The 144179-nt window shown below is 38.5% G+C and overlaps 1 protein-coding gene across 3 annotated transcripts; it reads right to left on the reverse strand.

The window, feature by feature from the left end:
* Positions 1–26036: 26036 nt before the first annotated feature.
* GPCPD1 (glycerophosphocholine phosphodiesterase 1) lies at positions 26037–89041 on the reverse strand. 3 transcript variants are annotated; one of them, XM_004276447.3, is made up of 20 exons: positions 88900–89041; positions 83230–83306; positions 79925–80021; positions 75329–75413; positions 69516–69591; positions 67599–67640; positions 65480–65603; positions 61702–61933; positions 59404–59566; positions 58967–59099; positions 58146–58200; positions 53734–53826; positions 49814–49891; positions 49067–49106; positions 47350–47411; positions 44643–44708; positions 43125–43261; positions 42523–42658; positions 41938–42098; positions 26037–29429 (listed from the first exon to the last, which is right to left on the reverse strand). In XM_004276447.3, exons 2-20 carry the CDS (start codon positions 83276–83278, stop codon positions 29240–29242), a joined length of 2019 nt encoding a protein of 672 aa, XP_004276495.1. In that variant the 5' UTR covers positions 83279–83306; positions 88900–89041; the 3' UTR covers positions 26037–29239. The 3 variants fall into 3 exon arrangements, with proteins under 3 accessions (XP_004276495.1, XP_033296174.1, XP_049555439.1); XM_033440283.2 differs by lacking the exon at positions 53734–53826; XM_049699482.1 differs by lacking the exons at positions 69516–69591; positions 75329–75413; positions 88900–89041 and having other exon boundaries at positions 83230–83246.
* Between the last annotated feature and the right edge of the window lie 55138 nt (positions 89042–144179).

Here is a 144179-nt window from a genome sequence, read left to right on the forward strand (position 1 = left end):
ACAAATAACAAGTGTTGGTGATGATATGGAGGAAAGGTTACCTTCATGCACTGTTGGTGGGAATGTAAACTGGTGCAACTACTGTGGAAAACAGTATGGAACTTCTTAAAAAATTTAAAAATAGAACTATCATACAATCCAGGAATTCCACTCTGGGTATTTTTCTGAAGAAAATGAACACTAATTCAAAATAATATATGCACCCCTATTTTCATGGCAGTATTATTCACAATAGCCAAGATATAGAAACAACTTAAGTGTCCATCAATAAATGAATGAATAAATCAGAGAAGAAAAAGAAATAAAAGGAATACAAACTGGAAAAGAAAAAGTAAAGCTGTCACTGTTTGCAGATGACATGATACTATACATAGAAAATCCTAGAGATGTCACCAGGAATCTACTAGAGTTAATCAATGAATTTGGTAAAGTTGCAGGATACAAAATTAATGCACAGAAATCTCTTGCATCCCTATACACTAATGATAAAAAATATGAAAGAGAAATTATGGAAACACTCACATTTACCATTGCAATGAAAAGAATAAAATACCTAGGAACAAACCTACCTAGGGAGACAAAAGACCTGTATGCAGAAAACTATAAGACACCGATGAAAGAAATTAAAGATGATACCAACAGATGGAGAGATATACCATATTCTTGGATTGGAAGAATGAATATTGTGAAAATGACTATACTACCCAAAGCAATCTACAGATTCAATGCACCCCTATCAAATTACCAATGGCATTTTTTATGGAACTAGAACAAATCATCTTAAAATTTGTATGGAGACACAAAAGACCCCGAGTAGCCAAAGCAGTCTTGAGGGAAAAAAACGGAGCTGGAGGAATCAGACTCCCTGACTTCAGACTATACTACAAAGCTACAGTAATCAAGACAATATGGTACTGGCACAAAAACAGAAATATAGATCAATGGAACAAGATAGAAAACCCAGAGATAAACCCACGCACCTATGGTCAATTAATCTGACAAAGGAGGCAAAGATATATGATGGAGAAAAGATAGTCTTCTCAGTAAGTGGTGCTGGGAAAACTGGACAGCTACATGTAAAAGAATTAAATTAGAACACTCCCTAACACCAATACAAAAATAAACACAAAATGGATTCAAGGCCTAAATGTAAGACCGGACACTATAAAACTCTTAGAGGAAAACATAGGAAGAGCACTCTTCGACATAAATCACAGCAAGATCTTTTTTGATCCACCTCCTAGAGTAATGGGATTAAAAACAAAAATAAACAAATGGGATCTAATGAAACTTCAAAGCTTTTGCACAGCAAAGGAAACCATAAACAAGACGAAAAGACAACTCTCAGAATGGGAGAAAATATTTGCAAACGAATCAACAGACAAAGGATTAATCTCCAAAATATATAAACAGCTCATGCAGCTCAATATTAAAGAAACAAACAACCCAATTCAAAAATGGGCAGAAAACCTAAATAGACATTTCTCCAAAGAAGACATACAGATGGCCAAGAAGCACATGAAAAACTGCTCAACATCACTAATTATTAGAGAAATGCAAATCAAAACTACAATGAGGGGGCATCCCTGGTGGCGCAGTGGTTGAGTGTCTGCCTGCTGATGCAGGGGACGTGGGCTCATGCCCCGGTCCGGGAGGACCCCACATGCCACAGAGCGGCTGCTCCTGTGAGCCATGGCCGTTGAGCCTGCGTGACCGGAGCCTGTGCTCCACAACAGGAGAGGCCACAACAGTGAGAGGTCCGTGTACCACAAAAAAACAAAACAAACAAACAAAAAAACTACAATGAGGTATCACCTGACACTAGTTAGAATGGGCATCATCAGAAAATCCACAAACAAATGCTGGAGAGGGTGTGGGGAAAAGGGAACCCTCTTGCACTGTTGGTGGGAATGTAAATTGATACAGCCCCTATGGAGAACAGTATGGAGGTTCCTTAAAAAACTAAAAATAGAATTACCATATGATCCAGCAATCCCACTACTGAGCATATACTGAGAGAAAACCATAATTCAAAAAGACACATGCACCCCAATGTTAATTGCAGAACTATTTACAATAGCCAGGTCATGGAAGCAACCTAAATGCCCGACAGACAAATGGATAAAGAAAATGTGGTACATATATACAATGGTATATTACTCAACCATAAAACGGAACGAAATTGAGTCATTTGTTGAGATGTGGATGGATCTAGAGACTGTCATACAGAGTGAAGTAAGTCAGAAAGAGAAAAATAAATATCGTATATTAATGCATGTATTTGGAACCTAGAAAAATGGTACAGATTAACCGGTTTGCAGGGCAGAAGTTGAGATACAGATGTAGAGAACAAACGTATGGACACCAAGGGGGAAAACCGTGGTGGGGTGGGGATGGTGGTGTGCTGAATTGGGCGATTGGGATTGACATGTATACATTGATGTGTATAAAATTGATGACTAATAACCTGCAGTATAAAAACAAACAAACAAACAAACAAAATCAACTAATACTAAACTTTCTTTTTGTATTTGTATGGAAATATGTTAATATAAATGTTTCAGACATTACATGAAATTTCTAAAAATCTTATATGTTCTTGTATAATGTTATAAGTCATAATTCTAGTTATTATTTTAAAATGTATATCTCAGAAACAACTAAATTTCCTTGTCATTTGCATTATTATGAACTTTCATCAAATCTTTAACTGTGGTCATTTTTGTCTTTTGTCATTTTCAGACAGTTCTGGGTGTACTCTGATGCTTTTGCAAAAATGTTCCTATAAAAGGGTTTCATCTTCAAGGAATCCATGGAAAAGACTCTGACAAGTACAGGTTTCTGGTAACTGACTATACTGCTGAACTGAATGAATAAGCATTATCAGAACTCTAATGGAAAACTGATGAATTCATGAAAGTGCTAACAAAAGATCAAGATGAAAAAAAATTAATTACATGGGACTGAGTGAACTGATGAGGATGATTATAATTTTTGTGACTTTCTGTTTGAATAATAATAAAAAACGATGTCTCTCACACACAACACACACACATGCAATGGAATATCACTCAACCATAAAAAGAATGAAATCTTGCCATTGAGACATGGGTGTACCCAGAGGATATTATGCTAAGTGAAATAAGTCAGACAGAGAAAGACAGATATTGTATGATTTCACTTATATGTGGAATATAAAAAAACAAAACAAATGAACAAACATAACAAAACAGAAACAGAGTCATAGATACAGAGAAGAAACAGGTGGTTGCCAGACGGGTGGTGGATGAGAGGATGAGTGAAATGGGTGAGGGAGATTAAGAGGTACAAACTTCCAGTTACAACATAAATGAGCCATAAGGTTGAAATGTATGGAGAATACAGTGAATAATAATGTAATATCTTTTTATGGCAACAGATGGTAACTAAATTATCATGGTGATCATTTTGTAATGTATAGAAATATCAAAACATTGTGTTGTACACCTGAAACTTAACATAGTGTTGTAAGTCAATTATACTTCAAAAAACAAACAAGCAAACTCAAAGTAAAAGAGATCAGATTTGTCCTTACCAGAGGTGGAGGGTGACTGGGTGGGAATTGAATGAAGGCAATCAAAAGGTACAAACTTCCAGTTATAAGATAAGTACTAAGGGTATAATGTACAACATGATTAATATAATTAACATTGCTGTATGTTATATATAAAAGTTGTTAAGAAAGTAAATCCTAAGCGTTCTTGACACAAGGAGAAACGATTTTCTTTCTTTTTCTTTTACTTTGTATCTATATGAGATGATGGATATTCACCAAACTTATTGTGGTATTCATTTCATGGTGTATGTAAGTCAAGTCATTATGACGTACACCTTAAACTTATATAGTACTGTATGTGAATTATATCTCGATAAACCTGGAAGAAGGAAAAAAATATTTTGAAACTAATATGTTCAATCTAATACCAACTGAGTATAGCCTTTAGCTTGGGATAGTGAGAATAGTAACTAGCAACTTAATATCAAGAAAAAGATTCATAAGATTCTTTACATGGTTACTTGTTGGGCTTTTTTTTTCCACATCAATAATTGTAGGACTAAATTACATTGATACCTAAAATGCCATCAGCTGACCAATGACTCGCAGAAGTGACAGATTGCAGGCAAGCATATACAGCTGATTTTGCATGGCACACTTCCAGCCACATGGCTAGTTTGGTGTTGGGCAGGGGGCAGGTGAAATAGTTTGTCATGGATGGTTATATCTTTTTTTAACTTTTTGAAAGTTGGCTTTTCTCAATTCCTATTTATGACCATGGGTGGAGGCGATCAATATACTTGATGCTAAATAGAACTCAAGTAATATAATGGTGAATGGCTGAAAAGACAGGTGGGCAGGCAAGTAGGAGGGAGACAGGTAAAGTCTATTTGAGGCACGCATACCTCATCTACATGGAGAATACCCATGAGGAATCCTGCTTCCCACTGCCATGCCAGGCTTAGCAGTTCACACTCCCCCTCCTGACTCAGGCACCGACTTATTGGGGAAAGGGAAACAAGATTCAATTTGGGATAATGTAAATAGGAAATCAGAAGCCCCTATCATTTTTTTAAATTGAAAATGCTAAATCCATCTAATGCACAGCATTGTGATTAGAGTTAACAACACTGTATTGTACTTGAAAGTTGCTAGGAGACTTGATCTTAAATGTTCTCACTACAAACAAGAAATGATAGTTTTGTGCCATGATGGAGGTGTTAGATAACACTACAGTGGTCATCATATTGCAATCTATAAATGAATCAAATCAACACATTGGGAACCTTAAATATATACAATGTTATATGTCAATTATATCTCAGTTTTTTCCAGTTTTATTGACAAATAATTGACACACGTCACTGTGTAAGTTTAAGGTATACAGCATTTACATATTGATTTACATATATTGTGAAATGAAATGATTACCACACTGGGCTTAGTTAACATTTATCATCTCATATAGACACAATAAAAAGAAAAGAGCAATTTTTGAATGTATAATGTTGTAAGAGATGAAGATTTAATATATCCATCTCTCCTTCCTCATCCTCTCTCTAAAACTTTATTATCCTTTTACTTATATCAATAAGTCGTGTTTGGGTCACTTATATCTCAATTTAAAAAAGAAAGAAAGAAAACGCCAAATCCTATCAGAGCAATTTGGCATGCAGTTTTCCCCTAAAAATTATGTCTCTAATTTTTGACATGCACACTTTTGATATATGTGACATATAAGTTATGTAAAGTTATATAAAACCTTCAAATTAACCCTGTAGTTTGGGCATTATCTCTCTTTTATAAAATAGGAAAATGAGGTATCATGTAACTTTCCTAAGTGACATACCTAGGAAAAAATGCATTTAGTTAAGTGGAAGTCTTTTGTGCCTTTATAGGGGCAGTAAAATGTCATACAGGAGAATGGGAGGTTGACTGGACAGGGAACTGCAGACCAGCTGAGTTTTTAGTGGCCATGAATGCAGTGAGGCCAGTTAGAAGTGCTGCTTGCTCTTCTCCAGCCATATCCAGAGGTGTGGGTACAGACACAGACTTGGAGGCAAGGTGGACATAACCAGAGGGGTGTGATGAAGCAAGACAGTGTAGGGGCCTTGAGGGCACAAGAGATTCCAACAATTGACCATCTAATGAAAGCTTGACGAGGCAGGGAGTGAGAGCACGAGAGGAGGTGGGCTACAGTTAAAGAAGATGACTGAGGCATTAGTGGTTCTATTGCGAGGAGGGTACCAGAGGAAATGAGCAGTGATGAGGGAGTGGGATGCGTGAAATTTCTGAGAGGTGTTAATACTGGACAGGACATGTCTGGGGTGTGACCACGGGAACAAACAACTGAGGAGACAAGATCATTGGTGGAGAGCTGGGAGGCCAATGTACTGGAAATACTATCTACCAAGATATTGATCTTACCAAGGATAATGACTAGGGAGTGTTAGAGAAAGTGACAATGATCCAGGAAGTGAAACTTCAAGGAATAAACTCATCTACCCAGACTTTGGTAGATGATTGTGACCACAAGGCTTGTAGGAAAAACAATCTGTGGTGGGATGGAGGGAGCGTGTTCCAGGAAAGCAGCAAGCAGCTGTGGGACTGTGGCCCATGAGAGGCCAGCAGCCAGGACTGGGACATCCCAGTGGTGACTCATCTCAGGGCTGGGTCATTAGTGAGGCCTGAAGTAGGGACATGGGTGATGCCACCAGAACATTTAGGAAGTCACTGACCCAGACTAAGTTCATTCCTCTCTCCCTCCTACTGCTCACCCAACTTTGGAGGGAAGTCCAGAGCTTGTCGTGACACCATGGAAGAAGTTGCCTAGACTATGAGGTCAGAACAAAGCCAATGGGTGTTTACAACAAACACTCATTAAATTTCAATGTTGGCTTTGAAGGTCATCTCGTCTAAAAAGACAGTTGGTGAAGCATCCCACCTCATGAAAGGGAAAGGGCCCTTTCTACCCCTAAGGCACCTCAACTTTACACTGTTCCGAGGGTCAAGGACCCTCAAACTATAGATGAAATGTGTTTACTCTGTGGCACCTAGCACATATTAAGAACTCAGTAAAGGTTTGTGGAATAAATGGATGAATGGATAAACAATGTCTTCTCAGGGCTTCCCTGGTAGCGCAATTGTTAAGAATCCACCTGCTAATGCAGGCGACACGGGTTTGAGCCCTGGTCCGGGAAGAACCCACATGCCGCGGAGCAATTAAGCCCCTGCACCACAACTACTAAGCCTGCGCTCTAGAACCCATGAGCCACAACTACTGAGCCTGCGTGCTGCAACTACTGAAGCCTGCGTGCCTAGAGCCCATGCTCCGCAACAAGAGAAGCCACCATAATGACAAGCCCGCGCACCACAACGAAGAGTAGTCCCCGTTCGCCGCAACTAGAGAAAGCCCGCATGCAGCAATGAAGACCCAACGCAGCCAAAAATAAATAAATAAAATAAATAAATTTATTTTTTAAAATGTCTTCTTGGTAGAATCAGGAGCTGGAGACAGCCCTCCGGGTACAAGCAGCAGGAAAGTGTCCCTGGATCTTTAAGTTTATCCTAAGGATCTCACCTCCCCATCACCTCCTCCGTGTTTTAGGAGAATCCAAACAGAACTGCTTCCCCCACCCACGTGGCCTCTAACTGCCTGCAGCCTAGACATAGGCTCTCAGGGGTTTCAGACAAAGTAGATGAAGAGAAGCAGTCTGTCAGTCCTTCCCCCGAGGCTGCCTTCCCAGAGCTTGCTTGTTTCTCACAGAGCATCACATGCCCAGTGCTGGGAAGGGATGAAGAAAGAGCCGTGACCTTCATACACTGGGGCAACATCCCTGCTCTGAATGGAGATCTCTCACAGCTATAGAGCACCATCCTCCCTGCTCCCAAGAAGGGAGGTCCTTCATTCTGGGTTACAGAGTCATGGAGTGACTTAATGGGTCCCAGGCTGACTCTGCAGCTCTCTTGGAGCAGAAGGCAGCTGGGGCACATCACCAGGGTGAAGCACATCACCCCTTCCTGCTCGTCATATCTCCCAGTGTGGTCTCCCAGGGCCACGGCCACATGGTCAGCTCCCCAAAGGCAGTGAAGCCCTTGCCCCTGATTTTAGCCCAGGTCCTCAGCAGGCCCTCGTGAGAAGCAGCAAAAAGGACAAAGTGCCAAGTGACCTTTTTAAATGATGCTGAAAAGACTACTAAAGCAGTTCAGTTATTATTATTCCCAAGATGTACAATTCAGTGGAAATAGGCAAATTACAAGCAATAATATACTGTATAAGCATACACACTCTTCTGTTCAGAGAAAGGTCTGAAATAGCCTAACCAAATCAGTGCCATTTCTCAGGGATAATGTGAGAAATGGCCTTTACTTTTATTTTGTAGATTTTTGCTTATCTATATTCTAAATTTCCTTAAAGTTGCAAATCAAAAAGACATTTTTAAGAGGAAAAAGAAAATGAGATTGTATCTCACAGTGTACCTTTCATCCAAAGCTCGGAGGTGTTTTTCTGAGAAGCCTGGAAAAGAGCCAACCCCGCCACTCAGACTTGCCAGGTTCTCTGGGGCCCACTCCAGGCATTCAGGAACCTTAAGGCCCTGGCCTGAGCCCACATACAGGGGACAGACCTGATGTGTTATACTTTGGTCATTTTTATTTATTTGTCCATGTATCACCTGGGGCCTAGTGAGTGCCAGGCTCTGAACCAAGTGTTGGGGTTAAATTCTGTCCTGGTGAAGAGAAGGGTGCTAGGTATTGAATTGTGTCCCTCCAAATCACATTGAAGCCCTAGCTCTCAATGTGATGGTATTTGGAGATGGGACCTTTGGGAAGTACTTAAATTTAGATGAGGTCATGAGGGTGAGATGTCCGCTATGGGATCAGTGCCCTTATAAGAAGAGGAAGAGAAGCTCATTCTCTCTCCAAGAGCACACACCAAAGAAAGAAAGGCCATGTGAGGACTCAAAGAGAAGGTGGCCATCTGCAAGCCAGGAAGAGAGTCTTCACCAGGAACTGATCATGCTGGCACCCTGATCTTGGAATTCCAGCCTCCAGAACTGTGAGAAATAAATTTCTGTTATTTATGCCACCTCTGTCTGTGGTGTTTTGTCATGTCAGCCCAAGCAGACTAAGACAAAGGGCACATAAATCAGAAGTACAAAGCAATGTGCTAAGGTGCTGTAGGTGGGGTGATGACGCCAGAAAGTTCTAGATAAACCCCTGCTCTTTTGCAAGCTGCTCAGTGCCCTGGAGCAGGGACATAGCTGGCCATATGGTGAAGGCAAGGCTGCCCAGAAACTGGGTGCAGATGCAGATGGAAGGGAAGGGAGCTTTTTGTGCAGGGTCCCAGGCTAGCCCAGCACACGTGCATGCTGCTGAACTGCGGGACACATACTATTAGTCTGAGTTTCTTGTCAAGGGGATGAGAGAGTAGAGGAAGCCAAAAGACTTGTCCTTTCCTGGTACGGGGCCAAGCTAGGAAAAGTGCCGTTTATTAGTTTCTCTTCTCTTTGGCATCCTCTCAACCCTCCTCTAAATCCTGTAACTGTTTCCCTGCACTCTTGTCCCCCATACTGTCTTGCTGTATAGAGGGCAGGATAAGACCTACTTGTGCTCCAAAATTATCTGCCTGTCCTCCTAGCCAATCAGAACATCCACTCCCTCAGCACCTGCATCAGAAATTAATCCACACTGAGATGCAAATGACTGATTGGATCAAAATCTTACTAGAGAGTTTCCCAGAAAGAGTATGTAGACAAGTGATTTTTTGAAGTTGGACATTCTTCTTTATTACTAATTCCCCAGAGCTTCTGATATGCTGTCGGTCAGAATTTCCAAAGGTGTGGACTGGGACTGTCTCCCTAACCTTTTACCTAGAGAATGCTTTTTTTGTATAACACCTCTTACATCTTACCTTTGTCTCCAGAATTCCATAGTAGGCACTATAAAAACTTTGTCCCGAAGTTTTTGCATTTTAAAAATAGGTCTATGACTCTAATAAACTGCTGTTGGAATTTCTGACTGTGTAACGAAGAGTAAAGGAACTTTCCTGGCTTGTGTGTGTGTGTAGCAGTCAGATCTATGTGATGATGACTCTGAATTGTCTATCTGACATCCTGCTCAGTTCCAGACCAATATATCCAGCCGCTCTTAGGACTTTCTTCTTGGGTGTACCCAGACACTTCAGACCAGAGAGGCCCAAAGGGGAAATCACTATAGGCCCTCACGTCAGCACATGGCAGGATTATTCACCCAACTGCTCAAGACAGAAACCTAGGAGTCATGACCGACACTGCCCTTCCCCTCACACCATGCAGCCACACCAAGGTCTGCAGTTTCTGTTACTCAGTATCTTCCAGATCTGAACCTCCCCTCCTCCCCCATCACTCCTGCCAGCGCTCATGCTGAAGACCTCATTACTTCTCTCCTGATTGACCAGCAGTCTCTTCTCTGGACAATTGGCGTAATAATGGTATCTGCCTCACTGGGTGGCTGTAAAGAATAAAACACTTAATAAACATAGAGCAACAATCTTCTCACTCCTCGGCTAAATACCCACCCATTCAGTAAATATTACATGTGTGCATTACTTCTGGATCAGTGCTTGGTGCTAATGTTACAGAGTAGATATTTTCTGTTCGCTCAAAGGTCTAAGAGAAGAAACACACAAAAAGTAACTGAGGTAAAGTGTCCCAGGTGATGAAGACACAAAGGAGGAAGCAAGTGGCCAATTCAATCCCAGGGAATTGGGAAAGAGTCCACGGAGGACAGATGGGGACCTAATGGGTCAGAGCCGTTAAGCGATCAATGTCATGGTCTTGTCCATAAAATTCACTTGACGTGGCACACACCTCCTTCAACGAAGCAAGCAAGTCAGACACTGACCTGTCAGCCCCAAGTAGTTCCTGGCTTCTGCCATCTCTACCTCCTCATCTAGACCTTCTCCAGTTCCAACCAGGAGAGTCTGGGGTCCTTGGGGGTCCAAATATGCTATTTGACATTTCTGCTGACTCACTCATGATGGCTTGCTTGCATGTTTGGCAACTTTTTCGTGTACCAATATTTGGCTTGCCTTAATTTGAAGGATGAGAGTAACTTATTCCAAGTGAAATTTGGATTTACTTCTGCAAGGTATCCCAGGGTACGACCAACAAGGAAGTATTTGAAAATCATTTCTCGGTCTGGGTTTTCTTCTGATCATGTGGTAGTGTAAATTCAAACCTGGAAACAGTGTGAGGATAGACCTGTTCTAGGAAGGGGGACCCCTTCCAGGGCCTGAGAGTGGGCTCTTGTCTAACACTCTGAAATGAGTTGTCCGGGGATACACATATGCTGACAAAACAAGAGACTTTATTGGGAAGGGGCACCCGGGAGGAGAGCAGCAGGGGAAGGGAACCCAGGAGGACTGCTCTGCCATGTGGCTCGCAGTCTCAGGTTTTATGGTGGTGGGGTTAGTTTCTGGGTTGTCTCTGGCCAATCACTCTGACTCAGGGTCCTTCTGGTGTTGTGCACATTGCTCAGCCATGATGGATTACAACGAGGAGGATTCTGGGGAGTTGGTAGGACATATGGACTGATGTCCCCTCTCTCCTTTTGACCTTTCCCTAATTCTTCAGGTTGGTGGTAGCTTGTTAGTTCTGTCTTCCTTACCAGGACCTCCTGTTCTAAGATAACTCATGCAAGTGGCTACTATCTTGCCTGGCCAGGGCAGGCGGTTTCAGTCAGTGTTTCCCCTAACAGACCTATGATTTGAAATTTTAGGGAAGACTTTTCTCCCACTTAACCCTGAGCAGAGGCCTGAGAAACACTGACAGTGATTTTCTGGGAGTCATTAATTTTCTAGATCACCCTTTCACCCAAACTGTAGCCTTTTGGCATCCCTGGCATTTGGAGAGTCTCAGTTCCATCCTCCATCTTGCATGGGCCAAAAACATTATGACCTGTCCCTCCCCGGGGTCTTTGAAATCCACTCTCTAGCTTTCTGGAACAGCAGACTCTTCAGGGTAGCCATAATTTCAATTTTGGTTTTGTCTTTTGTGGGGTTTTCTTGCTTTCTAGAGCATTTATTATTTTAAATAAGTTTATGTTTTGTGGTGAGAAGCTGTTTCAGTGTATCTAATCTGCTATATTTCTGGACATGGAAGTTTCCCTCTGATATAGATAGATAGATATATAGATATATAGATAGATAGATAGATAAATGATAGATAGATAGATAGATGATTGATAGATAATAGATAGATAAACCAAACCACACCTTGATCTTGGACTTCTAGCTTCCAGAACTGTGAGAAAATAAATTTCCGTTGTTTAGACTACTGAGTCTATGGTATTTCATTACGGCACCCCTAGCAGATGAATATAGTAGCCATCAGTCAACTTCAACAATTATTAACATTCTACCATTCTTGTTTCATATCATATCACCACCTCCCCAGCTTTCACTTAATTTTTGGCCGGATTGTTACTTTAAAGCAAATCTATGCCATAGTATTATTTTACCTGTAATTGCATCAGTATTTCCAACAGGCAAGAACTTTTTAAACATAGCCACAGTATCCACATGGCTTTTGACTAAGAATTCTAGTTCCAGGAATTTATCCTAGGTACAGTTGCACGCGTGCTCCACTTGGCCTTTGGGAGGGAATAGCGTTCGTGTTGCGGCTTGTTCACAAGATCCCCTCTGTCACTGACCACCTTCTAACAGGCCAGGCTTCTGCTGCTCCCAGGAGCTCGCTATGCCCTCAGCAGCCAGCAGCATAGCTCAGGCTGTCTACTGAAGACCCTTCTTTCACCAAGTCTCCTGCACTGGAGCTGTGCAACCTGTCCCAATCCCATGTGTGTGCAGCGATGGAGCCACTAGTATTCCGCAAGCCTCCCTACTTGGCAGCCCTCCCTACTCTGCCTCAAGGGGAGGAAGTGAGATGCAAGGACCCTGGAATCTCACCTGCTCAATCTCCCTCTCTCTTTTTTCCCCACACATGGCTGGCTTGGAAGTGCTTTCTCTTACTTTCCTTTCTTGTTGGGAAGGGATGTCCCGTGCTTCTTCTTTCCCAGTGTCCTTGACTTACACCTTCTGTAAGGCCACATGGCAGAACAGTTGCCAGGGAAGATCATTTGAGGCAAAGAAAAATATCTGGAAGTATAATTCCAAACTGTTATCCTTGACAAACTTTCGTATGTTTGAATTTTCTGTTGCATGTGAATATTGTTTAAAAAAAGAAAAGACCTCAGAAGAAAAAAGAAAATTCAGGTAAAACTCAAGCTTCTGAATTCATTGTGATGTTGTAGTCTTCTATAGGAAAATTCTGTATCTTAAGCCTACTTATTTGATACTAGCAAATTAATGCATGCTTACTTCTTTTTGATCCAGTTATTTATTGTTTTTATTATTATTTTGTGTATGTGAACCCAGTTTGCCTTAAATCAGTCAAACAAACAAGAACAATTACTTTTCATGTCATCGGGCATCTCTGATATCTGACCAGACTGCTTCATTCCAAAGCAGTGCACTGGGCTAGTAGCAGTCCTTACCACAAGTGACCCGAAATGTGCTGAGCAGAGGCTGGCTCATGTCCACCATTAGTCCTCAGCATGACATGGGATCTGATGTGGCACAGAGCTGGGAAGATGTTTGTGGAATGCTGGTGAAATGCAGCCAGCTCTTTTCTGCTCTACAAAAGACAATGGTACCTGCTAAGCTGCACAGAATCCCCCTTTCCTGGAACTGGCTTCCAGGAAGAGAGACAGCGGCCTCCAGCTAGTTCACTTGGAGCCATTGGGGACAGAGACAGCCCTGATGGGCAGTGCTGAGTGGCCACTCTCTCTAGCAGCAAAGGCAGCAGAGACCACCTCGACTCAGAGATCTGGGTCCCTTTGAGAGAAGCAGGTTTGACTCAGTGACAGCTGGTCAGCTGCCATGATATCTGACATTAATTCGAAGAATAAGGAGGAGGTAAAGTACTAAGAGACAAGAGAGAGACAAAGACAGGACTTCCCTGGTGGTGCAGTGGTTAAGAATCCGCCTGCCAATGCAGGGGTCACGGGTTCAATTCCTGGTCCAGGAAGATCCCACATGCCGTGGAGCAACTAAGCCCATGTTCTAGAACCCGTGAGCCACAACTACTGAGCCCGCATGCTGCAACTACTGAAGCCTGTGTGCTTAGAGCCAGTGCTCCACAACAAGAGAAGCAACTGCAACGAGAAGCCTGTGCACTGCAACAAAGAGTAGCCCCCACTCACCACAACTAGGAAAGCCTGCACACAGCAAAGAAGACCCAAGACAGACCTAAATAAATAAACTTATTAAAGAGAAAGAGAGAGAGAGAGAGAGGGAGAGAGAGAGAGAAAGACACCTTTTCCTCCATACTTCTAGAAATACTGGTGTTTTGGTAACTGACATCAACAAAGACTGAAAAAGAATGCATTACCAGGTAGAAGCAGGCAGTCCCAAATTTCTGTCCTTTCCCACTCAATCAACATTTTTGGAAAAGGGATCCCATGACCAGTGTGGCAGGAATAAAGCCTGGCCTGAGCCATTCAGAGGCCCCAAGTGCTGTACTGAGGAGACGGGGAGCCCCTCTCCTAGCTCTCAGAATTTAGGACTTGGGGGATAGACTTCTCCTTAGAGGATCCCTCATAGCCCCCTTTCTCCAAGATGAATTGCTGGCTACTGCTACTGCCAATCCACACTTTGTACTTATGTGGATTCTCTGCTGTTTCATTGATGTGTATTTCTATCCTTTCACAGTACCACACAGTCTTGATTCCTGAAACTACATTAAGTTTTGAACTCAGGTAGAGTGATTCCTCCCACTTCATTATTTTTCAAAATTGTTTTTAACTACTCTAGGTCCTTTGCCTTTACATATAAATTTTAGAATAATCTTGTGTATATCTATAAAATGCTTTGCTGGGACTACCATAAGACTTGCATTAAAACTGTGTATCAGTGTGGGGAAAATCAACACGTTTACTAGAATGAGTCTCCCAATCCATAAACCTGGAATACCCCTCCATTTATTTAGATCTTTGTTTCTTGTGTCAGCGTTGAATAGCTTTCAGTATACATGCCCTACATTTTGTTATATTTGTACCTAAGTACTTTTCTTTTTTTAGCAATTGTAAATGGTACTACATTTTAAATTTTGGTGTCCACATGTACATTGCTAGTATACAGAAGTAGTGGTTTTTTTATGTCGATTTAAAATTTTTTTTTGATTTTTGTGTGTTAATCCTCTGACCTTGCTGAACTCATTTACTAGTTCTAGTAGTTTGTTTGTTTGTAGATTCCTTGGGATTTTTCTATGTAGACTATCATGTCATCTGCAAATAGGGACACTTTGATTTCTTCCTTTCCAATCTGTATGCCTTTTCTTTCTTTTTTCCTTTTTTAATCTGTTGCACTGGTTAGAACTTCCAGTACTATGTTGAATAGCACTGGATGGTGGGCATTGTTGTCCTGTTCCCAATCTTGGGGGAAAGCATTCAATCTTTCACCATTAGTATGATTTCAGTTGTACGTTTTTGTAGATATTCTTTATCAGTTTGAAGAAGTTCTCTATTCCTTTTCTTTTGAGAGATTTTATCAAATGGTGTTGAATTGTGTCAAATGCTTTTTTCTGCATCCATTAATATGCTCATGTCATTTTTCTTTCTTTTTTCTTTTTTTTGCTGTGTTGGGTCTTTTTTGCTGCATGTGGGCTTTCTCTAGTTGTGGTGAGCAGGCTACTCTTTGTTGACGTGCAGGGGCTCAGTAGTTGTGGCTCGCAGGCTCTAGAGCAAAGGTTCAGTAGTTGTGGCTCATGGGCTTAGTTGCTCTGTGGCATGTGCGATCTTCCTGGACCAGGAATCAAACCCATGTCCCCTGCATTGGCAGGAGGATTCTTAACCACTCTGCCACCAGGGAAGTCCCGCTCATGTCATTTTTCTAATTTAGCCTGTTAATATGGTGAATTACATTGTTTGATTTTCAAATATTATATCAGTTTTGAATCCTTAAAACAAATTCCACTTGTTTGTGGTATATAATTCTATTTATATATTGCTGAATTCTATTTGCTAACATTTCAAAAGGATTTTTGTGTCTACATTCATAAGGAATGTTGGTCTGTAGTTTTTTTTCTTTTCTTGCTTTCTGTTTTAACAAAGTACTGTCTTTTTGGTACTCTCTTCATTTGGTTTTGGTTTTGGTATCAGGGTAATAACTAATAACTAGCTTCCAAGAATGAGATGGAAAAACTTCTATTTTCTAGAAGAGATTTTGTAAAGTTTGTCCTAATTCTTATTTAAACATTTGGTAGAACTCTCTGTTTGAGCCTGGAGATTTCTTTTTCATGTTTTTAAAATTCAATTTCCTTAATAGTTATAGGGCTATTCAATATACATCTCATTTTGGGTGAGTTGTGGTAGTTTGTGTCTTTCAAGAAATTGGCCCTTTTCATCTAAGTTGTCAATTTTATGTGTAGAGTTTTTCGTAGTATTGCCTGATTATCCTTCTGATGTCTGTTAACAGGACCTGTTTTATTCCTGATATTAATAATTTGTCTTATCTCTTTTTTTTTTTTTGCCAGTCTTGCTAGAGGTCTGTCAGTGTTATTGATCTTTTAAAATAACTAGCATTCTATATCATTGATTTTTCTCTATTCTTTTTCTGTTTCCAAATTTACTCATTTATACTCATTATTTCCTTTTTTCTGCTTGCTTTGGGCTTATTTTGATCTTTTCTTTCTAGTTTCTTGAGATGCAAGCTTAGGTTATTGATTTGTTTCCTCTTTTCTAACATACACATTTAGGTGCTATAAATTTCCTTTCAGCCCTGCTTTTGTTGTATCCCACAAATTTTGGAACATCAGCTAGATCCTGTTGGTTGATGTTGTTGAGTTCTTCATATGCTTGCTGTTTTCTGTTTAGTTGTTCTATCAGTTTTTGAGAGGAGATTGCAGTCTCCAACTATGATTGTGTATGTTTCAGTTCTAGCAGTTTTTGCTTCACATATTTTGCAACCCTGTTGTTTTTTTGTTTTTTGTGGGTTTTTCTTTTTGCATATACACCATTAAGATTGCTGTTTTCTTGGTGTATTGACCCTTTTATCATTATGTGATGTCTCTCTTTTTTTTTTTTTTTTTTGCGGTACGTAGGTCTCTCACTGTTGTGGCCTCTCCCGTTGTGGAGCACAGGCTCCGGATGCACAGGCTCAGCGGCCATGGCTCACAGGCCCAGCCGCTCCGTGGCATGTGGGATCTTCCTGGACCAGGGCACGAACCCGTGTCCCCTGCATCGGCAGGCGGACTCTCAACCACTGCGCCACCAGGGAAGCCCGTGATGTCTCTTGTTGTCTATGGTAACTTTTGCTCTGATGCCTACCTTAGTTGATATTAATAGTTGTTGTACTTGTCTTTGGTTTTTTGCATGGCATATCTTTTTCCGTCCTTTTACTTTCAACCTGCCTTTATCATTACACTTGAGTTTCTTGTCAACAACATATTCACTCTACAAATCTGTCTTTTAACTGGTATGTTTAGTTACATTTAATGTAATTACTGATGTTAAGGCTTAAATGTGCTATTTTATTTTTTGTTTCTTACTTGTTCTGATATTTTTCTTTGCTTTCTTTTCCCCAACATCCTGTGGGTTACTTGATCATTTTTTACAATTGCATTTTTATTTGCTTATAGTATTTTGAGTGTATTTCCTTGTATAGCTTTTTTATTATTACCTTTTATATATACAACTTATCAAAGTGTACTGGTGCCATGATTTTACCAATTTGAGTGTAGAAACATCTCCTCTACATGCTTTTCCCTCTCCCAAATACTTCCCCTATATACACTGAGAACCACATTAGGCAGTGTTATAATTTTTGCCTCAAGCATCAAACATAACTTAGAAGACTCAATAGGATAAAGAAATTCTATTGCATTGGCCTGTGTTTTTGCATTTCATCTTACCATTTTCTCTTTAGAGATCTCCCCCTCAGCTCTTCTTTCAGGGTAGGTCTGATGGCAAGAAATTCTCTTAGTTCTCCTTTATCTGAAACCTTGATTTCCCCTTCATTTCTAGGGGATATTATTTCTGCTGGATATCGAATTCTGGTTTGGCAGTACTTTCAACACTTGAAAAATGTCATATCCTTCTAGTCTCCATAGTTTCTGAAGAGAAACATGTTGTTTGAATTGTTTTTCCCCTATAGGTAATGGGCCATTTCTCTCTAGCTGCTTTCAAGATTTTGTCTTTAATTTTCGGAAGCTGACCTACCATGTGTCTTGGTGTGGATTTCATTGGGTTTATTTTGTTCGTGGTTTGCTCAGCTTCTTAAATCTCTAGGTTTACAAGTTAGTTTTCCCCCCAAATTTGGGAAATTTACAGCCATTTTTTCTTCAATCTTTCAGCCCCACTCTATTTTTCCTCTTCTCTGGAACTCTGATGACATGTCAAGATTTTTGTTTTAGTCCCACATGTTCCTGAGGTCATGCTCATTTTTCCCCCCAGTCTACTTTCTCTCTGTTTAGATTAGGTAATTTTTTTTCTATCTACAAGTTCTCTTATTCTTTCCTCTGTCCTCTTCATTCTGCTGTTGAGCCCATTCACTGACTTTTAAAATTTGTTCATTTTCATTCTAAAATTTTTGTGTGGTTCTTCCTTGTATCTTCACTTGAGACCATTTTTCACTTGTTTCAAGTATGTTTCTAATTGCTTGTCAAAGCATTTTCTGACAGCTGCTTTAAAATCCTTGTCAGATAATTCTAACACCTATGTCATCTGTGTTGTCTTTTCTCACATGGTTTGAGATCTTCCTGGTTCTTGGTATGACAAGTGATTATTAATTGAAACCTGGACATTTTTGGTATTATAAGACTCTGAATCTTATTTAAGTCTTGTATTTTTAACAGGCTCCCTCTACCACAGTGCTGCCTCATTACTGCCAGGTAGGAGAATGTTCCTGTTGACACCTGGGGACAGGAAGGGCTGGGAGTTCCGGCTTCACCCTAGACCTCCTCTGACACCACCCAGTGGGCAGGGGGAGAGGCACCTTGTTACTGCAGGACGGGGATGAAGTCTAGCCTCCCTGTGCAGTCTCCACTGACACTACAGTGCAGGCAGCTTTGTTACCTCTGTGCAGTGGTGAAAACCCTGATTCTCCATGGGGTCTCCTCTGCTTCCATCCCAGAAAGCAAGGAGGATGGAGTCCAGGCTCCTCACTAGACCTCCTCTGATTATCATCCTCGTAGAGGGTTGAGGTGCTAAGTTTAAGCCTGCTTGAGTGGAATCTAGGCTCTCCCCTTAGCCTTAACTTGTGGGGGTGAGGATAGGGTTGCAGTCTTTCCTGAGGTATTTGATTGGAATAGAGCAGTTACTGTCTAATAGATTTCTGCCTTCTTAGGCTGCCTTTTTCCTGGTCCTTTACCTGGAGAAAGCAGGCTTTTGCTGTTTTTTTGTTTTGTTTTGTTTTGGTTTTTGCCTATATCTACTGGTGTTTCCTGGTTGCCAACTTCACCAGTATTGTCTGGGATAGATGAGGCAGATAAGAAAACCCAGGGAACTCACCACATGTTGTTCCTTGAGTCCTGAGGTTCCTAGTTAGTCTGTCTTCTCTTCATCTTTGAGTCTTTTTATGCTTGTTTTGCATATAATTGTTCATAAAATGTTCAGGGGTTTTAGCTGTACTGGCAGGAGGAATATGGGAAGTATGTATATTCCATCTTTCTGGAAGAAGTTCAATTTTTCATTATATACGTTTTAGTCAAAAAATGAAAATACAGTAAGATCCACAATTTTGTTAAAAATAGAACATACCTGCCTAGAAAAAATACCAAATTATAATAATGGTAATATGTGGGTAGTAGACTTCTGGATAATATTTATGTTACTTTTGCTTACCTCTATTTTCCATGTTTAAAATAATGAACATGTGTCACTTTGGAAATAATAAAGTCATGTTCCTACAAGTTGATTTCTACTACTGTCTTCCCTTCATATGATGCACCCCAGGTTATGTTCACTTTTGCAACGGGAGTATGGGTTCCATTCAACTAACACCGAATAGCATTTGAATCCTTATTTTAGTGTGCTTTTTAAAACTCCCGATAAGCTGATACTTAACAGATTTGTGTCCTGGCCCCTACTTTCCAGGTATGGATCCCCTGGGCTCTTTCTGCCCAAGGGAATCAATGGAACCATAGGGGAGAAAAGTTGGTATCTTGGACAAAGGTGTAGGCCCTCTGTGATTGCCACCACTGACAAATGACACTTGTAAGTGGGCTAGTCAGCCCGACAAACATGAGTAACCCCCATCTGCCTGTATGGATACGATGGATACTCTTGAGAGTCAGAGTATTGAGAGAGAGAGAGATATATATATCCATATACATATATTTCCCACCCTACAGCAACATGTTCCAGTCTGGGGATCAGTTCTAACAGCCTTTCTTTTGAGACCTGGCTTATCTTCCAAACACATCTGGTTTGTTTTATTCAGATGGAGCTGCAGTACAAACAAAAATTTTTTCAAATAAGCATTTTCAATCAAGATACTAAACATATCCATCACTCCCCCAAATTTCCTCATGCCTTTATAATTCATTCCTCTCTCCCCACTTCACCCCCATTCCTCGGCAAGCACTGATCTGCTATTACTCTAGATTAGTTTTCATTTTCTACAATTTTTTATAAATGAACTCATATGGCATTAAATCCTTTTTTGTCTTGCCTTTTATACTAAGTAAAATTATTGTTGAGATTCTTCTGCACTGTTGTATTGATAGTTTGTTCCTTTTTTTTGTAACCATTCAATTGTTAATGGACATATAGTTTGTTTCCAGTTTGGGACTCTTACAAATGTGCTGCTATGAACACTCACATGCAAGTCTTTATATAGACATTGGCTTTCATTTCTTGTGGGTAAACAATTAGGAGTGGAATGGCTGGTTGTATGGTAGGTGTGTATTTAACTTAAAAACTGAAAACGGCTTACACATAAGGTCAAAATAAAAATAAAGTCATTGTTCATTCTCTTACAGGTCATATGAGATTTTTTTCCATTTCAGCCCAGAGTAGCACACTAACTAAAAAAAAAAAAAAAAAGAAACAAACCACACAAAACTGCTACCTGTTCAGATCCAATAACTTACAACAGGAAACCTTCCTAACTGCCAATACAAACCCTACCTCCAAATCTTTACATCTTTTCTTCTCAGTCTTTAGTAGACTAAAGCAGCCATTTACCGTTGTCACCTTCAGATTAGTAACTCTTCCCAGAGACCTCATACATTCAGCTCATTTCCTATGGATATTAACTAGGTGAGATTATTATGAAGCTATTTCACCTGTTATAAAAAGTATTAAATATTTAAATATGGACATATTGGTAGGCCCCTGACCATTTGAGAAATCTATTTTCTATTTTCAGGAGACTATTACGGGGGAGGGGGGGAGGGATAAATGAAGAATTTTGGATTAAAATATAAACACTACTATATCTAAAATAGATAACCAACAAGTACCTACTGTATAGCACAGGGAACTATACTCAGTATCTTTTCATAACTTATAATGGAAGAGAATCTTAAAAAGTACCATATATATATATATATATATATATATATATATAAAACTGAATCACTTTGCTGTACACCTGAAACTAACACAACATTGTAAATCAACTATATTTCAATGCAAATTTAAAAAAATAATTTAGTTAATTTAAAAAAGAGAGACTGTTACCACCTCTAATTGATGTAGGCTGATTTTGGCTTTTATTAGTTCTCAGAAATTAAAGTATCTGAGTTTCCTCACTACCAAAGCAAGAAATTGGATTTAAAAAGTTCTCTATATACATGTAAACAGAGCATTTCTAGGAGCCACCCATAGGGTGTGGCTCTATGATCAGAGGTCCAGGTTCCAGGAGTTGAGGACATGCAGGACCTCAGTCTCTCCAATTGCAACTCTCAAGAAAGTTTCTGACAGCTCAAGAACTAGAGTCAGCCATAGAAAAAATCAGCCATTGGTTGTTACTCATTGGCTAACACAAGTTAGATGATGCTGTCCCCTCTCTAATCATCAGCTGCTAGAGGGGCAACAAAGATTCTCAGTACCAGGGAGAGGTGGGAAGACAGGAAAAGTTAGCATAGAAAGTGACGGGCCATAAGGGAGGAAGGGGTTAGAGATGCCGGGAAGGAAGTTACATACTATAAGTTTCAATAAGCAGGTTTCTGAGGTGAGAGTGGAGTCAAATCCTTTTGGGGGCAGCTGGTTTCTATCTTTGGCACCAGGTAATAAATTTCCTGTGTGCGTGTGGGATCTGCTACCTTAATGGATAGAGTAACACAGATATAATTCCCTGATGGGCACTCAAAAGACAGAAGGCAAGTATATGTGTATAAAGCACTGGGACAAGCTTCTCTGATAAGCCATCAAAGCAACGTCTTGTTGTTTATATCCTGGACTCACAGACACATAAGTATACAAGGCAAGCAACTAGAAAAGAGAAAAAAAAAAAATTCTTCTTGGACCAGAAATCAAAACGATGCTGCTGGGTGACTCTAGGGTGGGGTGCAATGTCCCTAGTGTCCTTCCAGGCATTAACTGTCAGGTGCCATGATATACCTGGATCTAGACTGAGGTCTTGGAGCCCCTAAGGGAGGCAGCCACAAGACCAGCAGAGAGACTGGAAGAAGGAAGGAAAGACACAGAAACATGATCTTGCATACCAAAACTCCAAAACGCATGAGGCACGAGGAAACTCAAAGCTAAGAAAAAGCCGATAAAATCAAAATGAGAGTTCATTCCAGAACAGCCGGAAAAGGATAATATAATCAAATAGATTGAAAATGTTCAAAGAGTTAAATGGAAGTTATACTTCCATTTAAAAAAGAACTCTAAATTATTTAATAAAAATGGAAGGGAATGAAATAACATCAGATGGACATAAAGAATCAATTAGAACTCTTGCAAATGAAAAATATGTTTTAATATTTAAAATACAATTAACTGAGTAAGCTGGATATAGTGAAAGGGTGAATGAGTGAATTGGAAGACAACACTGAGGAAATCACCCAAAATGCAACATACACAACTCTCAAATTACATGTATAATAGGCATCTTAAATATTTTTAGCCAAATCACATCTTCAAATCACATCTCTACTAGAAGAAATAAAAGTTGTCAAAGCAGAGCCATTCCAGTTAAAGTGGAGGTGGTAGGACTGATCTATGTCGCTAAATGAGCATTAGGATATAGCTTGGAGACTTTCCTTCTATTGTTCTCTTGGACAACTACTACAATTTTGCATTTTTTAAAATATATATTACCTCAACTAAATAATTAGCATACTGAAAACAGAAGCTAACTTTATTCTACTGCCCAAGCCCTCAACAAATATTTGATTTTGGTTATGAATATGAATATAAGGAAATTCAATGCAAGCAAACTAGTTAGAAACTAAAAAGATTTACACTTTATATAGTGTATACAATATACAGTGCATAGTTCCATTATTATAGAAACATCAGCTCTTAGGAGTACATACTTTTCTTTCCTTTTTTTTTAAATTAAAGTTCTTGGGACTTCCCTGGTGGCACAGCGGTTAAGAATCCACCTGCCAATGCAGGGGACACGAGTTCAAGCCCTGGTCTGGGAATATCCCACATGCCGTGGAGCAACTAAGCCCGTGCACCACAACTACTGAGCCTGCACTCTAGAGCCTGTGAGCCACAAATACTGAAGCCTGCATGCCTAGAGCCCATGCTCTGCAACAAGAGAAGCCACCGCAATGAGAAGCCCACACACAGCAACAAAGATGCAACGCAGCCATAAATAAATATAGATAAATAAAATTAAAAAATAAAGTTCTTGTTCCATTTCCATTAAAACAGTATTTGTCTAAGATCAGTTCTATTATTCCATTGTATTTAATATTGAGGTAGATTCAACTCAAGAAGGTATAAATAAATCAAAATTAGGTAGAATTTTTAAAACTAAATTTAAGAGCAGTAATGAACAGGCAATAACTAAAGTAGAAACTGTAACGGCAGTAAAAAACACTTGAAAATATGCACATAGGAGAGTTTATCTAAACTTTCAATGAATAGATGACTCTCACAACATATAAACTGTTTGACAAAATAGAAAACCTGAAGAGCTTACTCATTTTATAAGGCTATCCCAAAGGTCTCTTAAACTAGACATAATAGCATAAGAAAACTAAGTCAATCTCATTTATGAGTGTAGATAATAAATCCTAAACAAACTAGCAAATTAGAAGTTCATAAATACATTTATACCAGTTACTGAAAGGTAATCCAAATTCAGAAACTATATTAGCATCATTCACTACATTAAAATTCACAAATAACAACTAGAATTATATTCTAAATCTTCAAAAACTCACTGGATAAATTCAAAATGTATCCCTTGGGGGTCAAGGGTGGGGGGGGAAGAGATCCTTTAGCAAACTAAGAAGAAAAGGAACATTTCTTAACTTGATAAAGGTCACCTACTAGAAACTTCAGCAGCCATCATACTTACTTCCTATGATAGGCAGGAAAAAAAACAAGGAGGCCTCCAACTGTTATTAGCTAATGAAACAAGGCAAGATAAAGAGCTGTTACTTAAAATCAGAAAAACACATTTGCAGATCAAATTTATCTATTTAGAAAATCCCAGAGACTTAATACATAACTATTTTGACTAATTGAATTCAGCAAAGTAGCTAGATAAGATAAACAAAAATTAACTGCTAATTATTAGTGAAGAACGTATTTAAGGAAAGTAGTGTTTAAAATAAACTTTAAAAAAGTATACAACACCTAAACAGTATACAACACCTACAGGAGGACATAAAAATTCTGAATGGAAACACACCTGTGCTCTAAATATTTAGATGTCATATTTTTAAATACTAATCCTTCCCTCACATTAATCTAGAAAATCAATCCAACACTGATCAAGATCTCAAGGGGACTTTGTTGGCTTGAAAAGGTGATTCTTGTGTTATTAAACAAAATATGTGAAGTTTTTAAAAATTGAAAAAGGATAAATGGACCACCGACCTATTACATATCATAGTTAAAAGTTGTACTAATCACAAGGAAATAGGAAAATAATGCCACTTACTGAGATACAGAACACTAGAGGAGGTGGGATGGGAGCAGGTTTGGTGAAAGGAGGGAAAAAGAGCTTTGTTGAGGTACATTAAATGTGAGATGCCCATTAGAACTCCAAGTAGAGAAGTGGTGACAGCTGGATATATGAATCTGGAGCTTAGGAGAGGTCTGGGCTGCAGAGAGACACATTTGAAATCATGGGAAGCCATGGAACTTTTACTAGGTTTTAGTTTTCTTTCTGTGAAATTATATAATTTGGCTTTGCAAGTAAGTTTCAGAAGTTCACCCATCCCACCTGCGTTTCTGTTTTCTATCTGAGGAAACAGGTAGACGTACGTTTGGATCAATTTAGTAGAGGACTAGACAAATTAATCTCTGTACTTCTTTTATTATTATTCCTGTACTAATATTACTTTCTTCATTATTTGAAAACACATTTCATCTTAATGTCATTTTCCTTTAAAATCACCAATAAAATTTTATCTCCTGCAAGGATGCAAAGTCTCTGACATCCCAAAATCCTTTCCACTGTTGTGATGGCCCCTTGATCCTCTCTGAACACAATACTACTCTGGCCTCTGAATTTACAAAGGCTGTGCCCCAAACTGGCTTCACAACTTCTGACCTCCACCCCATTCTGCAAGGGCTTGAGAGCCTCATGAAGTCTTTGCTCCAATCCATGAGCTCTCCTTCTTACCTCCAACACATACTCCTGTGATGTTAATCATATGCTCTCTTACTTTTTTAAACATTTCACATCCATTTCTCAAACTATATAAACCCGCTGAGATTATATTTCAATAAATTTTCACTCATGAACACCAAATAATGCAGTATTTCTAATATGCATACTTTGCTTTCTACCCCAAAAGCACATGATCCAAACCTAAAACATAAAGGAGTAAATCACTTGTATCCAAATCTAAATTAACAGGACTCCACTGTCAACCTAGAGTACCAAACCAGGAATAATGTGAAAAAACAAAATGCAGTCAAGATGTGGTGAGTCAAGGCACAAAGGACAATGATGCTCCCTCAAGACTCATGAAACAGCGCCCCCCACAGGTCACGCAAGTTCTATCTGAGGCAGTACCTGCTTTACTTAAGGGGCACCGGCTGCAGGATTTAGGTGTACTGCCCTAGAAAGGGACAAGGCCTGGGGGAAAACTGTACCTTATCTGCCACTTATTCCCGTGACTGTCCCCATTCAGCATGGACTAGAAAATTGGTTGTGGTAACCCCTTAACTATGTGACCCCAAGAAACGGGTAGAGTGAGAACTCCATGTGTAAACATGCCAACGTACATGCACATGCAAGCACACACACTCCAGACAACACGGCCACGCACACCATATGAAAACATATGTATATTGTGAAACAATCTGAGTTAAGAAACTAGGATTGTATTCACCACCATTTATTTATCTAGTTCATAACTAAGTATAGAACACTATGGTAGTGCTAGAAATGCAATGAAGTCCTTGCCCTTAAGGGGCTTACAATCTTATTAGGGAAATATAACAGGCACATAAAAAGTGGGACTACAAGAAAGCATATGCTAAAGAATGCCACAAAAATTCAGAAGGCAGCATTGTATAAGAACACGGGTTTAGGAGTCACAAAGCCCAGTTCTAGTCCCAACCCGGTAAGTCAGTTAACTTGTCTGGGTTTAAAACCCAGGCTGAAAATAAAACTGGTAAGATTTAGAGGCTGTCTGTACTTGTTTGCATCATGAGCTGAGGAATGGTTTTTGGAAGAGGTGGCACCTGAGCTGAACGCAGAAGGAAGACAAGGAAAGCGGTGCTGAGGTAGGCCTAAGCATGGGCTTCAGAGGGGAGAAGAAAGACGAGTGTCACAAGGAGCAATGGGAGTGAGGTCACGGGTGGCTGTGGCTGCCCTCAGGCACCACTGACACAGCAATGAGCTGTAGTCCTCACATTTACATCCAGGCGGTTACAGTACGTAATTCCGGACAGTGGAATTATCAGAGAACAATGGCAGCATTTTATCAAACATTTCACTCAGTTTCCAGAAAATATAAAATAATTTAACATTATACCTCTACATTTAAAACTGACATCAATAAACTGTTCCAACTGCCAAATGTAAACCAATTCAAACTTTACATTCTTAGTAAACATAACTAAATCTCTTAATTCAAAAAGACATTTGATACAAATTATCCCCACAATTCCAAAGTTTAGTTTCTACTATGTTTCATGCACTGTGGAAATAAAAATTTGTAAGACAAGGTCCCTGCCCCTGAAGTGCCTGCAGCCTGGTGAGACAAACCTCAACTATGTCTACCTAAAGTGTGCTATGATACATGGCATGATCAAGGAATGAACATTGGGCCATGGAGTAGAAAAGGTGGATTCATCCCTTCTTAAGTTTTGGCAAGGGTGCAGCGGACAGAGGTCAATGAATGGCTTAAGGAGAAATGAGTTTGGCAGGGAGAAAGTATCAAGGAAAAAGAAGGCTTCCAGGCAGAGGTCACATGGCTACAGACAGGAAGTAGTGTAGGAATATGGCGTGGCTAAGGCCTAGCACAGGTACAGTGTAGCTGGAGCAGAGTATACAAGGCAATAGCTAGTGATATGGAAGCCAGGACCTAGTCCTATAAAAACGAGAGCCACTGCTTGCTATGAGTTAATCATCCACTAACCCTGGTGTTTATAAGGTCAGGAAGAGACAGGAAAGAAACTGAGCAGTGAGGTCCTGTCCTTGTCAGAAGCAATGGCTGTAAGCTCTTCTCAGCAAATTACACAGTTCAGGAAACTGACCCCCACATCACTTCCTTTCCTGTTTTTTCATGATCTGCAGGTCTTCAAAATGGAGCTGGAACTGGAAAGGCACAGGGGAGGAGCAAACAAACACGACTTGAAATACACATATGGCTAATCAAGTTACTGTAAGGTAATGGTAATTGTACTGTACCAGGTCTGCAGATCAAGAAAAGTAATTCTTTTTCAGGAGTTTTCTAAAAGTGCCTAATTCACATCAAGTGATGGAAAATCTCTTTCAACATGAGAAAAGTATATAAAACCCCTGCAGAAGACTCCATTTCCTAAACTATTTTCCATTAAATATCAGTGTTACAAACACAATACCATAGGCTTTTAAAGCCTATCTTCACACAATTTAGATCTGACCAAAGCTGCATTGCTTGGCTTAAAAAAATAAAAAGATACAAATATATAATCCAAGTTTCAGGTTCTCAGCTACTACCAAATCATGTCAATACATGAATAAACTGCCTAGTGAGGAACATGCAATAAAAGGTATATGCAAATAAGCCATCCTTGCAGAGTAGACACTAAATTCCAATTTCTCATAATAATAATATAGAACCAATGCTATAAAAGTAACACCTTCTTGAAATTTCATTTTATAATGAAGAAAATAAATCTGTGTATTTTATTCAACATTCATTCATAAGTTACAATTATGCCAAAACAATCTGCTTCTAATGAAAGAAACCTTGGTATAATCCTAACAACATGCATATACATTTAATAGAATCTTCTGCATTTCTAAATAAATTACATGCATGATATTCATTAACCAATAAAGAATACCGATATAAGAATTCAGGACATTTATTTTTCTGCACAGAGATTTAACTACCGTACAACACACACACAAAACAAACCCATAAAGCAACGGTGTGTAATAGGTAGTGAGAGACACTTAAGCATATTTAAAATGCCTACAAATAGGCTTTTTTTTTCCTTTTTTTTTTTTAGGCAACAAATTATTTTTCTGTCCTTGACACCTTCTCACACTCACCTAGCACCACAGATGCAAGGACTTACAGTAAACGTGTACCATCTCATGCTTAAAACAAAAAGCATGCATTCAACAGAATTTATACATTATCATCTACTGTACTAAGTCTTCAATCCATTCTTTTAATACTTTATACATTGTTACCCTGCAGCTTTTTGAAATTTTAGTATTTATGCAAAACAACTTTTGAAAGATTTATGAAACAAGTTTTCAAGGATCACCTCTAGGCTATTTACACAGGCATTGGTTTGGTTAAGTGGGGAAATGGCAGCAGCCTCAAGGTTCATACTGAATGAGAATGGTGTGAATGTCAATTCATGTCAAAAATACACAGATGGCACAAAGGTTTGTGCAGTTGGAATCACCAGTGCAAATGCATGCATTTGAGGTACTTATTTTTCCCATGGTCAGGTATAATTATGCATAGTCATGTTCCTTGAGTGCTAAATATTTCAGACCTGATCAAATGAAAAGCTGTAATAAGTGTAAATATGAGATATTTGTATAGTTAATTTCAAAGTGTTATGTTTTTAATGAATATTTGTTTAACATTATAACTTACATATTTAGTTTAAAATATTTACCAACCAATAAAGTTTTTCATTGTAAAGAGACTGACTGGTAATTATACCTGGCCAAGTGATTTAAATAGAATACTTGAAATTCTAGCAAGAACTGTAGTGAAATATTAAAATACTTCATTATTGCTTCACTGGACTGAAAACCTAAAAGGCATAGATAAACAATGCTCAGTGATGAAAAGTGAATACCCAGAACAGCGATGCATGCCCCGAATGGTCTCCGCCCAATAAACACTAAGCATTCTCCACATTATCTATGCCATTGGCATCCACATGGATGTCAGGCTCCCCACAAAAAGACGAGGGGACAAAGCGGCTAACAGTGGGACACAAACAGCTCTTAAGCTCTGGCAATTCTTGCTTCAGACGTTCCAACTGCTCCACTTGGAATATATTTGGCTGTTCAGGCATCCAATCATATATCCTGTGATGAAAAAAACACAAAACATAAAATATGGTAATTTTATGGTTTACTTAGGACCTGGCTTACCTTTTTCAGGAGAATTTGCTTACTGAATGCCTAAAACACCTATACTACAGAGTCCTCTTATTTTTTCTTTAAAAGATATAAGCATCAGTTCTATTCAAAAATATTTCTCTTCTCCCAGTCTTTCCAATAATCCAGAATAGCATCACTGCCTTTTGTACCCCTGAAGCAAAACAGCTGATTATAAATTGATAGAATGTGAAATCTGTAGCTTATTAGTGATTCTTCAAGTATCTTTTCTCCAAGTTAATCAATCAGCAATGCCTCATTTGACGGAAGGAAAGTTACTACACAGTAGAGCTGGAATTCATATCCAGTTCTGACTTCAAAGCACTTAAGATCAAGATGAAAAGGACTGCCCGGGACTTCCGTGGAAGTCCCAGTGGTTAACACTCCGAGCTTCCGGATTGGTTCAAGATGGTGGAGGAGAAGGACGTGCACTCACTCTCTCTTGCGACAGCACCAGAAGTACAACTAACTGCTGAACAATTCTCAACAGGAAGACACTGGAACTCACCAAAAAAGACACCCCAAAGACAAAGGAGAAGCTGCAATGAGATGGTAGGAGGGGCTCAATCACAATGAAATCAAATCCCATAATCGCTGGGTGGGCGACTCACAAACTGAACAATTACACCACAGAAGTCCACCCACTGGAGTGAAGGTTCTGAGCCCCATGTCAGGCTTCCCAACCTGGGGGTCTGGCAACGAGAGAAGGAATCCCCTGAGAATCAGACTTTGAAGCCCAGCGGGATTTGACTGCAGGACTTTGACAGGACTGGGGAAACAGAGACTCCACTCTTGGAGGGCACACACAAAGTAGTGTGCGCACAAGGACCCAGGGGAAACTAGCAGTGACCTCACAGGAGACTGAATCAGACCCACCTGCTAGAGTTGGGAGGGTGTCCTGCAGAGGCGGGGCGGGTGGCTGTGGCTCACCACGGGGACAAGATACTGGGAGCAGAAGTTCTGGGAAGTACTCATTGGTGTGAGCCCTCACAGAGCCCACAATTAGCCGCACCAAAGAGCCTGTAGGCTCCAGTGCTGGGCGGACTCAGGCCAAACAACCAACAGAGAGGGAACTCAGCACCACCCATCAGCAAACAAGTGGATTAAAGTTTTACTGAGCTCTGCCCACCAGAGCAAAACCCAGCTCACTAGTCCCTCCCATCAGGAAGCTTGCACAAGCCTCTTAGATAGCCTCACCCACAAGAGGCAGACAGCAGAAGCAAGAAGAACTACAATCCTGCAGCCTGTGGAAGAAAAACCAATATCAAAGAAAGACGGACAAAATGAAAAGGCAGAGGACTATGTCCCAGTTGAAGGAACAAGATAAAACCCCCGAAAAACAATTTAATGAAGTGGAGACAGGCAACTGTCCAGAAAAAGAATTCAGAATAATGATAGTGAAGATGATCCAGGACCTTGGAAAAAGAATGCAGGCAAAGATTGAGAAGATGCAAGAAATGTTTAACAAAGACCTAGAAGAATTAAAGAACAAACAAACAGAGATGAATACAGTAACTGAAATGAAAAATACACTAGAAGGAATCAATACCAGAATAACTAAGGCAGAAGAACAGATACGTGACCTAGAAGACAGAAGGGTGAAACTCACTGCCGCGGAACAGAATAAAGAATGAGAAGAAATGAAGACAGCCTAAGAAACCTCTGGTACAACATTAAACGCAACAACATTCTTATTATAGGGGTCCCAAAAGGAGAAGAGAGAGAGAAAGGACCCGAGAAAATATCTGAAGAGATTATAGTCGAAAACTTCCCTAACATGGGAAAGGAAACAGCCTCCCAAGTCCAGGAAGCACAGAGAGTCCCAGGCAGGATAAACCCAAGGAGAAACACGCCAAGACACATAGTAATCAAATTGACAAAAATTGACAAAATTTAAAAATTTAAAAATTGACAAAAATTAAAGACAAAGAAAAATTATTAAAAGCAACAAGGGAAAACTGACAAATAACATACAAGGGAACTCCCATAAGGTTAACAGCTGATTTCTCAGCAGAAACTCTGGAAGCCAGACGGGAGTGCCACGATATGTTTAAAGTGATAAAAGGGAAGAACCTACAAGCAAGATTACCCAGCAAGGATCTAATTCAGATTTGACAGAGAAATCAAAAGCTTTACAGACAAGCAAAAGCTAAGAGAATTCAGCACCACCAAACCAGCTCTACACAAAGGGTAAAGGAACTTCTCTAAGTGGGAAACATAAGAGAACAAAAGGACCAACAAAAACAAACCCATAACAATTAAGAAAATGGTAATAGGAACATACATATCGATAATTACCTTAAATGTAAATGGATTAAATGCTGCAAGCAAAAGACACAGGCTTGCTGAATAGATAAAAAATACAAGACTATATATATGCTGCCTACAGGAGACCCACTTCAGACCTAGGGACACATACAGACTGAAAGTGAGGGGATGGAAAAAGATATTCCATGCAAATGGAAATCAAAAGAAAGCTGGAGGAGCAATACTCATATCAGATAAAATAGACTTTAAAATAAAGAATGTTACAAGAGACAAGGAAGGACACTACATAATGATCAAGGGATCAATCCAAGATCAATTACAAATATATACGCACCCAACATAGGAGCACCTCAATACATAAGGCAACTGCTAACAGCTATAAAAGAGGAAATCAACAGTAACACAGTAATAGTGGGGGACTTTAACACCTCACTTACACCAATGGATAGATCATCCATTCAGAAAATTAATAAAGAAACACAATAGGCCAGATAGATTTAATTGATATTTATAGGACATTCCATCTGAAAACAGCAGATTACACTTTCATTTCAAGTGCACATGGAACATTCTGAAGGATAGATCACATCTTCGGTCATAAATCACACCTTGGTAAATTTAAGAAAACTGTAATCATATCAAGCATCTTTTCCGACCATAACACTATGAGATTAGAAATTAGAGGGAAAATATGTAAAAGCCATAAACACACAGAGGCTAAATACTAGTAAATAAACAAGAGATCACTGAAGAAATCAAAGAGGAAATCAAAAAATACATACAGACAAATGAAAACAAAAACATGACGATCCAAAACCTATGGGATGCAGCAAAAACAGTTCTAAGAGGGAAGTTTATAGCAATATATCCCACCTCAAGAAACAAGAAAAATCTCAAATAAACATCTAACTTTTTACCTAGAGGAACTAGAGAAAGAAGAACAAACAAAACCCAGTTAGTAGAAGGAAAGAAATCATTAAGATCAGAGCAGAAATAAATGAAATAGAAACAAAACAATAGCAAAGGGCTTCCCTGGTGGTGCAGTGGTTGAGAGTCCACCTGCTGATGCAGGGGACATGGGTTCGTGCTCCGGTCTGGGACGATCCCACATGCCATGGAGCGGCTGGGCCTGTGAGCCATGGCTGCTGAACCTGTGCATCCAGAGCCTGTGCTCAACAGGAGAGGTCACAACAGTGAGAGGCCCGCATACCACAAAAAAAAAAAAAAAAAGCAAAGATTAATAAAACTAAAATCTGGTTCTTTGAGAAGATAAAACAACCCTGATAAACCTTTAGCCAGACTCATCAAGAGGGAGAGGATTCAAATCAATAAAATTAGAAATGAAAAAGGAGAAGTTACAACGGACACCACAGAAATAAAAAGCATCATGAGACTACTACAAACAACTATATGCCAATAAAACTGACAACCTGGAGGAAATGGACAAATTCTTAGAAAGGTATAACCTTCCAAGACTAAACCAGGAAGAAACAGAAAATATGAACAGACCAATCACAAGTAATGAAATTGAAAGTGTGATTAAAAATCTTCCAAGAAACACAAGTCCAGGACCAGATGGCTTCTATCAAACATTCAGAGAAGAGCTAACACACATCCTTCTCAAACTCTTCCAAAAACCTGCAGAGGAAGGAACACTCCCAAACTCATTCTATGAGGCCACCATCACCCTGATACCAAAACCAGACAAGGGTATTACAAAAACAGAAAATTACAGACCAATATCACTGATATAGATGCAAAAATCCTCAACAAAATACTAGCAAACAGAATCCAACAAAACATTAAAAGGATCATACACCATGATCAAGTGGGATTTATCCCAGGGATGCAAGGATTCTTCAATATATGCAAATCAATCAATGTGACACACCATATTAACTAACTGAAGGAGAAAAGCCATATGATCATCTCAATAGATGCAGGAAAAGCTTTTGCAAAATTCAACACCCATTTATAATAAAAACTCCAGAAAGTGAGCATAGAGGGAACCTACCTCAACATAATAAAGACCATATATGACAAACCCATAGCAAACATCATTCTCAATGGTGAAAAACTGAAAGCATCTCCTCTAAGATCAGGAACAAGACAAGGATGTCCACTCTTGCTACTTTTATTCAACATAGTTTTGGAATTCCTAGCCATGGCAATCAGAGAAGAAAACGAAATAAAAGGAATCCAAATCGGAAAAGAGAAGTAAAACTGTCACTGTTTGCAGATGACATGATACTACACACAGAAAATCCTAAAGATGTCACCAGAAAACTATCAGGGCTAATCAATGAGTTTGTTAAAGTAGCAGGATACAAAATTAATGTACAGAAATCTCTTGTACTCCTATACACTAATGATGAAAAAATCAGAAAGAAATTAAGGGAACAATCCCATTCACCACTGCAACAAAAAGAATAAAATACCTAGGAATAAATCTACCTAAGGAGGCAAAAGACTTATACTCACAGAACTATATGACAGTGATGAAAGAAATCAAAGACAACACAAACAGATGGTAAGATATACCATGTTCTTGGATTGGAAGAATCAATATTGTCAAAATGACTATAGTACCCAAAGAAATCCACGGATTCAGTACAATCCCTATCAAATTACCAGTGACATTTTCTACAGAACTAGAACAAAAAAATCTTAAAATCTGTATGGAGACACAAAAGACCCCGAATAGCCAAAGCAATCTTGAGGGGAAAAAATGGAGCTGGAGGAATCAGACTCCCTGACTTCAGACTATACTACAAAGCTACAGTAATCAAGACAATATGGTACTGGCACAAAAACAGAAATACAGATAAATGGAACAGGACAGAAAGCCCAGAGATAAACCCACACACCTATGGTCAACTAATCTATGACAAAGGAGGCAAGGATATACAATGGAGAAAAGACACAGTGTCTTCAATAAGTGGTGCTGGGAAAACTGGACAGCTGAATGTAAAAGAATGAAATTAGAACACTCCCTAACACCCTACACAAAAATAAACTCAAAAAGGAATAAAGACGTAAATGTAAGGCCAGACACTATCAAACTCTTAAAGGAAAACATAGGCAGAACACTCTATGACATAAATCACAGCAAGACCCTTTTTGACCCACCTCCTAGAGAAATGGAAATAAAAACAAAATAAATAAATGGGACTTAATGAAACTTCAAAGCTTTTGCACAGCAAAGGAAACAAGAAACAAAACAAAGAAACAACCCTCAGAATGGGAGAAAATATTTGCAAATGAAGCAACTGATAAAGGATTAATCTCCAAGATTTACAAGCAGCTCATGCAGCTCAATATCAAAAAAACAAACAACCCAATCCAAAAATGGGCAGAAGACCTAAATAGACATTTCTCCAAAGAAGACATACAGATTGCCAACAAACACATGAAAGGATGTGCAACGTGACTAATAATTAGAGAAATGCAAATCAAAACTACAATGCTGTATCACCTCACACCAGTCAGAATGGTCATCAAAAAATCTACGAACAATAAATGCTGGAGAGGGTGTGGAAGAAAGGGAACCCTCTTGCACTGTTGGTGGGAATGTAAATTGATACAGCCACTATGGAGAACAGTATGGTGGTTCCTTAAAAAAACTAAAAATAGAACTATCATATGACCCAGCAATCCCACTACTGGGCATATACCCAGAGAAAACCATAATTAAAAAAAACATGCACCCCAATGTTCACTGCAGCTCTATTTACAATAGCCAGGACATAGAAACAACCTAAGTGTCCATCGACAGATGAATGGGTAAAGAAAATGTGGCACATATATACAATGGAATATTACTCAGAGATAAAAAGGAACGAAATTGGGTCATTTGTAGAGACGTGGATGGACCTTGAGACTGTCATACAGTGTGAAGTTAAGTCAGAAAGAGAAAAACAAATATCATATATTAATGCATATATGTGAAATCTAGAAAAATGGTACAGATGAACCTGTTTTCAGGGCAGAAATAGAGACACAGATGTAGAGAACAAACGTATGGACACCAAGGGGTAAAGCAGGGTGGAGGGGGGTGAATTGGTAGATTGGGATTTACATATATTCACTAATATGTATAAAATAGATAATAAGGAAATAAATAAATAAAATACCCACCCCCGCAAAAAAAAGACTCCAAGCTTCCACTGCAGTGGGCACGGGTTTCATCCTTGGTTGGGCAACTAAGACCCTGCACGCCATGCGGTGCCGCCAAAAAAATAATAATGAAATAAAGTAAAATAAAATAAAGGACTTCTCACCAGTGTGAAAATTATCCTAAAGCTATGCAGTACTGGCAGGTGTACCTAGAGTTGAGAGTCCAGAAAAAGCCCCAAGTGACAATGGCAGCACTAGCATTGCCTATCAGCAGAGAAAGGAAGGTCTTTCATGCTTTAAATGTGAAAGCCAGACAATTTATGTGAGGAACTAACTCTTTATGACCTCACAGTAGGGAATAATTTCTTAAACAAGATTTTTAAAGTATTGATTCTATTAAGTATTTGACTATTCTAATATAAAGACTTTCTGTTAAAGACATACATAAGAGAATGAAAAGTTACCTCTGGGTCAAGGTATCAGACAGAACAAAAGCATCTAAGTTCACCCCCTATATTGTGTTAAAAATAAAATAAAGGTATTAAAAGAAAATTCACTGAACATGAGAAGAACCAAAGAGACAGTACAACAGAATTTTGGAAGCTAGAAAACAGATGGATTAAGTAATAACAAAGTGTTTCAGTTAGCAGAATGGATAGGTCAAACCACAAGCCAGTAGTTGAAAAAATGAAAAGGGTGAGTTAAAAGCAGCCCCAAACTTCTGTAGATCTTGGGGGGGAAGGAAGGGGCTCAAAGAGGGACAATGAGATGAAGGCTTGAGCAGCAGCAAGTGGTTCCCTTCCTCTTACTCCCTGCTGTGGAGGCTGCTCTTACCCCACTTGGTTGAGGTTTATTTCCAGAATTAAACAGGAAATCTGGAATGGAGGACAAGACCAGGTTAGAGAGTTTGGGGCATTTTATAAAATGGCCATCAGCATCAGGGATATTAGAGATGGTACAAATACAACACATGCTAAATACAGACATGCCCTCCTTCCCCCATCTCTCTTCCCACACTTGACTCCAAGAAACCAGACCTGTATCCTCTAAGAATATATTATAGCGTCTTCTACGAGGAATCTGACTAGTCAAAAAGCAAAGTTTTTTAATCTACTGACAGATGTATGACCAAACAGGTCACCCAGATCACCCCATAGTAAAACCCCATAAGCCCTATTCACATGCTCAGAGCTTCCAACAAGCTTTTTAGATCTTAATTCCTTATCGTAAGAAGCAGCCAAGAATTTCTAAATATCTGAGGAAAGCTTCTAACAGGTAAGGTAGTAAGCAAAAGAAAATTTTTTTTAAAAAAGTTCCTTAATGCCTTCAAATAGTACTTTCATCAAATGAGAACAGGATTTTTTAACTATATATAGAAAAAAGAGAATCCAGAGAAAAAAGGACAGTTCTTGAAAATTAAAAACACAATAGCAGATATGAAAAACTCAATAGCATGAGTGGAAGATAAGGTTGAGGAAATCTTTGAAAGTGGAAAAGACAAAGATAGAAAATATGAGAAAAGATAAAGAACTTTAAGTCTCGTCCAGGAGTGTATAATATACAACAAAAGGATTCTATAAAGAAAAAAAAAACAAACTCAGAAAAATGGAAGAAATAAAAATCAAAGAAATAATTCACTAACTATTCCACATCTTCAAGGACATGTATCAATAGACTAAAAGGGCTACCAAGTGTCCAGCACGATGGGTAAAACCAGACCCACAAGACCATCTCTATGAAAGTTTAGAACACTGGTGATGAGAAGAATCTCCAAACTTCCAGAGAAGAAACAAAGAAATCACATGTGAGGGAGTAGGAATCAACATGGTTTCACATTCCTTAACAGCACAATGGAATTGTGAAGAGGATGGAGAAATGCTTTTAAAAGTCTAAAGGAAAATGATTTCTAACATGGAATTTTATGCCTGGCCACAATACTTCCAGACACACAAGACCTCAAAAACATTTACTTTCCATCCTTTCTCAAGAAGATACTGAAGGATGTGTTCCATAAAAATGACAGTAAAGTAAAAGAAAAAGATTTGGACTACAGGACACAGAAGGTCTGACACAAGAACTGTAGCTCAGCATGGCAGCTGTGCCCAAAGAAGTCAAACAATATGTACTGGAGGAGCCTGCATGGGTGGGCAGGTATGCTCAGGGCTATCACTCCAGGAGGGCCCCTGCCCACCCTACCAGCTTTGAAACCTACAGAGTGCCCTGAGCCATTTAACATGTGTTGATTCAGTGTCCACTCTACCTGACAGGTTTATTATGGGTGGCCTACTCCTGAGAACTGGTAGGAGGCTCCAATGAGCATTGAACAGCCCACTCCATGTACCCATATTCCTGCTGTACTTCCAATGCCTGACCCACGGACGGATGTCTTGTCATGCTGAGCTAGAGACCTAGTGGGTCACAAAATCAGTTCAGAAAGTTAAGAAAAGCATTGAAATAGGTGTGAGCCAGTGGCACAATCATTTAAAAAGCACACACATATAAATAAAATATTCAAGGGGCATTATCTTTTTAATTTAGTTTCAGGTACACACTTGTAGATATACATATCTATGTGTGCACTGGGCTGCAACGTGAAATGCATTTCTAACTGATTTTGGGGTCAAAAGGTTTAAGTCACTGCCCTAAAGAAACTTATACACGTACCATAGGACAGCTGGTCAACGATGTTTACAGCAAACACTGTAATAGCAAAAACCTGAAAAAAAAAAAAAAAGGGCTTCCCTGGTGGCGCAGTGGTTGAGAGTCCACCTGCCGATGCAGGGGACACGGGTTCGTGCCCTAGTCCAGGAAGATCCTACATGCTGAGGAGTGGCTGGGCCCGTGAGCCATGGCTGCTGAGCCTGCGCATCGGGAGCCTGTGCTCCACAACGGGAGAGGCCACAACAGTCAGAGGGCAGCATACCGCAAAACAAAAACAAACAAACAAACAAAAACCTGGCAACCACCTCAGTGTTCTCCAATAGTAGAATAAATTGTGGTAGAATCATACAGCCAGGAAGATGAATAAAGTACAGCTAAACGTAACAAATGGATTGATTTTAAGAATATAACAAGTAGGAAAAGAGTACAAATAAAGCTTAAAGCCATGAAAAACTAAATGTTATATTGTTTAGCGATAGATATAAGAATTTAAAAACTTTTAAAAGAGAGTAATTGCTTGCTTGTCAGTTATATCTATGGGAGGAGGTAGGGGCATAGAATTAGAGAGGAGAACACAGGGGAGTTCAAATCTAATAATAATGTTCTTTAAATGTGGGTGTCTGTTACTGAATTTTTAAAAATAATTTGAGCAGACACAGTATAGAAAGAGGAAACATTGCTCAATTTACTCTACGAGGCAAGTATTATCCTCATGCCAAAATTAGACAACAACCATTTGATAAAGGTAAATTAAAGGCCACCTTACTCATTACTACAAATGCAGAAATTCCAAATATCAGCAAATCAAGCATAGCAGCTTATAATATATCACAAAACCATGATTAAATGCAAAATCTGTGTTAATGCCTTTGTAAAAGAGAACAAATTGGTTTTTGATAAACTAAAACACATCACAATGCTCCCACATGTAAAATGAAACAAAGGTTCTTCTGAATCACTATCATTCAAACCTTCTATAGGTCTAAATTTGGTAATGAAAAAGTAATAGCATAAGCACCTTAAGTACCAAGAAATAGTTCCAAAAAATATTAGGGCACAGGAATTCAGCTAGAGACAATGGAAGGGATAGGTGTAAGGGACTGCTAGTTTGTTTTTTTAAATTTTTTTTTTGGCTGCACCTCACGGCTTGTGGGATCTTAGCTTCCCAACCAGGGACTGAACCCGGGCCCTCAGCAGTGAAAGCACAGAGTCCTAACCACAGACCACCAGGGAATTCAGGACTGTTGGTTTTTACTGTTAGTCTTGTAGAACTATTTGAAGTATATACACACACACACAACACACACATAAGTGTGGCTGATTATATATACATATGTAGTTCTTTGACTAAAATTGAAAAAAGAAGAAAAAACTTCCAAGGATAATAAAGACTGACTTGACTCTAACACAGTCCACCTCTCCTCTCATCAGGTCTGAACAGAAGGCCAGTGCTGGGCTGCCTCCTCAACATCCTCCACACCCTCAACACAGTCCTGCCCTGGTGCCTGCTTGCACCTCTGCCTAAAACGCAAATCCTGTCAAAGCTGATTTAACCCCCCCACCCCACCCCACCCCTGCCCAAATCCAACTCAATCCTTCCTCTTTAAAATTATTCTTGTTGACCCTGAGCCAGGAAGAACTCACTTTCTTTAGGGCCTTTTGTATCACATAGTATCTTCCTGTTCTCCCTGCAAGGTCAGTGTTTGGCTACAACCAAGTAAGGCCCTTTAGTGAAGGATCTAACTAAAATTTGTATACCCTACAACTGCCATACCTGGTATAATCTCACAATATACTTTTCTTGCCTGAAAATATTTGCAATCATCCCTTCCTCCTCCTCCAAGAAAGAAATATTCTCCCAAAATTTGCTAAATAAAGCACTTCCATCAAATTGTAATTTAAAAATTTTAATTTTCCTTTAATAAGTTGGAAACGTCTATTAAAAAGAGCTATGAATCATGCCACTTAAAGCAGTATTAACCAAACACTTTAAAAGGCAGGCATTATCCGGGTGGCAGTTTTAAAACCAGACTAATTCAGACAAAAAAGTTGGGGTGGGGAAAAGCTTTATTAAGAAAGTGATATAACTTTATAGAACAAACAGTAATATAAACTAAATCCAACGACTGTATTTTTTAAAGCAGGCCTGGTAACAATTTCATCACTTACTCTTTGTATGATGCTGCTCAAGCATTAGCAAGCCCATTAATCCCCTCAGCAGGACAAATGACATTCCCTCTAACCCAAAATTTCTTTACGCTGAGCAACCTTTTCATCTCTCTGAGATCTCAGACTTACATCCTAAACACCCAGGGAGTTTATTTAAAAAGAAAAGATTAGTTCAACAAATATTTGAGCTTCTACATCTAACCTCTGGTGATACAGCAGTGCACAAAACAGGCAAAGTCTTGCCCTCATGGAGCTTCTGTTTGTGGGGGTGTGTTGGGGGTGGGATGGGAAAGGAGGTTGGGGAGAAAATAAGTAAAATATAGTATGTATATGGATATATCACGTGGTGGTAAATGTATGGAGAAAAGTCAGGAAGTGCACTGTGAGTAGAGGTTTTGATTTGAATTAGGATATTCGGGGAAGGCCCTACTAAGAAGGTGACATTTTAGTCTTTCCTGACATCTTTATCAGAAGAGAAACAGCAGGAGGCCAATTAGGGGTGGGGGCGGGGATCATCTCACCTAGGGCCTTGTAAGGATGTGGGATTTTACACTAGGAGACACAGAATAGGGGGGGAAGGTTAAGCAGTAACATGATCTGACTTCAGTTTTCAGTCCTGCCCGCCCCCATAATGGACAGCAGGGTGTATGAGTGGATGCAGTCCCAGTAAGCAGCTTACTTTCATAATCCACCTGAGAAACGATGTGGCTTAGTGGAGAGTGACAACAGTAAACGATTCAGGATATATTTCGAAGACAGAATCAACATGATTCTGATTTTGTCTGATTGGATTTGGGTATGAGATAAAGAACACAATCATGAAAGACTCCAGGGATCTGGCCTCAGAAACTGGAAAGAAAGTTGTCATTTATACTGAAATCAGGAAGTCTATAGGAAGAATAGGCGTTGATAGATGGATATAAAAGTTTAGAGGTCAGGGGAAAGGCTTGAGTTGGGGATATACAAAAGTAGGAAAAGGCATAGAACTGGATGAGATCACCAAGAAAGTTGGTGTAGATAGAGAAGAGGTCTAGGGCGGCCACCTTCACCCGCAAGATGACTCAATACATCTGGGTTAGGGCCCAGTCATCTGAATTTTTAAACAAGCTTCCCAAGTGACTGTGGTATAACTTCAAAATTTGAAAAATTCCACGGACAAATGTTAAGATATTTCTACTTTTTTTCTAACAATCCATTAAAATTTTTCATGAAAAACAAATACCTATCATAAATTAGACCATTAACTCCAAATTCCTTTAATTTCTTTCTGTTTTCAGGATCATTGGTATCATCACCCCAGCAGAATATGACCAGTCCCTTAGCTTTTGCCTCTTGAATATAGGATGGGTTTCTGAGAAGGTCTTCAGTATGTGCATTTATCCCCTAAAAGAAGAAAGATAAGTTACTCATGAAAGAGAAACTTATTATATGTATAAAATACATAACTAATAAGAACCTGCTGCAAAGCAGAATGGACAGGGAAAGAAAACGTTAGAATTTTTTCTTCCAATTTATGCGATCAAACAAGTTTACAATCTAACCGTTTTAGATGATTCATAAAACCCACTCAGAAAACTAAACTACAAAACTTACTTAACCTAGGCCTGCAAGAAAATCTTTGTTGGTGGTGATCATTTAACTGCTTTTCAGTCTGAGATTTAATATCCTCATTTTAAGTAGAGCTACCTGCTCATTATACATAGGTCAAAACTAACCAAGTAGATGTTAAATTAATATATAACTTTATTTACTAGTGCTCTAAAACATTTTTAAAAAACAAATATTAAAATATTCAACCACAGCTTACCAGTAGATTTTCAAACTGTGCAAAGCTCATTGCAATGGGGGTTGTCCGAGATCTGAGGTCCATGAGTTCAGGGTAAATATCAGATTTCCCCTGAGTCAAAAATAATATGGGATATTTGTTCTGCTTTTGCCGAACCCTGAAAAAGACAGTTTAAAAAATACTTTTCATTGGGGAGATAACCATAACATATTGTTTTGAAATTTTAGAAAATACTAAAAATATAAAGAAACAAAATTTTAAAAGCATACTCATTACTGAGATATAACCACCATTAATGTGTATTGCCTTTTAGTCAAAAAAAGAAAAATTTAAATTATTCTATACAAGAGTTAAAATATTCTCAGGAATGGGCAAAAAGAAATCCCTTGAGGGCTTACAATTTGGTAAGGAGGATATTATACATCTGTAAAATGAAACACAAGGCATGAGGTGCTATAACCCAGCGGGTGTGGAGGCCATCCCAGTAGAGAATATATACAATGGGACTGAGAAGACAAATCAAGGGTGAAGTCTGGGAACTTCCCCACCTCCAACTACTATCTCTGTGCCCTTAGTCCTAGCTACAGTGTAAGCATATAGGAGAAAAAAACTGAATTACTCACATTGTGCAAATATCTGCATCAAATGAAGAAAAAACTATTCTCCTCTTCCCAGAATTTTCTAAGACAGTTTTTAAAATTATATCCAAAAACAGATTCATGTCAAAATATGTTGATAAGTTACCATCCCATATTCCATCCTATATAGAAGAATAGGAAAACAAAAGTCATTAAATACCTTAGAATCACAGTGCTAGGAAAAATTCTCGAGAACATTTAGTCCAACTCTTATTTTACAGATGAGAAAGCAAAGGCCTGTGTGAATTATTATCATAATCAGGTATAGAGACACTTATATACAAAGCAATTATAACATCAAAAGACTTTTGCTTTAATAAGGTTAACAAAATAAAAACTAAAACTCTGGAAATTTGAAATCTACCATGACTTTAAAATATTTTTATGCAATCTTCATAAACTATAAGTGGACAAAAAGACTCCACTTCGTTTGCTAACTCACTACCCCAAAAACCCTGGTAATTAAGAATTACCAGTTAAAAATCTCATTCTTTGAGTCTTAGGCATATCAAGTGCCCTCAATAAATAATAAAAATAATTTTCTAATTATAGCTAAGATACCAAGAGCCCTATTGATATTCAAATATTAAAAATTTTAAGTATTAGTCATTACAATAATTCTAAAAGTTCTGAAAACTAAAAATCACCTACTAGAAAAAGCATGGTTGTGCACTTGCATGTTATATGTTAGCCAGGATCGGCTTATCATAAATAGCTACATAGAAGACATGCTTTAAGGGCAGTTATAGATTATTCTGACCAGAACAAATACCAGGACTGCCCAATCATGATGCCTGGATTAACTACTTCCAATGTCCCCCCACCCCAATCAGCCCTCTTACCATGCAGCCTTATCCATTTACACATATCCCCATCTGATACATCCAAGTTGTTTTCCTCGACTAAAAGACTGTTAAGTTTCAGGAAGGCAAGGCTTTATTCTGTTTTCTTCACTACGTAAGCACAGAACTCAGAAAATGCCCGGCGCATAGCAGCTTTTCAATAATTATTGAACAAAAGAATGACTAAATTTCAGAGTGATTTAAAACATGTCTGCAGAAATTTCTTTTCCTGATTAATTATTACTAGCTACTGCCACTTAACAGAAAACTGCTTAGGCACTTATTTAAGGTATATATTGAGACGGGGGTTAAAAAAAAAAAAAACCAAAAAACTAATCAGAGTTATAAAGTTCTGACTGGCCACAGTTCTCACTGTTCACTTTATAAGTGTGCCCAGAAACCATCCATATTAATGTGCACATGAGACACATGTAAATTAGAATTTCTACTATAATACATTCATCACTACTTTTAAGAACTTAAATATTAGTGTAAGTGTAAGATATACTTTACTTCAAAGTTCCAACAAGCACTGTGCTTGCTGGAAGAAGCCACAATTTCAGTTTCATTTATTCCATTAAAACAAAGAGACAGGAATGAATGCATTTAAAGAAACGGGGGAGGGAGGAACGAAGAATGTGCCACATGGAAAATGACTTACCCTTTGTTGGCAGATCCATTTTATTTCTATGTTAAACCCTACATCTTCTGGCAAAGACTCTAAAACCTAGAGTTGTGTTTGTTGGTGGTAAATTTTGTTTCATTTTTGGTGAGATGAATGGTAGAATAAGAAGGAAAAAAGAAAAATGGATTAATTACAAAAAGCAAACTATAAGAAAACATATCACTAGTAAGGATAAAGTGTTTTGTGCCTTCAGCAAAAACCACTATCTTTTCTTATACTCAAACTGACAACCTGGTTGATGATTAAGTTGAATAAGAAAGTCAAAAGAAATTAAATAGCAAAGGCAGTAGTCTTTAGCAATATCTGTGATAATCGATCACTACTAACCGCAAAGATGATCCTGACCTAAAATCCCTTTCACCATCACTACTGAACAGCTAAAGTGAGCAGTAATAAGATAGGCAGCCTCATGAATTTAAAAAGACATTTGTCATGTTTTCTGAATTGCATTCAGGTATGTCAGTCTACTTTACTAAGATATGGTTATATGAAAAACCATGATTTCTAGCTTGCTGTGAAGGTGGTGATGCTTAACACCACAGTGATAACCTCCTGGAAAGATGTTAACTCCAAATTAAAGAGGCTCATAAATAAATAAGTCTATATCTATATAAATTAACAAATAATATAGTGTCAATATATCTAAATTATCTAGAAACTTTGGACTTCCCTGGTGGCACAGTGGTTAAGAATCTGCCTGCCAATGCTGGGGACACGGGTTCAAGTCCTGGTCTGGGAAGATCTCACATGCCACGGAGCAACTAAGCCTATGCGCCACAACTACTGAGCCTGCGTTTTAGAGCCCGTGAGCCACAACTGAGGCCCACACGCCTAGAGCCTGTGGTCTGCAACAAGAGAAGCCACTGCAATGAGAAGCCCGTGCATTGCAATGAAGAGTAGCCCCCGCTCGCTGGAACTAGAGAAAGCCCACGCACAGCAACGAAGACCCAATGCAGCCAAAAATAAATAAAATAAATTTATTAAAAAATAAAAACTAAATTATCTACACACTTTGCAATAACACCACTTGGGCAGCATAACTAGAAAATCCAATCTAAAATATGAAGCTTGGGGCTTCCCTGGTGGCGCAGTGGTTGAGAGTCCGCCTGCCGATGCAGGGGACAAGGGTTCGGTTCGTGCCCCGGTCTGGGAAGATCCCACATGCCGCGGAGCGGCTGGGCCCGTGAACCATGGCCGCTGAGCCTGCGCGTCCGGAGCCTGTGCTCCACAACGGGAGAGGCCACAACAGTGAGAGGCCCGCGTACCGCAAAAAAAAAAATGAAGCTTGGTTATTAACTTACAATCAGCTGGTTTAGTCAGTATTTCAAAGTGTAGAAATCCTTAACATGTATAATATATATGGTATTTAATTTTATAATAGCAAATAAAAGAATGCTAACAGAGTAAGAACACAGCCTGGGACTCTGGTGACCTGGGATCTAGCCCCTGCTGCATGAAAAGTACAGTACCTAAAACAGGTTGTACTCAATCTCCTATGGGGCTTTTTGACTTTCTCCGAATTTCTCCGATACGTTTAGCCTTTTTTAGTTAACATACCTTCCACAATTTTACTGGACTAATGCAAAATCAGAAAAATAAGGACAATAGTGTATATTAGTGTTGAGATTGGTATACATCAAATTTGCAGGATTCCCCTTTATACTAAGATTGCGTTTGGCCTTTCTTTGGATTCAAACTTTCTGATTAAATTATAGTGATGGCAAAGTGAATGAATAAATGTGTGTTTATTTGGCTAAATGAAAGTTGTCAAACCTTTGATAAACAATTTTTTTAAAGCCTGTTTTTCTGTTCTATGAAATCACAAGTCTAGAAATCATGGAATTTCTAAGAACCAAACTATTTCAGAATTTTGGACTAGAAGGAATGACTTAGCTGGGCTTCATAAATATCTGAAAATTTATACAAATCATGCTCTAAATTCACTAAGACAATGTCTATTTTAGGGGCTCTCTTGTAGCATTCTTTTTGGAGGGTGAATAATCATGATAAACTGAAATTACCTATTTTTGCCTAAGAAGTCTATTGTACCTGACACATCACCAGAAAAAGACAGTGGAGAAGAGAAAAAATTAGGAAATGGAGCCAGCAAGAAAATGAGACTCAGCATGGCCAAAGAAGGTATCTGGTATTCCCGCAGGCTTGCCTGACGCTGTCAAAGGAATTCCTCTATGAATTGGGTCTAGTTTTTAAATGTTCATGCCAGTTTTTGTTACATATTTTCAGAGTGAATACTTGAAATCTGTATTTCATTTTAAGTAACCAGGGTACTTATTTTCTTTGGTTGGGGAATTTCTCTCTAAAAGCTAAGGACCAGCCTTACATATTGTAAAAATGTCTCTCCCATCGTCACACTCCCCAACCCCTTTTCTGTGCCCTTTCCTTCCTGTTTATATACAGAAATATGTGAATTTCCTATTCTTACCAAATTAACCCAATGAGGTAGGAATTTTATTCATTTGAGCAAATAAGTTTCTCAAAAAAAAAAAAAGGCACCATAGGCACACTTCACAAGAATGTATCTTCTCTAAAAAGCATCAAACATAAGTTTACATTAATGTTGTCTTTTACACAGCCTTTTTAGTGCCCATTTAAAAGACCATAATAAATTATTCAGATATAACAGAATAATGATAGCCTGCCCTAGTTTTCCTAAGGAACTTACCATCTTAAGAGAAGGAAATGGCTGATTTTCAGAAAAGGAATTTTCCTCCTCAACCACAGATTCTGAAAATTTAAATTACAAAAACTCAGTAGATAAATGCCATTTTATCACTAAGACCTTTTCCTAAATTCTGAAGGCAAAAAAAAAAAAGATGTAGTTATGAGATCCTTTCATATATAGTATTTTTGAAGGCTCCTGTATTTATTAATTTTAACCATTAAAACCCCCATTTTCAAAATAAGCATCCTTTATGAAGACTGGTTTACAACATTTAGTAGGAACATCACAGTTTATGACCTCAACAGTGATTATTTTCTTATAAAAACTGTAATATAATTTTAAGAAAGGAGTCACAAGCAGTGATTTGTTATTTCTCAGTGAAATTAAGGGCTGTGTAATCTTGCTAATACTTCTACTTGAGATATCAAGTTAGAAATTAAGAGAATCTATAGGTAGCATTACCATTTAATCCAAAATTGATTATGTCTCAAGGCGCACAAGAATTTTTTTCCAAAAGAGAAAAATTTTTATATCAAGATTAAAAAGAAAAATCACCCAGGAACAAACAAAAAGCAAAACAAAAATTACAACAAAAATAACCAACCCTAGTGCATTACAAATTCAAAAACTAAATCATGTAAAATTTTCCAGTCAAATAAATTAAAGGTAAAATTGATTTTACTACTAATAGTTATGAACTATTTACAAGCTTGTAAAGTCATATTTACGCCCTGAGAATAATCTTTGGAGTCTTTGGCACCTCACTAATTTCTTCATAAAGGCATTCCAACTATCCTGTTATCCTAAATGCAGATTAACATCTAATGAGTACCTACTATAACCAGAGTACTGTAAATGTTTCAGGGAATATAAAAACATTTCCCCCACCCTTGAGAGGTTTACATCCTGGAGGAAGAGAAAGGACATACAGAAAAATAAAGGGTTAAAGAAAGGACACACCAAGGCTAAAATGAATGTCACAGACTACTAAATTCTGTGGAAGTAGAAAGTAAAGTGGAATTACAAAGGGATTTTGTGGGTAGGACAAGCTTTGAGGAAACAGTCACAGAGTGGTTAAGTAAAGTAACCGAGGTCACAGTTGGTAAATGCTAGAGCTGGTTTCAAATTCCTGGCTCTGGAGCCAGATTCTATACTTGATACATTCTGTACTTTGTAATGCTTAAGAATGTGTGGAAAGAGGGACCTCCCTGGTGACACAGTGGCTAAGACTCCGTGCTCCCAATGCAGGGGGCCCGGGTTCGATCCCTGGTCAGGGAACTAGATCCCACATGCATGCTGCAACTAAGAGTTCGCATGCCACACTAAGGAGCCTGTGTGCCACAACTAAGGAGCCCACCTGCCACAACTTAGGAGCCCACATGCCACAACTAAGAGGCCGGCGAGCTGCAACTAAGGAGCCCACCAGCTGCAACTAAGACCCAAATTAATTAATTAAATAAAAAAGAATGGATAGGTACAAAATTATAAAGAATTTTTGATCATCAAGCTAAGAAAATTCATAAAAGTGAAAAATCATGCTTACTATACATGACATGTATGCATTTGGCAATTAATACATATAAAGCCTTCATGTCTATAAAATTACATTTATATAACCCAGTATTATATTAAAGTCACCAAGAGTAAGTTAAAATGGATAAGGAAATTCATGATGCTAATTATGAAATGAAAACAGTGTTTTCACATTGGTACATACCTTTCAGTTCTTTAGATTTTAGTGCAGTCACATGAGTGAGCTAGAAAACACACACACACACACACACACAAAATGTAATCAGAAAAAAAGGCCTTAGTTTATGAAGATATGGTTAATAGAACTATAACTTGAAAAGCTAGCAAGTTAGGAGAAATTATAAAATGTAGAATCATCAGTTTAATAAGAATAAGCACTTACCACTGTACATATTTTATATTTACATACATATGCATAAGACCATGATCAAATACCCAAGTAGGGGAGAATATAAAAATTATTAGGTTAGGAAACTGTTTATACTCAATCAACCAATAATTTAGGTATCTAATGAGAATAAGAAGAGGGATCATGTAAAATTACATAGTAAAATACAGGAGGATTTTAGATAGTAGCATAGCTATAAAAATCAACAATAGCATAGAAGGCTAAGTATAAAATAAAAAAGAGCTAAAGCAGACCAGAGACAACCTAAGATTATGGCTAGCCCCTATGGCCTATAAAGACTTATAGCCCATCTCCTTCAAAAAAGCAAAAAAAAAAGATGGGGTCCATAGAAACTGTTAAAGAAGACAGATGGATGAGCACGAACCCATTCTTCCTAACAGAACAGAAAACCAAAGCACAGACTCAGTACATGCTGTATGTATCTAGTCATCCCCATGCACAAAGAGAACATTACTATATACAAACAAGTACAAATAGTCCTAAAACTAAAAGATAATTTACGTTTTACATTATTATTACTACCTTTAACAACTGGAGTTGGTCATAGGTTAATTCTTTTACTGGAATTTCAAATAATTCAACTGGATCAGCATCAAATTTCTAAAAGAGAAAATTGGGCCCCACGTTATTACTGAATGTTTACTCTAAACTGGCCTAATATCTCAATTTACTGATGAGAATAACAGCTTGGTGGCCTCAGTGAGCCCATGCAGGGGAGCCCTTGCTACCGAACACCACCTCCCAGCTTAAATTCTGGCTTTTGTTTTTAATGTAGGTGGGAGTGCCTGGAAGAAAACAGCTGGGAAGAAGCTGTAGCACTAAAGACACACTGAGAACCAAGCCACAAGTCAGTCATTTCCCCTATTTCCTGTCATGCTGTATACATTTTATTTGACACATATCCATGCTACAGGACTAGGAAATCAACAGGCATGCAGGATCTAAGGATTAGTTTCTATCAGTAAGTTTCTAAACCTTTTAAACTGAAGTTTGGTTAAAAACAGCCACAGAAATCAACTGTCATGAAAAAATCATCTGGTTAGCTGTAAGTAGTAATATTTAATAGGAACCCTAATCTATTATAAATGCTTTCCCAAGGAGCAAATCTGTTTTATTAGATTTTAATATCATATCAAATGTCACACTGTTTAGGCACTTCTATCTTAAGAAAATGAGTTAATGTACCACCAATAAATCATCAATCCAACAAATATATTAAAATCCGTTACATTTATATTCATTCATGTATATATAGTATGAGGCTATATACGTATAAATTTCTTCTGGAAGGACACGCAAGAAACTATTAAGAGAAAGGAGTACCACCAAGGAGAAAAAGTAAAGGAAGATTTACTTTTCATTTCATAATCTTCTGAACTACTTATAATTTTATAAATGAACATAAATTGGTTTTTTAAGGAAAATACCAACTTAAAAATTAATACTAAAAAATATATAATTTATTGCTTTCATTCTGCAATTAACTGAACCAGGTTCAACTTAAGAGCAGGACGAATTCTGGTGAAAACTGGGGATCAGTTATACTCTTCAATTAGCCCTCATGGATTTTTAGAAATTACAGCTAGAGTCATTAATCTCAATCTTGGTTAGTGAGTTCCTTCACCACTCCATTCCTTCTCATTTCGCTTTGCATTAACATTTCCCCACAGCAAAAAAAACCTGCCCCAATTCTATTAAGTAATTCTACTTCTGTCATCTAAATAGGTGCACCTCGGAAATTCCCGGGAGGTCCAGTGGTTAGGACTCAGTGCTCTCCACTGCCAAAGGCCCAGGCTGAATCCCTGGTCAGGGAACTAAGATCCCACAAGCCACGCAGCGTGGCCCCCCCCAAAAAAATAAATTTAAACAAATAAATAAATAAATTTAAACAAACAAATAGGTGCATCACCTTCCTTCCTTCTCCTAATACCCTTTCACAGAAAGGGAAGGGTCCTTTTCTATAAATGATAATAATCCAAACTGATACGACTGTTTAGAATCCACTAGCAGGCAGAGCTAGGTGCCTTGTCATAGGTGCCTTGCATACTACACCAATGCAGTGTCTGATACATGTTAGCAAATCAAACTTTATTTATCTTGAAGTATACTTAAGTTACAATATTGTGTTACTTTCAGGTGTACAGAAAAGTGATTGTTATACTTTTATATATGTGTGTATACATATATAAGTAATTACGTATCTATTCTTTTTCAGATTCTTTTCCATTATAGGTTATAAGATATTGAATATTGTTCCCTATGCTGTACAATAGGACCTTGTTTATCTATTTTATATATAGTAGTTTGTATCTGCTAATTCCAAACTCTTGATTTATACCTCAGCCACCCCTTTTCCCCTTTGGTAACCATAACTTTGTTTTCTAAGTCTGTTTTTGTTTTGTAAATAAGTTCATTTGTGTCATATTTTAGATTATACATGTAAGTGATATCATATGGTATTTGTCTTTATTTTTCTAACTTACTTCAATTAGTATGATAATCTCTAGGTCCATTCATGTCACTATAAATGGCATTACTTTATTCTTTTTATGGCTGAGTAGTATTCCATTGTATGTGTGCATATCTTTACACATTCATCTGTATCCATTCATCTGTCAATGGACATTTAGCCATGTCTTGGCTATTGTGAAGAGTGCTGCAATGAACACTGGGGTGCATGTATTTTTTCGAACTATAGTTTTCTCCAGACATCCCAGGATTGGGATTGCAGGATCATATAGTAACTTAATTTTTTAGTTTTTTGAGGAACCTCCATACTGGCTGCACCAATTTACTTCCCACCAACAGTGTAGGAAGGTTCCCTTTTCTCCATACCCTCTCCAGCATTTATTATTTTTAGACTTTTTGATGATGGCCATTCTGATTGGTGTGAGGTGATAACCTCATTGCAGTTTTGATTTGCGTTTCTCTAACAATTAGAGATACTGAGCATCTTTTCATGTGCCTGTTGGCCATCTGTATGTCTTCTTTGGAGAAATGTCTATTTAGTTCTGCCCACTTTTTGATCGGGATGTTTTTTTTTGATATTAAGCTGTATGAGCTCTTTGTATATTTTGGAAATTAATCCCTTGTCAGTAGCATCATTTGCAAATATTTTCTCCTAGTCAGTAGGTTGTCTTTTTGTTTTGTTTATGGTTTCCTTTGCTGTGCAAGAGCTTTAAAGTTTAATTAGGTCCCGTTTGTTTATTTTTGTTTTTATTTCCATTAGTCTAGGATACAGATCCAAAAAAATATTGCTGCAATTTATGTCAAACATTCTGCCTATGTTTTCCTCTAAGAGTTTTATAGTATCTGGTCTTATATTTAGGTCTTTAATCCAATTTCAGTTTATTCTTATATATGGTGTTAGAGAATGTTCTAATTCATTCTTCCACACGCAGCTGTCAAGTTTTCCCAGCCTTAACTTTAGATCAACACAACGGAAAATGATACCCAACACAGTTTTAAAGAAAATGCCAAAGAAAAGGGTTTTTAAAGGACCCTCCTAGTTTAAGTCCCTGAGAAATCACTTGGTTAACTTGTATACTGAAGTCCAGATGCTATATAATTATTACAATTATTTCCGTACAACAGTAATTATAATTTTAAAGAAATTATATGCTTTTTAAATCTCCTTCTGGACTTTCTCCTCTATCATGCCCTCTTTTCCATTCTCACTGTCTCTACTCCAGTTCTGGCTTGTCTTAAGGTTTGGCCCACATTTCCACTCCCCTTGTCTCTAGTCTCTGTCCTCTTAAGTTGTCCTTACATCAGGTATCAAAATATTCATCTGAAAGTTTACTTCTAAAACATTTCCCTACTTGGTTCAAAAGTCTTTCAAAAGAAGTCCCTAGCTCCTAAGTCTAAACCCCTGAGGCTCTCCACTATCTGGCTCCGAAGCACTTCTCCAATTTTATTTTTCACTGTGGCTCTTACCACTAGTCAAATCATATAAGCTTATTAACATGAGAAAAAGCTTGAAGCAAAAAGAGAAAGGAGCCTGAAAACAAACACTCTGATAGCTTCCTTTCCTGCCTCAACAGAGGGACAGTGGCAGAATGATACAGAAACCACGTGTAATATCCTTTTTGTTAAATAGCATTAAAAAAAGAAAATTCAGCCATACAGAGAAAATACTCTAGAAAATTAATTCCTGACTCCTCCCTCTCTCTTGATGTTGTAGGAAGGAGCTTGAGAGAGGAAAGAACTGGCAGTAATTCCCTAAGAAAATGAACTAACCAACTCTATTAAATAAATAATTAAATATATAGTCATCCATCAGTATCTGCAGGGGATTGGTTCCAGGACTCTTCACAGATACCAAAATCTACAGATGCTCATGTCCCTTATATAAAATGGCATAGTATGTGTATACAAAACTTCCTAGTTTTAAAACCTACTGTCTAACTGTAAGAGTTTAAAATAAAGGAATTTCTACATACCTTTTTCATAGTCAAACAACAGGTCAGATCATGATACACTACAGGCACAAAATCTTTTGAAAGATGTACATCAAATTCTACAAAGGCTGCACCCTGACAGAAATAGAAGAAACAAGTATTTGAAAAATATTATCTGGCCCACGATACATCTAAAACTATAAGAACATGAGAAATTTATTGTTCACCATAAAATTACAGACTTGTACACACAAAACTTCTTCATGAATCATTTAATGCTATACTTCAAGCTTTTCTAAAAGGTAATTTCTTCTTTTAAAACAATTATAATTTCTTTTTTGCAATAGCACACCAATTTTTTCCTGGCAAAAAAATGGGTTCTGATCCTACTCGAACACACCCTGGGGCCCTTCTGTGGCAGTGGACAGCCTCCACCAGTGTCACCTCTGCTATTGCTATTAGCAGAAATGGCGCCTGGAGCATGGCTACCTCGCACCTCATTGCCCCTACACACCTCAAATGGACAGGGGAACCTCAACGGTGAGGTGGGAACAAGAATAAGCTTCAGTCTCTTAGCTCTGCTCCTTGGTGCACTTGAGCAGTACACTTTACAACCTTTCTTAATAAAACCTCAATAATCAGATTAAAGAGGAAACTGTAACTTCTGCTGAAAAGAAAGAGAAAGCAGAAATGGGCAACAAGAATGATGCATATGCCAAATTTCCTAATAGAAGCCTAAACAGAAGAAAGGTGGACACAAATTAGACTTAAGTCAGATCCATGATGACATATGAATTAATCCAAATAAAGGCTGAGAACATAAACTGACATACAAATTTGTGCATTCACTAAAAGAAAGCCAGCTGGGATCAAAGAATACAAGGTTTGAGGATTCTGTAATGTGTCTATGGCCCAGACAAGTGCTGTGTAAGAATGGATGGACACGTTTCCATCCCTTACCCTAGCTTTAGGTCAAGGAAGATGGTCAACTTTTCAGTACGTATGGATCAGAGACTAGAACAAAAGGAGCCTACTTCCTCAATGACTTCTGAAGCAGGAAATAAGCTTAGCTCCTTCTATTGTCAACAAGACAATGACACAAATCATTTTTACCAAAGAGAACAAACCCTATGTCCCCTAAATAGTTACAATGATTAAAAGAAATTATAGCTTTCCAGTTTAAAAGTTTAATTTTACATGATCACCATCCTTTAGAAAGATAAATTTACTAAGAGGTAAAACTTGATCTCAAAATTCATGTGTAAGGGACTTCCCTGGCAATCCAGTAGTTAAGACTCCACGCTTCCATTGCAGGGGTGCAGGTTCGATCCCTGGTCAGGGAACTAATCCCGCATGCCGTGCAGTGCAGCCAAAAATTTTAAAAAAAGAAAAAATTCATGTGTGAGCAAGCTTTAAGAAATAAGCCAATAATAACCAAAATCTCTTCAAAGATGTCTTTAACATTAAAATCAAACCAGATTTTCATAACTAACATAAGATCCATAAAAGTACAAAGGGTTTCGACAGAAGAAAAGGGCTTAATGAAATCCTATCTCAAAAAGCAGAGACCCTAGGGCTTCCCTGGTGGTGCAGTGGTTGAGAGTCCGCCTGCCGATGCAGGGGACACGGGTTCGTGCTCCGGTCTGGGAAGATCCCACATGCCACGGAGCGGCTAGGCCCGTGAGCCATGGCCGCTGGGCCTGCACGTCCGGAGCCTGTGCTCCACAACGGGAGAGGCCACAACAGTGAGAGGTCCACATACCGCAAACAAAACAAAAAAGCACAGACCCTAAAAATTCTTTATCAGGGATCTTCATGTGTTGACAGCTAATAAAACCACGCTTAGATTACTTAGCTACAGTGAACTAAAACTCGTTCCAAATAATGACCTACAGCACAACATACTCACAGATTTAATATCCTTTCAATACAAAAACAGAACTATCCACTATTAACATTTTTAAATATCAAAATAATTATGATAATCAATCTAATATGTCATGAAATATAAAATGCATCATTATTTTATATACCACTAAGAGGGAGAAAAACAATGCCAATCAAACCATGACAAGCTAAAACAGCTGTAAAACTATCCCAATTTTAGAGATATTAAAATATGAAAAAAGTATGTCTTAGAATAGATGTTTGCTCATATAAGTGATAAAGTTAAACATATGACAAATCAAATTTATTTGGTGAACTATTTTAAAAAAGGCTAAGTTTAAGGCATGTGGAGGACACTGGGAAAAAAAAACAAAATAAAATGAGATGTTCCTCCATTTTTCCCTTAGTTTAACTTGAGAACATGAGGCTTAACTTGAGGTACAGTGGAATGTGGGGGGAAATAATGCAGGTTCTTGATTAAAAATGTCAAGTTTCAGGTGCTGAAAAAACTAAAAGCTGAAAAAAGAAAAAAGGACTATCTCTGAATAATTACATAAAAGGAGTTAAGAAATTCAACATAATCAAGTTGGTATACAGGATGCAAACTGACAGACTTCAAAAAGTGTTACATAAAATCACTATCAGGGCTTTCCTGGTGGTGCAGTGGTTGAGGGTCCGCCTGCCGATGCAGGGGACACGCGTTTGTGCCCCAGTCCAGGAAGATCCCACATGCCGCGGAGCGGCTGGGCCCATGAGCCATGGCCGCTGAGCCTGCGTGTCCGGAGCCTGTGCTCCGCAACGGGAAAGGCCGCAACAGTGAGAGGCCCGCATACCACAAAAAAAAAAAAAAAATCACTATCAAATCCTTCTGTAAACATTATTTCCAAAGTGAGTATCTAAATAAGCATAGTAATTCAATTGATGAAATGCAGTGCTTAATGCGGAATGTTTTTCATGCCTCAAACACTTAAAATGTTATCTCAAAAAAAAAGGATGCTTAAAAAACAAACAAATGGGACAGAATTAAACTTAAAAGCTTTTGCACAGCAAAGCAAACCATCAATGAAACGAAAAGACAACCTACTGAATGGGAGAAAATATTTGCACGTGATTATGACTCATAAGGAGTTAATATCCAACATATATAAAAAGCTTATGCAACTCAACATCAAAAAAACAAACCACCCAAGTAAAAAACTGGCAGAAGAAATGAACTGACATTTTTCCAAAGAGGAAATGCAGATGGCCAACAGGCACATGAAAAGATGCTCAGGGACTTCCCTGGTGACGCAGTGGATAAGACTCCGTGCTCCCAATGATGGGGGCCCAGGTTCGATCCCTGGTCAGAGAACTAGATCCCATATGCATGCCACAACTAAGAGTTCGCATGCCACAACTAAGGAGCCTGCCTACTGCAACTAAGACCTGGTGCAACCAAATAAATACATAAATATTTTTTTTAAAAAAAGATGCTCAGCATCACTAATCATTAGGGAAATGCAAATCAAAACTACAATGAGTTATCACCTCACAACTGTCAGAATGGCTATCATCAAAAAGAACACAAATACAAATGTTGGAAAGGATGTAAAGAAAAGGGAGCCCTCCTACACTGTTGATGGGAATGTAAACTGGTGTAGCCACTGTGGCAAACAGTATGGAGGTTTTTCAAAAAATTAAAAACAGAACTACTATATGATCCGGCAATTCCACTCCAGAGTATACAAAGAAAACAAAAACACTAATTCGAAAAGGCATATGCACTCCAATGTTCACAGCACATTAGTTACAACTGCCAAGATATGGGAGCAACCTAAGTGAATGGATAAAGAAGGGGTGTGTGTGTGTGTGTGTGTGTGTGTGTACACACACACACACACACACACACACACAATGGAATACTGCTCAACCACAGAAAAAGGGTGACATTTTGCCATTTGTAATAACATGGATGGACTTGGAGGGTATTATGCTAAATGAAATAAGTCAGAGAAAGACAAATACTGTATGACATCACTTAGGTGGAATCTAAAGAACATAACAACGAGTGAATATAACAAAAAAGAAACTGACTCACAGATATAGAGAACAAATTAGTGGTTACCAGTGGGGAGAGGGAAGGTGGAAGGAGGGGCAATAAAGGGGTAGGGGGTTAAGTGGTACAAACAATGAGGTTTAAAATAAGCTGCAAGGATATATTGTACAACATGGGGAATACAGCAAATATTTTATAATAACTATAAATGGAGAATAATCTTTAAAAATTGTGAATTACTATATTGTATAGCTGTAATTTATATAATATACATCAACTATACTTCAAATTAATTAATTTTTTTAAGAGGATGCTTAGGATTCCATTAACTTCAATCTTCACCATGAATCTAAATAAAAATGCCTAGAAATACTTTACCTTCACTTAGAAATATATTCAGAAAAAGCATAAATATTCTCCCTTTTAACCTATTAATGCAGACTGAAGGAAGCTCTCCAGGCCTACATTTCTCTATTTTTCTACCTTTGGACCATCAGTCCAAAGTTGTTTAAAGAAAGAGAGATTCACTTACATGACTAGCAGCATTTCTTAAAGAAGCAATAGTATTTTCCTGAACTTTAGCAAGCCTGCAAGAAAAGAAATATATAGAAATATAGTTATCATTACTATAGAAAAAAAAAATTTAGTAAAGAAGTTAACTACATTTTAAACAATGGACATAGTACTTATTCTCTATTTTGAGGCTAACTTTGCCATCCCCAAAATAAGACTGTGACCATGACTTAGTTGGTGTGTGCCTTCATTCCATAAATCAAGCTCTAACAATTTTAGGTATTTACAAGCTGAATACAGATATATCCTATACCACCCCCTACCTCCCCAAGTGAGGTGACCAGTTAAGGAAAACAATCCTTTGCAATGGGCATGAAGTAGTGGAGAAACTTGCTCCCTGCATTGAAGCCTCAGGTGACTTGATACTGGCAGACCAGGGAAGGGTGGAAAAAGGCAGACACACCAACAGGGTGAAAGAACGGAAACTGTACTGAGAACTGGTGAGGAAACTAAGACCCTGAGAGAACAACATGCTGAAAGTCAGGACCACAACACAGACACACTGATATCATCAGGCTGACTGCATCAAGCTCTCCCCTCCTGGCTTTCTAGTTTTAATGTCTCTCTCATCAATTCAGCAGAATACTAAAAAGACTGACCAGAATCTTACAAGAGAGTTAGTCTCTAATTAATTTGAACTGGAAACCCCAATTACCAAATTACATTTAAATCCCAGGGTAATAATTAAAAGGATCGTTTGACCTTTTAGTTGGTCAAACCTATTTAACCTTATCAAGCATGAGCTACCAAATGCTAGTACTACTCAAATATTCAACCTACTGAGCAGTTGTTGTAGAATTTCCTGCACCTCGATGTCCAACATCCAATGGTATTCTTGGCTTCCAATACTTGGAAAATGAAGATTTCATGTCACAATTGTATCCTGGTAACGGCTTAATAATTATATAGTCAACTTTCATATGAAAAAAGGGGGAAGGGAAATAAAGACAATTAAAAAGGCTATGATGAGCTCAATTACACTTAAAAACCACTCAAAACAGCTTTATCAATCGATCAAATAGAAAGAAATCAAGTCAAAACGCATTCAAATTAAAGCTTCCAGAAAATTAGATATGTCTTTATTGTTACTGTATTTGTTAATATTCTAAAACAATTTATTAATTCTTTACCATTCTCAAAAGCTCAATTTGAAACTAATTGAAATCCTAACTTAATCTGCTTATTTGTAAAGGGTCACCCTGCTTCTCCAGGCTTACCTCTCACTTTGCCTATTGTTTTTCTGGAATTTCTGCTCATGATGGGAAGAGTAAGGATTCCAGCACTCTTCCCACTCTCTGCAATGGTGGATGATAAGAGGCACGCTGTACCCACATGTCCAGGAAGAGTGTCGCCCTGAACTATGTGTTCACTGAGATCTTCCTGAAAAATGAGGTTAAGAATAACCCAAATTCTTATACTTCAATATTTTCCATTTAAAGATCAAAAGACATCCTTTAAAATCAACTCAGAATCTATGGAGGAAGATCAGTATGAAACACAACCAAATTTATATTCAGGTACTTTAGATAGCTTTGTTGTAATGAGTAACACATTTTCTTTTAGTATATAAAGATATTTAGTATATAGTATATTTAAGATTTTATGTGTTACTTTATTGATCAAAACTGTTGATTTGCACTTCTGATACTCTAACATGTATTAGGCGAATATAAAGCTCAGACTGAAAGTTTCTAAGTACTTTTACATTCCAAGACTAAGATATACCTGTAGTGACTTTTAATGTATAGTTTATTCTTTAAAAATGCATCTACACAGATGACACAGAGGGATAGGACACCAAATACTCAACTTTGAGATTATACAGCATATTTCATCCACCTAGTCTATGAATAAATTTGTATTTCCAAAACTGCTAACCAAATGAAAGGGAAGTTAGGCTGCTCAAGAGATTATTAAGAGGTAGGTACTAAAAGAACAAGGAAATGTTCAACCAAAACCTCATATTTTTAGAATAAAAGTCTCCCAGATCTTATTAATTAGGCAAGATCTAATTATAAGGTTATAACTTTATTATAAGTGTTACTTACTGGATTCTAATCCATCCTGAATTTTGCTTTTTTAAGAAACAGTGGCTAGGTGCTACTGTTGGGCAAGGAATATTCCCTACTCTCAAAAAGCTAAACTCTAATCTAGTGGAAATGAGAGTGGAAACACCAAAGAGCCAGGACCTTAGGGGAGGACCCAGTGTTATTCGTGAGGAGCAGCTGAACAGCCCATAAGCAGAGAGCTCTAGTGTAAAGTGGCACAAGCAGCTCTGGAAAGTTGGCAGCACAGACTCTGAATAACCTGGCACAATTTTCATAGCAACTATTTTTTCTTACATATTTATACTATCAAGTAAAGTTGCAAAAATGGGTCCACTGTTACAATGAATTCTTATAAAATGCTTCAATAAACCACAGACTTCAGTCATAAAGGACTCAATCATGCTAGTTACATCAGTTTGCCACCAAAAGTTACACAGCCTGCACTTCTCTCTATCCTTGGAAGCTCCTCTGGATACAATTCATTTATATTTAGAATAGACACAGACATCAAGACATCTGGTCTTGATTTAAAACATCAATTCTGAATTCTGCAGCCTGTGGAATGAAACCCCATTCACAGAAAGATAGACAAAATGAAAAGGCAGAGGACTACGTACCAGATGAAGGAACAAGATAAAACCCCAGAAAAACAACTAAATGAAGTGGAGAAAGGCAACCTTCCAGAAAAAGAATTCAAAATAATGATAGTGAAGATGATCCAGGACCTCGGAAAAAGAATGGAGGCAAAGATCGAGAGGATGCAAGAAATGTTTAATAAAGACCTAGAAGAATTAAAGAACAAACACCTAGAAGATTAAAGAACAAACAAACAGAGATGAACAATACAATAACTGAAATGAAAAATACACTAGAAGGAATCAATAGCAGAATAACTGAGGCAGAAGAACGGATAAGTGACCTGGAAGACAGAATGGTGGAATTCACTGCCACGGAATAAAATAAAGAAAAAAGAATGAAAAGAAATGAAGACAGCCCAGGAGTCCTCTGGGACAACATTAAATACACCACCATTCACATTATAGGGGTCCCAGAAAGGTAAAAGAAAGAAAGGACCCGAGAAAATATCTGAAGAGATTACAGTGTAAAACTTCCCTAACATGGGAGAGTAAATAGCCATCCAAGTCCAGGAAGCACAGAGAGTCCCAGGCAGGATAAACCCAAGGAGAAACATGCCGAGACACACAGTAATCAAATTGACAAAAATTAAAGACAAAGAAAAATTATTGAAAACATCAATTCTGAAGTTCTCAATTATAATTTTAATAGTACCTGAATCTGTCAACTCTTGCGTTTTTAAAATCTGCTAACATGTATAGAGGAGTAACATCTAAAAAGTTGTATGAATCATGCATTTATACAAATTAACCTATGATAAAAATCAAAGCATATGTAAAAATAAGCTCTTGTCTGCGTTGTCTCTCACCCCTCTCAGTGAAATATACTCACCTCAAAAAAATCAAATATTAGTTCCAGGTTATCTGGTTCCATTGTCTGTATACTATACTCTGTCCAACGATCAGGCTGTAAGCCATACCCACACTCCGGCTGTGAATGCCTGCACTTGAACTCATTGTCGCTTATTAAGGATATCTCCAGACTATTGGACATTTTGTGAAGAACAGTGGGAGATACCCTATCATCGTCATCTTCCTCCAGACCCTCTAGTGTCAACTTTACCCTACATAAAAGGAAAAAATAATGAAATGCAAAAAGTGAAAAAGAAGGAAAATCCATATAAATGTTACCAAAACATTAAATTTAAAAATGCTCCTTGTATATGTTAAACCCTCAAATAAAAATATTACGCAGACTACACATACTATAGGTTAAGGCATTAGTTATACTTTATAAAATAGTGATTTTTTTATCTCCACACATTTCTGCAAAGTATTAAAATGAGATAAATGCTCATTATGCCTAAGGCTGTTTTCATTAATTCTTTAGGTTTTTTAAAATGAATCTAAAAGGGCATTTACTATTAACCATTTATAATTGGCTATCTCAATTTCTTATGAGAAGTTTCACAAATATATATATAAAACAAGTACAAATTTGAACCATATTCTGTTAGTGTGCATTAAAAGACTGTTAGAGTTCGTAGTTGTAAATTTTTAAATTTCCTCTTTCTTCTCACCACAGTGAGTCCACGTACTTTGTGAACAGTACATCATTAAAGAAAACTATTGTATTAAATATATATATTTGCATGTATTCATGGTTTTTATGTATGTATATTTATATGTATGTACCTTTTTAATGAAACAAATGAATAAAAAAATAAACCAAGAGTCTAAAACTCTTACAGACTCCACAGCAATGAAAACAAAATACAAGTTACCCAAGCTATTGGGTCACAAAGACTAGTTTACTCCCAATGAGAAGCAATTAGTTGCACACAGCACTTGTAATGCCAAACAGTCAACTCAATTCTAGAATATTTCTTGCACCAACTGGAATGTACATAGATTAAACAACTTTAATACCAGTGATGTAGAAGCAACGTTATTGTACAGAATACAGCTGCGCTAGTAAAACTTTTCATTCTAGATTTAAATGAGATCCACTTAATAATACAAGTAACAGAACTGTATTAGTGAGGCCTGCTCTCTCCGAATGACGCTGCTGCCTTCAACCACCGTGCAGACTTGCCTCATAGGCACACACTCTGAAACCTTCCAGAGGGGATATGAACACAGGTTATTCAATTAGTAATAAGGTTCCGTAATCATACTGTAAAACCAAAAGCAGCACCACTTTAATAATCCAAACAAAAATGATCATCTCTTCTCTCCAAACTTTTAGGAACAGTTCTGAACAACTGATTTTGTTGGTCAGCCTGAAGGAACAAACATTCTCTACCAGGACATATGAAAAGCGACCACAAGTGGATAGTAATGAACAAGCAAGGAAGAAATGGAAGATTAAAAATGGCTATTCCAGGGACTTCCCTGGTGGTCCAGTGGTTAAGATTCCACGCTCCCAAAACAGTGGGCAGGGGTTCGATCCCTGGTCAGGCAACTAGAATCCTGCGTGCCATAGCCCCCCCCCCCAAAAAAGGCTAACCTACAAATAGCAATGTGCATCTATGCCCCCCCAAAAAAATCAAGTTTAAAGGGATCTATGAAAGAATTTAGCTCTAAATGAACTAAACATTAAAGGTTTTACTCAAATAGCTATATAAATGTTATAGTCTATCATAAGTAACATTGCTTTCCAAGTTCTGGTGGAATCAAGCGAAAGAGAAACTTGTGTTGTTGAAAATGTGGTGGTAATGAGATAAAACATCATGTCTAGTGTTTTATTTAAAATTTAAATGCTGTTGCTAAGTTTTTAAAAGTCCTGATAAACCTGCAGATAAATTTATTTTCTAGCCACTGAAGGCTTAACCTATTGATAATATGAATTTTGGGGGAAAAAGATGGTCAAAACAACATTGGTTTCTAGCTATGCACAATTATTTCAGTAGGAATCAGTCACTTAATTTGTAGAGCCCAACTAAGTATGGTTATAAAAATCTTCCAGTTTAAGCTTAAGCAATACAATAATATAATCAATCACTATATAAACAAGAACAGTACAGGACTCAGGATGCGTGTACAATGCAATCAGAACCCCATTAATTATCTATTAATTTTTTTTTTTTTTTTTGGCCACACCGCAGCATGCAGGATCTTAGTTTCCCAACCAAGGATCGAACCTGTTCTCCCTGCAGTGGAAGCACAGAGTCCTAACCACTGGACTGCCAGGGAATTCCCTCTATTAATTTCTTATAGTCAAAGAAAAAATAAATCCTAATAAGCCCAACCAACCAAGGCTTTATCTTCTACTGCTACTTTTATTTCAAGGTCTTAGGCTAATAAAACACTTTACAGCGGTTAACACAATTTATTTGCTTCTTTTAACATGTAAATAAAATATTCAGTTATTTATGACTAACTGGTTAGAGAATCTCTGTGATCAAATGGATCTTGCAGATCAGCCACGTGGTCCAATTACCTAGGTTTTTCAGAAGCAAAGCAGAGGCCTAGAAAAGCTAATGAACAGAGGCAAGGTACACCCAACACTCTTTACTCACAGAATAGCCAATGGAAAGGGCTGTGAAGTGTTACCCACCCTTTCCCTTATGTATTTTATTACTGGTATAGGTAAGTACTATAATATTTTCAGCAGTTATTGTAAAACATTTATGGATTTACAAACTGCAACATCATTATCAATTTTATTCTGAAGATAATAAGTATTACTATTAATTACTTCAGTTACTGAAAATGGCCCTTTCAACCCAGCCCTGACATTTTGTCAGAAAAAGCTGCATAACGTATCAAGACTTAGAACTCTCAGTCCCAAAGTTATAAAAATTCAAATGATAGGGTTGCCTCTGTCGTTGAGAAATCAGTTCACTCAAAGATATAACATGGTAGGGCTTCCCTGGTGGCACAGTGGTTGAGAGTCCGCCTGCCGATGCAGGGGACACGGGTTCATGCCCCGGTCCAGGAAGATCCCACATGCCGCGGAGCGGCTGGGCCCGTGAGCCATGGCTGCTGAGCCTGCGCGTCCTGAGCCTGTGCTCCACAACGGGAGAGGTCACAACAGTGAGAGGCCCGTGTACCACAAAAAAAAAAACACAAAAAAGCCCCACATATACATGGTGACATTACAGAAAAATTAAGTTACTTACTATTCTGTTATTTATACAAAGCTTGACACCTAAATCTTCTTAAATTAAGATTAAATTAAACTAACCTGGAACTGCTATGGTAACTGTGACCTTCTTAACGGAAAAGTTTCTCGTTTTCAAGCCACCGGAAAATTTAGGACACTGAAGTATATTTCCATTTTTCTCTGTTCATGCCATTCTCCCTTCATTTAGCTCAAAATCATTTCGTTATGTCAATTTTAAAACAAAATATTTATTGCTACACTAAGAAATTTTAAATGGTAGAAACTACAAAGATAGTAAGCCTAGAAATCACTTATCTAAGTAAAAACAAAATTTTCTTGTTTCCAATTTGGAGATTAAGACTAACATAAGTACATTTAACTGTAGCAATCTTCAGGCAGGGAAGCAGTTCACTCTCACAAGACACCGCATTTATTAGAAAATGTGACATTATCTGTGTTTATTTTCTTAGTTTATACACATAAAGGCTATAACCAGATGGATCAGAAATCTACACCATTAGTGAAAATAAATAGGCTAAGTAACAAATACACATGGTCATACCTAAATCTAGATTTTTTTAATTTTTTCTTGGTTATTGAGACAGGAGGTTTCTCAGAATAATGCAAACGTAATCTGATTTCAGTCTGACACGTCAGCCATCCAGAATCCAGAGTCTCAACACCATCTGGCAAAGTAAATATGAAGAACAGTAATTAATATACATATTTTTAAAGCCAATCCAATAAGTACAATATATATTGACAATTCTAGTTCACATTCCGTTTAATATACTCAGGTTATCTATCACTGGTATTTCTCTCCAAAGCAAATATATAAGTAGTCTTACTTGTCATTGAAAAAGAACTTTTATATCAAGTAGGAGGGAAAAGTTAAATGAACATTAACAACTAGCCAAACTTTAGCACTAAAGTAAATTAAAATACTCTTGTTGAATATATTATTGAAGTAATACAAATCTATCTCAGAAAGAATACATATTGCAAGATGGCTTCTCACCTAGCATTTGTTCCACTGGCAGTGGATCACTACTACACTTCCAAAGTTTCACATGAAATATTCAGCTGAAACTAGTTATTCCACTAGTGCTGGCAGCGTAGATATGAGGTGGTAATAACAAAACAAATGTATTCTCTGTTTACATATTCTGCCATAGATAAACTGCATGATTGTGATAACACTGTTAGCACTGTTTAACTTGAAGTTTCTTACTAACAAAGGTAATAACATTTTCATAAATACCAGGGAGCTGACAACTGTTTTGGACCTAAGTTCTTCATCAAGAGAACTTCAAAAAAAAAAATCAAGAAGCTTTTCTCCTTAGGTATGATTTCATAACTATCAAATTTCATACATGAAGAGAAACCACTACCATCTCTTAATTTTAAACTGTTTTCAGAAATGGACAGAGTTGGAGAAATGGCTTTCTATCCTGAAGGCCAACTAACGCTGAATTTAGGAAGATGATGACAACAGCAACAGATGACGAAAGAAATGCCATCCGTTTATAACCATGCATAGTAACTAACATATAATAGAAGGATATAATGTCATCATTACAGTTGAAGAAATGAGAAAACAACTTCTCCATTAAAAAAGCTCTCCAAAACATGTAGCATAAATTTTGTGTAGTCTCTAAAACACTAAATAAAACTATTCGAGTATGTTAGACTACCTTATGATGTGATATAAATAATCCCAAACAAAATCAAGAAAAATAAGTTAAATTCCTGCCCAAATACTGCAAAAGCATGTACATTTCTTAAGTGGATAAACATATGTACTTAGTAAAACCACAACCAAAACATTCAGGCCCTATTCCTTCCTGTACTCAACAGGAATGCAAACTGGTTATGAGCAATTATCTCTGGTTCACAGTCAATGCAAGCACACATTCTGTCCACCCCCTTTACACCTTTTGACTCCTACAGTATAGTATCTAAAATGAAAATGCAGTTTAGCATGATAATGCTGATACACTGTGAGAATTCCAGTCATTGAAGAAAAAACTTGAATCCTTAGGATAAAGTATTTACTGATGCAGAAAGTATATGAATGCATATTCCACTGTAAATTAATTGTTTAAATACTCAGCCATAATTACTAGAACATTCTGCTACTTAATCTTGATTTTACTATAAATGCACATACAAACACAAAATGCACAAACATAGCTTATGAGTAACATTTCACACTTTAAATGTTGAGAACAATTAACATCATTTTCAAACATAGTAGTGTTAAGTGATGATATAGTAACAGTTAAGTACAATACTTTTAAATTGATTATATTAATTCATATACCTAAAGTCAACAGCCAAATAAAAACTAAAAAATAAATAAAATTTTAAAGCATAAGAAGTATACTGGAGGGAATTCCCTGGCAGTCCAGCGGTTAGGACTCTGCTTCCACTGCAGGGGGTGTGGGTTCAATCCTCCTGGTTTGGGAACTAAGATCCCACAAGTCACGTGGCATGGCCCAAAATAATAATAATAATACTGGAAACTATTATTTAACAGAATGCATTTGTTTTTTGGATCTAGTCTTCTAGTCTCTATTTTCAATATCATACTGTCATATTTCCCTGTGCTGTTTCTAATGAAATGTAAGGTAACATCTCAACCATGTGAATAAAAATTTTCAAAACTCAGTCTCACTTACTGTGGATTCCAAATTGTCCATCGTCAATAATAATTTCACTTTCTAAAATTGAAGGAAAATAGAAAATCTAGTTAAAATTCATGATGTATATACAGAATGAACAATTGAGAAATTACCTACCTTAAGGATTTTTTAAAAAATTAATTTAGAATTTAAAAGCAGCCCAAAGTGAATAAGCATATTTATTGTAGCCCTCAATAAAGAAATCCCTTTTAAGGAGGCTATCAAACAATAATGGTTCTTATATTCATGGTGATTATTCACAATGTTGTAAGGAAGAGAAAGAAAACTCCTCAGAGAGGTGCTCTAGAGGCACTGGGACAAATGTTTATACCAACCAATGCATGAGACTGACAAGTTGCTGGACAACAATATCTCCTGGTTGATTTTTCAAACCAAAGGTCTTGGCACAATTAAAATGCTTATTCTTACGTAGTGCGTATTCTGAACTTACCTAAAATATAATGCTCCTCAAACCCCAACTATTCTCTATAGCCAACTAAAAGCTTTTTAAACAGCATAAACTTACCTGTATATATAGAGCTATGAGGAATTACCAAAAAGTAAGTGTTTGCACATTGCCTCCTAACAGAAATTTCAACTAAATGAGAAAAGCTGTTAAGCCCCACCCTCTGAGTAAAATACTAATTATCTTCCCTGCTATTTCCTTTCCCAGTTTACTTTAAACATAAACCTGAATTTGTTAAAATAAGTGTGACAGTTCCCAATAAAGATTCTCTGGTATATTTCACACAGTTCTTAAGTTCAGAAGTTTTATTTTCCAAAAGTATAAAATACATTTATTAAAAAGACCAGAAACAAAATCATCCTACTTTCTCAAAATAAGAAAATATATTTAACTGCAAGATGCTTCAAAATGCAATTTTTTAAATATTCAATTCCTAATAATTTCCAACCTCAGTATGGCACTCTTTTAATTCTAAAGTACACTACATAAAAATTCTAAATATACTATCAAAAATGTATTACAAAAATGTATATACAAAAAGAAAATCCAATAAAGAGGATGGAATGAGATAGCTGTTTAAACAAGATGTGTCCTTGCTATATACAGGGTAAAGCAGAATCTCTCACTACTTTCTAATCTAAGCTAGTAAATAACAAGCCATTTATTCTTTAAATTCTAATTTTCTCTGGAAACTAAAACAGAGTTTTCAGCACTAAGTCAATTTATAGATGAAACCAAGTAGGTAATTTAATGTATGTGAAAAGAACTTCAAATTTTAATCTCAGTATGGAAAAGGAAATTCAAAAATACTTGTATGAAGAGAAATGCCATTTTTAGGCACAAGAAAACTAAATAACGTTTAAACAAACAAACAAACAAAAATTATCTGAATAGCAACTTTAACATAGCCAGCAGGGTATTGGGGGAAAATGTCTGCTACAACCAAGAAATCTGAATTCATTCATACAAGTTTATTCAAGTATTTACTAGTTTAAAAAACACACACAAATAGAATAACTTATTCTATTACTATTCAAAGTTAAAAATGTAAGAATCATTGTTTTGGATTAATTCTTTCCTCAAATGTTCTAAGTTCTCTGAGCAAGTAATATCAAAGCCACGGATGGATGCTCAGTTAAAAAAAATGCTATTTTATAAACTTTTGTAACTACTCCAAATATAAATATATATTCTACCATAAACCCATCTAATTCAAGAAATTAAAAATAACTAGGCAAGCATTTCTAATAAAGTTTATGAAGAAAGGCAATTAAGAACTGTTTAGTTTTGAAAGTAAGACCCATGATATGCTCAGTGAAACTTGTAGTACTGACAATGCATTGACCTTAAACTTTAAAATAAATATTTATTAAATCCCACTAAGCCATTGTGCAGCATATTAGTAACTTTATGCATATGCCTCAAACAGATGCAGTTAATGCCCATACCTAAAGGGGTTATTGATCGTGGTTGTAGATGAGTCTCCCACTTGTGAACTATGACTTGACATGGACCACCGATAGTCTGCAATTTAAAAGTTAAACGTCTGCAATAATTTCTTGTATCTTATTTTCTACCCATGATGCCATTAGATGTTTGTGGCCTAAGTCTTATACTAATTATGAAACCAAGAGATTCATCTTGTTAATATCAATATTATATGCGAAAAATCAGGAATGTACCAGGTCAAAAAACATGATGAATGCTGGAAGAAAATGAGGGTGAGGCAGTAAACAAAAATAAGATGAACTGGCAAATAAAACCATTTAAAACCCATTCTTAAATCTGCCTACAATACTCAGTTTTAATCTTTAACTGATACTCTGTCGTAAGTTAAAGTTAACAGCAAATATACTTTATGTTTGGTATGTCGGAAGTCAATGAAGTATTACTGGAAGACTGAAGTAACTCCTCAAGTGTTCGGAAAAAGCCTAAACTCTCTGATAGTAGAAATACTGAGAACAAATACTTCAAGATCAATTATCACAAGTTACTCAAGGAACTAGAGGGCATAATTAAGTCCTTCATTACATATATTTAACTAGTAAGTAGGTAACAGGAAGAATATCAGATTCTCGTATTTTAGTAACCAGTGTTTCTAAGGAGCACAGGAAGCCCTTTCCTTTAGGAAAGGACACATGCATGGGTAAATCTGAAGAACAAGTTTGATTAAAGGGGAATGAACATCCAGTTTTACTCTTACTGCCTTAAAGTTTATAAATTCATACAGTGTGAAAAATTTTAATACTGTCTTCTGTTATCAAATTCTCTTACTAAAAAAGAAAATAAAGCTTTATGTATTGTTGATAATGTCTACAGCAATTTAAACGCAAGAATGAACTACCACAAGGATTCTCTTGTGTGTTCCTAAAGTACTGAAGTATATGAAGTGTTTCCTAATTTTCCTTGAAGTATTTAAAACAAAACCCTACACTTGTCTAATTAAACTTATGTGCCAAAATACAATCCTTAAATACATATTTTAAAAGAAAATTTTCAAACTATATCCTTACAAGGTATTTTTTTTCTTCTTCTGAAGAAATTTAGTAAAATACAGAGAAGCAAAAAGAGACAAAAATCACCCATTATCACACTACTTAGGGATAATCACTATCAATATTTTCACTTATCTTTAAACCCTTGTCTAGGCACATATATACTCTTAAGTCTGGAACATATAAGCTTCTCTCTTTATTACATCTGTAGATGACATTAAATACTCTTCTATAACATTTTATAGGATTTCAATATTGATTTTATTTAATAACAAATGAGCCAAATGATAACAAATAAGTATGTAACAAATTAAGCAAGAGATAATTCTGTCATTTAAAATAACCAGAGGTTAAAATCCTTTTTTAAAACTTGCAAACTTTTGAAGATTGAAAACTAAAATTGCATTAGATATACATTCAATTCCTTAATCCTGGGATAATACAGGAACTCATTTTCTCTAGCTGAATACATCCTTGTTATAAGGGTTCACTTGTGAATTGATAATAAACTGTGTAGACATTTTTAAAAATGTAAATGTGAAAGTACTAATCTTAAAATATGGTGAATTACGCTAAAAAAACAAGAAACATCTGATCCTGCATCTGCTAGACGTTTTTTACTATAACTTTTTGCTGTCACTTTTTTGAATTTGTTTTCACACATCAAACTTTCTAACCCTCAAAAGATACAAATGTATATAATAAAAATAGGAATGTTTCTTAGCAATAATGGGCAACCAGAAATAACTAATCTATTCCCTTCTTCCACCCCTCCCATGTCCCCTGCACTCCCCTCAAAAAAAAAAAAAAAAATCCTCTTTGCTACAAAAGTGGTGTAGATCCATATTCTTATAAAAGTTACTAATCAAATGTGACTTGAAAGGGTGCCATGAACATAATAGTAAATATCAGCAGGGATTAGAAGTGGGTAGAAGAAAGGAGAGACTTTGTTTTTGTTTTAAGTTTTTGTTTTAATTCAGGTATCAGGGGAATTTCACAAAAAGTGTTGATTACAGTATCTATACTTAATCATGTAAGAATAGTCCTGTGGATTAAACACTTGAGAGGGAACATATTTTAGCAGTAATTTTTAAAACTCCACTCCTGTTTACAAACCCAGTAACCATAGCATAAAGCTAACTAGGCTTGAACAGAATGGAGTCTTGAGGAGCAGTCCAAAGGGTCAATTCAACAGATGGCTTATAATTGTGTCTACTGGCGTTCACACTACAAATTCATGGTTGGTACATAAAATGTGATAATATTGACAAATGAACCAAATTTTAAAACACACTGAATTTCCAAAATTGTTGTGACTACTTTATTAAACTTTAGTAGGTAATCTTAAATTTTAGCTTACCAATGTTCTTTAAAACAAAAAAAAAACCTTAACACCTGAGCATTGGGAAATTAAAGATCTTAGCAATGATTCCAAAACATGCAATCCTTTTTAATATGCTAAATGCAGTAAGTCATTCTTCAAGATCTTAGGCAAAAAACAAGAGTTCCGTTCTGTAAGACTGCCACAATTTTAAGCACTTTGGAGACAAAAGTAACAATATCAGTCCAAGACAGTACTCCACTAACAGGACTGGTAGAGTTATTTCACATTTTAGCATGTATTAAATCAGAAGATTGCTGGAATGTTTCTCATACAAAAAACCTGTTTCTACAAAAAAGTCATAATGACTGCTTTCTTAAACAGTTATTGATTGACATCACTCAGCTATATCAAGCACTGAGAAAAAGAAACAAGATTATATAAGAGGTAGACTGGGGTTTTTGTTTTTAACAGACCACCAAGCAAAACTATCACTATCATGGAATATCACTGCTTTCAAATATCATAAAAACTGTTAAGCGTAAACTGTAAAAATTTCACTGTTTCCTTTCTACGATTTTGAAAAAAATGGGAAAAAAATGCCCATGTGAAAGGGGCTCTGAATTTTTAATCTATGTCAGAGGCCAGAACCAGTTAGTTAAAAATCACTATTTTTAACAAGACCAGGAAGAAAAACGGTCACTTAGGAGTGAGTAAAGCAAAGAAGGCTAGGCCGACATACATCTCTCAGATGGTTCAAATTCATAGTTAACAGCTGAGGGTATTTAGCATGCAGAAGAATTTTATTAAGAAACCACTGTACAAAATGACAACCTGGGCTATTACGAAAATAAACAATTGTCTGCCTACCAGATGACTGATTCTTTTGTTAAAGGATTTAAATAAAAATCAAGGGACGTTAAGAACAAGGTAAAAGAATTTGTAATGAATCTAATTATGAGTGAATGTTAACACCTGTAAAAATTAAAAGCAGATGTTACTGAAAAATAAGCTATTTCACTGAAATGAATGAAAAATTTCAAAGACAATATAATTAAAAAGTGGCTAACATCTCAGTATGAGACAACAATCCCTAATTCCAGCCACAAATAAAAAGGGGTGAACATGGATTAAAAAATGTTTAAATTACACATTAATTCAAAAATTATCTTTGGTGAAGATATGAAATTAATGGGTTATCTGCAGACTCACAGCAATGTTTCCATTCCAGGAATATCTACTACTTTTGTTTGCTATGTTTAAATAAGATAATATTTGTCACCTGTAAAAAATTATTTTAGAATTTAATATATTAACACCTTATTCTAATTCTACAAAGCATAAGAAGATACAGCTGTGAGAAATTAAAGAGAAAAAGGACTTCAAGAGTCTTTAACTTCTAAACTAAAAGGAATATGCCAGAAAGAGCAAATTACGGAAGAGAAATTATGAATGGTAAAATTTTATTCATAGAAAAATTTTAGCAATGGAAGGGATGTAAGAAATCTATAGTTCAAACCCTTCATTTTATAGATGAGTAAGCTGAATTCTGAAGGTCAAGTGACAAGATCACAAGATTTTTAGCTTAGGTTCTACAACTGCTTGGATAACCTAAAACTTTTGACCCAGTAAAATTAACCTTATTACCCATTTCAGTTTTTCAATGCTTTCATAATCATTTTGCTTTCCAATCATTCTTTATATTCATAAAATATATACTCCAATAATTTACATCATTTCACGATTTAAGATTCCTTGCACATTAGTTCTATCATTTGACAATGCACAATTGAGACAAAGTTTCTAATTCTATTAAAAATTATGATTCATTTAAAAAGCGCCACCAACTTTAAAAAGAAGTGTCACTTTAAGCTGGCATGTGGGAAAAAAAAAACCTCTAGCCATATGCATGGGATTTTATGTGGCTATTTACTCTATTCCATGAAAAACATACTTACCATGGCAGCCCCTGCATCACACGGTACATGTGTACACGATACAGAGCACCTACTTAAAGAAACACACTCACCAACACATACTGTAAACTTTTGCAAGTATTACAAGGGGAAAAACTTGTTTCTTACTGTAAGCAGACTTCGTGCCAATTTTTTGGAAAAGGCATTTTGGAAGGATTTGCTGCTTTTGGTTACATTTTCAATGAAAAGAGAAAATACTGTAGGTTGGCTTAATTTGACCTGTGTTGACAACAGTCTTACTTTAGGAAACTACGCCCAAAGGACTCATGATTTTTCTTGTCCAAATGCCCCCGTAAGTAAAATTTAGTTAATTTCACATACCAGGATCCTCAAATATGCTTTCAAACTCACAAGTGCTATGATCTACATAACTCTGCACAAATGTTCACTTTATACTAAAGAACTTTGCCACAATGTACAACCCCTATGCCAAATAAATGATCTTTTCCTTAGTCATTAAAGTGAGACTATTGTCAAGATAAGCCAACATAATGATCAACTATAATGTAATTTAATTTTAATCACTGAGTATATTCACAATATATTCTTGGAATAAGAAACGTAATAGGTGCAAAAGACAGCTGAAGTGGGTTTGTCAGTTTTTCTCTTTTATATAATGGTGGCTAAGAGACTGAGGTAACAGTGGCTGCTTGCAATTTTTTTTTTTTACATGTAACAAGTATTCAAGGACCCCAAAGGGAAATAAATTTTTAAAAAGATCTAATCCATGTTTGCTTCCTAGACTCCTGCCTAAGCCCTTGTTCACATGCAGCCCAAAGTGTGCTCAAAGGTAAAAATCTGAAGGAAAATAATCCTTTCAGCAAATAAGTATCTTTAAAATAAAGAATCAACTTTTCTAAATATGAAAATGTTCCCAAAATAATAAATAAATCATTGTGAGCAAGCAGATTTAGATCTAACTGATATTCCAAAGGCCTTCAGAAAAGATCCTGGTCTATCAACACTATCACTGAAAAAAAATCTAAAAGGAATGACTTCAGTTTTGATAGGAGTTAATGCAGCCACTAAGAGATGGCTGCGTTGAAATAATTTTTTCGAAGTTACTCACTTGAAGTTGGCTATATACACTTCTAAATATATCTTTACCACAGATGAATTAAAAAAATGAAACAAAAAGAAAAACCCTTACTACTGGTTACTAACTAGTTTACAAAAGTTATAGAAAATGCACACCTATCAAGAACACTTATCATTAAAACCAATTTCATGATAAGAATATTGCAGAACATACTTACTATTAGTCTTTTAAAAATTCCATTGCACACACTATTTGCCTCTGAAGAGGCTACTTCCTTTCTTTTTGGTACTAAAATATTATTAAGCTAGAGTTCTTTTTTCCTTATTTGATCTAAACAAACTCATTTTACTTTTAATGTTTCCAAACTTAAGTTAGTTGCTTTTGAAAGAAGTCTTCTAAAGAAACTGGAAACTAGATAAAGAAAACATACCTTTGGTTCTAAAAAGCACCCTTTGAAGTAGCGGTACTGAACTGATACTCCTCTACTAAGTACAATGGTTGCTTTCCATAACATGCTGTGAGAAAAAAGAATTAAAGTAGCAGCATCAGTATCAAACTAAAATTCATAAAGTCTTCATTAATTCATAAAACCCCTCAAGTAAGGTCTGTGATCAATACCATTTATTTATTCCTACACAAAATTTTACTCCAGGCCTAATCTGAACCAGGTACTGGGAACACAGTGATGAATAAGGCAGAAAGAGCTCTATCTTCAAGGAGATTGCTTGTTTATGTGGATAGACAAATATATAAGCAAACAGCATACATAGGAAGGGCTAGCTGACCTTTCTGAGGTGACAAGAAGTTTTGGAGAGAGATCTCAACAAGAACGAACTGTCTGAGCTGAGACCTAAATGATGAGCCATACAAAGAAGCAGGAGAAGTAGTATTCCAAACAGAAAAGGCAAGCAGTGCAGACCTCTGAATCTCCTCTCACTTTCCACTTAGCTAGGGATGTTACATGGCTGCTAAGAGGCTTTGAGGCCAAGGTCACAAACTTAAATGCCTGTTCCCAACTGTCCCTTATTCTGTCCTGCCCAGCCTCTGGCTATTTCCCTAGCCAAGCAATCAGTGTCTGTATCTTACTTGTACTTGTATCTTACTCAACATCTTCCTCTGAACTATGTCATTCTACATATTCTAATGCTAATTCTAAAGCTTAGACTCAACAGTGAAAGAATTCACTACAATTCATGATTATAACTGATTTTTAGCTTCAAATCATAGGCCAATGTTATTCAAAGTGTGGTCCCAGGACCATCAGTATCAACTGGGAGCTTGTTAGAAATGCAAAATCTCAGGCCAGGGCTTCCCTGGTTGCGCAGCGGTTAAGAATCCACCTACCAATGCAGGGGACACGGGTTTGAGCCCTGGTCCGGGAAGGTCTCACATGCCGCAAAACAACTAAGCCCATGTGCCACAACTACTGAGCCTGCATGCCACAACTACTGAAGCTCATGCACCTAGAGCCCATGCTCCACAACAAGAGAAGCCACTGCAGTAAGAAGGCTGCGCACCACAATGAAGAGTAGCTCCCGCGCAACGCAACTAAAGAAAGCCTGCATGCAGCAACGAAAACCTAATACAGCCAAACAAACAAAAAAAATCTCACGCCACATCTAGACCTATTGAATTTGAAACTCTGGGGGAGGGCCCAAGCACTCTGTAATTTAACAAGTGTCCAGGTGACTCTGATGATGAACACAAGTTTGAGAGCCCATGTCATAGACCATTACCCAAACATTAATTCAGCATGAATAGTTCAGTGACTAAATGGCAGCTCCAAATATTCTTCCATGATACCAGATGGCTAGCACTGCTCCCCACCTGGCTCTGCCAAGACAGACTTAGGGCATTATCCTCACTCTTACTCAATTCTGGTTTCTAACAAAATATCCACAACCAGCTGTCACCCCTGGTCCTAGCTTCAACAATCAGATTAACCTGGTAATAATAAAATACATATGCCCTGGCTCCACCCTGGGAAACTCTGGTTTCATAGGTCTGGGGTGGAGCTTTGTCTTGTGGAGTTTGATAAACTGGACATATGTGATTGGTTTAGAAACACTGCTGCACAACAAGGACAGCCTAAATGCTCGGAACATGTGCCCTTCTACTTCTCCCTGATAAGCCTCAGAATCCTTTTCAACACAGGGCTCCAGGCAGATTCTACCAACTCTGAGATGAAATTTATTTCCCATCTCTGCTACCCAAAAAGAAAAAGGCAAATTTCCAGTATTATTTCACCCATAAAACCAGCCAGAGTATGTGAAACTAGCGCCAGATGTGCACAGTAGAATTAGTGGGAAGCTTTAAAAATGTGCTGGGGCCCCTCTCTCGTGCACTATTTATCAATCTTACAGGAGCAGGGTCTCGGCATTTTTTTAAAAGCCCCCTTTTAAAGTGCTTTAAACCAGTTAAAGTGCTTTTTAAATCATTTTTTAAAGTGATTCCAATGTGCTCCCCTGGTTAAGAACCACCAAATGAAAAGATCAGATGGTGAGAGCAATAAAATGAGTCTTTTTGCTTTACTTCCCTAAGCAAATATAGCAAAGTTATAAATGAACCAGAGGGACTTCCCTGGTGGAACAGTGGTTAAGAATCTGCCTGCCAATGCAGGGGACATGGGTTCGATCCCTGGTCCGGGAAGATCCCACGTGCCACGGAGCAACTAAGCCTGTGCGCCACAATTACTGAGCCTGTGCTCTAGAGCCCGTGAGCCACAACTGCTGAGCCCATGGGCCTACAGCCCACGCTCCACAACAAGAGAAGCCACCGCACCACAACAAAGAGTAGCCCCGGCTCAGCGCAACTAGAGAGAAAGCCCGAGTGTAGCAACAAAGACCCAACACAGTCATGAATGAATGAATGAATAAATAAATAAAATTACTTAAAAAAAAATGTACCAGAACTGTTCAGTGACATCAAGAATGAACGTAACCTGATGAAACTGAAGAAAAACCAGGAAAGAGGGGCAGTGAGAAGGTTTAGTGCACCTGTCTAATTTTGAATTGCCCTAATATCCTCCCCACAAAAATACCATGAAATCTCCAAGAAGGGCAAATAAAATCATAAGTGACCCACATTTTCTGCATTATTAGGAAATAACACCACAACCTTCAAATTGTTTGTAAGAAAAAAATTCCAACAGAGCTCTTGTCACCACAAACCTGTAGGTACAGAGAGACTTAAGAGACTGAAAAGGAGGAACAGAGGACTTAAATGCAGAGTACACTGAAATCCCAAAGAAACACAGTTCTAAAACACAAGACTGGGGAATTTCCTGGTGGTCCAGTGGTTAGGACTCTGAGTTTTCACTGCAGCGGGAAGGGTTCAATCCCTGGTCCGGGAACTAAGATCCAGCACGCTGTCAAAAACAAACCAACCAACCAAAAACCCCCAAGAGACTATTGTTTACAGGCAAACAGATTTGTTTACCTTTTGTATCATCTTGTATCAACTACTTATATCAACTGTGTCATCTACTTCCTTTCTCTTTGTGAAGCACTGTTTATCTGCCATATATGAATCAATTATACTTCATTGTACAGCAATGTCAAAATGGCTGCTTCCTTAAAATTAAGAAGTTAACTGTTCTCATTCTGTTCACATCACTTTGACCAGGTTGGCTAGAATGGACTTAAGACAGGTAACAGGGCAGCTCAAGAGTTCAGAGCAGAGGTAAACAAGTTTAGAAAGACATGAGGTTTCACTTCAGACATGAGTGACTAATCCACAAATCAAGGAAAAAATAGGCACTAGAAGAGAATAAACATCTCGTTTTTCTGTGATCCCAATATCATTTGTCAACAGAACTTAACTTATAAAAACAGAAGAGAATTGGCTGAGAAAATGTGTCACACTAATGACAAATAGAGAAACGGGTATTCTATGTATGCTTTTTGTTTTCTTTTCCTGAGCTTACATTATGGTATTGTTTTACTTTCCTTGTTACTTCCCTCTGCTTTGCCATCAGTGCTCCTCAAACTGTCTGCTGTGAAGGACCAGTTTCTGTTTACTTGTGTTACTCTACTTGTCCCATGACCAATACTTCTGGTCTATGATGTACCCAGTTCAATGAGATAAGTCCATGACATGCATGGGTATCCCAGCAATGTCAAACTGTCATAAACATTTCTAAATGCTTGCTCTCAATCTTTGTATTTCTCACATCGTGCACTGATAAAAAAATGTTTTTTGTCTAGCACTGAGTCCACAGGCCACATTTTTAGTAGCACTGCTTAACAATCATCTAATCTGATGTTTCTCCCTGGGGGCACGGCATGTATTTGTATACTATTTAGAATCTCCTCATCTTTCCTTTACCCCCACGCATACATCCTGACAATCCATAACACTTCAAAATATCCATACAGAGAAGGACCACCTTTGTTGACAACACTGATTCTATCCTAACCCCTTTACCATGCAGATAAAGGAACCAAGGCTTAGAGTTGTGAGATCTGCCCAAGATCACAGCTAACTGCGGAATTGAAACTGGCACCCAGATCCTCCTTTCCCCACTCCAATGCACCAACACACCCATGCTAAGTTTAGTGCTGTATTTAATGTCAGTAGTAAACTTATTTCATTACATTAGCTAAAATTTCTAAGGATGTGTTCCACCCTCTGCTACTTTTAAAAGAATATATGTCTCAAGAAAATTATTTCATAAGCTAAAGCAAAAATTAGATCTTTTATCAAGAATAGTACTGAGAAGCAAAAAAATGCCTTATTTTTTTTAAAATAAGAAATAACAATATAAGCCTGTTTAGAAATATGGTATTAAGCATCAAAAGAACCAGCCAACAGCCAAGAGTTGAAAATGACTTTTTGCGAGGTGGAAATTGAGAAACAGAGGAACTTGTTTTTTCACAGCAAACTCTGTAAAATGACTTCACTCTTTATACATATGTGGTAAGTTTGATAAAAATTAAAAGAAAAATATACCAAGGTATCTTAGAAACCCCCAAGTTTATAATCTGAATGTCACAATTATTCAGTATTATGACATGCCCATGCTTACCTTTCACCTGTCTCGTTCTCTGGAAGAAGAGCCACAGCATTTTGAGGATTCCAGTTTCCCAAAGCATCAGAGCTTCCACATATTGCAAAAACCTCTCCTAAAGAAACATAATGAGTTATAGTGGGTTAAGTAGGAACATCTCATTTTAGTTTTAGGAAACTGCACTAATTTAATGGGATGCAGAGTCCCTTTCAGTGGAGATGGAAGAGCTTCAGTGGAGAAATGGGTTTGGACCCAGGTGCCACTCACACTAGCACCTACGTTATTAACCTGACCCACCTCTATAGAACCAAAGGCAGAGAAAAGGAAGAATGTACAGGGACAGACTTTTCTTCATTTTTCAACTACTTACTGAGCCAATAATGAGTACCAAGACAAAGTGATCAAATGGCAGTCCTTGCCTTCAAGGCAGCTTCCAATTTAAAGGAGCATATAAGTATCCTACAGAACCAGTACCTGATATTTTCCAGGAACTCAAACAGTAGCTACCAAGAAGCTAAAGATCAAGAAAATTATCAATGGGATATGAGCAATGTAACAACAACAAACAAAGAAAAAAAAGTCCCCAGAACAAAGACTAGTGAAAAACTAGACAAAAATCTCGTATTCCTTACTAAAATAAAGACTATCACACTTCATCTGAACACTTGTCATCAACACACAAACCAACATATAGTCATCACCTATATTTGCTAAATTCCATATATTTAGCAAAAGTCTACAACTTCTTGAATATAAGTATGCAGATATCTTTAACTTATATATCAACACATTCTGAATTACTATAATTAAAATCCATAAAGAAAAAAACAAGGAACTGAGCCCAAGTGAACAAACTTCAGGACAAACTCCTCCACACTCTGAGAGTAGCTTGGTTTCCAAGCTCTGGGCACTACTATAGTAAGACTAGAGTTCTAATTGGCTTTAGCCACCTGCATGGCATTTTATATGCTTGGACTGTCTAAAACCTAACTAAAATCCCAAATGTGGTAGTCATTCAGGAGTTTTCAGGGTTCTAAACACATGTCTGTAAAAGCATAAGGTGGTTATGTATAAAGATTTCATGTTAAAATACTCACCAATCCTTTAAAGTAACCAGATTTTTTTTTGCAATTAACTTAGGTTATCACTACCTCTTCGCATTAAAAAAAAAAAAAAGATAAACACTTGCTAAATACAAGGCACAAATATTTATTCTCAAGATCATATATGTTGCTCTGCATATGTACAGCATATGCAGTGGCTCCTAGCTCAAAATACAGATTACCATCAAATCACTGATTCAGGCCGGTTATACTTCCTTTGTAAAGGAGAGTCTCATTAACCTTGCTCATGGAGTCAGTTATTTCTTATCCCCATACAAAACAGCAGCTACTCTCTGCTCTGGAAAGAACATGTATCCCACATGGAAAAAGTGAAACTTGGACAATCTGTGGTTACTTTCCTTCTATATAAGTGCTCCTGCATTTTACCAATTCCCTCCTGCAATGTTACTCTGTCTTTCTGCTGATTGCCTTTGAATATGGTTTCTATGAGGAAAAACGGGAAACTTTTTACCAGAACAGACCTATTTCTTTAATTGGATTTCATTTATTGACGATTATAAAGACCTGAATGCTAACTAAAGGAATCTGCAAACAGCACCCCCACATATTCTTTTTACTTGTTCCCTCTTACTTCACTTCTCTCTGCAGTCTTTCCACTTTCAGCAGAGAACACTTCCTCCTTGCTTTGGGGAGGAAATCAAGGTGACATGAGATCTGGGGGGGAGGTGAAAATCCACCCCAACATCCCCTCCCTGTCCCTCTACCTCCCTTCCTTCCCACCTACATTCACATCTGCCACTAGTCCTTGAGAAGGAGTTCCACCTTGTCAAGCTGACCCTTCTGTGGCTAATTCTGTGGTCACCACATTTGCCTGATGTGGCCAGCTCCTTCTAGCTTAAACTGCCTATGCACAAAAGTATGATATAGGTCTGCAGTCTTCTCTCCACAGAAGAGGTTACACACAGGACAAGAGGTGAGTACTAGACATAAGGGAGCAACCCCATCAACTGACTAGCAATCTTCAATCTGCAGAATCTTGCCTAGAGGTGGAGCTGTACAAAATCATCTTGGCTAAGAATCTGAACTTGGACAAACACACACCGTCAGGTGCTGTGATGGATGCTGTATCAAAGATGCCTGACATACAGAATGAATCATTCATTCATTGTTCGAACACATACTTACCCCTGCTCTGAGCCAGGCACTGTGCTAGGTACAGGAATTCAGCATGAATAAGATAAAGTCACCTTTTTTTTCATAGAGCTTACAATCTGTCCACAAGAAAAATTACTCATATGACTCCATAAAACTCATAAGAGGTACTACAAAAAAGAACCTTGAATTTCACAGGGACCTTAACCTAGTTGAATACAGGAAGCTGGGATAAGGAGAGTTAGGGGGGTGGCGGGTGGGGGCACAGATCTAAACAAAGGAAACAATCTGAGAAAGCCCCAAAGGAGGAAAGGAATGCAAAAGATTTGAGGAACTGGCCAGCATAGCCAGAGTGTATTAAACAAGGAATTTTTAACCCAGGCGTGATACTGTTTGTTTTTTTTGTTTGTTTGTTTTTTGGGCCGCACTGTGCGGCATGTGGGATCTTCGTTCCCCAACCAGGGATCGAACCCGTGTCCCCTGCAGCAGAAGGGAGGAGTCTTAACCAGGTAAGTAGCAAGGTGTGATACTGTTTTGACATGTTACCTTACACTAAAATTATTTCACACTGCTTCAGTAGACAGTTAAAAAATACAATAAAGCTTAAAAAAATAGATGTACAAGTAAGGAACAAATTTACCTTCACCAAATATTTCACCAACTCCTCAACACTAGAAAAATTTCCTTCATTTTCATGACTTAAAAATCATAGCTCAGAGAATTCCCTGGCGGTCCAGTGGTTAGGACTCCACGCTCGCACTGCTGAGGGCCCAGGTTCAATCCCTAGTCTGGGAACTAAGATACCACAAGCTGCGGAGTACAGCCAAAAAACAAACAAACAAACAAATTACGGTTCAATTATCTGTCCTGTTCAAAATTCACAGCTTTCCTGGAAAACATGAGACTAAGACACTTACTATTTGGGAAGTTTTTTTTTCTTGAATTTGTTATGCTCCGAGCACATTTCTGTTATCAGGCATGTCCTAAAGATACTTTCATCTAATAATTAGGCTCACTCTAGTAACAACTCTATATTTAAGGTAATCCAGATAAGAAAAACACTCATTTATTTTTTTTTAAATGTTTAAAAGTAAAGTTTTACAATACCTGGTAAAAGAGCTCCTCTTATTTCAAAGGTAACCTGAGAAGGTGTCATTCTGATGGATTTATTTTAGGACGTTGTGCTAGAAAGAAAAAGATGTCATTTATAGTACATGAATATCAGCTCTAGATAGCTACCACCAAGAAACAAGTTAAAACACACAAAAACAAAAATGAATCTCAACTGTGAGCAAAAGATTTCAGATACCTTATATATAGAATTATTTAGGAAGTATCTAGCAAGTTTTAGGACCTAGTGTTACAAACCTATTCTGTAAGAATGTATGGACCAGAAAAATCTGCAAAACAAGTGTGTCCAAACTTTTTTTAAGAATTCAAGATTATCTTGTCATATACCTTCTCCTCTAATAAGCAGCTGTTCTGAACTCAACCTATCTTTCCTGACCAGGCTCATGTTTATAGTGTAGGGAAACACACACAACCAACAACTAGAGACAAAAAAACTTGGCTCAAGAGAGCATTTCTACTTTAATTAAGAAGGTTCCAATTTTAATAACAAGAAAACAACCAAAGAACTTAAGTACCACCCACTAAAACAAACTAGTTAAGTTCTGAAACAAGTTTGAGAACCTGCTTCTAAGTGACCTAACCAATGGCTTAAAAAATACAATAACAAAAACCCCTTCCCCCTCACAAATCACTCTTTTCAAGTTTCTCTTTATTAACCACAGGCCCATCATTACTGTAGTTCTGCAGACACGAATTTAGAGTCTCAACTCTGCAATCTATTGGGTTGGCCAAAAAGTTCGTTTTAAGTAGACTTTTTAAAATATATTTATTTTTGGCTGCATTGGGTCTTCATTGCTGCGGGCGAGCTTTCTCTAGTTGCTGGGAGCGGGGGCTACTCTTCGCTGCAGTGTGCAGGCTTCTCACTGTGGTGGCTTCTCTTGTTGCGAAGCACGGGCTCTAGGCGTGCGGGCTTCAGTAGTTGTGGCTCAGAGGCTCTAGAGCGCAGGCTCAGTAGTTGTAGCACACAGGCTTAGTTGCTCTGCGGCATGTGGGATCTTCCCGGACCAGGGCTCGAACCCATGTCCCCCGCATTGGCAGGCGGATTCTTAACCACTGCGCCAGCAGGAAGTCTGCCATTTTTCATTTTCACCAAGAACTTTATTGAACAACATATTCATTAACCGAATGAATTTTTGGCCAAGTCAACATTACCAAATCCTGTAGATTTTAATTGATCTTATGTACATGCCTTTCTTTCTAAGTTTAAACTTCATTAAAAACCCTAAGTCTCCTACTTATATTTTGGCTTCTCGATCGCTTCCCAACAATACATTTTATGTCAATTAGAATATCCCTCACATCCCTGGCTTGGAATCACTTCCATTACTTATAGAAATCTAAATCCCGAAGTCTTTGATGTCCTTTATTCCTTATCCACATTTTCTCTCCAGCTTACTTTTCATTTCTTCACTGTCTTTCCCAGCCTAACCAACCTATTCACCTTATTATCCCTTAATTTAAGTACTTAAGAAAAGACTGGAAATTTAAAATTGTTTTTAGTTTTATTTATTTATTTATTTATTTTTGGCCACAGCACGCGGGAACTTAGTTCTCCGACCAGGGATGGAACCCCATGCCCCCTGCAGTGGAAGCACGGAGTCCTAACCACTAGACCACCAGGGAAGTCCCAAGATAGGAAATTTTTTAAAAAAATTAATGTACATCAATTCTCATGCAGTTTATAGAATTTAAATATAGAAAGAATACATACTCCACACAAGGTCACATCATATTGTACATAACTACTCCAACACCTCCAAAAAAACTTTCATACCCCCAATCCATCAATGTTCCTAAAATAATTCCAATGATGTCTTTACATCATTTCCTTTAATTTACCAACTGAAATTGCTTATCTTCATTTACACATTATTTTATTCAAAAAAAAATCCTCAAGTACCTTTCCTAGCTATTCTTTCTTCCATTTTTGCTATGTTCCCCTCCCTGTGAACACATGCACAACTCTGCAATGGTCATTTAATGAACACTAATACCCACAGTTAACCACGCTTCCAAGTCAAGGCAGATAGATCGATAGCAGCAGTTGCCACTGGAGGCAATTTTGTCCTCTAAAGGACATTTGGCAATGTCAGGAGACATTTTTGGTTGCCACAACTGTGGGTGATGCTCCTGGCATCTAGTGGGTAGAAGCCAGGAGTGATGCTCAACACCGTACAATGCACAGAACAGCTCTCCACAAATAATTGTCCAGCTCCAAATATCAAGAGGGCTGAGGATGAGGAATCTCTAATATCTAACCACAGGGGGGCTGCAACGAGGATCATAGTTTATAGCCAATGTTAGCTATAAACTATGCATCATCCCACCTACATCAATTACAAAGTGTAAATACAGTATATATACTAAGCAAGAACACCAGTCAATGTGGTTTCATGTCACTTGGCTAAAGAATTCCGTATCTGGCGACTCTACCATTTCAGTTAGAAAACCCAAGATTCCACACTGGAGGAAAAAACACCTGTCCTTGATACCTTAATCTACTTTCTGTGTCTAAGAGTAAACATGATCTATTTAAAGCATATACATCCAGTTGTAGCATGGCCAAAGAATGTTCCAAATCTAAAATTAGCTCTAGATTGTTACCTCACCTTTTACCTATTTAACCCAAATATCTTAATAGTTGTCTTTTAATATGACATCTGATATGAATCTGAGTATAACCCTAAGATAATAAGACTATTTCCTTTCCTAATAAATAAAATGATTCATTGAAGCACTGCAATCTTACATTTATCTATATCTTACATTTAATTTATCTGTATCAATCATATTAAGAAGAAACCTTAAGGCTAGCAAAAGCTTGGTTTTTTAAGTTACTGAATTAATTTTGAGACATAGCAAAAAGCCCTATCATCCAGCAAATTGCTTAATAAACAACCACCATCTCAACATATAACCTGTACTTTCACCCAGTGTTTTCTGCCACAGTTACTAAGAACAATCTCATCTACATAATTAAAAGCTGGTGTTCAGTTATTTGTTGATCAATTTTAAGTAACTATTTTAACCAATTTTAGGGAAATCAGATGTAATTATTCCTATGTATTAAAATCAACACCTAGTACAAAATTATCTCTAAATTTCTACTGTGTTAAATGTGAAACATGTAAATTTAATGAAAAGGAAATCAACTGATTAAAATTGAGCTTCTCATTCTTAAGGTTGCTTGTAAAAGTGGCTATAGTAACTTGACTGGAACCAGCTGCAGTATCCAGTATTTACTACACCAAAGCTACATACACAAGCACAAAATTACCGCCCCCCCCCCCAACCTCCCCAGTCGTCAACAAAGCATCATCTCCAACTTGGATTGCCTTAAGTCATATAATCTGGTTAATTTCCATTCCCCCCATTGCCCAAATTTAATACCGTACCAAATAAGAGCCTGCAGAGCTGCTCCTACAGCAGTTTACTTGATCGTGGACAGAGGCCAAAATTCTGGTGCAGAATTGAAGCGTTCAATTTTGGCACCCTGCTACCACCAAGTAAAATACTGTTCTGTTGTGGAACGAAAAATTTATACAACCAACACTTCCTCTTCTTCCAAACAAGCAAAGAAAATCTCAGCTTGGACAGGGGAGGTCTTCTAGATATACATACAACAAGAATAAGATGAAAAATGCTAGTCATTTTTACATACATGAGCTGACTGCATATGTAATTTAACCAATTCACCTATAACCTCACGTACAGACTTTCTGAGATAGGTTTTTGGTTTGGTCTGGTTCTTAAACATAACCTCCACTTTGTGCTTTTTGAAGATAAGCATTAAACAGCATTCTCATCTGGGACTTTGAATAGCATTTTACACTACTTTAACTTTTTTAAGGACTCACATAATTTGCAAAATGACATTGTAATTTACATTTAAAAAATATTTCAGAGTTTACACTACCTGAAATAAGTTTTACTCGATTCTTTTTGTCAAGTAAACTATCCCAACACATTCCTTTACTGGTTTGCCAGCTTGGGGAACAAAAGGGAGATTTAAGCAAACAAAGGTACAGGAACATTTACTTTAGAGCTAAACTGAAGTCACAGATATTTTCAGCTAAAATGTGTTTTTTTCTAGCCAAAAAAACTCCACTGTTTTCCTTCAAATACTTTTTCAAAGAAAAAAGCTGTTTCCAATTCTCCTTGCTCTTTCCTAGGCTCCAACAGCCTAACTGACTATAGGAAAACAATATATGAAATGCCTGTATTTTCCTGAGTTAATTCCTGCTCATCCTGTTGGAGGATCATTATGACCCCACTATTCAGACCCCAGTATATTTTGAGCCAGTATTTTAATCAAATGTACACAGACATGAATGGATTTTTATTAAGAAAGCAGTTCTGGAGATTTCATTAAGCCGGTTAATTCTTTAATCACCTTTCTAAACAATGTCATAAAACTATTCCAAATTTTTTCCATTTCATCTTGATATTATTTTCATATGCATTTCGTTTATTTTTCCTGGTTAAGTTATACACAAAGATTTGATTCATCAACTTACTTTTTGTACATATCAAATTTTACTCACTCTGACACTGAGATTTCCTTTGTGGTCATTATTGGAGTCCAACTTTCCTAATCTTATTTTGTCTAGAATACTGGTTCTCCCTAATGAAGTTGAGAACCACTGAACCACCGTGTAGTTTTACCTGTTTGTTTTATCTTGTGTTATTTGTATCCAGAATGTTAGGAGTTGGAAAAAGGACTGATAATTTGTATTTATTTCTTACCTAAGTCACAACTGTCAGAAACGTAGCAAGACACACAAGGGGGTAGGGGGGGAGTAGTGGATAGGAACTGGGCAGAAATAGGAAGGGCTAAAGAAGAGTATGAAGAAAACATCAAGTCCAAACATCCTGCTTCGTTCTATCAGTTCCTCTATGTGTTACAGACTAGGCAGCTACCTCAATGGTGAAAGATTTCTCTACAATTCGTGGCTGAATTCACGCCTAATTTCCTTCTAACCGGGCAGTGGGATAAGAGGGGGCCGATGAAGCACCTAACTGATGAAGGCTTTCTCCCAGAAGTCATCAAGGCAATTTGAAGAGCTTTGGAAAAAGAAGAGCTTTATAAGAAGGGGAAACTGTCTTAAAATTGTATCAAGGGCACTGATGACTGTTCCTGGAACCTTTTCCTAAGAGACTAAGGCACTTCGGTTTCTTGGAATAACTGAATTATACAAGCACACCCTAGACTACTTGGTTAGGCAATTTCAGAAAATAAGCAGTTGTCAAAACACTATGAATTACTTATGGATAAAGCCAGAGAGTGGTGGTGAGCGAGACTTGTTTCTTTTAATACTCATGGTGGTCCCACGGTTTATGCATTCTCGTATATCGAAAACGCTGCAAAATTTTTGGAGGGGAACGAAGCACCAGCAGCCCAGCGGAATCGCGGCAGCAAAGGATAAATACAATAAACATGTGTCACCCACCGACTTACCGGGGCGAACGTCCAGGCCGCTGTTTCCCCGACGGGCAGAGCCCGCCCGGGCTGGGGAACCCTGCCCATGCCTCGCCCCCCGCTCCGCCCGCGTCCCCCAGCCGGGTCGCCCTGACAACTCAGCCGCCACGTGAGCGGCCACCACGGCCCTCGCACCGCGCGCCCGGCCCCCCGACCTCCCGCCTCACCTGCCGGGTCCGCGGGTCCGCGCCGCCACCGACGCCGCGCCCGAGAGGCAGTGCCGCGGGCCGAGGTGCCGGGCGCCCGCTGTCCGCGCCTCGCCAGCGCTCCCCCAGGCGGCCAACCGCGGCGCTCAGCGGCAGGAAGCGGCTCCGCTCAAACCGGTTTCAGCTGCTCCAGACCAAACCGCCAGGCCACTCCGCGGGGCGGGGCCGGAGAAGTGGCGGGGCGGGGACTGACGTCACGCCCGGCGCCGTTGGGCCAATGGGCGGCCGCGTGCGGGGGGCGGGCCCGCGCGTTCCTGGAAAGGGCCTGCGTCCGAGGCCGAGGGCGTCCGGGCCTCCCCGCGATACCCGGCGCTGGGTTTTTCTCTTGGCCGGGAGTCGTCGCAGAGACCTGGCCTGGGTTCATAGATGCCTACCTTGGTCCCCTAAGCCGTCTTAGGACAACCTAGTTTGGAAGGTGGAGCTGCGATCCTGAACTGCGTTTTTTTCCCATTGGAAAACGAGGGAAATTAACAGGCCTGACGTTCTGTGGAAACTTTCTTTCGTTACAAAATAACAAGCACACTTGGATCAAATCTTTAGCGTTAAGAAGGAGAATTAGGTGACCTAAGATGGTTGAGAGTTTATACCTCTGCTAAGCAAGGTATGGTGTTCGGACCGGCAGTATCACCTGAAGGCTATCAGAATTTGCTCTCTCAGGACCCTCTCAGACCTGTCTATTGGAATTGCGTTTAACAAGATCCCCAGGTTATTTGTACGTAAAGTTTGAAGGAAGCTTTCTGGAAGCTAGAAAGAACCTCTCTGCAAAAGTTGTAGTCATTTATTTTCTGGGAAAAAAATTGGCCCTACCAAGTAAAAAAAAAAAAAAAGGCAAGAGTTGTTCTCTCCTTTGACGGTTCCAAAAAAATTAATCAGCATTTGCTACTCACCCAAATTAAACTGTTACTTTCCAGCATCAAGGTTAACTGCTGGTTCACCCGTAATAGAAGATTGTTATCAGATTTCATTTAAATCGAGTGAGATACTAAAAATTTAAAAAGAGATGTTGAAGGACTCTAAGAGATAGCTCGAGCAGCAAGTTGTGGTCCTATTGAAAAGGCATTTGAGTTAGATAAGCTCTAGCTTTTAGACAGCTTCTAGTTTTATAAATCGGATCATTCATGACGGAATTTGATATTTGAGCTTGGATTAGATCCCAGAGCATGTCTGTTATCCATTCAGTTAATAAATAATTACTAAGTGCCTGCTTTGTGCGAGGCACAGAATGCAATGGTTTCTTGATGGCACTCGTTTTAATCCCAAATTTCTTAAGGAATTAAAAATTCCTCCCAGGGCTTCCCTGGTGGCCAGTGGTTGAGAGTCCGCCTGCCGATGCAGGGGACACGGGTTCGTGCCCAGGTCCGGGAAGATCCCACATGCCGCGGAGCAGCTGGGCCCGTGAGCCATGGCCACTGAGCTTGCGCGTCCGGAACCTGTGCTCCGCAACGGGAGAGGCCACAACAGTGAGAGGCCCGCGTACCACAAAAAAAAAAAAAAGAAAGAAAAATTCCTCCCAATTTTGTACTATAAAGTCTGCTGTTGTACATTTCATAAGAGCTTGGAGTTGATTTCATTCCTCTGCTGTTAGTCACACTTCAGTGATGAATTTCTTTCACATGAGTTTGCTTCTTTTAAATGTTTATAGTAGATCTTTATTTTCCTATAATCACCATTTAATCAAGCTATTATTTGCCTAATGTTTATAGTCCAAGTTGATGATCTAATCCATGCTCCTTCCCCAAATCCTATTGAAATAGCAGGAGAATTACACATATTTGAAAGTTGCTATCAGAGGGCCAGAAACTGAGGAATTTCTAGAAGATATAAAATAAGCCAGCAGCATTGGATAATTGAAAAAATGAGAACAGAGAAACCTGGACCCATGCAGGGGAAGAAGGGACTCCTGGAGCTGCCACTTTACACAGCCTTGCTTAAAAACTCTTTAATAATGCAATATATTTTAGATTATATCATGTATACCCTGTTTGGTTGAGATATTGGAGTAAAATATAAACAATAAATTCCTTCTTCCTACCTCTGTGGAATGTCATAACTATTCCGAGAAATGTTTAATGAGATTAAATTGGATCTTACCTCATTTAAAAATATTTTACATTATCTTATTTGATTAAATAATGAAACATGTTATCTCATTTGTCTAAAATCAGCTGCATGATCTCACTTTATACCTTCATTTTTTAAAGGTGGTAGTGGCATTGGTGGAAAAACCTCTAAACTTAGGTCCCAGACTTGAACATAAATCCTACCCCTCACTATCTGTGATTAAATATAAGTCTTTGGAAAAATTTTTACCACTATTGACGAATTTTGAGGCTTTATTCTGGAGAAAACTCTATTAAGCCCATTTACTTTCTTACTTAAATTTTCTAGAAGGTAGAGTTAAGTTGTTGCTAGTTCCATTTTTATTTTATTGAAATTATTTTTATTGGGTTCAGTTTTTGTTTTTGGGGTTTTTTTTTGCGGTACACGGGCCTCTCAATGTTGTGGCCTCTCCCGTTGCGGAGCACAGGCTCCGGACGCACTGGCTCAGCGGCCATGGCTCACGGGCCCTGCCTCTGCGCGGCACGTGGGATCTTCCCGGACCGGGGCACGAACCCATGTCCCATGCCTCGGCAGGCAGACTCTGAACCACTGCGCCACCAGGGAAGCCCTGGGTTCAGTTTTTTTCATATAAATTTTACTGCAAAAAAAATGCTTTATGTTGGTATCATTTTCTTTTTTGTTTTTAACCAGCTATAGCTTCTACCATTGTGAGTTTACTTTTGTGGCCCTTATTTTACCAAGTCTAGTTTTGCAAGCCTATATTTTTGTCACAAAGTATTGGTTCCTCCAACAATATTTACATTAAAGCACATTTTACTTTGGTGATTTTAAACAGCTTTGTTTTGTGCTGAGACTTCTCCCAGAAATACTCATTATGACTTGGATAAAAGACTGATCATTTCATTTGTACTTATCTCTTGATCAACCCATGAAAATATTATGAGTATTCTCCTGAGATACTTCACAATTGCTGTACTGTCAGAATCTTTTTACAGACTCAAAAGGCTATCAATTTTGTGTTTCATTCACCTCACCGGTGGCCCTGTTCCTCAAAGGTAAGGTCCATGCCTTTCATTCCCTCTACATGAGTCCATGAGCAATTCCCAAGTTATAGGAGGTGCCACTTATTCATCATATAAGTGACACAATTGTTATAGTTCATTTTTGCTGTTAATTTTTCTTTCATATGAGATCAACCCTACATGGAGGAAACCAAGGAAATTGCTGATTTCCAAAGAAATTTAAGTGCTGCAAATGTGAACCTTTAAACCAATTTCAAATTGGCTGCAGCTTTTGTGGTGTATACATTCCAAGCTCTCAACTGTACCATTAGATCAAAATGTCTGTAGTGGGAAAGATTCAAATGGGAAGCTCAAAATGCCTTCTTTGACCTGTTTTTTCATCAATGAAGTGGAAATTTAAGTACCATAGGTTATTTCAAATGAAGTTTGAGAAGGCACCCAGCACACAGTACACAGTACCTGCTGCTACCTAATGCCTGTGTCCCTCCTAGACTTTCTCTGTGCCTCTATTCTATGAAAGAACTACCAATTTCATCAAACCTAAAAAGTTGATTTGTAAGACAATACTAAGAATCAAAAAGTGCTGCCCTTTAAACTATGCCAAAATACTTATATTTTATAATGTTTCATTTTACTTACTGAAAGTGTTCTTTTATACTTTTTTTTTTTTTTGCCTTTGACTGCTTTCACATTGCAACAGGATAGTTGGGTACTGTCCTGTCAACAAAGACCTTGGCCCACAGCCACTACCTGGCTCTTTTATACCTATTTAGACATAAATTTTATTACATATTATTCTTGTGCATATATACGAGAAGGAAAATATAAGTGAAATAAATGGTTTAGGTATTTTTCAAACTTCTTCACATTTATAGTTCAACCATAAATAATATTGTAATGCCCTTGTTTTCTAAACAATATTATCCAATAACATTAGTGACACAACATTTTTCTAAGTGCTCAGATATTATCTCTAGGACATAAACCACTGATAGCCATTGGGCAAGTTTTGATGCCATTGTTATTTTTGATCCTAAGAGAAGTTATCAACAAAGGTCTACAGATAATAGCCTGGACACCTACTCCATCTACAAATGGTATTCAGGGAAAACAACCGCATTCAAGTGTGTCTAAGGCATGACAACAATGTCAGGGCTGCTGCCTGGCCATCAGTGATTTGAGAGGTTATATTTTAAAAAGGGGATGGTAGAATGGATGAAATAAGATAATGTCCACCCTAACTCACAGAATTGTGGCAATTAAGCTAATTGTTTAGATAGATACTATTATTTACCCATTAGCTTTCCTTATCCATATTTTATTGTTTTTTTGTTTTTTTTGTTTTTTTGCGGTATGTGGGCCTCTCACTGTTGTGGCCTCTCCTGTTGCGGAGCACAGGCTCCGGACGTGCAGGCTCAGCAGCCATGGCTCACAGGCCCAGCCGCTCCGCGGCATGTGGGATCTTCCCGGACCGGGGCACGAACCCGTGTCCCCTGCATCGGCAGGCGGACTCTCAACCACTGCACCACCAGGGAAGCCCTCCTTATCCATATTTTAAATGTATGTAATCAAAAAGGGAGAGCTTCAAAAAATCTTTTTTAATTTAATGGAAGAATCATCTAGAAAGATTTGTCAATTACTACATAGAGTCTCCTCCACAAAAAGGGACAGTAGAATAACCATTTTTTCATGAATGACTGGGAAAGTCTTTCATTCGATTTTGACTAAATTAACTTTTCATCCATAAATAAGTCATCTGTGGGCCAGCAACCCCATTCAAGGATTAGTTCAAATTTTCATGTTTAGCTACTGTACTATGCTACAGAAACATCCTGAGTAGTGAAGTACTGTTTGTAAATGACTAGCATATTGCTAAAACTGGATATAATGAAGCAATCTCTAAAGAAAAATTACCATGTGTAACATAATTGTAATTCTGGAAGTCCTCTGTCCTATGGAATCTTCAGGAGTTAATACCTTGTAAAGCTCAGTAGCAAAAGTTATATCATATTGAAACCACAAAACTCCTAGAAGAAAATAGGCAGTACCTCTGACATATGTCTTAGCAATATATTTTTGATCTATCTCCTCAGTCAAGGGAAACAAAAGCAAGAATAAGCAAACAGGACTACATCAAACTAAAGAGTTTTTGCACAGTGAAGGAAACTATCAACAAAACAAAAAGGCCACCTACTGACTGGAAGAAGATATTTGTAAATGATATATCTGATAAGGGGTTAATATCTGAAATACTTAAAGAACTCATACTACTCAACATCAAAACAAAACAAATAAACAAACAACCCGATTAAATAACAGGAAGAGGACATGACTAGACATTTTTCCAAAGAAGACATACAGATGGCCAACAGACACATGAAAAGATGTTCAACATCACTAATCATCAGGGAAATGCAAAACCACAGTGAAATAGTGCATCACACCTGTCAGAATGGCTATTATCAAAAAGACAAGAGATAAGTCTTGGCTAGGATATGGAAAAAGGGAAACCATTGTGCACTATTGGTGGGAATGTAAATTAGTGGAAAACAGTATGGAGGTTTCTCAAAAATTAAAAATAGAACTACCATATGATCCAGCAATTCCACTTCTAGGTATTTACCTGAAGAAAACAAAAAATACTAATTCAAAAAGATACATGCACTCCTATGTTCATAGCAGCATTATTTACAATAGCCAAGATATGGAAGCAACCTAAGCATTCTTCAAGAGAGGGACAGATAGGGGCTTCCCTGGTGGCACAGTGGTTAAGAATCTGCCTGCCAATGCAGGAGACACACGTTCAAGCCCTGGCCCGGGAAGCAACTAAGCCCATGTGCCACAACTAGTGAGCCTGCTCTCTAGAGCCCGTGAGCCACAACTATGGAGCCTGCATGCCACATCTACTGAAGCCCGCACACCTAGAGCCCATGCTTCACAACAAGAGAAGCCACTGCAATGAGAAGCTTGTGCACGGCAATGAAGAGTAGCCCCCACTCGCCGCAACTAGAGAAAGCCCATGCACAGCAAAGAAGACCCAACACGGCCAAAAATAAAAGTAAATAAATAAAATTTTAAAAAAAGAGGAACAGATAAAGATAATGTGATATATATACATACAACAGAATATTACTCAGCCATTTAAAAACAGAAAAAAGAAATCTTGACATTTGCGGCAACATGGATGGAACTGGAGGGTATTATACTAAGTGAAATAAGTCAGACAGAAAGACAAATACTGTATGATCTCACTTATATGTGGAATCTAAAAAACTAAGGAAACAAAAACAGACTCATAGATTCAGAAGGCGGGAGGGTAGGGATGAAATAGGTGAAGGGAATTAAGAAGTACAAACTTCAAGTTATAAAATAAATATGCCATGGGGATATTAATGTATAGTATAAGGAATATGGTCAAAAATATTGTAATAACTTTGTATGGGGATGATGGTTACTAGATTTATCATGGTGATCATTTCATAACGTATGCAAATGTCAAATCACTATGTATTACATCTGAACTAACACTGTATTTCAATTTTTTAAAAATTATTTATTTCTTTATTTTCTGGCTGCATTGGGTCTTTGTTGCGGTGTGCGGGCTTCTCATTGCAGTGGCCTCTCCCATTGCGGAGCATGGGCTCTAGGCGTGTGGGCCTCAGTAGTTGTGGCATGCGGGCCTAATTCCTCCACGGCATGTGGGATCTTCGCAGACCAGGGCTTGAACCCGCATCCCCTGCATTGGCAGGCAGACTCCTAACCACTGTACCACCAGAGAAGTCCCTCAATTTTTTTAATACACACAAAAAATATTATATCAGAAAACACTGAACATTTTGTCCTCAGCCTGTTCCACTTATTACTATTTTTTGTCTTTCCAAATGACTCTCAGTCTTGTGCATTTGGCTCTAAAATGAATGCCCCAAAGGAGTTCCCTTTACTGCTCAAATTGTTCCACATTTGACTGGCTATCATCATTTTACCATTTTAGTGAAAATATTGATGACTCTCCACAGAATAAGCTGCTGTTTTCAGGGCATATTCTTACTCTGAACAAAATAACACTAACAGTACTACTACCACACACCAGGCTCACAAGCCCAGCTGCTCACTTCAGGCCAAAGAATTCTGGAACTGGAGTCAGGAAGGCAGAGGTTCTTGGCATTGGTGGTGCATTTATTATGTGAGTGATTTAGAGGTGATGATTCTACTCCCTGTTATGCTATCTCGCACCATACCTTTGTTATTTTACCTATAAAATGAAAACAAGCCTGAGAACTAACACTTCATTGCTTTTATCTGTTGCATTTCTGTTTTGCTCTGCTGTAATCAGGCCTTCCAGAGCAAGAATTATTGATCCCAGCATAATGCCTGGCACATAGCAGGTATAAACATGCTTATAGGAATAACTGAAAAATTCAGGAAAAAATATTAATTAGTTTGTCAAGGCAGATGTCAATATTTTATAATAAACAATGTCACGTGTACCCATTGGAGAAGTAGGGACTCACTGCTACATGTTCCATACCATGACCTCCCCTTGCACCCATATCACCGTGTCCAGTTACCAATAATGACATTTAGTCATATGATATATTTGACCCACAACTGTAGATATATAGTGATTTTTTTAAATTTAATTTTGAATGCACGCCCTAACCCAACACGGAGCCAACTCCCTGTTACTCACCCACTGTACTAATCAGACATGTCATATGTCCTGCCTGGCCCAGATAGGCCTGGAGTCTGGGTTCCAGGACAACAAAACAAACTACTGATTATCCTAGTCCTGCTGGGTTAAAGAGATCCTTATTTTCCTTTTATGAAAAGAGGCGGATGCCATAGCTATGCTCCTTACTGCATTTTCCTGCTAAAAGAACAAATGTAAATCCCAACCCACGGGGCATGGAGAGAGGGTGGAGATCATCCACTTGGAATTCATCAACATGGCCATGCAATCAATTAATGTGATTATACATAAAAATGCTAAGACATCAAGAATAAAAAATAAATCAAAAAATAAGAAGAAAAATAAAAGTAATCAAAATACTTTCCTTAAGGAAAAGAAGAAAACCCCAAGGACCTATGAAAATGATGGTAGAATCCTGAGGCCATCTTTTTTTCACCAGATTTAGTTAACTACCAGGTATTTTTTTAAAAATCTGAATAAATGACCTTTAACACAAATATTATATCTATGATTCATGGTTAGAGGACTCAGTTATAGTGTGTGGAGTCAACCAAAGTCCATCAGAAATGGAAATAATCTCCCAAGTTATTTTATTACCCAGCCAACTAAAGAAATGAGCATTAGTAAATACAACTAATTAGTTGGTTTCAGAGATGTTTATTTTACTGGATTTGGGGAGAGAAGTTCCCAGTTGGGAGATTATTACAGAAAGGTTCTTTAAGAAAATGGCACCATGGTCTCATAAAACTTATTAAAATCAGTCATTATTCTTTTAGATCCCAGATCCCTGTCCAGAGAATCCACTGTCAAGTCATCAATGCATGTTTCAAATCATAGAATTGAGCAGGACCCTGTGGGGCACTCCCAGGTACAAATCCTTTCCATATCCCTTTTATTATTTATTTATTTATTTATTTATTTATTTATTTATTTATTTATGGCTGCATTGGGTTTTCACTGCTGTACGCGGGCTTTCTCTAGTTGCGGCGAGTGGGGACTACTCTTCGTTGTGGTGCGTGGGCTTGTCATTGCGGTGGCTTCTCTTGTTGCAGAGCATGGACTCTAGGCACATGGGCTTCAGTAGTTGTGGCACGTGGGCTCAGTAGTTGTGGTGCACAGGCTTAGTTGCTCAGTGGCATGTGGGATCTTCCTGAACCAGGGCTTGAACCTGTGTCCCCTGCATTGGCAGGCAGATTCTTAACCACTGCACCACGAGGGAAGTCCCATATCCATTTAAGGGAGGGAGTGCAGGAACAAAGGAAGGACAATCAAGAAACAATAGTGCAGGGATGGGGCAGGGTCCTGGTTCCTCCTTAAGGAATATACATAACAATATATCTTTGAGTTCTTCTGTAGGAACTAAGGGTCCCACCCAGGTAGAGGATGGTAACTTTCTCTTTCAGTAACATTAATGCCAAAGCAGGCACCCACTTTATAAGGCAAACAGCCAAAATTCCTTTTGTAGGAGATCAAAACTCATCTTGGAAATGTTAAGGAATTCAGAGACCTAAGAATTCTGTAATAGCCAGAAATTCTGTTTGTCTTCAAGACGGAGGAGCCTTCCTCTTTGCTTGCTTCATGTAATTCTCCACTTTTATGACTTAAATGAAAGATGAGGAGGAAGAGGAGGAGGAGAAGACAAAGAAAGGGAAAGGGTAGGAGATGTATTCTCATACTCTGCCTCTCTGGATTAGATTTCAACACCACCCCCAATTAAGCACTCCTCTTTTTAGTATCCCAATGGCTCTCCACAATTAGCTGGATTCTACCTAACACTAAAGCTTTATCTCTGATACAAGCCACCCCCTTCCCTCCCACTTATACCAAAGGATTTAGGGCCACCTCAGCCTAGAAATTTGCCATTCTAAGTGTGGTCCTTGAACCAGCAGCATTGATGTTTCCTGGGAGCATGTTAGAACTGCTGAGTCTCGAGGCCCCACCCCAGACCTGTTGAACCAGAATCTGCATTTTAACAAGATTACTAGGGGTTCACTGAACACAAAGTTTAAAAAGATCTGCTCCAGAGAAGCCTTCTCCTCTGCCCATACCCACCCACTTGAACCACTATAAAATTAGCTTCAAGAAGCCATCAAGTTATCTGCCTTATCTTGGAAGCCTTTCCTTACAAGCCTTTTCTTTCCTCCTGCTTTCATCTTAGTTATTGTTTTTGTGGGTGTGACAAAAATTTACATGGGTAAATTTGCATAGGCAAATGTCAACCACAACTTGATTGGTATAGCTTTTGGTTTTCAGTCTCCCCCACCCTCCCCAACTAATTTGTAAACTCCTTGAATTTACTGAATCTTACCTTATTCTATTTGGAAGCCCAGTGTCTAGAATGATGCCTATCAAATGGACTTGATAACTTCTGTTGCCTGAGTAAATAAATAATTGACTTCTAAAGTCCACTCTTTCTTGTAATTAGACTCAGCCACCTGAAGGGCCATCTAATCCTTAGTAGAGTTTGAAGGGATTTCAGAATCACACATCTTTAATCTCACATGACTTTTTAAATTTGGCACTAAATTATTCTTAGAGATGCAACCCCTCCTCATCCTGTTTCTAGTAGAAAGGATGTTGGCCTGAGCCAAAATGAAGGGATCTGCCATCTTACTATGCCACCACAGGCTTACACTCTGTATAATCCTTTGGTCTAAGGGCAAGCATGAGTCTCTTTCTGCCCAGACCCCAGAATGGCCCTCTTTGACTCTGAAGCCAAAACTCTCCTAGCAGCCAACAGAGCAATCCATTCCACCACATCTAGTTCTGTGACCTTCAGCCTCCTGGGTTTCCAAGAATCCTTAATAAGGAGAAATCACAGGAACTTATCAATAATAGAAGTAAGAATTTATAACACCCAGTTTTGGAAGGATGTGAGAAAATGAATAATCTGGCACATTAATGCTAAGGGTGTTCATTGATAACACTCTTGGAGAGTATTTGAATCATAGCTGTGAAAAATTTGTGTGCATAGCTACCAACCCAGAATTTATATTTCTAGAAATATATATTTACAGGCATATAAAGATATACCAAGAGTATTCATGTAACGTAGCTTGAAATTGCCACACACACACACACAAATCCACAAAAACAAACAAACAAACAAAAATTTAAAAAGTAGAAACAAAGTAGACATCCCTCAATGGGATGTTTGACAATGGTTACATAAACAATGCTCATTTATTTACATGAGAAATAAACAGCCATGAAAAGAATTTGATTATTCCTTATGTACCCACGTAAAAAGATGTCCGCAGTCTATTGTGGTTTTTTTGTTTATTTATTTATTTATTTGGCTGCGTTTGGGTCTTTGTTGCTGCGTGAGGGCTTTCTCTAGTTGCGGCAAGCAGGGGCTACTCTTCGTTGCGGTGTGTGGGCTTCTCATTGCGGTGGCTTCTCTCATTGTGGAGCACAGGCTTTAGGTGTGCAGGCTTCAGTAGTTGTGGCTTGCAGGCTCTAAAGCACAGGCTCAGTAGTTGTGGCACACGGGCTTAGTTGCTCCGTGGCATGTGGGATCTTCCTGGACCAGGGATCGAAACAGTGTCCCCTGCTTTGGCAGGTGGATTCTTAACCACTGCACCACCAGGGAAGTCCCTCATAGTCTATTGTTAAGTAAAAAAAGCAGTGCTAGGTTATATAGTATGAGCCCACTTTTTAATAAAAGTATTTGTTGATGTATGTATATATGTGTTTATAGAAATATATTTTTGGTATACTACTTTTAAAAGGCTGAGTGAATGCACAAAAAAGTAGTGGAAATATGTGATGTTGTTGCTTTTTTGTGTGTTTCTCAGTTTTTCAAATATTCTATGTGAATATGTGTTAATTTTTTAATCATGCCTGAGAACAATAGAAAAGACAAACAAGCAAACTAAATTACAAGCTCATCTTCTACTGAATTACAGAAACAAATTGTGGTAACACAGATAAAATAAGAAATTTATTTGTTTTGTTTTGTTTTTTGGCCGCACCACATGGCTTGCAGGATCTTAGTTCCCGAAACAGGGATTGAACCCATGCCCTCAGCAGTGACAGCACAGACTCCTAACCACTGGACTGCCAGGGAAGTCCCAAGAAATTTGTTTTGAACACAAAAAAAATTGTGAAATTTTCAGAACAAAAAAAGTATCACTTCCTGGACTTCCCTGGCAGTCCAGTGGTTAAGACTCCACACTTCCACTGCAGTGGGCACAGGTTAGATCCCTGGTTGGGAAGTTCCTCATGCTGCTGCGGTGCAGCCAAAAAAAATCACTTCTTGTTTCCCCTGAAATCCACTGAAAATCCTCAGTCAAATCAGGAAGATAACTGTGATTTGAAAATAGCCCACAGCTCCCCTGCACCCCCTCCCCACCACCCCCAGAGGAGAGGCTCCACTATCCTTTCCAACACAGTGCTCCAGGGAGGTCTCACAAATGACTCGGCTTGGAAGAAACACATTAGCTCTCCCTAACTGTGAATCTGTCTGACTCAGTTCTCTCCCCATCTTTCTTGCAGCATTCACCAGGGATATAATTTACAGCCACCATGTGCACCCATGGATGTCCCATCCATGGTTATTACATGGCCTGGACCTTGGCTTCATGTTCTTTCTTAGGACTCCCACTCCAGAGAGAACATCATATCATACTCAGAGTGACAATGACATTATTGTTCTTACTCTAATTTATTTTTAGAAGTAATTTGCATACATTCATATGCAACTTAAGCTTCCATCATGATCCAAATAGAATTGCACTTAATAATTGCTCAAATGTTTCATCATTGAAAAAGTATTTTCTATGCTTGGATTGCCCTTCATAAATCATATTAAGCCAGAACCAAAATTCTGCACCAAGATTGCTAACAGTGAGAAGTATTTTAAATTTTCTTCTTTTTTGCATATTGGTACTTTTTAATGTTCCACACTGAATATTTATTGCATTTGAAATAGAGAATGACTGCACAGCAGGCAATGTGCTAAGAATTTTACATGCATCATCTTAGAAAATCCTCCCAACCGTGTTTGAGGTACTATTATTAACCCACATTGCAGAAAAGGAAACAAAAACCACTGAGGTTAAATAACTTGCCTAACATCCTTACCTGACTTTATACTCATTCTCTTAGGCTTTCAATTTTATAGCCTATAAAACTAAGATAGTATCTACCTCATCAAGTATAAGAATTTTAAAAGAATGACAACTGTGAAGGAGTTCTTATGTGAGACACCTGGTATAAAGAAAACAAATTCTGGGAGTTTCCTGGTGGTCCAGTGGGTAAGACTCCACACTCCCAGTGCAGGGATCCTGGGTTTGATCCCTGGAAAGGGAACTAGATCCTGCATGTATGCCACAACTAAGAGTCCACATGCCACAACTAAAAGATCCTGTGTGCTGCAACTAAGACCTGGCGCAGCCAAAATAAATAAATAAATACTTTAAAAAAAAAAAAGAAAGAAAACAAATTATTTTAAGTTCTCTAAAGATGTCAGGTACAACTATTAAACAACCCCCTAAGGAATCCTGTGCAGGAGCTAGCTGTGTGTAGGTGGTACACATCTCCCAACTTCAAGTTCACTGTCTTCAGGTTGGTGACTTGAAATCAGCCACGGTGGGAGTCTGAAACCAGCAAATGCTGCAAATCAGGGCCTTTCTCCCAGGAGAACTGGTTTGGGGTTATTTACCAGCACACCACACCACAGCTCCCAGATTGAAAGAAAATGGAGTTACTGGTCTGGCTCAAATTCAGATTTTATTTATTTATGTAGGGGGAATGATTCATAACTTGGATCTGCAAGTCATGAGGCCTATTTTCCCAGCTGCAGTGTGAGGGAATTCCAAGAACGGCAAAAAATCCCCAGAAAGTGATTTTTCCCATTTCAGCTGTTTCAATCTGATTAGGAAAACACAATATGCCAGACACATCTTTGGGTGTTGGTGTGGGTTTTTTTTGGTTTTTTAAATCTCTATTCTGTTTATTACTACCATAAAGGCCCCAGATTAATAATTTTATGAATAGCCCATTTTGTTTGGCATACTTGTGTCTTGGGGTAGTTAGTAGTAGTCATTAACTAACTAACTAGTAGTTAGTAGTCATTAACCAGTGTTTCTTCCTCTGTAGAACCATATCTTGCAAGAATGGCTGGCATGGAGAAACTGAGATATTTTGTCAAAATAAGGCACTATTGGTCAACATTATTTCAGTGGTTGGTGTTCGACCCCAGAAAGTTTCCCTTTCCTCTAGGATAAAATAATGAGACTACTTTATTATGGCTGAAGAAATGGGAAACTTTCTGTTGGAGTTCACTGTGCCCTCCTGAAACTCAAGCTTCAACCCAAGGGGTTACTGAAGGTAAGTCCTGCTTCCCCCTCTACGTCGTCCAGGAATGGGCACCTTCACTGGCCTTTTTCCCATGAGTCCTGCCAGCTTTCCTGTATTAGACATGTAGGTCAGAGTGTCCCACTCATAGTTACCTAGGCTGGGAAGCAAAGCTAGGCTGGCCTCTAACTGGACTAGGGTTAGGCACCCAATCAGAGGCAAGCTTCTCTCAGCAACTTCAGTTAGGATGCCACATGTTTCCTAGGTCTACTGTAACAAAGTACCACAAGCTTAGTGACTTAAAACAACAGAAATTTATTCTGTCACAGTTCTGGAGGTCAGAAGTGCAAAATCAAGGTGCCAGCAGAGCCATGCTCCCTCAAAAGGCACTAGGAGAGAATCTGTTCCATGACTTTCTCTTAGCTTCTGGTGTTGCCAGCAATCCTTGCCATTCTTTTCTTTCCTTTTTTTTTTTTTTTTTGACTGTGTCGGGTCTTAGTTGTGGCACGGGAGATCTTCATTGCTGCGTGCTGGATCTTCATTGAGGCATGCAGGATCTTTAGAGGCAGCATGCAGGATCTTTGTTTTTTTCAGTTGCAGCATATGGGATCTTTAGTTGCGGCACGTGGGATTTACTTCCCTGACCAGGGATCGAACCCAGGCCCCCTGCAGTGGGAGCATGGAGTCTTAGCCACTGGAACACCAAGGAAGTCCCAATCCTTGGCATTCTTTAACTTGTAGATGCATTACCCCAATCTCTGCTGCCATCATCCTAACCCTGTGTGTCTGTCTTTACATTGTCTTCCCTCTGTATGCATCTATCTCTGTTTCTTCTTCTCTTCTAAGGACATCAGTCATATTGGATTTCTCATCCTAATGACCTCATCTTAGCTTGGTTGTATCTGCAAAGCCCCTATTTCCAAATAAGATCATGTTCAGAGATACAGGAATTGGACTTGAACATATCTTTCTGTGGGACACAGTTTATCCAATAACAGATACTAAGAAGGAAGTCCTCAGTGAGTGATCTGTAGGCCAGGAGTTTGTAAATAACCAGGCCAAGTCGAGATGAGTCAACAGGGGAAGGCAATGGGAAGAGGAAGACACAGGCAGAACAGATATAAAGAGGGAAACAAAGGGAACAATCTCTGAAAGATGGACAGTATGGCCTCCACTGCATCCCTTCCATTAACTCATTCATTCCCTCCTTTGTTTTTTTTTTTTTTTTTTTAATTTATTTATTTATTTTTGGCTGTGTTGGGTCTTTGTTGCTACACACTGGCTTTCTCTAGTTGTGGGGAGCAGGGGCTACTCTTCATTGCAGTGCACATGCTTCCCATTGCAGTGGCTTCTCTTGTTGTGGAGCACGGGCTCCAGGCATGCGGGCTTCAGTAGCTGTGGAATGCAGGGTCAGTAGTTGTGGCTCACAGGCTTAGTTGCTCCTTGGCATGTGGGATCTTCCCAGACCAGGGCTTGAACACGTTTCTCCTGCATTGGCAGGCGGATTCTTAACCACTGTGCCACCAGGGAAGTCCCCCCTCCTTTGTTTTTGTTCACTTGAGAGACTTTCTTTTTCTATACTGTAAACCTTCAGAACCTTGATGAGAAGAGAGATTGCCCCAAAGTCCATGTGGATTCCTGAAGACATGTTTACCAGCCACAAGAAAAGTGAGAAATGCAAAGGAAATGTCATTAGTTCTTCATGAAGCCAAGTTTATCTCATAAAAACATATCCTATGATGAATGACATTTATTTCTACTTTTTAAAGGTTAAAACATCCTTTGAAAAAACAAGAGTTTGTTTCATTTTATAAAGTTCTCTTTGGGGCAAAATGATAAAATGGCAATCCTCTGTCTAAATCCAAAATTTTTAAAAATTTACTTTGTTAGATCAAAATTTCTAAAAGTCTGATAAGCACTGACCTAAAGCACACTGAAGCCCGTGAAGTTCAAACACACAACATCCACAAGCTTTGCTGAGTAGGAGATTCAATTCCTTTCTCTGATGAATTCCACATCAGTTTCTTTCCCCCCAAATGTCTCACTTCATATAAATTTTCACCAGGCTGAGAGTTACTTCAGGTTCCCTTGCAGTGACTATGGGGCTCACGACAGTTCTTTGTTGCTTAGAAACTGCACTCATCTATAAGGGTGGATATTCAATGGCCAGCTCTGTGCTAAGAGGCCAGCCTCCCTGACTATAGCTCATTGTTCCAAGAGCAGTGTCAGCTTGGAATCACCTGATTTTTCTTTCCTATTATTTTAGTTTGCATTTCTCTGAGACAAAGAATTGTGTGCGAATGGCTTATTTGCAAGGTGATCTCAGAAAGTATTGTGAGGGAGGGGGAAGGGGACAGGGGAGGGAGAAAAGCCAATAAAGAATATATAAGTCAGTGCTTTAACAGTTGGTTCTCCAAAAAAAATTCTGATTTGTAGCATTTGCCAGTTTCCATGGTACAAATACTCTCACCCACCATGGCCATTTTTCATCTACCTGTGCAACATGACTGAATGTTGAGTTGGGATGAGATGCATAACTGAGGACATTATACAGTATTTCCACCATGCAAATATAATAGTATATGCACCCCAAAATATGCCGCTTTATTTTGAATTAAAGGTACTTGAGAAACGGTGGTGCAAGGAGGACACTCTTCTTTGTCCCCCTGAAAGCAAGAGATGAATCTCCCCTGTGAAAGACACCTTCCCTCTCTCAGGAGGGTAGATGGCATCCTTATCAGCAGAGATAGGGAATTTAGGGATGAAAGCCTATATTAAAAAAATTATTACTTCTTCACCGATTTACTACCCAAAGCCAAACCCCTTTGTCTTGTCAATTCTTCACAAATTTGTTGTTTCTTTGTCTAAAAGGTAGTCCTGCTGTGGTCACTTCTTTGAGTCTTATATCTTTGTGGGGCTCCCATATGTAGTGTTGACAAAAAAATTAATCAGTCCATGTAGGAAAGAAATGAAAAATTTTATTTAAGCCAAATTGAAGAGAATCTTCTTGTTCTTAGGAAATATACACTGAAGTATGAAAGGGTAAGAAGCATGATGGATTCAGCCTGCTAACAAATGGTTCAGATAATAATAATTTGCATATATGTGTATGTGTGTGGAAAGAGAGAGAGTGTGCAAATATGGCAAAATGTTAAAAATAGTGAATCTGAATAAAGGATGTATAGGAGTCCTTTGCATCATTTTTGCAATTTTCCTTAAGTTTGAAATTATTTCAAAATAAAATGGTAACAAAAGAAAGCAAGGGGGGCAGAGTCACAATGTCTAGCCTCCTCTTCAAAAGCTTGAGTAAGTGATGAGACCTCAGTGACCGACCTCAGGCTGATTTTGGACATATGCAGCAGTAAGCGGCAACTTGCAGAAAGCAGCAGTGAGCAGTAGCTGGAAGTAAGATCTTAGTTCCTGGACAGGGAGTCCTAACTGCTAGACCACGGAGGCCACCGGCCAGGGCCTAAACCCCCAGTTCTTGCCTGGCTTGTCAGGAAAGAATTCAGGCGAGGAGGCAGAAAGTAATGAGAAAAGTAAAAAGTTTATTGGAAAAGCAGTGTACATGTGGAAAGACGCACAGGCTAACCCTGAGAGAGAGTTGTGCCTTTAGGAAGTTTAAATCCTTTATAAGGAGGCAATTTTCCGGGTCTTTGTCTTCCTTCTGGCCAATCATTTTGTTTCCTCCCCCACACCTCCCCCACTCCCTGCTAATTTGTCTCAGGACCTTCCCCTTAGGTGCGCACCTCTCAGCCAAGATGGATCTTGACATGAAGGCGTCTGGGGGAAGCAAGGCTCACTACGGCCTGGCATTGTCCCCTGACTTTTGATCCCCAAGGAGCCTTTCTGTGCATGTGTAGTGTCTCCCTTGCCTCAAGGAGGGGGGAAGTAGAGATCCCTTGATCCTTTATTCAAACAAGGTTTTGTCCCTCTTTGCCCTTGCCATGACGGCTATCTTAAGGTGTCCATAGGAGACAAAGGCTGGCTATTTACCCTGTTTCTGTTGTTACTTCCATTTCGGAGAGCAAACAGGAGGCTGATTGTAAATGCCTAACCTGGAGCCCACCTATCTTCTGTCTCAGGAAATACAAATAGGAGGCTAGTTGTAAGAGTCCAGCCTGAAGCCCACATTTTTTCTACCTCAGGGCTGGGAAAGAAGGGAGGCAAACCCCACACCTTCTGGCTTCCACCTGTCATTCTCCTTCCTCACTCTGTTGCACTGAAGAGAGAGCATCTCAAACTCAGTGGTAAGAAATATAACCCCACATTCTTCACCACTGTTCCAAGACCCAGTCTCAGCTCCTTTACAGATTCATGTTCCATATAAGCTGAGTTATTTGGTTTTGTGAATATGCATATGTATGCGTGAGTTAAAAGTCTCTATTTTCCTAGCATATATTCTATAGATGAGAGAAAGAGGAGAAAGAGGATGGGGGTGGCAGGGGGAAGAGAGAGAAAGAGAGGGAGGAGGAGAAGAGGGAGGAGGAAGAGAAGAAGGAAGAGGAGGAAAAGAAGATGGAGGAGAAAGAGGTAGAAGAGGAAGAGATGGAGAGAACAAAAGAGAAGTGGGTAGAAGGGAGAGAGAGAGGATTGTCATGGGTCACTTGGATAATTAGCAGAAATCAAATATAATTATGGAATGCCCTAGAATCTAGGACCTAGAGCAGTGCCTCTCAAACTTTAACTTACCCTTGAATCACTGGGGATCTTGTTAAAGTGCAGATTCTAATTCAGCAGGTCTGGGGTCTGAGATTCTGAATTTCTAACAAGCTCCCACGGGATGCTGATGTTACCAGTCTCTTTGAGTAGCAAGTACTCTTTGATCAGCAAGGCTCACCACAGTCTAGACACAGTGGATCAATGCTCAAAGAATACATCATTCTGTAGGCCTTTGGCATCTGTGATCCATCTCTCATCTGATGTTCTTGGGTTAGTTCATATATTTTCAGGAGTTCTATCAATAGATGGTAGAACACTAACAGAACTTGAAGGTGAAACCAAGACAAGTCATCAAAAATTACATGCACCTAAAATCGTAGGGTCATTTCTTAAACAAAACAATTTGTCACTGCACATGACCTGGTGCTGCAATACTGAGTTTAAATTGCCTCCCTGCAGGCAGAGACTAACTGATAATTCACACCCCACTGTTATGCAGTCACCTTAGCATAATGACTCATGAAAGCAAACAAAATGTGGGAAAATATTTACACAGAAGGTAAATAACAAATATCAGGACTGTATTCAATATCTTTGCTTCCAATTTCATTTACTTTTTCCCACATTACATTTGTGGAGAACTTAGATAAATCACCTAACTTCTTATGTTATTTCTATAGCTAGTAAGCAGAGAAAATGATATTTACAACCCATCAAAGATGTTGGAAGCAAGTGGGTTCTGTGCTCTCCCTCTCCCACCAAAAAAAAAAAAAAAAATTGTAATCGCTGGATGCAGAAGTCACAAATTCAGAGATAAATTCTATAAATTTCCCAAGTCAAGTAGAAATTAGGGTGAACTAAATTATACCATGTCATTTTTACCTACACAAATCTTTGATATGAGCTTGCAGATCACATACATCTTGCTTATTTGGGGAAAATGTCCTCCTATTTACAATCTCAGTTGCTAAAAAGGATAGCTATTTGCATTAAATGTGTATAATCAAAACACTAATTTGGAAAGATGTACGTTACGCAATGTTCATAGCAGCATTATTTACAATAGCCAAGATATGGATGCAATCTAAGTGCCCATTAACAGATGCATGGATAAAGAAGATGTGGTATACATATATACACACAAAATGGAATACTACTCAGCCATAAAAAAGAATGAAAATTTACTATTTGCAACAACACAGATGGACCAGGAAGGCATTATGCTTAGTGAAATAAGTTGGACAGAGAAAGACAAATATTGTATGTGATCACTTATATGCAGAATCTAAAATATAAAACAAATGAGTGAATATAACAAAACAGCAACAGACTCACAGATATAGGGAAGAAACTAGTAGTTACCAGTAAAGTGAGGGATGATGGGGGGCAAGATAGGGGTAGAGGATTAAAAGGTACAAACTACTATTATAAAACAAATAAGCTCTAAGGATATATTGTACAGCATAGGGAATATAGCCAATATTTAAAGATAACTTTAAATAGAGTATAATCTATTAAAAATTTCTATGTTATACACTTGAAACTAAGATAATATTGTAAATCAACGATACTTTAATAAAAAATAAAATATAAGATTTTCTATACAGTAAAAAAACGTATAATCATAGCTTAGAATCTAAACAATTGCAATGTAATGTGTTAAAAATATTATTGCTCAAACAAATGGAAAGCTAATTAGGTGAAGTTTTATTTGAACATTTAGTTCATAACTATTAAGATTCATTTTAATTAATGAGGATATTTAGCTTCCAGAGGTATTTATCTGATTTGTGCTTATTGCCATTGATGTGGTTCTGGGCAGGCCACTCCAGAATATGCCACTTTGCCATATGGATTTTTTCGATCTGAAGGCAATCAAGGCCCAGCAGACTCAAGAACAGCTTTATACCTTTCCTTAACTGCATAAAAGAATTTAGATAGAGAGCCTGTACCAGGAAGAGTGTTATTACCAAACATAACTTAAATTTTTTCATCATAAAGACTTAACTGTAGAGAGCAGCCAAGATGGCAAAGTGGGAAGACCCTGAGCTTCCTTCCTTCCATGAGCACACCAAAATTATAACTATTTATAGAGCAGCTATTGATAAGAAAGACCAGAAGACTAACAGAAAAGATCTTCTAACACTAAAGATTTAAAGAAGGAACCACAATGAGACAGGTAGGAGAGCAGAGGCATTGTATAGTCAAGAACCATAACCCTGGGTGGGTGACCCACAAATGGAGGGATAATTATAATTGCAGAGGTTCTCCCCAAGGAGTGAGGGGTCTAAGTCCCACATTGGGTCTGGGAGTCCTGAACAGGGAAGACAAATCCCCAGAATATTTGGCTTTGAAGACCAGCAGGGCTTACTTTTCAAAGAGCCAGAGGGCTATGGAAATAGAGACTCCATCTTAAAGGCACACACAAAACTCACACACTCTGAAACCCAGGTCAGAAGCAATAATTTGAAAGGACCTGGGTCAGACCCACCTGCTGATCTTGGAGCACATGCCTTCTGGAGTTCACACTGGAACTCACACTGGGGACATGAACACTGGTGGAAGTCATTGTTGGGAACTCTTTCTACCGAAAGGACACTGATCCTGAGAAGCACCATTTTGGAATCCTCCTTCTAGCTTATTAGTATCTGGACCCAGCCCCACCCACCAGCTTGTCAGCATCAGTACTGGGATGCCTTAGGTCAAGCAGATAGCTGGACAGGGACACAGCACTACCCACCAGTAGGTTAGTTGCTTTAAGACCCCCTGAAACCACAGGCACCCCAGGACCTGGCCCTGTGTACCAGAGGGCCCAGGACCTAGCTCCACACAACAGTCCTCTGGCACTATCCTTGGGACTCCCCCAGAATCCTGCAGCCAGCCATTGGGACCCTGTCCCATGAACCACTTTGCCAATACCAACTCCTGGACACCCAGGGCCCTAGAGTTTGAGATCCCAGGACCCAGCTCCACTCACCAGTGGACCAGAACTAGCCCTGGAACCAGTATCACCCACCAGTGGGCACGCACCAGCCCCATGCCCCATGCACCAGTGAATAAATACATCAATTTCAGGATACCTAGCGCCCAGCATCCAGAGATCCTGGGACCCAGCTCTGCCCACCAGTGGGTTGGACCTAGCCCTGAGACCAGACTTATACACCAATGAGCTGGCAGTAGCCCCAGGAGTCCCTGGGACTTGGCCCTGACCACCAGCAGGCTGGCACCAGCTGCAGAACCCCTGGGCCCTCTAGGCAGAGAACCCAGAACCTAGCTCTGCTCACAGTGGGCTGGCACTAGGCCAAGGACCCGTCCACACTCACCATGACAACAGCAGCCCCATGGCCTGCCCTATCAGGAACAAGCCTACACACTAGCAGGCCAATACCAGCTCTGAGAAAACTTGGACCTCTCAGTCAGTGCCCCCAGGAACCAGCCCTGCCCACCAGCAGGCTGATACTGGATCCAGAAACTCAGCCCCACAACCACCCACCCCAGAACTTGGCTCTGCCCACCAGTAGGCCAGCACTAGCCCCAGGACATGCCCCCACCCCCGGGCTCTGCAACCAGCTGCCTCATAACCCAGCCCTGCCCACCAGTGCTTGGCAGCTCCTGCAGAAGGTGGGACCTGGCAACCAATCAGACCAAGGGCCAGTCACAATTACCAGGCCACCCACAATAGTAAACCCACCCCAACAAAAGGACCTATGCTGTCCACATAAGGGGCACCCCTAGAGCATACAGCTCTACTGACTAGAGGGGAGTGTGCTACAGAGATGCATAAGATGTCTCCAAGGATGGGAAATGTAACCAACCTCCCAAATACATAGAAATAAAAACAGCAAATTAGGCAAAATGAGGCAACAGAGGAATATGTTCTAAATGAAGGAACAAGATAAAACACAAGAAGAAGAACAAAGGGAAGTGGCAATAAGCAATCTACCCAATAAAGAGTTCAATGTAATGATTCTAAAGATGCTGAAAGAATTCAGAAGAAGATTGGATGAACAGAGTGAGAAGTTAGAAGTTTTTAACAAAGAGTTACAAAATATAAAGAAGGTCCAGACAGAGATGAAAAATATAGTAACTGAAATAAAAAATACATTGGAAGGAATAAGCAGTAGATTGGATGATACAGAGGAACAGATCAGTGAGCTGGAAGACAGAGTAGTGGAAACCACTCAAGCTGAACAGAAAACAGAAAAGAGAATAAAAAGAAATAAGGACTGTTTAAAAGACCCCTGGGACAAGATCAAGCATACTAACATTCACATTATAGGGGTCCCAGAAGGAGATGAGAGAGAAAAAATGGCAGAGAACATATCTGAAGACATAATAGCTGAAAACTTTCCTAACCTGAGAAAGGAAACACACATCCAAGTCCAGGGATCACAGAGAGTTCCATACAGGATTAACCCAAATAGGAACACAGCAAGGCACATAGTAATTAAAATGGCAAATTTAAAAATGAAGAGAGAATATTAAAAGCCAGCAAGGGAGGGACTTCCCTGGTGGTGCAGTGGATAAGACTCCATGCTCCCAATGCAGGGGGCCCAGGTTCCCTGGTCAGGGAACTTGCAACAACTAAGAGTTCACATGCCACAACTAAGGAGCCTGTGGGCCACATCTAAGGAGTCCACCTGCTGCAACTAAGGAGCTCACGTGCTGCAGCTAAGAAGCCAGCAAGCCGCAACTAAGGAGCCTGCCTGCTGCAACTAAGATCCGGCTCAACCAAATAAATAAATAAATAGTTTTTTAAACATCTAAAAAAAAAACCCCAAGGCACTTGACTTTTCAGCAGAAACTCTCCTGGCCAGAAGGGAGTAGCATGGTGTATTTAAATTGATGAAAGGGAAAAACCTACAAGCAAGGCTGCTATACTTGGCAAAGATTTCATTCAGATTTGATGGAGAGATCAAAATTTTTACAGACAAGCAAAAGCTAAAAGAGTTCAGCACCACCAAACCAGCTTTAAAAGAAAAGTTAAAAGGCCTCTCTAAGCAAAAAAGAAAGGGCTACAGCTAGAAATATGAATGTTATGAAAGGGAAAAAATCTCACTGGTAAAGGCAAATATACAGTAAATGTAGTAAATCATACACATATAAAGTTAGTAGGAAGGTTAAAAGACAAAAGGAATAAATCATCTGTATTCTCAATAAGCAGTTAAGGCATACACAAAACAAAAAAATAGAAAATATTAGGTCAAAAACAGTAAGTGTGGAAGGGGAAAGTAAAAATGCAGTCCTGTTAAAATGCATTTAAACTCAGAGATCAGCAACTTAAAATAATCATGTATACATAGAGATTGTTATATATAAACTTCATGGTAACCACAAACCAAAAATCTATAATAGATACACACACAAAAAGAGAAAGGAATCCAAACATAACACTAAATATAGTCATCAAGGACTTCCCTGGTAGTCCAGTGGTTAAGACTCCACAGTTCCACTACAGGGGGCAAAGGTTTGATCCCTGGTCAAGGAAGTTCCACATGCTGTGCAGGGCAGAAAAAAAAAAAAAGATAGTCATCAAATCACAAGGGAAGAGAACAAAAGAAGAAGGAAAAAAGAAAAAGAATCCCAAAATAGTTAACAGAACAACAATAAGTACATACTTATCAATAATTACTTTAAATGTAATGATGAATTAATGTTCCAATAAGAAGACATATAGAGTATCTGAATGGATAAAAAACAAGACCTGCCTACAAGACTCACTTCAGATCTAAAGACACACAAGAACTGAAAGTGAGAGGATGGAAGACAGTATTCTATGCAAATGGAAATGAAAAGAAAGCTGGGGTAGCAATACTTGTACCAGATAAAATAGACTTTTAAAACAAAGACTGTGACAACAGACAAAGAAGGACATTACACAATGATCAAAGGATCAATCCAAGAAGATTTAACAGTTGTAAATATATATGCACCCAACATAGGGGCATCTAAATACATAAAGCAAATATTAACAGAAAAAAAGGGAGAAATTGACAGTAACACAATAATAGTAGCTGACTTTAACACCCCATTTACATCAATGAACAGATCATTCAGACAGAAAATCAATAAGGAAACAGTAAAACAACTGGCCTAGATGGAGATTTTATATATATGTATATATAATTCTTTTCAAGTGCCCATAGAACATTCTCCAGGATAGATTACATCTTAGGCCACAAAACAAGTCTTGGTAAATTTAAGAAAACTGAAATCATATCAAGCATCATTTCTGACCACAATGCTATGAGACTAAAAATCAACTACAGGAAAAAAACTGCAAAGAACACAAACATGTGGAGGCTAAACAATATGCTACTAAACTACAAAATGGGTCACTGACTAAATCAAAGAAGAAAATTTAAAATATCTGGAGACAAATGAAAATAAAAATACAACTATTCAAAATCAATTGGATGCAACATAAGAGGTTCTAAGAGGGAAGTTTATTGTGATACAAGCCTACCTCAGGAAACAAGAAATATCTCAAATAAACAACCTATCCTTATACCTAAAGGAACTAGAAAAAGAAGAACAAACAAAACCCAAATTTAGTAAAAGGAAAGAAATCATAAAGATCAGAGCAGAAATAAATGAAATAGAGACTTAAAAAGCAATAGAAAGAGCAATGAAACAAAGATCTGCTTCTTTGAAAATATAAACAAAATTGATAAACTTTTATCCAGACTCATCAAGAAAAAAAGATAGAGGGCCCAAATCAATAAAATCAACAATGAAAAAGAAGTTACAACTGATACCACAGAAATACAAAGGATCATAAGAGAATACTACAAACAATTGTATGCCAGTAAAATAGACAACCTAGAAGAAATAGACAAATTCCTAGAAATGTACAATCTCCCAAGACTGAACCATGAAGAAATAAAAAATATGATCAGTAAAGAAACTGAATTAGAAAGAAAAACCCAGCAAACAAAATTCTAGGACCAGATGACTCTACCGGTGAATTCTACCAAACATTTAGAAAGAGTTAACACCTATCCTTCTCAAACTTCCAAAAAACTGCAGAGGAAGGAATGCTTCTGAACTTGTTCTATAATGCCAGCATTGCCCTGATATCAAAATCAGACAAAGATATCACAAAAAAAGATAGGCCAATATCACTGATGAATATAGATGCAACAATTTTCAACAAAATATTCCAGATTGAATCCAACAATACATTAAAAGGAGAATAAACCATTATCAAGTGGGATTTATCCTAGGGATGCAAGGATAGTTTAATAACTGCCAATCAATGTGATATGCCACATTAACAAATTGAAGAATAAAAATCATATGATCTTCTCAATAGATGCACAAAAACTTTTGACAAAATTCAACATCCATTTATGATAAAAACCCTCAAGAAAGTGGGTATAGAGGAAACATGCCTCAACACAATAAAGACCATATATGATAAGCCCAGAGCCAACATCATACTCAATGGTGAAAAGCTAAAAACATTTCCTCTAAGATCAGGAAAAACACAAGGATGCCCATTCTCACCACTTTTATTCCAACATAGTATTGGAAGTTCTAGCCACTGCAGAAAAGAAAAATAAACAAAAGGAATCAAAATAGGAAAGGAAGAAGTAAAACTGTGATTATTTGCAGATGACATTATACTACACATAAAAAACCTAAAAATGCCACGAAATAACTACTAGAACTCATCATTAAATTTGGTAAAGTTGCAAGACACAAAATTAATACACAGAAATCTCTTGCATTTTTTTTATTAGATCCTGACTGTTTCACTTCTGTACACTATCAATGAACTATCAGAAAGAGAAATAAAGAAAATAATTCCATTTACTATCACATCAAAAAGAATAAAATACCTAGGAATAAATCTAACTAAGGAGGTAAAAGATGTCTACTCAGAAAACTCTAAGACACTGATGAAAGAAATTGAAGATGACACAAATAATTGGAAAGATATACTGTGCTCATGGAATGAAAGAATTAATATTGTCAAAATGAACACACTACCCAAGACAATCTACAGATTCAATGCAATTCCTATCAAAATACCAATGGCATTTTTCACAGAACTAGAGCAAATAATTTAAAATTTGTATGGAAACACAAAAGATCCAGAATAGCCAAACAATCTTGAGAAAGAAGAAGAAAGCTGGAGATATCATGCTCCCCAACTTGGAACTATACTACAAAGCTACAGCAACTAAAACAGTATGGTACTGGCACAAAAACAGATACATAGATGAATGGAACAGAATAGAGAGCCCAGAAATGAACTCACACTTATTTGGGCAATTAATCTATGACAAAGGAGGCAAGAATATACAATGGGGAAAAGACATCTTATTAAATAAATGTTGTTGGGAAAACTGGACAGCTACATGAAAAAGAATCAAACTGGACTAATCTCTCACACCATGCACAAAAATAAATTTGAAATGGATTAAATACTTAAACATAAGACCTGAAACAATAAAACTTCTAGAAGAAGACATAGGAAGAGCACTCTTTGACATTGGTCTTAGTAATAGTTTTTGGATATGTCTCTTCAGGCAAGAGAAACAAAGCAAAAATAAACAAATGGGACTACCTCAAACTGGAAAGCCTTTGCACAGCTAAGGAAACTAAACAAAATGAAGAGGCTGCCTACTGAATGAGAGAAGATATTTGCAAACTTTATGTGTGATTAGTGGTTAATATTCAAAATATATAAGAACTCATACAAATTAAAAAACAAAAAAATAATTGAGAAAACAACCAACCTGATTAAAAAATGAGCAAAGGGTCTGAATAGACATTTTTTCCAAAGAAAACATACAGGCATATGGAAAGATGCTCAGCATCACTTCCTTTCCTTGCATTCAAGGAAATGAAAATTAAAGTCACTATGGGATATCATCTCACACCTGTCAGAATGGCTATTAGCAAAAAGACAAGCGATAACAAGTATTTGCAAGGATATGAGGAAAAGGGTACCCTCATGCACTGTTGGTGGGAATATAAATTAGTGCAGCCACTATGGGAAACAGTATGGAGATTCTTCAAAAAATTAAAACTAGAATTACCATAATGATCCATCAATTCCACTCTTGGGTATTTATCTGAAGAAAATGAAAATTAGAAAAGATAGCTCATTGCAGCATTATTCATAATAGGCAAGATATGGAAGCAACTTAAATGCCCATCAACAGATGAATGGATAAAGAAGATGTGATACACACACACACACACACACACACACACACAGGAATATTACTCAGAGATGAAAAAGAACGAAGTCTTGGCATTTGTGACAATATGGATGGACCTAGAAGGTATTAGGCTAAGTGAAATAAGTCAGACAAAGACAAATAATGTGTGAGTGTCACTTACATGTGGAATCTAAAAAAATAAAACAAAATAGAAACAGAGTTATAGATACAGAATTCAAACAGGTGGTTGCCAGACAAAAGGGGTGAGAGGAGAAGAAAGAAATAGGTGAGGGAGATTAAGGGTAAGTTGCAAAATAAGTAAGTCACAAGTATGAAATGTACAGTATGGGGAATATCGTCAATAATTGTGTAAGATCTTTGTATAGTAACAGACATAACTAGACTTACAGTGGTCATCAGTTTGAAATGTATAGAAATACCAAATCACTATGTTGTGTAATATAATGTTTTAAGTCAATTATACTTAAAAAACAAACAAACTCATAGAAAAAGAGATCAGCTTTGTGGTTACCAGAGGTGGGGTTGAGGGAAGAGGGAATTGGATGAAGGCAGTCAAAGGTACAAACTTCCAGTTAGAAGATAAATAAGTACTAGGGATATAATGTACATCATGAAAATATAATTAACACTGCTGTATGTTATATATGAAAGTTAAGAGAGTGAATTCTAAGAGTTCTCATCACAGGAAAATTTTATTTCATTAATTTTTTATCTATATGAGATAATGGGTGTTCACTAAACTTATTGTGATAATCAATTCATGATGTATGTGTGACAAATCATTATGCTGTCCACCTTAAACTTATACAGTGCTGTATGTCAAATATATCTCAATAAAACTGGAAGAAAAAATTTTAAAATAGACTTAAATGCATGGCATGGTGGTTTACCAAACATTTGCTCTTCCCATATTTCTGTGAATTGTTTTCTTCCCATTTGAAGTCCCAGACCCCTACTTCCTTCTCCTTAGCTCAGGATGGCATGTAAACCTCCATAGCCTGACTGTCAGAAGGTCTCTTATCTTTGGGCTCCCCCTATGTACAAAGTTAAATTAAATCTGTTTTTCTCCTCTTAATCTCTCTTTTATTACAGGGGATGTCTCAGCCAAGAATGTAGAAGGGTAGAGGGAAAAGTATTTTTTCTTCCCCACATGATAAAAATCTACCTGTTTTAATTTCACAATGCCACTTTTTTCAATAACAAAAGGATTAAAAGCTACTAAAAACTACATATGGAAGAGACATATTGGTACATCTTTAAAGTGTTCCTTAAATGACAAAACACAAAGTTTTCCAAGTTGAATGAGAGAGTCACAAAATATCCTACACATTTATTTTATCTGAGATTATAGAATTATGGTTGATTTGGTTTTCAAGATAAGTTATCTATAAAAACTTTTTTCAAGGTATGTAGAAAATAACATTTTGTCTTTTACCTTTTTAATGAAATGAAAGCCAGTTTTCTCTACCCCTAAGCTCTTGGTGGATGTGGTAAGGTATTTACATTTGATTGTTTCTGCTCCAAATCTTTTCTGAGTTTCTGGGTATTTAGTGAGATTAAAAACCCAGCTCTGTAGGCACCTGTAGTACTTATTTTATGCCCAGTCAACACAGTCATAGGATGAAAGCTTGGGCTTGGTCTGCATTTACTTTTCTCACTTTTGTTTTGTGAAATTGTAGCTACTTGCAAGATAGGATGGGTTTAGGCCTGTTTTAATCATTTGGGAGTGGTTGTTGTGGAGTTTGTAACTTATTTGCCAACACAGACTGCTTCTACAGAAACACCAGACAATGAGTCTCACACTTTGTTCTCCAAGTAGAACACCCTCAAAATAGCGGGTGGTACAAGTCAAGAAAATAAACTTCAGTCCTATGAACTCTCTCAATAGCATGTCCGTGCATGTTCTGATAATAACCCCCCTTATTCTTGACTATCCAGTAGAAACCATCCACTTGATAAGCCTAGGGACACTTAGCTCCAAAACTCCTTCACTAACCTCTCAGGGGCCATCCTGTTGCCAGCCAGAGGCCCTGCCAAAGGCTCATATTGATAAAAACCATCCTGCCTTTCCCTACCTCCCTGAAGAATAAGCATTTTCATTATTAAATGGTATACTTAACATCCAAGTCTGAAGTATTTTCCATTAAAAGTCTGCACCAAAGTCAAGAGCTACCTCAAGACTGAGGAGGTTAACCTGACCAAGAAAAGTCATCATAGTGACCAATGACAGTGATGGAAAGCATATCTTTAGTTGTTTTGAAAGCTTCCAGCACTCCGCTTCATGATCAATAAAAATATTAATAAGAGCATGTTGATGTTTCTTCTTAAAGACCAAATACCTAGCAGCACTACAAACTTTTGTTGAAGACCTGTTTAAAGCATAGGGCATGAAGCTACTATGATGTTCAAAAGAATGAGACAGCCCTTGTCCTATTGGATGTCACCATTTCATAGCTGGGATAACTCAAGTGCCCAAGTAACTATAATAGAAGACACAGAAGTGTGGATGAAACAAGAGTTCAGAAGAGAAATGCTAATGGTCTGTGACTAGCTTTTTTTTTTTTCTGTAAATCTTGTAAGATTTTATTTTATTTATTAAAAAAAATATTTTACTTTCAGCACAGTTTTATTTATTTTTAAAATATAGAAGTGTGTACTTTTTTTTTAAATAACTTAATTCTTTGGGCAACACTGGCTCTAGACAACAAGTCTTTGGGCACCACAGCTCCATTTTCTGGATTCCTTTTCTCCTTTTAAAATCAAACCGAGTCTTGTTATGTGCCCATTTATCACTCCTTCGGTGTTTAATGTCTCTTCATGCCATTGGCAAAATAATAATCTTGCAAAGCCTTGCAGCTTCTGCCTGTGTCTCATAGAATGTTTGCTCTGAGGGATGCTAGCTGTTATGTAAGAAATCTGAGTACCCTGAAACACTATGCTGTGAGGAAGCCCAAGCTAGCCATGTGGAGAGATTGGGTAGAAAAAGAAGCCCTCTGACTGCCACCATCTGAGACACTCCAAGTAAGAACTGCCCTGTTGAGCACATCAGGCCCAAAATTCTAGAAGATAATAATAAATTGTTGTTTTAGCTACTAAATCATCATCATCTTTACCATCATTATCATCATCATCTTGCATAAGTGCTACTATCAATTCCCTCTTCCTGAAACTAAGAAGCTGAGCTAGAGAAAGTAACACAGCCAGACAAATGGCATCATTATAAACTAATGATCACCAGAATAAACAGGCATTCCTAGTGTTCTCTGATCAATTTCCTCTTTCAGTGTTCTAATTATTTTTGCTGCAGAACAAACCATTCCAAAATTTGGTGGCTTAAAACAACCATTTTATTATCTCTCTAGTTCTGTCGGCTGACTGGGAGTTTCTTGCTCAGAGTTTCTCATGCAGTTGCAGTCAGTTGGCAGCTGGGGCTGGAGCTGGCTGAAAGGCTGACTGGACCAGATATCCAAGATGGCTTCTCTGCTCGCGTGTCTGGCACCTTAGCTGGGATGACTGAACAGCTCAGGCACCTCTCTCTTTTCAAGTACTTCTTCAGATAGATAGTTTGAGCTTCCTCCCAGCATGGTGGTCTAAGGGTAGTCAGACACCTTACATGGTGGCTGACTTCCCTAGAAAAGACTATGTTTAATCTGCCATGATAATCTACTTCAATGAAATATTTTTTTAAAGGGAAGGAAGGAAAGAAGCTCTGACTAGAAGTACAGGTTTTATTAGAGGTTTGATCTAAAAGCAGGTTATCAGGACCTACTTAACTATGTATTAGTATCTTCTGCCCTCTCCTATTTCCCAAAACATACATATGCCCAGAAAATTTATCTTCTCTCCTTTTTCCTTGCCTTAAATCTTTCATTGTACTTTTTCTGTTGTCTGAAAGTGGATTCAGTAATTCAGTTTCAGTGATGCATTAGTTATCTATTCCTATGTAAACTCAAAACTTAGTGTTGTAAAACAATTTTATACCACAGTTTTGTGGGTGGGTAACTTAGAAGCAGCTTAGCTAAGTGGTTCTGACTCCAGGTCTCATAGGAGGCTGCAGCAAGATGTTGTCTGGGGCTGTAGTCTTCTGAAGGCTTGGCTGGGGCTGAAAGATCCATTTCCAAGATGGCACATTCGAATAGCTCTGCTTATAGGCAGGAACTTTTAGATCCTCCCAATGGGGACATCTCCCTGAATTGCTTTACTGTTCTCATTACGTGGTGGCTGCCTTCTCCCCGAGGAAGCAGTCCAAGAGAGAGGAAGGGTGGACGCCACAATGTTTTTTGTGACCTAGCCTTGGAAGTCATCCTCTGTTGTTCCCATAATATTCTATTGGTCACAGAGGTCAGCCTTATTAGTGAGAGAGGAGACTACACACAAGTATGAATACTAGGAGGTGGGGTATCATTTGGGGTCATCTTAGAAACTGAGCTCAGTTAAGCAAAGGAAAAATAAGGTTCAAAGGAGAAAAGAAGAGACAAAGGAGATATGTAATATTAGAACCAAGAGCATTTTAAGGAAATGTCAAATAATAATTGGGTCCTGGAGCTGGGAATGCGGTAGGGAGTCTTGAGATAGTCCCTGACACATCTTGCTGAACAGAAGCTAGAAGAATGACCAATTTCTTCTCTTCCAAAGTTATTCCTGCACCAACAACAGGAGACAAACTGCTCCATGACCTTAAAAGGTCATTTTCAATTTCTTGGCTGAACTATAAGGGGAATATTTCTTCTGAATAATTAATTGGTTTTCTGAGACAGAAAGATATTTTAAGCTTCTAACAAGAAATCAGGGTTGCCTAAATGACATCTTTATTCAGCAAGGACACAGTCTTTCAGGAAGTTTACTTTTGCCAGTGTAATTAGTAGTTACTTTACAGGACAATAATGTCCAGGTTTCATGCTGTGTTGAAAGGTGGTGACTTTCCAGTCAGTGCTAATTGAAAATTGAAGCAAAGAGAACTTTGCAATCAAAACAGGAAGGGAAAAGCAGATTGTAATGTGGCAAGAACCTTAGAGCTTTGTTCTTTCATAATATGTAGGGAAGCAAAGAGTTTTTAAACTACTTTCAACAGAGTCAAATTTCTTGGAAAAATGCCCTCTACATGCTGTTTCTACTTCTTCACCTCCCCCATTCCCTCTGACCTGGATTTGCCCCCACCATTTCATCAAACCTACCTCCTTGTTGCCCAATTTGATGGACATTTTTCTGTTTTTGTACTTACTGATCTCTAAGCAACATAACCCAGTTGACCACCCTACTGTTTCTGGAAATACTCTCCTCCTGGTTTCTAGGATATCATTTTCTCCTTGTTTCCCATCTCATTGCCATCTATTTAAGTTCTTTTTCCAATATCCAACCTCTAAATTTTGGAGTTCCTGATTATTTCTCTTGTTTTTCTGAACTCTTTGTGCATAATCTTATCCAGTACCATGGCTCCAATACCATCTAGATGCCAACATTAATATCTCCAGCAATGATCTCTTCCTGGAACTCAAGATTCCTATATCCAACTGCCTTCTTGGTATTTCCACTAGAGAATTTCAGAGATATCACAATGTATCTCCTGGTGCTTTTGGTTCCTCTCCTACCAACTTGTTGCCCCAACCTAAGCCTTACCTGTCTTGTAAATTGCATCATCTCTCATTTAGACACCCTGGCGAGAAACTTCATTGTATCTTGATGCATCCTTCTCCTCGCTCTCTATATTTGGTTCACCGGAAGTGCTGTTGATTTTATCAACCTGTCCTTCATTACCACCCAATCTCCTTGCCCTAGACAACCCATTCTCTACATAAGACAGTAGGTGCATCTTGAAATAAAAATTTGTTCATGTCATGGTCTATTTAACCTCCCTTAATGGATTCCTACTACACCCAGAATTAAATATAAACTTGCAGTGCCCTCCAATCTGCTACAGGACCTGGCTCCCACCCACCTTCCCAAGCTTATTTCAAACCACTCTCTCTTTGGCTCATTACACCAGGCTGTCCAGCCTCAGGATCTTTGCATATGCTGTCTTTTCTTCCTAGAAGCTCTTCCCATACTTTTCTTATTCTGGCTTTCTCTTCCTTTAGGTATTAACTGAATATTGTCTACTCAGAGAGGCTTCCCCGACTATCCTACCTGAAGTATGCCTCTTTGTTCCCTTTATTCTCTTTTTAGCAGCTTTTTCCTTTCCACCATCACAGTTATTCCCATAGTTATAATGCCAGCCCAATTTTTCCAAAAGGAGGACATTGGAAGACTTTTATGCAACTTGTTAGATTTGAAACAAATCAGAGGCCACATAAACAATGAACTACTTCTCTCCTAACTGGGGATCCTGCTGGATGTGACCAAGCCCACACAATAGCACCCATATCTGAAAATGGATAAAGTGACTCCACATCTGAAACCAAAAGTAAGGACATTTTTGGGACCTCTTCAGTGGAAAGTGTTTAGCAAAACAGTTCCTGTTTTGCTGTGGTCATAGTCCTCTGTGACACAGCTGCAGTCAACCTAACATGCAGGGACTGGAAGGATTTTCTCACGACATCTCATTTCCTGTGTTTCTCATTGGAGTTTATTATTGTTCTCTTTTTTCCTCCTCTAAGACCAAAATCCCATGAGATGGACATTGTCTTGAAGGAGTAGGAAAAGAAAGTTTGAACTCAAATTCTTCTGTATGAGCACATGAACAAAACTCCAGATTAGATCTTGGCACTTTAAAATTCTTACTTTCATAGAAAATATCAACATTAAGAAACTATAGTCTTTAGAGTAAAACTTCTCACTTTTATGTCTATGGCAAAACTTTGTGTCATCATATACACTGAGCTGAAAATAGATCTTCTAATAATTGTGCAATTGAAGTTATCATTTACATGGCTAAAACTTACCCAGGAATTTGAATTCTGTTCTAATACCTTAAACAGCTTCTCTTTTATTTTGTTAATAAATCACAAATCACCAGCAAGTTTTCAGTAGAATTTAATCCACTGAAGCTCCTACTTTCCAACATTCATAAAAGCCATAAATCACTTTTACTGAGTTACAGATCCTGAAATTCTAGCTCACAAAGGGGCCTGTATTCTGTTAAGTGAATTCAAATCATCCCCCAAGGAACCAAAACTGTTTCAAGTCCTTCAAAATAAATCATAAAACAGTGAGTGGATAGATAAAATTCTCTGGGAAGAAATCTACTTTTCAGGGAATAGACCTGTATTGGAAAATCTTCTTCAGACAACTAAAATGTTTTTTGAATATAAAGAGTGAGTCACAAGATACCACAAGGGTCAAAGATCCCAGGTTCATCTGTTCCTGAGGAAACCATGAGGAGGAAATGTTCTCAGTTGTTCACATTTGTTTCTATGAGGAATAAAGCTTGTTTTAGAGCTAAAATACCTTTTATATTTTCTCCTGACAATTTACTAGTCTCTATTCAAGACTCAATTAAAAAATTTATATGATATCAAGAGAAGAAGTTTTGTTTGGTTTTTTAACTATAAGGATCTAAGAGATTGTCCTAAATGATCCAAGCATGCTGTATCTGTTAAGACCATATTCTTGGCTGCTTCTAAAGGGAGCTGTTTATATTGAGCCCTGCATTGAGTTGCCCAGCTTAACTTCTATGTAGAAAATTACATCAGTTCCATCTCTAATTCACAGTGTCTGCTGAACTTCTGGAAGAAATTATGAGATGCTACTAATTATAAGACATAGCTCTCCTTTTATTGTTCAAAAAATTCAGAGAGGGTGCATTTCTGCTCTTGATGGGTCAGCCAAATTGGCCAGCCCTGAGCTCGGTGCCTTTTCCTTTAACTGGGTCCTGTGGGCATGACCTCCTTCAAATAACTCCACTTTCATGAAGTAAGGCATGACACACAACCAAAATATTTCAGAGCTGGAAGAGACCTAAGGGATTACATCCTCAATGCTCTTTTTTTGGGGGGTGGGGGGCTGCACTGGGTCTTCATTGCTGTGCATGGGCTTTTCTCTAGTTGCAGCGAGCAGGGGCTACTCTTCATTGCAGTGCGCAGGCTTCTCATTGCGGTGGCTTCTCTTGTTGCAGAGCACGGGGTCTAGGGGCACAGGCTTCAGTAGTTGCAGTATGCAGGCTCAGTAGTTGTGGCACATGGGCTCTAAAGTGCATGGGCTTCAGTAGTTGTGGTGTACAGGCTCAGTAGTTGTTGCTCACAAGCTCTAGAATGCAGGCTCAGTAGCTGTGGCACATGGGCTTAGTTGCTCCGTGGCATAGGGGATCTTCCTGGACCAGGGATTGACCCCATGTCCCCTGCATTGACAGGTGAATTCTTAACCACTGCACCACCAGGGAAGTCCTCTCATTTTTAAAAAAAATCATTGACCAATCTTTTACTTTGGAGTTGATAAAACACTGTAGAACTTTCTTACATTCTCAATAAATGACTTAATTAGAAAATGATCATCAGACATACATTTTAAAGGGGAAATCTGAAAGAAAGGAATTAATTTTCCTACTCTGAAGCATAACTGGCAATCACACCACAACCCAGGAAGAAACCCAAGGATGATAATTTTGTATTCCAGGATTTTAATCAGCACAGCTAGCAATTGCTTTTCAGTGGGACAAATATTTAGTAAAACTCAACTCTTACTGTGGTGACATGTATTCCCTCTTACCTTGACAAGGCAACACTGTCAAAACTCTTCATTTTTTTTTCCCTCTTAGCTGATTAGTTCTAATGAAAAATGTATGTTGGCTTGACTGTCCTCCCCTTTCTGTGCTCTTTCTCCACATCAGTAACCCTTTCCAAAGCCTGTTCTTGAATAAATTCACTTTACCATAAATACCTGATAGTGGTTTCTGACAACACTCATAGGAGTATGTGTATTTTAGCAGGAAGAAACACTTTAGGCCAAAATAATGAATCTCTAATAGTGGAATTTTCAAAGCTCATTTTAAAGAGAAATCTGAGGCTCCAAGAGGCCAAGGAGATATGCCCGAGAGTACCCTACTGGCTGGTGGTGGGTTGAAGTTGTAGCTCTTGGCTTCCTATCCCACATCACTTCTCTTTCTTGCTAACTAAATGCCCAGCCACACAACAATATCTACCAAAAAATATACTTGGATTTCATTGAACTGGTACATAAAGAACGCTTCCAGATAGTGATGTTGGACCCATGTGTAGTAAATTTCTCTCTTTAAGAAATACACAGTTTCCACAACTTCTATGATCAACCGCTAAAATCATTTCGCATTTTCACCACAGGAAATATTGAACAAATATTTTCAGTTCTGTATAGCAATATTTAGAATGGACCCTTAATTACTCTCTGCTAAAAAAAAAAAGTTTAACCAAACCTACTTATAACTCAAGGTCAGTGTTTTGGACCCTTAAGGGCAACCACTTTTGTTTTAGGACCCTCAAGAAGTTCCTGGCATCCAGATCACTGGAGCCCAGCAGCCCGCTAAGTCTGAGAGGCCTGCTCTTCTTTTCTCTGCCTTTGACCACCACATGCTTTTTCTGTCTCTCTCCCACATCTTGTGCCCCCATATCACTACAACTCTCAAGGTTTGTAGGTATATCAGATTTTATTACACTGCTGAGGAAAATTTAGACCACATAAGAAGGAAGCCATTTATAATGAGGCTAAGAATTTTCCTCTAGCTCATGGAAAATCTTTCCGAAAAGTTTAATTCTTCACTGGGATTTCTTGTTGGCACACCCCAGTTCCTAAATCCATCCCACCAACTCATATTCTACTCTTTGTAAAAGATTCTCTTTTGCTGCCATGCATAGCTCTTCTGCTTGTTCAAAACCCCAGGCCCTGCCCCTAGGACTTATTTTTGGGTCATCATCAGTGTTCTTCCCTGAGTGGTACATGGTCCAGAGGATGATTTATTTGGCCTGGGTCAACATCTTTGGGGCATGAGTGTCAGCTCAGTTCTTGGAGGTTTTGGTATTCTAGGTCTCTTTGAAGAGTCCAGAATGGCCATGGATCCCTAAGTCCTAACCCGGAACTCCAATCTCCCTACCAGTGTAGTTGCAGATAAAATCTCTTAATTTCCTAGCTGCCCATTAGGGAACTGAAAGCTCATACACACGCAAACAGAAATACACAGTCTCCCAATGACAGACATTAATTGTCCCTACAGTCTAAACCCAAAAGGAGGAAGTAAACCATTTTCCTAACACACCCTGTAATTCTCTCTCCAATGAATACAAAATTTCATGTTTTTGTATAAAGTAGTATGCATTCCTTTCCTTAATCTTCCTTCCCCTTCCCCTTTCAAATTGCTTTCTCAGGACTATTTGGAATATGAAAGAACGGTTGCATTTCTCAACAACTGTTCTCAGCTACACAGCTAAAGCTTCGAATGAATATGTGTGTGTGTGTGTGTGTGTGTGTGTGTGTGGTTATTACTTTAGATTATTTGTGCTACACATATTCTATTTACTGCTTTTTAAAAAAAATCTTGTGACCCAAAGCTGCATTCAAAGTATCCATTATTCAGAGAAAATAGTCATAGTCATCAAATTCCACCATCTTTTGTACTATTTTGAATGCACTGGAGAGGTTTTGCAAGAAGTACAAGAGATGATAGTAGTGTATGCATCACAGGGTTGTTGGGAAGTTTCAGTGAATTCATTATTGCACAAGCATGCACATATATCCTAAAAGTAAAGTGCTAATCATGGTACCTGGCACATAGCAAGTGCCCTATACTTTTTATTTATTATTATTATTATGTGTATACATATCTATGGTTTCCACATGAGATTTCAGTTTTTAAAAATGCCACTGCTGGGCTTCCCTGGTGGCGCAGTGGTTGGGGGTCCGCCTGCCGGTGCGGGGGACGCGGGTTCGTGCCCTGGTCCAAGAGGATCCCACATGCCGCGGAGCGGCTGAGCCCATGAGCCGTGACCGTTGGGCCTGCGCGTCCAGAGCCTGTACTCCATGACAGGAGAGGCCGCAGTAGTGAGAGGCCAGTGTACCGCAAAAAAAAAAAAAAAAAAAAATTCCACTGCTTTCAAATTGAAAATCTCGGCTCTGGATCAAACTTCAAACTACAGGTTGAAGGACAGTCCCAGATATTGTCCAATAAAGACCTTTGTACCTATGAGGAACCCATGCTTAAGGGAAATGCAATGCCTTCCATCATGTAAATCAGCCAAGGATTTTTTTTTTTTTTTTGGTACGCGGGCCTCTCACTGTAGTGGCCTCTCCCGTTGCGGAGCACAGGCTCCGGATGCGCAGGCTCAGCGGCCATGGCTCACGGGCCCAGCCGCTCCGCGGCATGTGGGATCTTCCCGGACCGGGGCACGAACCCGTGTTCCCTGCATCGGCAGGCGGACTCTCAACCACTGCGCCACCAGGGAAGCCCCAGCCAAGGATTTTGAAAGCCATGTGAATCGCTAATATCCATGGTGTACTTCTGATGTGCTGGATACGCTGATAATATATTCTCCAAAACATCTTTATGAGAAAGATTCTAGTATTATCAGTGCTAGATGGGTGAACCTTCAGAGGGGTCTGGAGTTGGAGCAAGGTGGGTGGGAGTGAGGGGCCCAGGCTTTCATAGCACCCCTTCTCCCCGTTGCCCTCCCGTGAACCAGATGTTTGTGAGATACCCAGGAAGGAAGCATGGCCCTGAGGGGTTCGCTCTTTTTAGGAGAAGGCAATTTCTGGAGAGGGTCCCGGCTGTTAGCTGTAAACACTTCCAGCAGCTGGGAGTCCTTTTGGTCTGAAGAGGAATCTGGGCAGTGCCTCCCAGTAATTCTGAAGCAGTTGTGGCAAAGGAAGCAAGTCACCCAGCTTCTAAGCAGCAAAGCCCAGGTCTGCACGCAGCCTTTTAGAAAGCACTGCCCCAGCTCCCAGCTATTTGCTACTGTTCGGTGTGTGCTGATTTCCACACACTGACTGTTGTAGAGTGTTTCTGGAAAGAATCCCGGATACACAGTATCTGTCAGCTTCCTATCCATGTGTGTCATGTGAGTAACTAAGGGAGCTGAATGTGAGGAGAAAAGCAATGTTGCTACACCTCATTAGGTGGTTGGGGAGACGAGATGTCTGGCCAGACTCTCACCAGAAAACTGCCGGTTTAAACAAATGAGAGATGTGGAGATCTTAGAAAGGTAACTACAATGTCACTACACTGATGAATGTTTTTCTGAACCAGCCCAGTCCGGAAAGAAAACACTGCAAATCAGTGATGGCCTTAGTGATGTTACAAAGTGAGATGATCCCTTTTACATTGTGATGCAAAATTCAGCATGCACACATGTAAAATTTACAATTACAGCCTGCTTCTGGCAAATACACTAAATTATTTTATTCCTGACAAAATAACCAAAATCCTACAAATATTAGGTTCATGAATTTTAGCCATTTTATCTCAGATGTTTTGGGTGTACATTGATAGTGAAATAAACACACCTGTTGGAAGAAAATACCTTGGTACCTTTGGAACACCTAAAGTGAGGGTGAAACCCTGACCCAGATTTAGAACATCAGTCCATGGAAGCTGCATCCAATAAACTACTTAATCATGTCTGGTTCCCATGGCAACAGCCACTGAAGCAGCTTCACTGAATAAGACTGAATGTGATCAAATGCCAACATGGAAATATAAATCCTCCCCTATTCTCTCTGTTTTTCAGCATTTCTCTCTCCAGCACGTTCTGTGTACCAAGCTGGACTTGGTACACTGCCTGTACCTCCCTCCTCCTACACTCACCAAATTTCATTGGCAAAGCCCCCTCTCCACTGTGTTTCAATGTAGAACACAGAAATGGGGGGAGGGGAGCATTCTGTACATTCTAAAACACAAGGACAATAAATAGTAAATAGTTCAGATAGTTCCTTACCCATCCATGTCCCTCAATAAGATCTCTGTTTTTCTTTTGGTCAGTAATGCCTTTTTATGTTGGAATCAAATCAAAGCATATTTGTGTTCAGGAGCAAGACAGATTTCCTAAGTAATAGAGAAGCTATTTTTAGAGGATTTCGGGAGGGGAAAGAATTTGGAATCCACCTAAACTTAGATTCAGCTTTTGGAACAGTAAGTATCACGGGGTGCATTGCACAAACATTTCATCTGGCTTATTATAAACTTTCTGATAGTAAATGTCCTCAAAGCCCGTGCTGGTAGAACCTAGAGCTGCCAACTGGAGCATCACACATCCTTTCCTTTCTTTTCCTTTAGAGCAATTGTCAATTTTCTAGTTCTTGAAGAACCCTACAGTGAAGTCAGGTTGTGCTGAAAATGACATATTGGAGCTATATCTGGGCTGTCTCTTAATTTGGGTGAGTTAGGTTTGTGAGGATTATGTCAGTAGTAGTTTGTGGTTAGGGGTTAGCTCTGTAGATATGAAGGGGAACTGGAATTTTTCATCCCAGGTAGGTGGCCTGGGGGTGTGTGTTCAGAGGCAGATAATAACTTGTGGTTCAACCAATGTGGTAAGGGATGGGCAAAGGATAAATATTATATATGTAATAATTCAGTGGAATAACTTTATTATTTGCAAAGTGTGACCTTTGTATCTTGATTCATACAAATAAACTATTAAAATTATTTATGAGATGATTAGGGGAATTTGAACACTGGCAGAATATTTGATGATATTCCATTACCAAATGCAGATGATGACAGGTGTTTGAGGGTTCATGATGCTGTTCTCTCTGAGGTTTTCTGAGGAAGTGTCCTCTAAACTGAGACCTCAAGGATGAGAGGAGCTGGCAGGTACAAAATGATGTAAGAGGATGAGATGTGAGATGTTGGGTGGATGTCTTCCAGGTAGAGAGAACTGCATGGGCACAGTCCTAAAGGTGAAGGAGAGTTACTTGGGACTGAAAGCAGCTCAGTGGTATTACATCAGAGAGTGGCAAGAGAAGAGGCTAGGAGGTAGAACTGGGGGGTTGGAAGGCAGTGCTAAAAGAGTCTGGACATTTTCTTTAGAGCAATGGAAACCATTGAGCAAGGGAATCCTGACTGAATTCAGGGTTTAGAAAATCTGCAAGTAAGCTTGAAGATCCCAAGGGAGTCTCAGGTTTAGAAAGTCTTCTTTGAGTACTCCAGCCCTCCTCTTTCTGAGCTATGGATTCTACCTTCCTTACTCACTGTTATTGCTTCATGCATTACCAGTTCTCTGGTGACTAAATTGAAAGTTCCATGCAGAGAAGAGAGAGGAGCTGCTTACGTTTCGCTTTGGACTAAACTGTGTCCTCTGCAAGTTCCTATGTTGAAGCCCCAACTCCTAATGTGACTGTGTTTGGAGATGGGGCTTTTAGGAGGCAACTAAGGTTAAATGAGGTCATAAGGATGGAAGTCCTTGCCTAATAGAATTGGTGGCCTCATAAGAAGTAGAAGAGAGAGAGGGCAGACAGCAGAAGCAAGAAGAACTACAATCCTGCAGCCTGTGGAACAAAAATCACCTTCACAGAAAGATAGACAAGATGAAAAGGCAGAGGGCTATGTACCAGATGAAGGAACAAGATAAAAACCCCCAGAAAAACAACTAAATGAAATGGAGATAGGCAATCTTCAAGAAAAGGAATTCAGAAAAATGATAGTGAACATGATCTAGGACCTCGGAGAAAGAATGGAGGCAAAGATCAAGAAGATGCAAGAAATGTTTAATAAAGACCTAGAAGAATTAAAGAACAAACAAACAGCAATGAACAATACAATAACTGAAATGAAAAAATACACTAGAAGGAATCAATAGCAGAATACCTGAGGCAGAAGAATGGTTAAGTGACCTGGAAGACAGAATGGTGGAATTCACTGCTGTGGAACAGAATAAAGAAAAAAGAATGAAAAGAAATGAAGACAGCCTAAGAGACCTCTGGGACAACATTAAACCCAACAACATTCACATTATAGGGGTCCCAGAAGGAGAAGAGAGGAAGTACCCGAGAAAATATTTGAAAAGATTATAGTTGAAAACTTCCCTAACATGAGAAAGGAAATAGCCACCCAAGTCCAGGAAGTGCAGAGAGTCCCATACAGGATAAAACCAAGGAGAAACATGCCAAGACACATAGTAATCAAACTGGCAAAAATTAAAGACAAAGAAAAATTATTGAAAGCAGCAAGGGAAAAATGACAAATAATATACAAGGGAACTCCCATAAGGTTAACAGCTGATTTCTCAGCAGAAACTCGACAATCCAGAAGGGAGTGGTGTGATATACTTAAAGTGATGAAAGGGAAGAACCTACAACCAAGATTATTCTACCAGGCAAGGATCTCATTCAGATTCGATGGAGAAATCAAAAGCTTAACAGACAAGAAAAAGCTAAGAGAATTCAGCACCACCAAACCAGCTCTACAACAAATGCTAAAGGAACTTCTGTAAGTGGGAAACAGAAGAGAGGAAAAGGACCTACAGAAACAAACCCCCAAAATTAAGAAACTGGTAATATGAACATACATATTGATAATTACCTTAAATATGAATGGATTAAATGCTCCAACCAAAAGACACAGGCTTGCTAAATGGATACAAAAACAAGACCCATATATATGCTGTCTACAAGAGATGCACTTCAGACCTAGGGAAACATACAGACTGAAAGTGAGGGGATGGAAAAAGATATTCCATGCAAATGGAAATCAAAAGAAAGCTGGAGTAGCAATACTCATATCATATAAAATAGACTTTAAAATAAACAATTTTACAAGAGACAATGAAGGACACTACGTAATGATAAGGGATCAACCCAAGAAGAAGATATAACAATTATAAAAATATATGCACCCAATATAGGAACACTTCAATACATAAGGCAACTGTTAACAGCTCTAAAAGAGGAAATCAAGAGTAACACAATAATAGTGGGGGACTTTAACACCTCACTTATACCAATGGACAGATCATCCAAACAGAAAATTAATAAGGAAACACAAGATTTAAATGACACAATAAACCAGATAGAATTAATGGATATTTATACGACATTCCATCTAAAAACAGCAGATTCGATTTTCTTCTCAAGTGCACATGGACCATTTTCCAGGATAGATCACATCTTGGGCCACAAATCAAGCCTCAGTAAATTAAAAAAAACTGAAATCATATCAAGCATCTTTTCTGACAACAACGCCATGAGATTAGAAATCAATTACAGGGAAAAAAATGTAAAAAACACAAACACAAGGAGACTAAACAATATGTTACTAAATAACCAAGAGAATACTAAAGAAATCGAAGAGGAAATAAAAAATACCTAGAGACAAATGACAATGAAAACATGACAATCCAAAACCTATGGGATGCAGCAAAAGCAGTTCTAAGAGGGAAGTTTATAGCTATACAAGCCTACCTCAAGAAACAAGAAAAATCTCAAATAAACAATCTAACCTTACACCTAAAGGAACTAGAGAAAGAAGAACAAACAAAACCCAAAGTTAGCAGAAGGAAAGAAATCATAAAGATCAGAGCAGAAATAAATGAAATAGAAATAAAGAAAAAAATAGCAAAGATCAATAAAACTAAAAGCTGGTTCTTTGAGAAGATAAACAAAATTAATAAACCCTTAGCCAGACTCATCAAGAAAAAGAGCGAGAGGACTCAAATCAATAAAATTAGAAATGAAAAAGGAGAAGTTACAACAGATACCACAGAAATACAAAGCATCCTAAGAGACGACTACAAGCAACTCTATGCCAATAAAATGGACAACCTGGAAGAAATGAACAAAGTCTTAGAAAGGTATAAACTTCCAAGACTGAACCAGGAAGAAATAGAAAATATGAACAGACCAATCACAAGTAATGAAATTGAAACTGTGATTAAAAATCTTCCAACAAACAAAAGTCCAGGACCACATGGCTTCACAGGTGAAGTCTATCAAACATTTGGAGAAGAGCTAACACCCATCCTTCTCAAACTCTTCCAAAAAATAGCAGACGAAGGAACACTCCCAAACTCATTCTATGAGACCACCATCACCCTGATACCAAAACCACACAAAGATACTACAAAAAAAAGAAAATTACAGACCAATATCACTGATGAATATAGATGCAAAAATCCTCAAGAAAATACTAGCAAACAGAATCCAACAACACATTACAAGGATCATACACCATGATCAAGTGGGATTTATCCCAGAGACGCAAGGATTCTTCAATATAGGCAAATTGATCAATGTGATATACCATATTAACAAATTGAAGAACAAAAACCATACGATCATCTCAATAGATGCAAAAAAAGCTTTTGACAAATTCAACAACTTTATGTTAAAAACTCTCCAGAAAGTGGGCATAGAGGGAACCTACCTCAACCTAATAAAGGCCATATATGAAAAACCCACAGCAAACATCATTCTCAATGGTGAAAAACTGAAAGCATTTCCTCTAAGATCAGGAACAAGACAAGGGTGTCGACTCTCAGCACTATTATTCAACATAGCTTTGGAAGTCCTTGCCACAGCAGAGAAGGAAAAGAAATAAAAGGAATACAAATTGGAAAAGAAGAAGTAAAACTGTCACTGTTTGAAGATGGCATGATACTATACATAGAGAATCCTAAACATGCCACCAGAAAACTACTAGAGCTAACCAATGAATTTGGTAAAGTTGCAGGATACAAAATTAATGTACAGAAATCTCTTGCATTCCTATACACTAACAACGAATGATCAAAAAGAGAAATTAAGGGAAAAATCCATTCACCATTGCAACAAAAAGAAAAAATACATAGGAATAAACCTACCTAAGGATATAAAAGACCTATGCTCAGAAAACTATAAGACACTGATGAAAGAAATCAAAGATGATACAAACAGATGGAGAGATATTCCATGTTCTTGGATTGGAAGAATTAATATTGTGAAAATGACTATACTACCCAAAGCAATATATAGATTCAATGCAATTTCTATCAAATTACCAGTGGCATTTTTTACAGAACTAGAACAAAAAATCTTAACATTTGTATGGAGACACAGAAGACCCCAAATAGCCAAAGCAGTCTTGAGGGAAAAAAATGGAGCTGGAGGAATCAGACTTCCTGACTTCAGAGTATACTACAAAGCTACAGTAATCAAGACAATATGGTACTGGCACAAGAAGAGAAATATAGATCAATGGAACAGGATAGAAAGCCCAGAGATAAACCCACACACCTATGGTCAACTAATCTATGACAAGGGAAGCAAGGATATACAATGGAGAAAAGACAGTCTCTTCAATAAGTGGTGCTGGGAAAACTGGACAGCTATTTGTAAAAGAATGAAATTAGAACACTCCATAACACCATACACAAAAATAAACTCAAAATGGATTAGAGACCTAAATGTAAGACTGGGCACTATAAAGCTCTTAGAGGAAAACATAGGAAGAACACTCTTTGACATAAATCACAGCAAGATAGTTTTTGATCCACCTCCTAGAGTAATGGAAATAAAAACAAAAATAAAAAAATGGGACCTAATGAAACTTAAAAGCTTTTGTACAGCACCGGAAACCATAAACAAGACGAAAAGGCAACCCTCAGAATGGGAGAAAATATTTGCAAGTGAATCATCGGACAAAGGATTGATCTCTAAAATATATAAACAGGTCATGCAGCTCAATGTTAAAAAAACAAACAACCCAATAAAATATGGGCAGAAGACCTAAATAGATATTTCTCTATAGAAGACATACAGATGGCCAAGAAGCACATTAAAAGCTGCTCAACATCACTACTTATTAGAGAAATGCAAATCAAAATACGGTGAGGTACCACCTCACACCAGTTAGAATGGGCATCATCAAAAAATCTACAAACAACAAATGCTGAAGAGGGTGTGGAGAAAAGGGAACCCTCTTGCATTGTTGCTGGGAATGTAAATTGATACAGCCACTATAGAGAACAGTATAGAGGTTCCTTAACTAACCAAAAATAGAATTACCATATGACCCAGCAATCCCACTACTGGGGGCATATACCCAGAGAAAACCATAATTCAAAAAGACACATGCACCCCAATGTTCATTGCTGCACTATTTTTAATAGCCGGGTCATGGAAGCAACCTAAATGTCCATTGACAGACAAATCATAAAGAAGATGTGGTATATATATACAATGGAATATTGCTCAGCCATAAAAAGGAACGATATTTGGTCATTTGTAGAGACGTAGATGCATCTAGAGACTGTCATACAGAGTGAAGTATGTCAGAAAGAGAAAAACAAATATTGTATATTAATGCATATATGTTGAACCTAAAAAATGGTACAGATGAACCAGTTTGCAGAGCAGAAATTGAGACACAGAAGTAGAGAACAAACATATGAACACCAAGCAGGGAAAGCGTCGGGGGTTTGGGGTTGTGGTGTGATGAATTGGGAGATTGGGATTGACATGTATACACTGAGGTGTATAAAATGGATGACTAATAAGAAAATAAATAAATAAATAAACAAAAAATAAAAGGAAAGGAGATCCAGGCAGTGCCTCACAGTATACACCTATTCCACACACCCATATGCATACCTAGTGCTGTCAGTGTTTTTCATTTTAGTCATTCTGGTGGGTGTGTAGTGATATGCCATTGTGGATTTTACTTTGCATTTCTCTAAGGTCAATAACATTCATATGCTTATTGGCCGTTGGTTATCCTCTTTTGTGATGTACCTGTTCATGTCTTTTGCCCATTGTTTAAATGGGTTGTTTGTCTTTTTCTTGTATATAAATATTAGTGCTTTATATTTTCTGGATGTATATTTGTAAATATACTATCCCAGTACAAAAAAAAAAAAAAAAAAAGAAGTAGAAGAGAGAGAGGTCACTCTTTCTCCACATGTAAGCACTGAGGAAAGGCCATGTGAGGACACAGCAAGAAGGCAGCCATGTGTAAGCCAGAAGAAACCCCTCACTAAAACTGGACTATTCTGGTACCCTGATCTCAAGCTTCCAGCCTATACAACGATAACAAAATAAATTCCTGTGGTTTAAGACACACAGTCTATGGTGTTTTGTTATGGCAGCCCAAGCAGATGAAGACATTCTTCCAGGCCCCACTCCATCCAGTAATTCTGGGCTGGGACAAACCTTAGACATTACAAAATCTCTTAAGTCACTGATCTTGATCAATCATTAAAGACTGTCAATATTATACTCCCATCATAATCACAGTTTCATATTTATATACACAAGTGCTTTTCTCAACCATTATGAAGCCAAGATAATGTGTGAGGAGATGGTTCTCCTGCAGCAATAAATATGTATAATAATCTGATGTTAACATAACCACCCATCTCTCCAGTTTACTGTGAAAAGACATGTCTTAGGTCTGTTGGGTTTTCCCTACTTGAAAACTCTCGATCATTACATCAACATGTAATTGCTAACTCCCAAGGTTGGGTGAACTGCATGTGGTATTTTGGGCATGTGTTTATAAGAAGATAGCCTTTGTTTATATTGATAGTGCAACGTTATCTTCTGCTGGCTGCCTTTCATAGATAAGGCAACAGTTCAAAACAAATTGCTTGGCAAATGCAAATTGTTTTGAACAAATTTTGCAAATTTGGATATGATGCTTAAGTTGACTTTCAATTTCCTACATAACAGACTATTAAAGTATGTTTCTTTGCAAGGTCTCTAAGCCCAAGTAAGTGAGTCTTTCAAGAAAGCAGGGTGAGAAGTATCAGCTTCTCTGGCAAGATCCCAGGGGAACGAGGAGCCCTGTTGCTGCCAAAGGATTGTCTCACCACTTCTGTCAGTGCCAAAACCACCTTTAGTGTCCTTTTCTCTGGCTATTACATCTTCTCTAACATCCCTCTATTAATATGATTTTATGCTCACACACATGAATCTCTATGAATTTGTTCCATGAGAATCAAACACAAGAAGTGTCAACTTACTTTATATTATTTTTAAAATTTTTTTAAAATTTATTTATTTTCGGCAGCATTGGGTCTCCGTTGCTGTGTGTGGGCTTTCTCTAGTTGCATCGAGTGGGGGCTACTCTTTGTTGTGGTGTGCAGGCTTCTCATTGCAGTGGCTTCTCATGTTGCAGAGCACGGGCTCTAGGCGTATGGGCTTCAGTAGTTGTGGCACACAGGCTCAGTAATTGTGGCATGTGGGCTCTAGAGCACAGGCTCAGTAGTTGTGGTGCACAGGCTTAGCTGCTCTACAGCATGTGGGATCTTCCCAGACCAGAGATCGAACCTGTGTCCCCTGCATTGGCAGGTGGGTTCTTAACCACTGTGCCACCAGGGAAGTCTCTTACTTTATATTCTTAAATGAAACTAAATCTGGCTCGACCTCTGTTGGCTTTAGAGTAAAGAAATCCAATCCCAGATTTTTGGTGAAAAGTTTCCTCCCAGTGCATTCGGATCATACCATCACCCAGGGTTTACTCAATCCAGGTATTTTGCCATTTGATTTGGAAGAAGTGGAGTTGCACTTTCCTCCTCCATCATATCCTCCCCTCATTTGGGTGAAGGCTCTTTGCCAAAGCCCCTGAGTAGCAGCCAGGATCCCAAACTCTTTGCATACTTACAGTCAGCCCATTCCAGAGTCCCTGTCTCTGCAGATCTGTAAAGAGTTCCTAACATCCTCCATTCCAAGTCTACCCCTCATCCTTGCACAATATACCTCTACTTTTTAACACAGAGTTCCCTTCCCTGACCCCAAGCCTCAATCAACTACTGATTGATTTTCTGTCTAGGATATACTATGCTATCCATTCACCAGTTGGTCAACAGTTAGATTGCTTCCAATTTTTAGCTGTTATGAATAATGTTTATAACATTTCCATATAGCTTTTGTATGAACATGTCTTTATTCTCTTGATGAGATGTTTAGGAGTGAAATTAGAGATTATGGATAATTGTATAGGTATATGTTTCACTATAGTAAATTTTTGTTTAACTATAAAAAAGCTGCCCAACTATTCTCTAAAGTGGCTGTACCATTTTGCAATCTTACCAGCAATGTATGAAAGTTTCCGTTGGTTCACACCCTTGCCAACAATTGATATTGTCAGCCTTTGTATTCTTAGCCATTCTAGGGAATGTGTATTATGTAAAATTTTAATACATTTCTGGGCTTCCCTGGTGGTGCAGTGGTTGGGAGTCCGCCTGCCGATGCGGGGGACGCGGGTTCGTGCCCTGGTCCGGGAGGATCCCACATGCTGCGGAGCAGCTGGGCCCGTGAGCCATGGCCGCTGGGCCTGCACGTCCGGAGCCTGTGCTCCGCGGCGAGAGAGGCCACAGCAGTGAGAGGCCCGCGTACAGCAAAAAAAAAAAAAAAAATTTAATACATTTCTGTTCTAAATATACATAGAAATAACTCCATATAATAATACTAATGCCTTTGAGAGGGATATCAGTTAGTTATCACAGGTTATCACTCAATGTTCTGTGATAACCTATCAATTAGTTTAAGATGATATAAGCTAACATCTTAGCTAGTACTCGTTCATACAATCATTTCAACTTGGGGTCTTTGAAACTCAGTGACTTCCTAGAGGCCAAAACAATGGTTCTTAAATTTTCATTCAAAAAATTTAATGTTATTTCATTAGAATGGGAAGGCGGGAAATGGGAAATAAATTATTGCTATTACTAGAGAAGATGGACTCTTTTCAAACATAGGAAACCAGTTAAAGGGATTCTTTGTTGGGAATGTTAGGAAAACCATTAGAGATAATTAAGGTGAGAACTAGTAGAGAGCAAAATCTGGAGGAAAATGTTGTTTATTCTTATCGCTACTTTGGAATTACTGTAGTTAGGTCTGCCTAGGTCTTGTCGAATGAGTTCATGTAGAAGCAACAAATATTTTATCACAAACTTGTTTTAATATTTTGATTTCTCTCTTCCACTATAAGTGAATTCCATTGTTAATGTAGGTTTTTTTCTTATTTCATGCCTTTTAAAAATGTTATTCTGAGGAGGAGTCTATAGGCTTCATCAGATGGCAACAATGTCCATGGCATATAAAAAATTCCAGTGCATGGGCCCATCCCTAGAGATTCTAATTGACCTTGAGTGATACCAGGAAATCTGTATATTTGTTTAAACCTACTGTCATGCCAGGGTGAAACCCTTTGGGGTTAACACATGTTATACATGGGGTAGGGACCAGTCCTACAATGTCATACAGAATGGGTTAATGTGATATTGTGATTTATAATAAATATATATTTGTGGTACAACTACTATGGAGAACAGTATGGAGGTTCCTTAAAAAACTAAAGATAGAACTACCATATGATCCAGCAATCCCACTCCTGGGCATATGTCTGGAGAAAACCATAGGTTATCCCGTGTACCGCAACTAAGACCTGGCACAGACAAAATAAATAAAAATAAATAAATAAATATTTTTTAAAAAGAGTGAATATATGTATAACCGAATCACTTTGCTGTACACCTGAAAATAACACAACATTGTAAATCAATTATACTCCAATAAAAATTTTAAATGTATATATTAATATATATGTGTAAATATATATATTTAGTCTTCATGTCCACTTCTAGCACAGAGCTCCTGAAACTCCTGGATTTTCTGAAATAATAAGAGTGACAAATGTATCTTTTGTTATTCTGATAAGGTAACTTTTAGACTACGCCTAAGGCTGGGGGCTGGTTGCCAGTTAAACCAACCATGTGACTGGAAGGTTGGAATTTTGAGTCCCTCCTCCCTCACCTCCAGAGAGGGGGGAGGGGCTAGAGGTTGAATCAATCACCAGTCATCTGTGTAATGAAGCCTCCATAAAAACCCAAAAGAACAGGGTTTGGAGAGCTTCCATGTTGGTGAACACGTGGTGATTGGGGAATGTGGCTCTCTCGGAGAGGGCATGGGACTTTAGGCCCTTTTCCCATACTTTGCCCTACACATCTCTTCTGCCTGGCTGTTCCTGAGTTCTATCCTTTTATAATAAACCAGTGATCTAGTAAGTAAAATGTTTCTCTGACTTATGTCAGCTACTCTAGCAAATCAAACCTGAAGAGGGGGTCCTGGGGACCTCTGATTTATATCCAGTCAGCCGGCAGTACAGGTGATAACCTGGGCTTGCGATTGGTGCCTGAAGTTGGGGAGGAAAGGTAGTCTTGTAGGACTTCACTCTTAACCTGTCAGAATTGAGTTGAATTGTAGGATACCCAGCTGGCGTCTGGAGCATTGCTTGTTCGTGGTATGCCCCCCACCATGACCACCTCCCTTACCATGAATCAGAATTGGTGGCAGAACCCAATTAGTTAAGGAAGCATCTTGATTAGGGAAAGGAAAAACTAGTAAACAGAGAAGTAGGCAGTCCCACCTTCTTTCATACCTCAAAGAAGGTATGCCAAGACCAGGGCTTTGGTGGACATGCTGTGAGTTTTATTCTAGTGGAAAAACTTCCCACCGACTCATGGCAAAGACTAGTGCCGAAAGGTCTGGATTTGAGAGGTCAGCTGTTGAATGAAGTTGTCTGGGAATGCCAAATGCTTTGCAGCTAGGGCAGGTGGGGACCTTGTAGTATGAGAGCTATTGTGCTCTCCTCATGGCCAAATATCCTGGTCCAAATAGCACTAGAGCTTGGGTGCCTTCCTTTTGCTGAAGTGGGTCCACGTTGTGTCCAGCTGCTGTCCTGGCTCTGGCAGATTGCTCCTTGATTTAATGAGAAACTGAAGACCATGCATCTGTCTTCCTCACCCTGGTCTTGTGGATTTTGCCTTTTCACAATAAAGACTTTTTCTCAACTGATGCTGTGTGATGTAGTAAAATGTGTCCAACACTTTGCAGGACAAGTGGCAACCCTAAAAGGACCCATCTGGCACCAGAGCTGATTTTCAACAAGCAGCCAGGAGTGAGATAACCAGGAAAGCAGGCATACATTTAATGATCACTTGGGTCCAACTTTACATTTTACTGATAATATACTTTGAGAATCCATTGGATTCCCAAGACTTATCACTCATTTCTCATTTGGGGTGGCAGTTTAGCAGCAAGAAGATTGTGTCAAGGCTCTGAGCCCAGAGAACTTTGTCTCTGAGAGTTTTCAAGGTTTGAGGGACCGTTTTGGAATTTTGAGAACATATTCCAAAGGCTTTTTCTTTTGGCTGTTTGTGATCTGATATTCTTGTGTACAGGATGTATCAGTTCATTATTGCCCCATTAGCAAACTACCCATTTTACTTGCTGATGATTCTGTGGGTCAGCCTTTGAGATGGGCTTAGGTGTGTGGTTCTTCTGATGCTCTCATCTGGGGACACTGTGGTAAGTAGAATAATGTCCCTCCTCCAAAGTTGTCTATGCCCTAATTCCTGGTGTTAGGCCTGTGTATTTTACATGGTCAAAGGGACTTTGTAAATGTAATTAAGTTTATGGACCTTTGGATAAGAAGATTATCTTGGATTGTCTGGGTGGGTCCGATGTAGTCACATGGGCCTTTAAAAGTGTAAGAAGAAGGCAGAAGAGTTAGTCAGAGAGATGCTATGGAAGAAGAGTCAGGAGAGATTTGAAGTATGAAAGGGACCTGGCCCATCATTGATGACTTTGAATATTGAGGAAGGGGTCCATGAGCCGAGGAATATAGGAACAGCTCTCACTAATGGGCAGCAAACAGGGGACCTCAGTCCCACAGCTTCAAGGGACTGAATTCTGCCAACAATCTGAATGAGCAAAAAAAAAAAAAAGTTTCTCCCCCTAAAACCTCCAAAAAGGAATGCAGCCCTACTGACAGCTTGATTTTAGCCTGGTGAGACCTGTTTTGGACTTCCAGAACTGTGAGGTGATAAATGTGTGTTGTTTTAAGCGACAAGGTTGTGTTAACTTGTTCTACAGCAATAGAAAACCAATACAGTCTCTCACATTGCTACAACAGGCGTGATGGGCTGGGTGACCCGACCATCCCATTTGCATGTCTGGTGGTTGGTGCCAACTGTTGACTGGACCACTCTCTCCATGGTCTCTCATGCTCAAGGAGATGAGGCTGGCCTACTTCACCTGGCAAGAAGGTGAGAGCAGTAGCTGCAAGTGTTCTTGAGGCTTTGCTCAGAACTCCCCACAATGTCACTCCTGCCACATTTTATTGATCACAGCAAGTCATTAAGGTCTGTCCAGATTCAACAGGGTAGAGAAATTGTTTCCACTCTTTGAAAGGAGGAAATGCAAAGGCACATGGGGAAGGGGCAGGTAATAGGAGGAATATGTGGCCATTTTTCACAATCTGCCAGACAGGAAACTCTTGTGTGACAACATTTTTTGTTTTTGTTTTATGTTTTTTGTTTTGTGGGATGCGGGCCTCTCACTGCTGCGGCCTCTCCCGTTGCGGAGCACAGGCTCCGGACGCGCAGGCCCAGCGGCCATGGCTCACAGGCCCAGCCACTCCGCAGCATGTGGGATCCTCCTGGACCAGGGCACGAACCCGCGTCCCCTGCACTGGCAGGCAGACTCTCAACCACTGCACCACCAGGGAAACCCGTGACAACATCTTATAAGAGAGATTTCTTATGTTGCCACCCTGTTGGCATTAAGGGGCACAGCTGAAAACAACAAACGCAATCACCTCCTGTTCTAAGGAGAGCTGTCAACCTCTGGGGCTGGATGCTTCCCTCTGGTGAGTGGTTTTGGTAGGAACTGGCTTAGTGGGGAGTGTAGAGGAGAAGGGATGCTTGCCCCCTGTCCCTAAATCAAATGGTTGGGGAGGCTCCTAAGAAATCACTTAAACAAAATGATGGATTTGCAGGAAGTAGAGACCAACATCTTAATCCTGGACACCTAGATTAGGAATCTGTAGAGGAGACTGATGATGGGAGCTCATCCATTTGTTAAGCAAATGTTTCTTGGGCACTGTAATGATTAATTTTATGTCAACTTGGGGGGTCATGGGTTGCCAAGATATATAGTTAAACATTATTCTGTGTGTGTCTGTCAGGCTGTTTCTGGATGAAATTAAACTTGAATTTGTAGACTGAGTGAAGACCGCACAAATTAATCTGGATGGGCCTCATCTAATCCATTGAAGGTCTGAATAGAACAAACAGCCTGAGTAGGAAGAATTTGCTCTCTCTCTGCCTGACTGTCTTTGAGCTGGGACATTGGTCTTCTCCTGCTCCTCAACTCAGATTTTGACTGGAACTTACACCATCAGCTCTCCTTTTTCTCCAGGTCTTGGATCTCAGACTGGAACCATTGGCTCTCCTTGGTCTCTAACTTGCTGACTGCAGATCTTGATACTTCTCAGCCTCCATAATCATGTTGAAACAGGAGGGAAGGGGGCAGGGCACTACCTTTAAAACAATGACATAGCCTGAGGACACGACATAAACTGATTAGAACTAAATAGGTCCAAGATGGCAAGTGAGTCAACTTCCACTAGACCTTAAATCTCAGGATACTCTCATTATAACA

Source organism: Orcinus orca, chromosome 16 (assembly GCF_937001465.1).
Source record: "Orcinus orca chromosome 16, mOrcOrc1.1, whole genome shotgun sequence".
NCBI lineage: Eukaryota > Metazoa > Chordata > Mammalia > Artiodactyla > Delphinidae > Orcinus > Orcinus orca.

What these genes read in the sequence shown, in the direction of transcription:
- GPCPD1 (XM_004276447.3), bottom strand. Translation starts at nt 83,278, where the DNA reads ATGACACCTTCTCAGGTTACCTTTGAAATAAGAGGAGCTCTTTTACCA. An exon ending in TAATATTTGATTTTTTTGAG is followed by an intron (nt 59,567 to 61,701) that starts GTGAGTATATTT and finishes CTCATTTTTCAG; the next exon opens with GAAGATCTCAGTGAACACAT. An exon ending in AATTCTACAACAACTGCTCA is followed by an intron (nt 58,201 to 58,966) that starts GTAGGTTGAATA and finishes CTTTTCTTGCAG; the next exon opens with GCTTGCTAAAGTTCAGGAAA.